We start from the raw sequence: 144,179 nt of genomic DNA on the forward strand, positions 1-144,179 counted from the left end.
TCACAACACGTACCCAAGATATCCAAACAATTCTAACAGACTACTTTCAAAAGCTATACTCTCTAAAGGAAGAAAATCTGGCGGAAATGGATGCATTTTTAGAGAAATACAAGTTACCCAAACTGAGCAAAGAAGAAGTTAACCAATTAAATAAGCCAATATCCTATAATGAGATACAGGAGCTATCAAAAGTCTTCCAACAAAAAAAAGCCCAGGACCAGATGGATTCACAGCAGAATTCTATAAGACCTTTAAACAAGAACTAATACCCATACTCCTCAAGCTCTTCAGAGAAACAGAGAAGGAGGGAGCTATCCCAAACTCATTCTACGAAGCCAATATCACACTCATCCCCAAACCAGGCAAAGACCCAACCAAAAAGGAGAATTACAGGCCAATCTCCTTGATGAACACAGATGAAAAGATCCTTAACAAGATTCTAGCTAACAGAATCCAGAAACACATAAAAAAAATAATACACTATGATCAGGTAGGCTTCATCCCAGAGACACAGGGATGGTTTAACATACGTAAGTCAATAAATGTAATCCAGCATATCAACAGAGCCAAGGTCAAGAATCACATGATTATCGCCACAGATGCAGAAAAGGCCTTTGATAAAATTCAACATTCATTCATGCTAAAAGCTCTGGAGAAAATAGGAATAGAAGGAACATTTCTAAAAACAATAAAAGCCATTTATGACAGACCAATAGCCAATATTATACTTAATGGGGAAAAGCTACAACCAATCCTCCTAAAAACAGGAACAAGGCAAGGATGTCCACTGTCTCCACTCCTCTTCAACATAGTCCTAGAACCCTTAGCCAGGGCAATAAGGCAAGAAAAAGACATTAAAGGGATCTGCATAGGGAAAGAAGAAGTGAAACTATCCCTTTATGCAGACGACATGATACTATACCTCCACGATCCCAAAAACTCCATCCCCAAACTTTTAGAAATCATAAGTCACTTCGGCAAAATAGCAGGATACAAAATAAACCCACAAAAATCAGTTGCCTTCCTATACACTGATAATGCACAGGAAGAGAGGGAAATAAAGGGAGCAACCCCATTCACAATAACCTCCCAAAAAATAAAATATTTAGGAATTAACCTAACCAAAGATGTAAAAGAACTATTTAATGAGAACTATAAAAAGTTAAAGAAAGAAATTGCAGAAGACACTAGGAAATGGAAAGACCTCCCATGCTCCTGGATAGACCGACTTAATATAGTAAAGATGGTGATACTTCCAAAACTAATATACAAATTCAATGCAATTCCTATTAAAATCCCAATGACGTACATCACTGAAATACAGAAAACAGTCCAAAAATTTATATGGAACAACAAAAGACCTAGAATAGCCAAAACAATTCTAGGGGATAAAGACAATATGGGAGGGCTATCCATGCCAAACTTCAAACTCTACTACAGAGCTATAATCACAAAGACAGCATGGTACTGGCACAAAAACAGACCCGAAGACCAATGGAACAGAATAGAAGATCCAGATATAAATCCACAGGCCTACAGCCAGCTGATATTCGACAAAGGAGCCAAAGACATACAATGGAAGAAACACAGCCTCTTCAACCGCTGGTGCTGGGAAAACTGGGCAGCCACATGCAGAAAACTAAAAGTGGACCCCAGCCTATCACCATGCACCAACATCAACTCAAAATGGATTAAAGACCTTAACATTAAACCTGAATCTCTGAAACTACTACAGGACAGAGTAGGAGAGACACTTGAACTAATAGGCACAGGAAGGAACTTCCTGAACAGAGTCCCAGGGTCACAACAAGTTGGAGAGAGACTCGACAAATGGGACTACCTTAAAATAAAAAGCTTCTGCACAGCTAAATCTATCGCAACCAAGCTAGAAAGACAACCAACTAATTGGGAAAAAATATTTACCAGCAATATATCAGACAAGGGGTTAACATCCTGTATATACAGGGAACTCAAGAAACTAATCCCTCCCAAACCTAACAAACCAATTACTAAATGGGCAAGGGAACTAAAGAGGGACTTCTCAAATGAAGAAATAAAAATGGCAAAGAAACACATGAGGAAATGTTCATCATCCCTGGTGGTGAAGGAAATGCAAATAAAGACAACACTGAGATACCACCTTACCCCAGTCAGAATGTCCCACATCCACAAATCAGCCAACGACAAATGCTGGAAGGGATGTGGAGAACAAGGAACCCTATTACACTGCTGGTGGGAATGTACACTTATACAACCACTTTGGAAAGCAGTCTGGAGGGTCCTTAGAAAGCTAAAGATTGACCTCCCTTACGACCCAGTCATACCACTTCTAGGCATCTACCCTGAACAACAGGAACCAATATACAAGGACACGTGCACCTCCATGTTTATTGCAGCACTGTTCACAATAGCTAGGATATGGAAACAACCTAGATGCCCCACCACAGATGAATGGATCCAAAAATTGTGGTATCTATACACAATGGAATATTATGCAGCCATTAGAAATGACAAAATAATGGCATTTGCAGGGAAATGGATGGAGCTAGAAGGAATCATGTTGAGCGAGGTAAGCCAAGAACGAAGAGACAAACAGTACATGGTCTCCCTGATAAGTGGATGTTAAATCAAAAAGGTTAGGTGATACGATAAAACTAACAGGACTTAAGAAACAACTCCCACTCATCTGGTTGAACCACTACTAAATATCCCCATGCTGCTGATCACAAATATGGTATATAACATGTGAACACTGTTATATATTACAGACTGTGGTAGACAATTTGCTCCAGGGAAGTTAGAATGAACTTGTGACTTTGAAATTATGTAATCATTTAATCACAATCAAAAAAAAAAAAAAAAAAGAACCTCGGGGAAGGGAGGGAGGGAGGAGATGGTAGGGGGAAAACAATGGAGGGGGTAACAATGTTCAAGAGGAAGTGTACTCATAACCTCACTCATGTAACTGTAACCCTCTGTATAGTAGCTTTACAATAAAAAAAAAAAAAAAAAGAAATGAAGACCACCAGGCCAGACATATCTCTTCACACTACAACATATCCTCTCTGTGCAGCAAGATCTCTAAGACTATTTGTTTTGATGAGAGCTTAGCTTCCACTATTCCTCTTCTTTCTATTCTGTTCTTTCTGAACAGTTTATTGACCAGCACCACAAGATTTATTGACAAATTTATTAACAATTTATTGACAAGCACCAGGAGACAAAAATGAAAAATATATATATCGTGACCACCCCCGAAGGAGCATACACACGGATGGGAGGCACTAGCATCTAAATCAACAATTCCAAGATCATTGCTGACATGGGAAAATATACAGAGCAGTGAGAAAGGGAAAAATCTCAGTACACAAGAGTGTTTGATGGTAGTGGTTGCCTTAAAGTCTTCACGGAGGAAGTAACAATTAAAGAGGAGATAAATGTTCTCCATAGAGAAAAGAGCTTGAAGAAGGGGAATTAGCATGTGCAGGGCATTCAATATTTATTAAGTGCCTACTGCATGGTAGATACTATACTGAACTGTTAGGAAAAGTTAGTAAACAACAAGGCAAAGGCCCCTGCCCTTGGGGAGCTCTCGTGCTTAAAGGTTTGAAAAATAAAATGTACATGGAGTAAGAATGTTAGGACAATGGTAAGATCCTCAATGTGGCTAAAGATAAGTCAGGAGGGACAGAAGTCTAGATTCTTGTGTAAGGAAGAGGCCAGATGACAATGTCTTTTTCCTTACCCAGAAGATCATGAGGTCACAAGAAGCCCACATATCTGAATTTGCAAGGACACTGGCAGTATTTCATGTAGCTCTGTCTTTCTAGCACTTAACATAATGCCTGATACATGGCAGCTACTCATAGCAGCAAGAGAATGAGTGATTGAATGAATGGCTTTAGACAGGCCACTGAACACTAAGAAGAATTATCTTTAAGAAAGATAATTGTGAGCATAAATGTGAAAGGAAAGATTGAGAAAAGAGAACCATCTACAAAGAATTGGCAATTGTCTAGCTCAGTGTTTGTCATTCAGTTTTGCTTGCTTATTTGTAATATATGTCAATACCACAACACTGATATATTCATTAACAAAACATGCCTAGAAATTTTAATTGAAAATAATGGAAAAATTGAAATTCTGTTATTTTCCTTCCTCTGCTTCTGTAGAGACCACAAGGCCTGAGAGGAGTGGAGGAGATGTAGACCAGAGGGGTGGCTCTGCCTTCCATACAACAGCACTTAAGATCAGCTGGCCCTGCTGATGAGCAATGCCTGCAGAGAGATGTCTGTGCTGAACTGCTACTCCGGTACTGAGCTGGACAAATCCTAAATCTAAATCCATTATCTGATCTATAAGGAAGATTTGTGGTGAAACACACATTGTTCAAGATCAGTTGGTGCTTGGCAGGAAAGCCCAAGGGTACAGTAAGAGGAAGAAGAAAAATATAGAGGAGAAATGCAAATCTAGAGAAAGGAACGAATTACTGTGAGACATTTATAAACCTGGGTCTACTGCAAGTCATAATTGCACCCAGGGCCCTGAACTATGCTATCAATTTACAACCTATACCCTTAAGCCATGAAAACAAAACATAAATGGAGGAACTATAGCTAGGAGGCCCATCCACTCTGATGATTTGGCCACTTTGGAAACTCCTACATGCAGGGATTATTGCCTGAAGGAGTTTCCATTTACCCAGATTTTACATTGTCCATCCGTAGTAATGGTACCAAGGTGTGCAGATTTGACATTGTTCATCAGAGGTAATGGTATAATTCTCAGTACCACCTATTGAGTACCTACCAGGTACCAAATATTACACCAGATGTACATTTAGATAATGCTCACAGCAACTTCATAAAGTAGACATTGTGTGTTCTCCTTATTCTCATTTTTATAACAAAATGAGGCCTAAAGCTGTTCAGAATACACAGATAGTACTTGTCCCAATCAAAATTAGGACCCATGGATGTCTGACTCTAGATTTCCATTGTACTTCTCTCTACCTTATATAGACACTAGAATCTGCAGGTTTTTGTCTTACCTTCCCTTGTTAGCCTGTCTCCCCATTCCTGCACCTCACGTACTACTCCCTACTCCCTAATATCTCATCTATCTATCATGCCTCTCAAATTCAAATATCAATGTTGCTGGTCCTCAGAGCACATAAGAACTGCCGGCTCTCAGGTCCCACTGGAGACCCATTGAGTCAGAATCTGCATTTTAACAATATCCCTGGATAATTTGTTTATGTATTTTAAATCTGAACCTTTTCCCTTACTCTTACTAGGCCTCCTTTTTGTTTATTTTGTTGGTCATGGGGCTTTAACTCAGGGCCTGGGCACTGTCCGTGAGCAGTTGTGATCAAGGTTAACACTTTACCCCTTTAAACCACGGCTCCACTTCTGGTTTTTCAGTGGCTAATTGGCGATAAGAGTCTCATAGGGACTTTTCTGCCTGGGCTGGCTTTGAACTGTGATCCTCAGATCTCAGCCTCCTGAGTAGCTAGGATTACAGGTGTGAGCCATTAGTGCCCAGCTAGGTCACCTTTTCTTCGCTATCACCTTATATGTACAAGATGCTAGGCATTGTTCTTGTAATTTAGAATACAAATCAAATAAATATGACACAAAAATCTCAAGACAATGATAATATATTCACAAGAGAGACATAAAGAAGTTATATTTTGAAATGAGAATGCTGAGCCCAGCACTCAGGAAACAGAAGCAAAAGAACATAGCAAGACCCTGTCTTGGAAAAAAACAGAGAGAGAGAGAAAAAATGTGAAGAACAGGATTTTGTATCTTATATGCCTCAAAATCTTCAACCATCATCACAATACCAGGCACCATTAAAAGGCTGAGTGGTATTTCTGGAATAGAGTAAGGAAGGAAAGTGATAGAGAAGAAAGGAAGGAGGAATAACAGAAGGAATTTCATTGAGCTGTTGTTCAATCTGACAATGCAAACAACATGTGTTCATTATGGCTTCTCCAGAGCAGCTTTCCTTGAACACTTCAATATCAGAGACCAAAATCACTGTGGCCCCAAACCACCAAATTCATCTCTTCCCCTGCAATTAACCTTACCAATTGTGTTACCATTCTTTAAACTCTTGGTCTAGAAATCCTGGATTATCCTTGATTGTCCTTCTCCTTTGATTTTTCTATAAAGCTACCATAAAATCTCATTAGTCTGTTCATTCATATTTCAGTTACTCAGTGTCTAGTCTGTGTTCTGAGCAGGGCTTCAGGGATGGAAAAGATCATCTATAACTGAAGTACTCACAGAATTTGTCATGGGAGTCAGAAAGTGATTGTTGTGTGCTTACATACAGTCTGGGTTTTGGCCCAGCCCCTTGCCACCTGTGACATTGGGGAAATCCTTTGCTCTCTCTGCCACTGTGCAAAGAAGTTACCTACAAAAGAAGATAATGAGCCAGTGCCTATGCCTCACACCTATAATGCAAACTGCTCATAAGATGTAATCCAGAGTAATGCAGTCTGAAACCAGACTAAATAGAAAACTCTGTGGCATTCTATCTCCAAAATCACTAGAAATAAAGCAGAGCTAGATGCATGGAGCAATTGATAGAGCACCAGCCAAGCAAGCAAGCTGAGCAAGCATAAGGCCCTGAGTTCAAACCAAAAGAAAGAATAAAAGAACGAAAGAATGAACAAAAGAATGAAAAAAAGAGAGAGAGGGAGGGAGGGAGGGAGGGAAAGATGCGATCATTTCATCAGCTAATACAAGTAAGAAACACACACCAATGGAATAAGGTGGGATATGAGCATATAGTGAGAGAACATGGCTTAACCAAAATAGAGAAGCCTTATGATGGAAAAATGAATTATGTGCTTGGGTCAAGGCCCAAGGTGAGTGAGAAGCAATGGAAAGAAGGCTAGAAAAGCAGGTTGGTTAGGTCCCCTCTTGAAGAACTAGAAACCAATCTGAGGGATCTAAGGTGAATTTGATGGTAATGATTGAACTTTGAAGGTTTCTATAGTATCAAGAAAAAATGATCAAAATTTTCTCTGTGTTAGATTAGTGTGACAAAGGAGAGAGAGGACACAAGGTTGGTTGGTTTCCAGACTCAGAAAACACTTGAGCCATCAGCCAGAAACAAAGCATCCGAAAGGAGATGCTAGATGGTAGGAAGTGTCAAGGAGAGGATGATCATGCATATAAAATGGGAAAATTTTGAGCAAGCACATGGGTATACTGGCCTCCTTTAGAGAAGACATGCTAGGCTGTCAGAGAAGTTTAGACGAAAGACTTCTATGAAAAAAAAAAAGTTAAAAAATCAGTACTTGGTCAATGCAGTGAGGGGCTATAAGGAGGAGAGGGAAAGCCTTAGTAAATGCTACCTTATGATATGGAGACAGCAGGAGTCACCAGAGAAGCTAGGAGGAGAATAAGGGTATGAAGGGTCATAGGATTAAGGGGAAGAAAGAGCATCTAATCCTACTGACCGGATTCGAATGTGGCAGAGGCAAGCGCAGGATAGCTGAGGCAGCAAGGCATTCTTTTGTGTAGCACCCAGCACCTAACATAATACAAACTAGTAAATGTTGGCTATTTGAAGCAGCTATAGATCTTGGGCTCTGAGCCTATTGGTCTTGCCCAGTCTATGCTGAGTTGTGCCTATTCTGGAAGAGAAATTAGTTACTCTAACTCTGAATTTGTGGCCAACAGAGCTCCCAACCAAAAAGAATTGCATCTTTCATTTCACATTCTTGAAACTTGAGGATTCATTTAACCTCTTGCCTATGCGTAGATCATCTGAGTTAGATGGAAATGCATCTGTAATTGTAATGATGTCAGAGGGAACTCGTCAATTTTTGCTAGTCTGTTCTGAAGTTTCTGACAATCCTTGCCAAGGTCAACAAGAAAATAGGCCCTTCTGACCCAGACTTTCTAAAAAGCACACTTGACAAATTGAGTAATGAGTCAATCAGTAGGAAAAATAAAGTCAGAGATGACCCTCTTCTGAGAGGACAGAGTGCAGGGTCATGGCAGCTGAGGGAACTGATTGTAATGGAGGCATGGAGGCCAGTCTCCTAGCGAATGTGCTGGAGGGCGGATGCTTGGAGAACTGAGGAGCTCTGTCCCACTCAAGAACATCAAAAGCACAAAGTATAAAGGAGCATTTGTGCTGTGCCCCAAGAATAAACTCCAATGAAGCTATTCCAAAGGAATGACTATCGTCAAGGTCTCGCCATTGGAGGTTTTCCAATTCTTGGTGCCTAGAACTGATGATCCTTGAGGTCGTACACAGTGCTCCAAGAATACAGGACACCCCATACCATCAGGAAGGCACAGTGAGAAAAACAGGGCAATAGATGCAGTGCAGAATGGGTAAAGCAACTTGTAAGGCTCATAGGAAAGGCAAGGGAAATAAGGTTTTAAAAGATTTCCAATACTTTTTAATCTGTCAAATGTTCACTGAACAGTAACTCCATGCCAAGTACTAAACTGGGCAACAGGACATGGTGGCACATTCTCTCAAGGAAGAAAGAGCCTACTGGGGGAGATGAGTGTGACTAAACAACTGTGAACAGCACGAAAGAGAAACTTAGAAGAGCTTGGGGTGTAACTAGAGTGCTTGTTTACTATGTTTGAGTTCCTTGGTTTGATCCCTGAAAGTGAAGACAGGGGTGAAAAGGGAAGAGGAGAAAGGTAGGAAGGGAAGGGGAAGAGAAAGGAGGAGGGAGAGGAGAAGAGGAAGAGGAAAGAAGAGAGGAAATTTTAAAACAAAAAAAAAATTCTTTCAAGCATGAGGATTTCTTTACGCAGAACTGCACCGGTGTATTCAGACTAAAGATTCAGGAATAGTAATAGTCTCTAATGAATGACCTGAAGGCCCATGTCATGAGGTAATCTGCTGACACACAAAGTTGAATGGACTACTGGAAGGCCAGAGACCACTCATCAACCATGTATCTGGCGGGTGGATCTCACCCAACACCTGGCATTTGTGTCCCAGTACAGCTTAGCTCATCAACATAGTATTGCCATGCTATAGTTAATTCTTTTTCTTTACAGACTCATTTTCAGGGGAAAATGGAATTAATAATGTAAATGTATAAGGGAATGAAATAAGTTTATTTTAATGGTAAAATTTATTTAACCACTTTTATAAATTACCTTGGTCCCATATTTGTAGATCTATTAAAAGTCAAAAGAAGGTTTCCCTTACTTTTCATTTTCTAATCATACTTCACTGAATTTTATAGTAGAACTTATATGTCATGGTGATATTTATGGTTTTGAAGATTCACCAAGAGTCAAGAGTCCAAGTCTGGATAATATGTGAATTATGTTTTATTGATACTCTACTATATACATAACAAGGTCTATTTTAAGTTTGAAAAATAAGATTTATTCTCCTTTACATAATTTTCCTATAACTTGGAGGGAGTATCATTCCTTTTCCATTTATGAAGGCTTACCATATGCTACCAGAAGACAAAGGAGGTATTTATCCACAAACTACTGCCTGAAAAGTAACTCAAATTAGAGGATAACCTAATTACCCAGCTGAATGATTTTCTTTTGGTCTCTTTCCTGGAATCTAATAAGCATTGAAACTCAAACGCTGACCCTTGTACCAAATACCCTTCAGAAACCTCAAACTTAACATGATTTGCCCAAACCTCAACTCATTTCTTTTGTCTCCTTTTGTCCATACATCTATATATTTTTTTGATCAATGAAAATTGGACCAGATCTTCCTTGGATATCCAGTCACTAAGCAAATCAAATTTACCTCCTAAAAGCTCACAAATACAGCTAGGCATCTGCAGCCCCACTGCACTACCATATTTAAGACAAAATCATCTGTCATCACAAGATTCTGAAATCTTGCCTTTCCTATTCTCCACATTGCTTCCATTGTAACATGTATAGTATAGTATTGCTTCCACTGGCATTCTGTGAAGAACAAGGTCTATTCTTATCAATAACTGGTTCTTGCACAGTGATTTGATATCTCTGGTCCACACATAGCATAGTATATGTCGCACACGCACACACATGCATGCATAAGTTGCAGCTACTAGGACTTGAACTCTGAGCCTGAGTTCTTAGCTTTTTTGCTCAAAACTTGCTCTCTACCACTTAAGCCACATCTCCACTTCCATTTGCTAATTAATCAGAGATAAAATTGTCTCACTGATTTTTCTGCTGGCGGGTGGGGAGACATTGAACTGCAGTTCTCAATTCTCAGCTGATTAGCTAGGGTTACAGGGGTGAACCATCAGTGCCCTACTCCACAGAGAAATATTTTGAGAAGTGTTTTGCCTATGAATTGCTCTGCCTCTGAGTATCCTGAATTCTTTGGTACCTCAATGCATTTTTGTACTTGCCAAACTTTCATATTATCTCACACTTTCACCATTGTCTTCTTGGCAAGACTCTAACAGTCCTTCAGGACCCATATATAACTCTCAGTGGCTCTCCTGTCTGGTCTTCCATGACAGTAGACTGGATACCCATCCCTACTAAAGCCTGTGTCACCAGTGATTGTAACAACTTGTTAACAGATTTATCTTCTCGGGTGGTCCATGTGCTTTTCTTTAACTTTGAAACCCTGCTACTTAGCAGTCAGGAAGGAAAGGACCTGGTCTGTGGCTACTTGATAAAATGAGAGGCATGTCATCAAAGAGGAAATTTGCCTTTTTTGCTAACTATAAAGTGAACTGAGGTGTCAGAAAAGTTAAAACAAGGATGAAGAGTGATTTTAGACTGCAACCAATTTCTAAATTATTCATCACATCTCTTCTAGCTAAAGACTAACTCTAGTAGCCTCCTGGAGAAGAGTATTTCACACTTGGGTACCAGGCAGATCTAGCAAATATTCAACGATCATGGAAGGCATAGCTAAAACACAGCTGCTGGCTTTGAACTATAAATGCAAGAAAATGCCCCAGTAAACGCATCTGCTAAATATTCTTTCTATTTGGAACATTCAGCCACAATTACCGACACCTGTCAGTAGCCTTACTGTATATACACAGCATCCAATCAATATGTATGGCAGCAGTTCCCACTGGACAACAGTACTAGGCTGCTCTTCCTTCCATCATTCATTCATTCATTCATTCAGTGACAACTGCTGGGGCGTCATTATGTACCAGTCACTCTGCAACACTCTGGATAAGATAAAAATGGATCCCTGAGAGACCAGGCTTTCTAGATGAGTTACTATAGATGGATTTGGCAACTTTGTCTGATTAAGCAGTTACTATCTAATCCTGCTGGGTTCCAAAACGTTCTCAAGTTCCCTCTTGTATCTAGCAGGTTTTGGATAACCTCCAGAGAGTAGCTAAACATTCTAATCCAGCTGAATGGCTACACTAGGCCTGTGTCAAGATGCAAAGATATTCAGGCTACAGGGTTTTTAAAAGAAGGCCAAGTTTATTGCTGCTCTCCAATGTGTGTTTTTCTAATAAGAGCTCTTTCCAAAGATTGGGGGAAAAAAATGAAGGCAGGTAATGAGTAAAAGGCAAGATCGTGCCTCACCCAGCAACCTGGCATTTCGGTGATTTTCGTGTTAGGGTATGGAGGGGTTCCTTAGGTGTTCTCACTATACACGGTGAGGGAAAGAAATGCTCCCAGTGCAGAGCCATTTAAGGAAAGAGGTAAATTCACTGCATGTTAGGACCCTTGCTGGAGTCTGCACTTCAGCCTTCTGGAATGCAGGTTGCACCTAATTCTACCCTACCAAGCTCTACTGTGAGCGACCCATCTAAGGCAAACACACACTATTATTGTAACCCCTGCTGGACTGCTCTTCCCACTCGACTCTGGACGGAGCCGCGCCCTCGTGGCCCCCACTCCCCATCCCCCACCCCCACCAGCCCAGGCCACCCGCGAACATCCCCCACCACCCACCCCGACCCCACGTGCAGGGTCCCACCCGGGCGCTGGCGGCCCTTTAAACACCACCGCCCTCACGCACCAGCCCCCCCACCCCCACCCCGCCGGCCCGGACGGCAGCCGGAGAGGGACAAAACTCGTGGCGTACAGCCAGTGTCTTCCGCGGAGCACGTCCGGGGCAACCCCAGTCCGTGGGGCTCTCCACCCCGGGGGTGGCAGCCCCCTGGCGCCCCTGCCAGGCCCGGGCGGCCTGGCCGTGGAGTGTCAGCGCGGTCCGGCTGCGGGGCGGGGCCGGCGGGAGCCGGCCGCCGCCGCCGCCGCTGCCGCTGCCTCCGCCTGCCGCTCGGGCCGCCCGCTCGCCCGCCGCTGGGTGCGCTGCGCGCGGAGAGCAGCCGCGGTGCAGAGGTTCATGCAGCGGCGGCGGCGGCGGCGGCTGCTACTGCTGCCGCCGCGGAGGCAGACAGACCGGGCGCTGCCGCTGCCGCCGCCGCCCTCCCCCGGCTCCATGCCGCCGCCGCCGCCTCCTCTTCCTCCTCCTCTCCGGCGAGGGGCGGGGGGCTCCGGCCCGGGCTGGGCACCGCTCCTGGCAGCGCCGCTCCCCTCCCTGCCCTCAGCCCGGGCGCCGGAGCCGGCGAGGGCACCCGCTGCCTCCTAGGAGCGCACGCTCCTCCGCGCGCCCTGCCGGAGCGAGGGGGCGGGCGTGGGCGGGTGGCGGGGCAGCCACGACCCGGCGCGGCTACAAGAGGAGGGGTCTTCCCTGGAGGATGCCCGGCGGCGGCGGCGGCCGCTCCTCACTCCTAAGCGCGAGCTGAGGCGGACCGGGAGCGAGCAGCGCGTCGCCATGCCAGCGTGACGGGCGCCCCCCGGCTGCCCGCGCGGGCCCCCGCGCTGCCCCACGCCGCGCCGCGCCGGCGCCGGGGAGCAGGATGGGCTGTATCCAAAGCATCACCTGCAAGGCGCGGATCCGGCGCGAGAATATCGTGGTGTACGATGTGTGCGCCACCATCGACCAGTGCCCCACGCGCATCGAGGAGACCTCGCCCATCGTCCTGCGCTACAAGACCCCCTACTTCAAAGCCTCTGCCCGCGTGGTCATGCCCCCCATCCCCCGCCACGAGACCTGGGTGGTGGGCTGGATCCAGGCGTGCAACCAGATGGAGTTCTTCAACACCTACAGCGACCTGGGCATGTAAGCGACCCGGCGCGCGGCGCCAGAGCGGGGTCCTGGCCCCCGGCTCTACACTCCACCCGACCCCCTCCCCAGCCCCTTCTTGCCGCTGCCCTTAGCTTCTTTCCAATCCTTCCTCCCGCCTCCCCACCCACCTCCCTCCTCCCTGCGCTTTTGTTTCAGTGACAGGGCGGGTGACGGGAGGCTCCTCGCGAAGGCATTTTCTCGTGGTTTGCTTCTGACTCCCCAGAAACGCGAGGAGAACCGTGCGGGGCGGGCACGGAGGGTGTGAGGGGTAAAGGGCACAGGGATGTGTGAGGGGGTGCTGGCAAGTGGCTTTGGAGTTGCTGGGCGTCTGTGTTTGTGGGGTTTGTGGGAAGAGTTTGGAGGAAACGGTAGAGAGAGAATGGATGGAGTCCCGGGGGCGCATGGGCTGTGCCGCGCGCGTCCTTTGGAGAAAACCAAGCCGGCTTAGAAGAGAAGGTCCGAGGTGGCCAAGCAAGGAGTTAGTGGAGCTGCCTTGACCCCTTTCCGACTGTGGAATCTGAGCCTTTGTGCCCCGGGCTCGGGAGGCCGAGGCATTTCCTTCTGGACCAGTAGTTGCTGCAGAGCCACCTCTGGCTCCGCGCGCCCGGTGCCTGAGTTCTGGGGCGGTGGAAAGCTGGAAAGCACTGGGCGCGTCCTGGCCAAGCGGGGGGCTGGTGGCCCTGTGGTTGCAGAGGGCTGGTGTGGCACGGGGTGTTTCTTACGCTTAAGAAAACGAGGAGTCTCTTAATCTGACTTGTAGGGTCTTTACTTTTCAAAACTTTCCTAACTGCTGGAAGGGATTCCCCAGCGCCCACCGCCGAATCCTGGCGTCGGGCTGGGAGCTCTCCAACTTCTTTCAGCAGCGCTGGTTGGTGCGCGCTCGTTTGGCGGCTGAGGTGGAGATCTGGGATCGCTGTGGCTCCGCCGCCGCCAGGGGCCGACAGCCTGCCCGGGAACAGCAAGCTTCGGTCAGGTCCAAGGCTTTTTTATTTACTAAATGTTTATAACTCCTCGCTTTTCTTTAAAAACTAGACTCAGAGCAGCTAACAACTAAGATATCCGGAAGCTTTGGGGCCTGGATTCGACTTGGTGTGACAATGTAGGTCTACAACATCCTAATTAGCCTCTAGCCTATAGGGAAACGCTTTTTCTGGAAACACAACCTCATTTCATTCCTTCATCTAAAACTCTAGAGCTCCCAGTTTTTACCTATTTAATATGGATATTGGGTGGGGGAGTTCTCGTTTTAAAAGGTCAAACCATCTTTAGCAGCAATTTGCAGGCTTTTTCTTTGCACTCTGAGAGCATGTAAGTTAACACTAGTCATAGGCGCTAAAAGAAATTTTGACAGATCGTTTCGTTTTCTCTAGAGTTTGCACTTTTCTCTTTAAGCATGAAAGCTCAGTGATGGGGAAAGCTCATTCCTAGTGAAGAACTGTGGATCTCAGTTTGCAGTATGTCTTTGCACATTGTGTTCTTGTCTTTCTGGAAGACAATTCGTTGTGAGAAATGGGGTGCATAACTGTTTGGGGTGAATCATGCAATTTAAAAAGACACACCCTCAAAAGAATGCATCTATCTTAACACATGTGTCTGGAAACCGCTTGTTTTTGTTTCTGTTTCTTGAAACTCATTATTTCCAGCACAGTCAGAGAAAGCCACAGACAGGGCAGGAACCTGCATCAATCTCATCCCCTTGGTGGTAGTGGGTAACCATGCTGGGGGAGAGTAACCACTTTCCCTGGCAGCCAGGAGCCCAAGGTAGAGAAGCCAGGAAGGACTGACCAGAAGCAGCCTCATTTTCAAAAGACTGCAAGTGAGGCTCTGTGTGGCTTCAGATCTCTTGAACTATCCTTTTCATGAACTATAAAATACTTTGTGCTTCAGGAGAAGTCAAGTGAAGATAGAAACAGTCATGAAGAGTAGGACTTCTTGAATCTGGAAGAGGAGGATATACCGGTATTGGAAGTTTCAATCCCATAAATCCCCTACTCCCTGACCTCTCACTGATTTCTTGCATTGGGGATTTGGAAAGAGAGTTTTTATTTCTTTTTAACTGCTACTCTTGATATTTCAAGATGTTGGGTATTTGTGCTTTTAGTGCAGGAGAGCAAAAATAGGCCCTAGGAAATCATAAAATGTATTATTATAGATCTATGTCCAAAATCTACCTGTCTCTTCATGGTTATAATAATTGCTGTGTGTTTAAGGCCACTTTGGAAGCCAGATTTTATTGAACCAATTTCCACAAAATGTTTACCCTCTGAAAACTTTGCCAACATAAACTTTTTCATGGGTAGTCCTCCTGCATGAAAGTCACTGCAGTCTGTTAGTCATGTCCACTTTAGCCAGTACTTGAGTGGAAAAAAACACTGCAGGCTGAATTTTCACTCCTGGTCAAGCTTCTGTTATGTGAAGTATGATGGGATGAAGGAGGTTGGGTTAGAAAGGTGACTTTTCAACCTTTTTTAAAAGCATTATGCCAGAGGAAATCCACAGCTTAAAAAGGCAAGAAACCTCTATTTACAGTGTTAAAAGAAAACATGAGGTTTTTGTGGTTTAAATGTTGCATATTTCCAAGAAGATCTGAAATAGCTGATGGCATGAGGGCTTCATTTGAACTGGAGCTCCAGTGACTTGGCATTTCCTCAAAGGACTCTAGAAGCCAGGCTGGTGAATACTTGTAGCACTTATTTATTTATTTGGGCCTGGTGGATCCTGTTAATACAGCCATCAAACAGACTTCTATAAGACTTCATCCTTTGGGGAAGAAGGGCCTCTGTTTTTTCTCAGTCAGCCTGCAATAAACAAATGTTTACCAAATGCCTCTGGTGCCCAAGCACTGCAAAGGAAACAATGAAATATGCAGGTAGCCTCACTGTGCTCATTTTCTCCTCCTCTCTCATTCTCTCCTCTCTCTCTCTCTCTCTTTCTGTGTGTGTGAGAGAAAGAGAGAGGGAGAGAGAGAGAGAAACAGCACTCTCCAATAATGTAGGAGAAATGCCTAAGAGAGGAGGGGGACCATCCAGGGTTTTGTAGAAAGGAAAAGACTCAAGCTGGACCCCAAGGGATAGAGAAAACCAGCTAGGCAATAAAGAGGGATTAAGTTCAATGGAGAAAAACAGAAGTGTTAGGAAAATACAAGGTATATTAGGAGACATGCACAGGCTGCTGTGGAATGTTTAAGGAGAACAATGGGTGAAGTTTGAAGGGTAAAGCGTGTTGTTGAAGATGGCCTAACATAATAACCTGGAAAAGAGAAAGTCAGATGATCTTGACCAGACAGAGTACCAAGAGGCTCTGTGTGCCTTCTTCATATTTCCTGAATAGCAGGAACTTCCCACTAGAGGCAGAAGACTTTTATGTTGAGCACTTCTGAATGCTGAAAGACAGCACCTGAGAAGTTTCCTGTGTGGTGTTTGGACAAGGAATGGGGCCCTCTTGTCAGGGCTGAATGAGGTGAAGCTGAGGTCTGGGGAAACCTGTAGTAGGTAAAAGACCTCTTTGCATTGTCTGCTACTGCTAGAAGGGAATCTTCAGGGTCCGCTGACAGCAGGTGGTATACAAACTATCTCAGATGATCATTTGAATAACCCATCTTTTAGCTTCTATGCTATTTTTCTAGGTGTTCTTTATCTTCCTTTAAAATCTAATATGTCAGAATGTTTCTCTTCTCCTCTTATCCTGTCTCTGGATAATTTTTTCCCATTCCAATGGCAAGAGATGCTCTCTGCAGTATGCAGCCATTTCTAGTCCACATATGTGTGCCAATGTAAAATTTCCATTTGATTGTTAGAGGTGCAACAACCAAATGGAAATTTTAAGATGTAGGTCCCACCCAAATGCTGCACCTCCCCCATCCTTCCCCATCTTAATAAATAACAATCCCATTCTGTGAGTTACTCAAAGCATCTGCCTGTCACCCCAGATATTCCCCACATACCCAATCCATCACCAAACCATCTGATTCCTTCTCTGTAACATACACTTGTAACTCAGCCACCACTCTTTATTGTCACTGATGCATTCTTTAAGACATGTCACTATTAGCTACCATCAACTAGTTAGTTCCTGCATGAGCTTTTTCACTGAACATGCCACTTCTGTTCTTGTCCTCTCTCCAGTCTGTTTTCCTGCAGCAGGAAGAGTGGTGGAGTAAAAACATCCATGTTATAGCTTCCCTGATTCAAATTTTTAGTGACTTTCAATCACAATGGAGTTCAAAAAACCGCCAGGCGCCGGTGGCTCACGCCTGTAATCCTAGCTACTCAGGAGGCTGAGATCTGAGGATCGTGGTTTAAAGCCAACCCACGCAGGAAAGTCTGTGAGACTCTTATCTCCAATAAACCACTAGAAAACCGGAAGTGGTGCTGTGGCTCAGTTGGTAGAGCGCTCACCTTGAGCTGAAGAGCGTAGGGACAGCACCCAAGCCCAGAGTTCAAACCCCACGACCGACCGAAAAACAAAAAACAAAAACACCTCTTCTCACTCTGAATATCTGTTCTAAGGCTATACCAACTTTCTCCAGTTCTTCAAAGGAACTAGCTTTACCCCAACTTGGTCTTCCATGTGCTTTCAGTCTGAAATACCTTTCCTACTTACCCCGACCTCACTAATTCTTGTTTCTCATTCATATCTCAGCCACCCTCAGAGAGACCACCCCTGATTTCACAGCTTCAGTCAAAGTCCTCTAGTTCTTCTACCTCATAACATCTTGTTACTGCTGGTGAGAATATAATGAGTTATTTAACTTCTGACTTACTGCTAGAAAATAAGTGCCATAAAGTAGATAATGTATTTGTTTTGTTTTCTATAGACAGTGCCCAGACCATAGCATATGTTCAATAAATATGTGACACGACTAAATAAATGAGCCATTTTTATAACCCAAATAGTCAGTATCCTTTCCAACAAATCTTGCAAAATTAACTTGGCCTCTCAACCCTAAGCCTACCCCACAAAGCTCTTGAACATGTGACCCTCCAGGACTAGCATACTGTTGCTTAGCACTAACATACAGTTGAACTCTCCACTGGCCTTTCATGTCCATTTTGCTCTGTATCACCTCGTTGTAGCATCTGCTTCTCAGTATGGAGTGTGCATCTGTCACATGCTCCATCTCCTTGTTGTGTTCTGTAATCCAGGAGTGGTAATGAGCAAACACTGAAGACCCTCTCATATCACCTACCCACTCAGTGTACATTTAGTATCTGCCCAAGGAAACACAATGTAGAAACTTCTATTTCACCCACATCATTAATTCTGTGACTCTCAGAATTTGTGGAAATTTCTTAAAGGCCTTTTCTGCTTGAGTCATGCTCTCCTAAGCTAGAGCTTGTGTATTGCTGCATGTCCAGCATGGCTTGGAGAGTAGCCTTCACTGATCATAAAAATCCTCCCTTGGGCATTTTGCTGTTGAAGTCCAAATCAGCCCATCTGTCCAGGAAGTCTCTAGATCTCTTGAGCAACACCCATGTCTCCATTCCCATTACATTCTAGTCAGGAGGCTCATCACCTACAACTTACCAGAAACACAGGAGACCCTGATCAAGAGCAGCAGGTGGAAATACAGGATGCAATTCCCTGATGCATGTCCTGAGTGCCCTTGAGGGGAAGATGGCCTAACCCTTTTGCCTGTAATCTCCTCCATCTCTATAAAAGAGGAGCAGCAGAGGATTAACTGGTTTTATCAGCAAAGCATTAAGCTCACTGGAGATAAAGCACAACTCCAGAGTTGAGGGGTGGGGGAAAGCTGAAAGGATAGGGAAGGAGAGAAATGGTTAGGAAAAAGGTAGAAGGAAAGAAAATGTGGCTTGTGTAGCCTGGAATGCCAATCTGCAGCTTCATGGGCACTGGGTAGATTAGGGAAAGCAAGGAGAAGAGATAAGCCTCAAAGGCATCAACGACCTTCTTCAGGGGAGCAGGAGGAAATGCCGTCTTTGGAGCTAGCTCTGCTGGGGCATTAAGTTCCAGATTAATAATGAAGCTAGCAATTGATTAAGGAAATTAAAATTGTGGTGTGACCTGCAATGTCCCAAATATCTCCTTTACCTCTTTCTTGTATGCTCTCTGAGCCTTTCCAGCCATTCTGGGTACAGTTATTAGCATCATCTTTGGTACTGAATCGTAGAGCTATGAAGTAAGTTTCCTGAGACCAGATATCTAGTCAGTGGCAGAGCTGGGATAGTAAGCCATGTCTTCTGGCTCAGTGTCCTACCACTCTATACATAGATACAGAGTGACCTGTAATGAGGACGAGTTGTCCCTCCATTCATAGAAAACCTAGTACATGTTGAGAATCCTTTATCCAAAATGCTTGGCATCAGAAGTGCTTCAGCTTGGAGATTTTTTTTTATTTTGGAATATGTGCATATACATAACAAGATATCTTGTAAATGAGACTCAAGTCTGAACACAAAATTAACTTATGCCTGATGGTAATGTTGTACAGTATTTTTAGTGTGCCTGTGTTTTGACTACAACCCATAGGATGAGATCAGGTGTAGAGTTTTCATTTGTGGCACCATGTTAGAGCTCAAAAAGCTTTAGATTTTGGAGCATTTTAGATTTTAGTTTTTCTGTTGGGATTTCTCAGCTATAGTTACTACTGCTATATCATTGTCCTAGCTCATTAATGCAGAGCTGCTTGTGGGAAAGTCAGCATTGCTCAAAGGCCTCAAGTAAATGGTTATATATAACTCCCTTTTATTCCCCACACCATTTTACAATACTGGGACTTGACAATACAAGGCCTCATGCTTGCTCTATCCTTTGCACTATGTTCCCTGTAGCTTTCTTCTTATTAGACTCCTTTCTTTGTCTATCGTGGTCCACTGAGAAAAAAAGTTATTATGGATGGCAGAGGCCACTATTCTGGTTAGGTTAACACTAAATAGGAAGTGGCTAGAGTTTAGAAGTCGGTTATTATGGAATCCCTTGAGAAGAGAAGTAACTGGAAATTAGCAGTAATGGAGCATTCTGAAGAACACTTATAAATAGAGAGGCTTTGTGGTGCATATAGTCCCCGGGCGGGTCTAGAGCCTGCATTCCACCCCCAGAAATGCCCTCAATGTGGGGTTGTCCCCACATAAACAACCTGAAGCAAGTTGCCTCTTGTTCTCATCAGTCCAAATCAATGAGGTATTTAAGGGTTGTTCTGGAGTTGTCATTGATTTTAGTAAAGAGAGGGTAAGTGTGTATATATGTGTGTATATATTGGACAGTTGTCCGCATTAAGGGATGCCTGGGGAATCTAGGAGATGCTGTTTGAGAAGGGAAAGGAAGGGAAAGACAACACACAAGTAAAGGTATGTGTGTTTGCCAGGATGCTGATATCCTTCATACATGGCTTCACGGAAAACTTACCCAGTGAAGGGGGTTTTCCTATTGCCAGGTTTAGGGAGGCTTGATAATCCTCTAAAGCCTCACAGCCAGCAAGCACACAAAGGAGCAGACAAACCCACATCCTCTGACTGCTCTATTTCTAGTGGACTGCCTTGCCTCACAGGAAAGAGGCTCTGTGAAGTTGTTCTTCAAGATAAAAATATTGAATTTAGCCTTATTGTTTTTATCTGACATGTGCCTTTCCTCACTCCTTTGAAACCGAGCTTTGGGATCATGAATGCAGACCTCTGAATTCCCTGTAGAAGTGATGAATACTAAGTGATGAATACTAAGAGTTAATGGAAGGATAGGGAAAAAGACAGCAGGAGCTTCTCCTCTATACTGAATAGCTCACTGCCTGGGAGCTAGAGACTACCATCCTCTGTTCTCAGGTCCCATACTGGCCACTCTGAACTATACGTTCTAGCTATGTGCCAACACTTCCAGAACTTCTCTGTGGTCACACATCAAGCTTGAAAGGTATCCCTGGGTCCCAGTAGACAGTAGTTCATACCACTAAGGGTCTGGATTTTGGAGCTCAATTCTGTTCTCAAACTCTAGGTGGGTGACTATAAGGAAAAAGAAGATTCCATTCTGGTGGTGGAAGATACTTCTCGCTCTTCCATAGCTCTTTAGATCATCTGAATCCTCAGAATTCTTCTAACATTCCTTTTATCAAGCCTTATGAAGGCCTCTCTGCCTGCCATATCAGCTGTATGGACTCTACTTCCTGGTCAGGTTCTGTAATACATATCAGTTGGAATGACTCACTGTGCCAGTTGGAAATCTAACTGCAGGCTCCCCAGCACAGGGGTTCAAGCCTGCTTTGTGACCTTCACAGGTTCCTTAACAATTCCATGTCTAATTTGTCTGAACATAGATGGGCATCCAATAGATTAGAAATCAAGTGAGATTAAAAAGTCAATGTTCTCCAAACCATAACATGCTATATGTGTATATGTATGTATTTCTTTTGTTGGTTGTGGGGCTTGAACTCAGAGCACTATACCTGAGCCTCTCTGTGTTCAAGGCTAATACTCTACCACTTGAGCCACACCACTTCTGGTTTTTGAGTGGTTAACTGGAGATAAGAATTTCATGGGGTGGGGAGGGGGAGCTGGGAAGGTGGCTCAGTGGTAGAGTGCTTGTCTTGTATGCATGAGGCCCTGGGTTCGGTTCCTCAGCACCCCATAAGGAGAAAAAGCCAGAAGTGGTGCTGTGGCTCTAGTGGTAGAGCGATACATGTATGGACATATCATTGTGATGCTGCTGTACAGTTAAAATACACTAATTTTTAAAGTTAAAAGAATGACAGAAAAAAAAGAAACCTAAAAGTAAAAAAAAAAAAGAATGAGATAGGTAGAGGTACAAAAAAGTGGCATTATGGGGTAAATGTGGAAAACTCTCCACAAATATTAAGTTAAATACAAAATATACAAGATAGTACATTAAAGGAAAAAAGTGAACAGCCAGGTTCTGGTTGTGTCCTATGACCTCCAGGCAGACAAGGCCTTAGAGGATGGAGGCTGTCACGTCAGCTCTCCCCAGCCCTACTCAGCAGGAGAGAGGAGAAGGTTTTCTTTCTAACTGTGAACCAGGGCTGTTGTTTTCTACTGATGCTCAGGAGCCACTCCTCCTCCCATTCCACTCAAAAGTCACCCTTCAGTTCTGTTCCAGGTAATATCTAGGAACTTAGCTTCCCTGAATGATATCTGAGGTCTAGTAGAATCTTCATGGGGACAGCCTGTACCACCGCAGTCCTTCTTTGGTGATGGTATCAGTTGAGCTTGAGTAAGAAGCTACAGTGTACCCAAGGCAAGGACTTGGGCCACACTACAGCCTGAAAGTCACATTATTCATGCCCAAGAAAGTTGTGGATTTACAACATTAGAGGAGACAGATGAGACCAACACCCAACATCTATGTTCAAAGCTAGTTTTTGTTGTTGTTGGTCTTGGGGCTTGAACTCAGGGCCTGGATGCTGTTCCTGAGCTCTTTTGCTCAAGGTTAGCACGCTACCACTTTGAGCTATAGGGTCACTTAATTGGAGATAAGACTCTCAAGGACATTCCTGCCGGGGTTGGCTTTGAATCATGATCCTCAGATCTCAGCCTCCTGAGTAGCTAGGATCACGGGCATGCAGCCAAAACACCTGCTCGAAAGCTATTTTTAATATTGCTTGTTCTTTCATAATTTTGTTTTTCTGTTCGGGTTTTTTTTTTAACTGTATTTTTTTTGTCTTTTCTTTTTTGGTACTGGGGATCGAACCCAGGACATTGCACTTGCTAGGCAAGTGCTTTGCCACTGAGCTACATCCCAGCCCATAATTTTGTCTTTCTGTAAGAGGACCTCATGATAATCATGAGACATTTTTAAGGGCAATAGATATTCTCTGTGTTCCATAGGCAAGGTGAGGCCCCAAAAGATTAAATAATGTGTTCAAGGTCATCCTGGCAAGCACTGATAGAAGTGGGCCTGATGCCAAGCCTCCTGCCCCAGTGTCCTTTCCCATGCCATAGTCAGCCAACCAGGATGGAGATTGGAGACAGGTCATCCTGAGATATGTTCAAGCCTCTGGGTCAGCCAGCATGTGGGTATCTTTAAGGATGTCATTTATGGCCTCTGAATACCAACAGGAGGACAGGAACTAAATGCATTGCACAAACACAAAAGAGGAATTTTTTCAGGCTGTCAGATTAGAAAAAAAGTAATTAAGGCCATGTGCCATGGATGGTCCATCAGTAGGGTGATTGTGTCAGTTCTGTCTCCAAAACCTCCACAGGTTCATGCTCCTAGAGTCTGACCTTTCCTCAGCTGGCTCATGGGCCTTTGTCAGGCTGATGCACTCAGAGGCTGTCAGAGGTCTGGCTAATGGGAAGCACTAAATCGACATCCTCAGTAAGCAGCCTGTGCAGCATCCTGATGGGGCAGACGGGCCAGGGCTGCCAGGGATAAGTGGTAGCAGAGACAGGCTTTGGCAAGGCTAAAAGCTGCCAGAAACAGGCAAATTAGATGTTGCTTTGCCCTTCTCCTGGTGTGATGGAGAGTCAGGAGATGGGAGGGAGCATCTGAAGGGAATCTGAGATGCTGCTTCAATGAGAGTAGGATCTTATCTGCTCATTCCTCTTTTTTCCTGATAGCCATTTCAAAATGACCTCCTCCTTCCACATCAGAGCTGAGGAAATCATCTCAATAATGACTCAACTGTGAGTATTTGTTTCAAACTTCCTTAATCCATTTTCACATTCTTTAGAAAGGGTGAGAGATTTGCACCACCAAACTAAACCCCAGAATATAAACCCAATTGATAATATTTTTTGACCTTTATAACTAAGAAAGCTGCCTTTTGTTAGGCAGCATATTACTTACTATGTCTCCCTATGAAACAATAGCCTACTTTCTCAATGATAATAAAACTATTTATTGGACATTTTGCTAGTAATAGATGCTTCATATGCTTTGCCTATAAAGCAGCTACCACCATTATTTCCCTTGGATTAAGATACTGAAACTGAGGCTTAGAGAGGTTGGGTGTCATGCCCACCATTACCCAACTAATTAGTTGCAGACAGACATAGAAACTAGATTAAACTAATTCTAATGACTGTGATGGTTTCTTGCCTTATAAGAGTTGAAAAAAAGTGAGCGGATGAGCAAATGATGTATAAATCTGTAAATAGGGAGCTGAAGACATTGCTTTTACCCTTGCTGAGGAGATCTGGGAAACAAAGAATTTAAATCAAATCAGAAATATCTAGCATACTTACCTCTCCAGCTGCCTGGCTCACTCAAAGGATCATCTGAGCACCCGAGTCAGTACTCTTTACCCTGCCAGCCTACATTGCCAGTGATTGCTACCATCTTCAGTCACACTTTCTACCCTTCAAATTGAAGAGTAGAAAAGTAGCTAGGAAAATGCAAATGGTGGGTCAGAAGAGTCCTTCTGAACTCATAGAATTTTAGCATACAATATCATCTTTCAGCCCTCCACTTTTCAGATGGCTGCTAAAACACAGGGAATGGCAACGTGAGAATGTGAGGGTTCAATACCAGGACTCAGACCCCGATTTGTCCAACCCAGTAGCCAGTGCTTTTCATATCTGGGTCTTTACCACTGTCTCACCCCATGGGTTGTGGCTAAAGTCACCCCTAGTCCCCCAGTCTGAAAACCAGTCATCAGCACCTCCTAATTTTTTTAATCACCCTTCCTTCCCTGTTTGCTAAGGGTCTAGGTCTTCAGGTACAGATGGCCACCTGCCCAAAAGAGAAAACAGATGCCATCCCTTGGCAGTACAAAGAGGAACTCAAATCAGCCCAAGGGATATTTCTGCACTTGCCAGGAGCAGTGAGACCAGCCTACTCCCAGCATCCATACACAATTATTAGCAAGTTAGAGAGGAGAGGGTCTCCCCAGAGACATTCTTCACAGATGGCAGGAAATTGGAGGGCCTGTCAATCAAGGGAAGAAGGATGTATGGAGAAATTGAGATTCAGCTGGGATGCCCTAAAACCCTGACCCCTGTTACTCCCACTCCTACCAGCTCAGTTGCCAGTAGCAGGCAGGCATTGACTTTCCTGTGGGTAGGCTCCTCCTACCCACAGACAGGCAAGGTATCCTCCTGGCCCCTGGCAGCTCCAGAAGAAACAAGATCCAAGTAGTGTCAAAGATGACAGATTGTGAGGGGGCAAGAGGCCCTCCCCTGACAGCAGGGCTAAGCTGGGAGGGCCTGGAAAGAAGAACAGATGGAGGGATATCCTAGCAGCCTGGGAACTGTCTCTGTTGTGGCTTTTTAGTTGGGTTTCAGTCAATTTTTTCATTTCTTTTCGGGGGGAGATTAGTTGGTTGATTTTGTTAAAATGGCATTTTAGCATAGGGACATGATCTAATGTGCTGTGTCTTCTTACTCTGAAAGAGGCAGGATGGGGAAGAACAAAAAAATGAATAAATCCAGCTTACTACCTTTTGCTTTACCCTGGTTAGTATTTAAGGTGGATATAGAGGAAGGACTTCAGAGGAGGCAGGTATAGACTTCCCAGCAGTCCATCACCATTCGTTGAATGACTTCAAAACTGTCCCCTGCACCGGTCCAGGCTGCCTCTCATGAGGAGGACTTTAAAAATCCAGGGTGGTATCAGGGGATTCACCTCTCCTTACCTCATCCTGTTTCAATCTTGCCATACTCTCAAAACCTCTTCTAGAGCTTAGTTTCTGACTTGTAGGACAAGGCATCCCCAGGTCTTCTAGCCAATATGGATCCCCCTACTGTGTGTCTCCCTGCCTGGTATGACCTTTGTAAGCCCTGTTCACTTTCAGAGCTCTGGATGCCTGTTTAATCAGTCCTGCTGCCTGATTCCTTCATATTTGTTGTCAGGCTCATGGCTGCCTTTGTCAAGATCTACTGCTTGTCATGTCTTTATGCCCATCCTAACATCTACCTGTCCAGTCTCTGACACTGTACTCAAGTTGGCCAGCATTTCAGGCCACTAGACCTAACTGTACTGCCATCTCCAGGTCCCCTGTCCTCTTGGATCCTCTGATTTCTAATTAGTTCCCTGTCTTGGCCTCATGCATTCCCTTTGAGGCTGGAGAGACAAAAACAGAGAGAGACACAATTGAAGGACCAATGCTATCCTTCCCCTTTCTCCTCAGGGCTCAAAAACCATTCTGATCTCTACCTTCTCTCCAGGCCTAGCTGGGCTTCGTTGTTTTAGCTCATGAGTAATCTAAAGGGCAAGCTAGACTGTAGTTCTAGATGTCTGATGAGGAAGTTGAAACTTAGTTCAAATCAGAGCATTGAGGACTCAGCAGGTTGAGTTTGGAATTCAGGGAAGAGGAGGGTTAAACTAGCAGGCACTAATGACCAGCTCATTCCCACAACAAAGAGTAAGGAATAATTTAGAGACCATAGTTTTCTATCATTGTCTTTTTGATAACTATCAGGAAGACATGGACATCAAGAGCATACTCTAAGATGTGAAAAAGAAGATAATTTAGAGTTCAGAGAGGGCCAAGCTGGGTGTGGTGGCTCACGCCTGTAATCCTAGCTACTCAGGAGACTGAAATCTGAGGTTCTCTGTTCAAAGTCAGCTGGGGTAGGAAAAGCTATGAGATTCTTATCTCCAATAAACCACTAGAAAAACGGAAATGGTTCTGTGGCTCAAGTGGTAGAGCACTAGCCTTGAGCCGAAGAGCTGAGAGATAGCACCCAGGCCCAGAGTTCAAGCCCCACAACCAACAAAAGGAGAGACAGACAGATAGACAGACAGACAGACAGAGACAGAGCGAGAAAGAAAGGGCCAACAGAAGTCACAGTGGGCCTAGTCCCTGCCTGGCAAGGCCAAATTCTCAACCTTTTGTCATACTCTATGCCACCAGGTGTGAAACAAAGCCCAAGCAAAGTTAGTAGCTGCTCTCATTCCTCTCTGCCTGGTACCCAAGAATAACAACACACCATGTCATCCCCTGCTACAAAGTTCCCCAAGCAATCCATCTCTAGCTGAGTTGGTGGAACTAGTAGCTAGCTGAGAGGGAAGGGAAAGTAACGGCCAGAACACTGAAGTGGGTTTTCTATAGCCATGGTAGGCCACTCACTGCACTGCCTAGTGCCTGGGCTTCTGGAACTCTCAAGTGTCTCTGAGAGAGGCTGTCTTCAGAAACTGAATCCTAAGTGAATCTAGACCATCTGTAAACCTGAAGGCTGGCTTCATCACAATCCAAAAAAACTTTCAAAGGTTGATGTGCTACATAATTAGACTGAGAACTGGACTGGAAGGTTGACTTTTCAAAAAGAATCATGGTATAGACAATGTCAAAGAATCCCTTTCTCCCACAGGAGCTAGCAGGCCCTTGAAATTGAGTGGAAGGAGAGAAGTAAGTCTGTCTACATAATAAAGTTTTTATAGAAACTCTGTCTGTTGACCTTAGGGTCTATGCATTTTTTTTTTTTCGTGAACTAACCAATTCTCTGGTGCTAAGTTATCCAGTAGTTGAGTAGATCCAGCACTTGAAGCACAGTTTCTTAGAAACATCTCTACTGGAACTGTTTTTGAATGCCCAGAACCTTGATACATTCTTCTCCACTCGTTCAGCCTTTTATATCAATGTTTCAGACTCTAGAAGTTGATTGACAGGTAGACCAGGTTATCAGCACTTAGTCAAGAAGAACAGGAACACACAGGAATGTCTTAGTCTTCATTATGAGAGGGAAAGCTATGTGCATGCTTGGGAGGTTTTTGTTGTGGTGGTGGTGGTTGTTGTTGTTTACAAATTTACTTTCAGCATCGGGTACTTTTTGAAGTATTTGGTCATCCAGAGTCATGTCTAGAATTAGACTGTAGAATCTTTGCTTTCCAATTCCCCCCGCCCCGCAAAAAAACAATTCTGATGTTTTCATGCCACCCCTCAAGTGAAAAAGGCATTGAAAAACATTTTGTCAGAAATACCTTTAGTGGGATGAGAGAGTAAACCACAGGGATGAATTTAATCAAAAAACAGTATACATATATGGGAATAGCAAAATGAAATTCGTTTGTACAATTTATCTATGCTAATACAGAAAGACTGGGGAAGATGAGAGAAATGCCCCTGGTTAAGCTAAAGTAGAATAACCAGAGAGAGGAAAATGGGTGGGAAATCAGGAATATATCCAAAGTTCAAATCACAAAGCAGTTTATAGGGTAGTACTGTATTCTGAGCAAGTCTACGCACAATCATTTTCAGCCTCAAGTTTTCTGCTGCTTCTCTGATGCTGTGTGACCAAAGCATGATACAGAATGAGCTCCCTGGCCTGCAGCCCCCTACTTAGAACAAAAATCTCAATTCTGAGTCATTCCATCCAACTTCTACATGTTTCTGATTTGCTTCTATGTATGAGTTTTTTTAAATCTGTAGTTCTCATGTGTAAGTTCAAGCTTATTGATTGTGTTGAGCAGATGTTCTACATTATTCTGTTCTATAATTTATTCTAAATGATTCTTGATAATTTTGTCAGCTTGATCTATCAGTTATGGGGATCTGCTGCAATTTTTCTCTGTGTGTTCATAATTCTTGAAGTTTTTGAATTTTGCTTTATACCTTTTGAGGTTGAATCTGTTTACCTCTTAAGTTTTTTATTTTTCTTTTTATGCATCCAAAGAAGAAATTTGTAATGAACATAGTTTATAATGATTTGCTTACAAGATTCTTCAGTCCCTCTATTATAGACAAAAATAAGCTTTTAGTGGCTACATTTTCTAGTTTGGGTGAATGTCACTTTTTTAAAAAAGCTGTGTAGGCAAAAGTCTTTGATTTAATAGAACAGAGTTTGTAGCAATCTGCTATTAAGGATTGAGATAGGAGCCAAGGCACCATAAGAGCCATAGGTCTAAGGCCAAGGACAAGGGAGCTCAGCAAGTCACAACATAGTGCATTGGGCATAACCAACTGGGGCAAACTGCAGATCCAAGTTCTCCAAGGTGTTGTAAGGCATTCTGCTGAGTGACTATGGCCTTTGTCACCCACCTGTCCACACTCTAGGTAGTGGTGACTCTGTCCTGATAAGCCTAAAGTTTCTTCCAGAATGAAATCTACATTCCGAGGATGTTTCAAGGCTCTCCTGAAATGTAGCCATCCTCAGTGTCTCCCTGCAGCATCAGAGTCACAAATAACTGGCTCCAGAATCCCCTACACCTGTTTCCTGGCCTTACCCCTAGGGCTCATTTTGCACTGGCATTTGGCTTCCGGCTGGCAGGAGCTTGTCTGCTTCCTTTTCTTCCAGATGGTTCTGAGAAAGATCAACAGAGGGTAGGGAGATTTGCGGGGCAGGGGCGGCGATGGGGCAAGGAGGTTAAATGTCTGCATTTGGAAGGTGTTTCCTTTGAGAAAGGTGTACATGCCTAATCTCACTCTGACAATCAGCAGGCTGACTTTCTCTGTCTTTTCATCCAGCCCTCTCCAGGCAAAAGCAGCCAGTTCCTGAAAGTGTTCTTGTATGTTCTCACTTGCTCATTCTTTGTACTCTGTTTTCAGAGATCTGGCTTGACCTGTTTGCAGTCAGGAGAGGATTCTCCTCGTCCTTTTGCTCACTGACCACACCTAGGAATTACTATTATCCCATCCATAACCTTGCTTTTTATCTTTTACACTATAATATACAAGTAAGGAAGGTCAGCTCTTACCCTTGACCACCTTTAGGATTTTCTGGCCTTATTCAGTTACCAAATACCAGCCTTTCCTATTCTGGCATTGAACAGGTTTCCCTTCTCTGTGATCCTCTTCATTCCCACCTCTCCTAGAGTGAGATTCTTTCTGTCATCTCCTCCTAGACCTGAACTCCAGCCCAGCAAGCACCAGATCTGAAACTCAAAGTCTCAGAATTAGGTTATGAGGAATCCTAATGACTTTTATGTGTGTGATGGATGGCATGTTACCTACGGAGCATGCCTATAAGAAATTGCAGGTCATTATCAAAGTGGTAAACTGAGCCTGAGCACTAAATACAGAGGGAGGTGGAGATCTTAAGATACCTAAAGGGGAAACTTTGGAAACTCCTACTGATCTATATGAAGCAAAAGCTGATGCTTGAGAAGCAGTTTCTATGTGTTTAGAGCTTGACTGAGATGTCTTCCTAAGATTCATTTTCCATGATGCCTTCTGGGTTTTAGCATAATGCACACTCCTGGCCCATCGTGTGGCCTCATCCTCCTTTTTCTGGATCATCTAGGTCTGTTTATAGAAAGCTTCCCACCAGTTAGATGATTTCATAAATTTTATATCTTTGCTATTGGCAGAATAGAACTATGTCCTTGGAGTGTTTGCAGCTCAGTTCCAGGTTAGAGAATCTTCTCCCAACACTGGGAAGAAAGGACAGTTTTTTCTCCTTATCCCAGGGGACTATATCATCCTAACTAGCCCATCAATGGGTCTTTACTCATTATTTTATCAAACATTTTTAAACATCAGTTTTACATCAACCATTGTTCTAGGTATTGGAAGGCCAGGAAAAATAGTAAATTTAGTAAGTGGTAAAACATAATGGTTTGTATCCCAAGTATCAAAAACCCTAAATGAAAAATCAAAAAATTCTTGTAAAGTCAAAACCCTTTGTAAAAAATTGATGGTGGCAGTAAACTCTGAGACATCAGTCCATCAAACTAAAGACCTAAAAGTACCTCTCTGAATTGTCTTCAGGGAAGATTCTGGACCTCCTGGTAGTAGATGCATACAGAGTACTCTCATTCACATAGTTTATGTTCTGCGGTAGCTGTGAAAAGAAGGCAGAGAAGGCATCATCTTTCTTTTGCATATGAAGTAATGACTGAGTCTCAAAAAAATTATATGACATGTTCAAGGCCAAAGGGAACAAAAAATAAAAATAAAAACTCACTTGTGACTCACTGTCTACTTCTTCTCCAGGTCCCTGTCCTAGTGGCCTTCAGGTTTTGAATTGGAGCACCAGTTTAATATGCAGCCAACAACAAAAAGCATTAGTCACCTTTCATTTGGAAAGCTTGCATGAATGAGCTCTATTTGGTGCCAGAATTGTGTCTGGATTGAGCTTGTCTTTGATAAGGTACAAATCCAAGACCAGGCATTTTGCTGACTTTTGCTAACATAATGTTTTGTGGCCTATCTTAGAGTCATAAAGCAGCTGGACGGGAATGTGGGAAAACATGTGACTCATCTCTTCCTTCCTTCCACACAGCTCAGAAGCAGATGAAAATCCTCCTCCTTGCAGGTTCTTCCATGGTCCTATTGCACACTAAGAAATCTTCTTTCCTGTTGGAAGCCTGGGAAAATTACCAATGCTTGTTGGCTTTGGGCACAAGTCTGCAGGATGCCCAAGAAGGCAAAATGCCAGGTGTATAATGAAAGGCTGGGGGTGGAGGGTGAGGTGGGCAAAGCATTCTCAATGTGCAATGCCTTGGTACCATATTTAGGGGGCCCCTCCAACTTGCAAAGATGAATGTTTTGGAAGAAATACTGATGGAGAAGAGGGAGTCTGAGGATGAGCTGTGGTTCCTGCAACTTTTGGCTTCCTAAGTCTGTGTATATCAGAGAAGGGTTCAGATAGATTGTACCAGCACCATCCAGGTGCACCATGCCATAATTAGAACAAACTCCTTCCAATCTGAGACCGTTATCTCCATGTTACCACTTGTCTTCTTTGGCATAGCTTGAGACTCTAATAGGCTTGAGTCATAGCTTGAGTCTAATAGGTGGTATTAAGCTCCTACTTTACCTCTGAATTTTTTCAAAGAAACCCAGAACTTCATTTCATGAGTAAGGGGCAAGAGGAAGGGATTGTCTTTTTTCTGCAAAGATGAATGTGTTTGCAGACAAGCCTTTGGGTGAGGTCTGGAGATGAAGAACATAGAGAGTTTCTCCTGGGAGGCAATGTCAGGTCTCTCCTCCCTTGTGGGCTCTATAGCTTTGATGTGGTTCCCCTCCCCTAGTCCACTGCAGCTGAAGAAAGTTAGTTTACACACTGTTACTGAAGAAAATAGCTGAGGTTTAACAGATAAACAGCCACCCACTCCCTGTCTGTCAGAAGCCAGCACAGTTTAAGATGAATGGGGACCTCTGTCTGCTCCCCACTCCACCCACCCCATTACTCCCTGATCCTTTCTGCTCAATCCGGAGGACAGCTAGTCTCCTCCTCCCTGGCCCTCTCTCCCACCTGAGGAGGGAGACAAATCAGAATTGAGGTAATCCATTAAGAAATGTTGAATGTTCATATGCTTTCCTTGCATAAAAGCAGTTTAAGGGTTCCTGTGATTTTAGATTTAACTCTGTCTCTTTCATTTCCTACAAATTTATTGCCATCTGTTGATTTCATTCCTGTGACACCCACATTAAGATCATTCATAAGGAAGATCCAACCCATTCCTAGACCCCCTCCTTTACTCACAGCTCTCTTCTGTCCTAATGCCTGAACTTGGATCTGTGAAAACGCTTACACACACACAGAGAAAGAGGCGGGGGGAGGGAGGGAGGGAGGGAGATTATCAAGCAATTCTGCATTTTGGTATATGGTTCCTAAATAATTCCCTTGAGAAACCTGGTTCCTGGAACTATTCCTTGGAGCTCAGGATTTCTTTGGTATTTTTTGTCAGCTATTCTAATTGTCCCTTTACTTGTTCCTTTTTCACTTTTATGGAAAGTGAGTTTTCATCTGTCCTTCAGCATCTAATGATAGCCATTCCCTCCCACTCCTACCCTTCCTCTACCCCCCCCCCCCCCGCCACTGAGTTTGGGCGAGAACTATATGAGATGTCCCACAAACACTTGTGTATGGCACAAGGCATGGCATATGGTGAAGGGCTTAATAGGTATTGTTGCTTCTGGTGAAATTTTAGTATATGCTATGTTTGTTGGCTAACCTGATTTTCATCAGACCTGTAGTCTATACTCCACAGGTCTCACCATCTCTCATAGTCATTACTACCTGCCTGCCTCCCAACCCTCCTGTCTTCCCCTCCATTCCACACCACAGCAGAGCAGGCAGGTCCAAATATAAATATGTGTGTGTGTGCGCGCGTGTACACACACATGTACACACACACGCGCGCACACACACACACACACACACACACACACACACACACACACGGAAAACCTCCTAAATAAATCCAAACTTATCAAGTCATTCATCAAGCATTTGGTGATCTGATGCTCTCTTATGAGGAAATCAGGATATCTCTAACCTGTCTTATCTTCTTGTTTCTCCATGGCACCTATGCCAGAGTCAGACCTTACCATATGTAGCTCCTAGCCATGATGTCTCTAGGCTTTGGCTTTGGCTGTTCCCCTGTGGAGGTTGCTAGCCCTTCCACTGCAGACATCTGTACAATTTCCCCAGAGAACCTCCATGGCACCCTTCCCAGGCCTGTATTAGATGCTCCTCACTTCTATATTCCAGCCTTTGCTGTATACTAACAACTAACATGTGTACCCAAACAGCTCATATACCTTAACTCATTTAGTCTTCACAACAATCCTTTGCTAGGTACTAGACCCAAATGACTGGATTCTAGAGTCTACACGTGGAATTACTTGGTTTTGTGGCCTCTTGTGCTGTTATACAATCCACTAAAGCTCAGCTGTCTCCACAATGAGCTCCTGAACTAGGAAACTATGTGCTGTCTAAGTCTGAATGTGGTCTGCTTCACTGCCTGGCTCAGAAAAGAGGCATAGTTCCTTTTTCTTTTTAAGATATAGTCAGTTAACTGAGAGACAGCGAGGGAAGGGATGACTGCAAAAAGAATTGTACTCTTTACTTGACTTAAGTAACTGTAACCCCTTTGTACATCACCTTTATAATAACAATAAAAATTTTTTTGAATTTTTTATTTTTATTTTTTGTGAACATACTGTACAGAGGGGTTACAATTACATGGGCAAGATAATGAGTACATTTCTTATCAAGCATTGCAGCCTCCTCCTTTGTTTGCCCTTCACATCCCTTCCCAGCCTCCCCCCGCCCCCCCAACCCCCCCCCCCCCGCCCCGCCACACCAAAGTTGGTTTTCGACATGACAACTTGTACTTCTCATTGTTGCAACAGGTCCACCTGTATCCTTAAATGACTTGTTTTTCCCCATCTCCTCCACAAATTATAAACAATAAAATTTTTTAAGATAGAGGCAGCCTGGCCTTGAACTCACAATCTTTTTGCCTGACCTTCTGAATGTAAGGATTATGAATGTGAACCACCATGCCCAGTTTACAGCTTCTTTTTGGTTAAACCTTCAGATCTTGCATCTTCTCATAACTTGGTACTCAGTAGATATTAAGACTACCCTACCATTTGAACAAATTATCCACATGTAGGTCCATAAACAGTTGTTTACATTCTGTCTGCCACAATGGAGGATCAGAAGTCTAGAGAACTAGACTCTACATTAATAGAGCTTATCATTTGGTTAAGGAAATATAAAAAATGTATAGACACCTAAAGTAATGATTTCTCAAATCACAAACAGAATAAGGGAGTTTTTTGTTTTGTTTTGTTTTCTGGTCAACCCTCACAATAAAGTGGTCTCTGTGTTTTCCCAGCTAGATGCCCCTAGAAGTGAAAGAGCAGATATTAGACATAACTTGTGGATAGCACTCAATAATGCCAGTGTTGATGCATCTTCCCCATAGGCTTAAGGCTCTTGCTGCTGCCCCAGGTGCCAGCCCATGCTAGTCAATCTCTCCAGGCCTGGGCTGGTGAAGAGCATCCAAAAGACAGAAACATCTGTAAAATTCCAAGTTCAAAATAGATTCCTAAGGACAGAGTGCGAAGCTGCAATAACCTGAGAATTCAATACGTAAAACCTCCTTTTAAGTGTAGTCTGACATCCCCCAGCCAAACACACGCTCCCTAAAGATTTTTCCATTGTACAGAGTCCTTTAGTGAGCTACCCACTTAAAAACCCTCCACAAAACAGTTGTCTTTGTCCATGCAGATGCGACTCAGGTAAGAGCAGTTCTGGGTCACAACTCTGCCACTCATTCTCACAGCCAGTTTGATCTTTAACGAACTGTGCTTAGAGCAAGGAAACCCAGGAACTTTCATAGGTGACATGCCCTGAAGACAGCACTACAACTTTGCAGGGCTAGTCAGTACCTGCCAGCCTGCCTTCTCCCCTTCCCAGAGCTGAGTCTCTTCTCCAAGAGAAACCATGCCTACATGGGGCCTGTGTAGTGTGTGCTGTGCATAGACAGCTCTTCTCTGCTGTGAATGTGGAGAAGGCAGTGCAGGTTGTTATGGACTAGGCATCAGGTAGCAGCCAGGACAACCAAAAGCAATTGGAACTTATCTTCCTCTACCCTGCCCCACATGGATGTACACCTTTCATCTTCTCCATACTGGTACTCTGTCCTGTATAATAAGGGTAGATATCTACTCTTGAAGCTCTTGCATGTATTAGTTTGATGAATATTTGTTAAGTCCTGTTATAGACCCAACTCCCAGCATGTAGCAAACAATTGCAATAGCTTTAAGAAAATGTTTTGCAGTTCCAAAACTATAAAATACACAGGAATTTCACTGTGAATATTCTGTTCTCTTCTTTCAGTTGTTTGATAATCTGTGTGGCTAGGTTGTATGCAGAGAAGAATATCTTACTCTATAACTGGAGTAAAACTCACTGAGATTTTCATGTCCCCAAACCTCCAGCATGCTTAGCATCAGCACTTGCCCATGGACCATTTGTCTCACTGAGACATAATCGCGTGATGACTTGTTTGTTTATCTCCCAATAGAGATCACAGAGACAGAAATTGGATCTGTATGCCTTGCCCTCCATTGCCTCCAGTGTCTAACAAAGCCCTTTCCCCATAGTTGGCTTTTCATGTCATGGAGGTATGCCTTTTCTGAGTGTTCTGTTGGCCTTCAGTGTTGGGGCTTGGGATGGGGGGAGAACGGCTATGCCTGACACATTGAAAGGGCACACATTCTATAAACCTTCCATGCTTCTCTGGGTCTGATACTTTTGCTTATAGAAGCCTTACTGTCTAAAGATCAGATTGAGGTCAAGGTTCTGTTGATCTGATCTGTGAAATCTGAGCAACTTGCCTGGTTTGTCCAAGCTATAGTTTCTGCATCTAAAAAAGGGATTCATTTTAATAATACCAGACTTGAAGGGTTGCTTTTGAGAGTGAACAGAGTAATGAGAAGCCAAGGCACTTCCTCTCTATAGGACAGACAAGTGAGAAACTAGTGACCAGGCTTGATACCAAGCATGCCCCCAAGACAGGCTTGTTTGTTGTGTTTTATCATTAAGTATTTTCTTAGAAACTCTCAAACAAGCCATAGTGTGTTTCCTGTAATCAGTCACATCCCACCACTTCAAAGAAAGGAAACTGAGGCAAACAATGACAAGTTAATCAGCATCAGTAAAGTAGAAATGAGTCCTCCTGCAGATTAGTCTCATCATCCTGTGTAGATGATGGATCCTCTGTCCTTCCTCTGGCTTAGTTAAGAAATTAAGTTTCAGATTTATTAGTGGCCCTAATTATTGTTTCCCGAAGGCCTGAAACTCCGTGAAGCTGCCATCCGGCTTCCCAACTTACAGTCACTGTTTCTAGCCCCAACAATGTCTGAAGTTTGAATTTCATGTTCACTTTCACTGTCCAACCCGCATCCTCCCAGGTAGTTGGCATGTCAGAGCTGATCCTCTGCTCACTGCTTCCTATAAGTCAGCCTTCTTTCTCCAAGGCAATGCCAACACATCGGAGCCACTACTTAGCAGTGGATTGGGCTGTGGGAATAAATGTCACATATGACCTGCATATTGGAAGACTTGCAGATGTAGAGAGAAATGCTACTGCCCCTGGAAGTTCAAGCCACAACTAGAAATCTTCTCTTATAATTTAGAAGATTTTAACCCTGCTGGGGGGGACGTCAGAAGCAAGTGTGCTCTAAACTTTTTTCCCTGCTTACTGAAAACAGTCATCTTCAGGTATCTGCAGAAACCCATCTATCTTCTCCCTTATCCTACATGTCTTCTAAAGGGCCAGTAGAAGTGGTAATAAGGGTACTTACACCATGCTTCACATACAGGAGATTGCAGCCTCTTATCTCAACCCTCAAGCAGAACAACCCAACCTGACCTTCCATGAGGAAGTGGCAAAACAGAGCATCCAAGTAAAACTCTTTAACTCTCTGTTTAGAAGACCATACTATGCTGCTCCTAGAGCAACAGTGGTGATAGTGTACACAGGAAGAGAAGCCTTCGGGATTCATCCATTTGGCTAGGGCCAGTGGGCAGCCTCCTGTGCCATTGTTCAAGTTCTAGCTAGTAGCAAACCCAACCCAAGCCAGTGTAGTCTTTTGGGTGCTCAAATACTGTTAGAAGAATTGTCTTCTCCCTGAGACTGTAGGAACTTGGGACTCCTGGTCCTTCTCTGAAGGCTTTAGTTAATGTGCTTTTATCACTAGAACTGCTTTGTGAAATTTTTTGAAATATTTGGCTGTCTTCACTAACTATGTCAAATGTGTAGTGACTTTTCTTTTAAAACTCTGTATTTTTCTAAAACTAGTACAGTAAATGACATATATTCTCACTGCTTGTATATGAATAAAGAATATGATTGCAGGTTGCAGGTATAGATCAATGGTAGAGCATTAGTAAGCATGTACAGATCCTTAGGTTCAATCTGCAGTGGGAAAAAACTGGAAGGGAAGAAGAGTGGTAGGGAAGAGATGGGATATAAAGGAAGGAGGAGCAGAGAAAAAGAAGGAGAGAATGAACCTGATTGCATATAAAACTAGTGGCTTGGTTTTGACTATACTTGTTTAAAATTCTAGCACTTACATGGGTAACATCAAGCAAATGCGAAGTACATTGATCTGGAATTTTTTACCTAGGAAGTCTCTGCATCATAGAGGTTATCTCAACCCTTGCTGACATTGGCCTCTCTTCTGAATGAAATTATCAACCCAGGTGTCTCATTCTAACAAAGCCACTGTACATTTATGGACTTCCATTTTCTTATCTATAAAATGATAGTGCAGGCTAACTAGAAAAAAATGTCCCATGCTCTGTGGTTCTGGAGAAAATTGAAAGAATACCCTCAAGAAGGCAAAGGGTTTGGACATTCTTCATATAATGTTCACAGAACTATAAATGTTTTGTCAGGGAGAGAGACAACTCAGGGAATTTGACAGCTATCTTGAATTATTTCAGGGGCTGTCATGTAAAAGACAAAAAAGATTAGATTCTTTTCAAAAGGCCCCAAGGACTATAAACAAGACAAATTATTAATTCATTCAACAATTTTTGTTTGAGTGGCTGCCATATGGTAGGCACTATTCTAGGCAATAGCAAGGCAGTAATAATAAACAGTGCCCCAAACCCTTATCCTTATGGAGCTTACATTCTAGTGAACAGAGATCATCCAAACTTATATCTCATAGATAGGAACTTCTGAGAGCCTCTCTATGAGTTAGCTGTGAACTACTGAGATCTCTAGGTTAATGTCAGTCAGCGTTCCATTGCTGTGGTGAATTACCTGAGAAAAATCAACTTAAAGGAAGATTCTTTTTGGCTTATATTTCAAACTCAGCTGGCAGTACTGCTTTGGGCCTGAGGCAGTGGCAGTATCATGGCAGTGGGAGCATGTGCTGGAGGAAGCTGTTCATCTCACTACGGCTGAGAAACAGAGAGATGAAGAAACAAAACAGAACCTTCAAAGTAGGCCCAGTGGTCTACTCCCTCCAACTAGGCCCCATCTCCTAGTGGCCCATTCAACTAAATCACTGATGAGATTAGGACCCCCAAGATACATTCTCCACCTCCTGAACCGAGCTGCAATGGGAATCAAGCTTCAATGCATGAGGTTTTGTGAGACACTTCATACGTCCATCTCATAATCAAAATGCATTTAGTTTGTCTCCAGTAGTCTCCAAATCTAAACAGTTGTCCAAGTCCAAATTCTCTTCAGGCCAGATCTTAGCTGTGAGCCCTGTTGAAATAAATAAAGTGAAACAAAATTAAAATTGCATTCTTCTAACAATACTGGGACAGGCACAGGGTGAAATATGTCCACTCCAAAAGGAAGGAATAGAAAAATAGCAAAGAAGAATTAGACCAAAGCAAGACCAAAATCCAGCAGGAGAGCAGAAAGAGAGGAGATGAGCAGAGAGGAGACACAGAGAAGAGCGTAGAGAGAGGAGAGGAGAGAGAAGTCCAAGAAGACCAAGGTTCTGCCCTGTCAGGAGTTTTTACCTCCATTCCCATACTCTGAAGCAAACCTGGGACCTGCTGCCTCCTGTGCTCTTCTTTTGCTGTTAGCTTTGATTTCCTCCTAGTCTCCTGCGCATAGAGAGGCATAGAGAGGCAGCATGGAAGCCTCAGATGTGGAGCGGATGCAACTAAAGCAGAATCCAGGGGCCTAGACTGCTGACATCTAGTATCGCTCTGAATCTTGTAAAACTGTGCTTTTCAGTGTGTTTACATCTATTGATTACATCTTGGTACAGTAACAAAGATACAGGTCTGGGAGTCAAAAGTTCTGGGATTCTGATATTTCATTTGGTTGTCAACAATTCTGTAAGAGATAAAATGAGAAATATTCCTTCCAGTCTCAAGTGAGGAAACCAAGTCACAAAGTGCTCATTTCCCATAACTACAGAGCTATAACTAGTACTAGCACCAGGATAGTATGGCATAGTAGAGAAAAAAAATTCTGAATTTGCCATCCAGAGCATGGATTCAAAGTTCAACTCCACTGACCTCTAGATGTATATCCATATATTTTATGATACATTATTATCTATAAAGTAGATTGGGCTAGAAAAAGAATATATGACAGATAGATGACATCTATGGTGTGTGTGTCCATCTTTTCCATGCCTGTGGCAGCATGGGTAATTGGTCATCACATGTTGTCCCATTGAGCCAGAAGCCAGTCCCAGGGTGCTCAGTACAGAGTTCCCTTGAGCCAACAGCCCCTCCTGAAGGTCAGAGTTAGTTATCAAGTGAACTGAAGATGCTAGCTAGCTAGCTAACTAGCTAGTTGGTTCTCCAACTTCTTTTTCAGTCTAACATTCTAGGCATAAAACGTGATTCCCAGTTTCTCCCCTCCCTTTCAGCCTCACACTCTTTCCTTTCTACTGTTCTGTAGATCACGAAAAGTAGGACCAGCTGAGAATGAGAAGATCGGGGTCAGGCTCCACTTTTGCCATTAAAAGTTTAGTTTCCTCATGTTTAAATAGAGGTTGTTTTGAGAAGTAAGGGGATAAGGTAAGCAATTAATTTTCTTTTTTTAACTTTTTTTTTGTCGGTTGTGGGGCCTGAATTCTGGGCCTGGGCACTGTTCTTCAGCTCTTCAGTTCAAGGTTAGCGCTCTACCACTTGAGCCACAGTGCCACTTCCAGCTTTTTCTGCTTATGTGGTGCTGAGGAATTGAACCCAGGACCTCATGCATGCAAGGCAAGCACTCTACCACTAAGCCACCTTCCAAGCAGTCACTTTTCTAAGCTGTAACATGTAGTCCAAGGGCACTCACTTGGCAGACTTCACTATGCCCACTCTGTGCCAAGCATTAACACACAGGAACTTGAACTCTCCACCAGGCATCCAGACCCTCTTCCCTCTCAGGGACTGCAGAAACCTAGAGTATGAACCATCCGAGAATGTGTTGCCAGAACTATTCTTCATCAGATACACAGCCCATCAGAGGCTGGGTCATCCGAGGCCTCAGAGCAGAATTTTGTCACATGATGTTACCTTCCATGAGCTCACTGCTTTTTAATTTCGGCAGATCTTCCCGTTCCCCTTTACTTGCTTATCTGTTCTTGGGCTCCTTTAATCTTTGCTATGCTTATCAATAAAGTGCTGAGAAAAGAAAAAGAGAGACAGAGAAAGTGTGTGTGTGTGTGTGTGTGTGTGTGTGTGTGTCTGGTTCATAACAAAACTGGGAATGAGAATTTGCAGGAATGACAGCAGCTGAGAGGGCAGAGGGACAAGGCATCTGGAGACAGCTGTCTTGTTACACACGTCACTGATCCACTCATGGGAGCCAGGACACAGCTAGGAGTCAACTTCCCCGACCCTTACCCTGTCCCTGTAGGCTCAGGCTTTCCATTACCAGGTTCTGTAAAGATTAATGTGTCATCTTTAAAGCACTTGGTACTTCTTAGGAAAGCCACGCTGTGAATTCAGGCATGACTAAAAGATTGAACTCTTATTAAGTCTCTGACACTCTGTGTGCATCAGAATTCTTAGAGCCTTTGCTATTACCTCCGCAGCATCCCATGCTAGCTCTTGGCTAGTCCTGTAGACAAGCAAATTACTGGCAACATTTGGTTAGGTATTTAGCTCAATGTGAATACTGGTGAGTGATAAGTCCCCTCTAAAAGATATTTGGTAAGAGGCTTCCCATGTTCCTGCATTTCTTCTCTTCCATCTCCTTTATTTAGGATTTGGGAGAAAATGTATTAATTTTGCAAGGCAAAATAAGGGTTAGTGTCTGAATAAAATAGTACAATCCTAGTTAGTCTCTGAAGTGAAGGATGGTTTTTTAATTACAAAATCCCAGCAGAATGAGTTTCCAGATATAAGTATTGACACGACTTCAGGCCAGATGATGGCCTTGGGTCTGCTGACTCTGTGTGTGTGTGTGTGTGTGTGTGTGTGTGTGTGTGTGTGTGTGTGTGCATGTACCAGTACTGGGGCTTGAACTAAAGGCTGACTCTGTGTGTGTGTGTGTGTGTGTGTGTGTGTGTGTGTGCATGTACCAGTACTGGGGCTTGAACTAAAGGCTGACTCTGTGTGTGTGTGTGTGTGTGTGTGTGTGTGTGTGTGTGTGTGTGTGCATGTACCAGTACTGGGGCTTGAACTAAAGGCTGACTCTGTGTGTGTGTGTGTGTGTGTGTGTGTGTGTGTGTGCGCATGTACCAGTACTGGGGCTTGAACTAAAGGCTGACTCTGTGTGTGTGTGTGTGTGTGTGTGTGTGTGTGTGTGTGTGTGTGCGCGCATGTACCAGTACTGGGGCTTGAACTAAAGGCTGACTCTGTGTGTGTGTGTGTGTGTGTGTGTGTGCACGCACGCATGTACCAGTACTGGGGCTTGAACTAAAGGCTGACTCTGTGTGTGTGTGTGTGTGTGTGTGTGTGTGTGTGTGTGTGCATGTACCAGTACTGGGGCTTGAACTAAAGGCTGACTCTGTGTGTGTGTGTGTGTGTGTGTGTGTGTGTGTGTGTGTGTGCGCGCATGTACCAGTACTGGGGCTTGAACTAAAGGCTGACTCTGTGTGTGTGTGTGTGTGTGTGTGTGTGTGTGTGTGTGTGTGCGCGCGCGCATGTACCAGTACTGGGGCTTGAACTAAAGGCTGACTCTGTGTGTGTGTGTGTGTGTGTGTGTGTGTGTGTGTGTGCATGTACCAGTACTGGGGCTTGAACTAAAGGCTGACTCTGTGTGTGTGTGTGTGTGTGTGTGTGTGTGTGTGTGCATGTACCAGTACTGGGGCTTGAACTAAAGGCTGACTCTGTGTGTGTGTGTGTGTGTGTGTGTGTGTGTGTGTGTGTGCGCGCGCGCATGTACCAGTACTGGGGCTTGAACTAAAGGCTGACTCGTGTGTGTGTGTGTGTGTGTGTGTGTGTGTGTGTGTGTGTGTGCATGTACCAGTACTGGGGCTTGAACTAAAGGCTGACTCTGTGTGTGTGTGTGTGTGTGTGTTTGTGTGTGTGTGCGCATGTACCAGTACTGGGGCTTGAACTAAAGGCTGACTCTGTGTGTGTGTGTGTGTGTGTGTGTGTGTGTGTGTGTGTGTGCGCGCGCATGTACCAGTACTGGGGCTTGAACTAAAGGCTGACTCTGTGTGTGTGTGTGTGTGTGTGTGTGTGTGTGCATGTACCAGTACTGGGGCTTGAACTAAAGGCTGACTCTGTGTGTGTGTGTGTGTGTGTGTGTGTGTGTGTGTGTGTGTGTGCGCATGTACCAGTACTGGGGCTTGAACTAAAGGCTGACTCTGTGTGTGTGTGTGTGTGTGTGTGTGTGTGTGTGTGTGTGTGTGTGCATGTACCAGTACTGGGGCTTGAACTAAAGGCCTCCTGTTCTTGCTTGGCTGTTTCACTTACAGCTGGTACTCTATCACTTGAGCAATGGCTCCAATCTGGTTTTTGGCTGGTTACTTTAAGATAAGGGTCTCAGATTTTTCTTTACCAGTCTGGCTTCTAACCTCAGTCCTTACATCTCAGTCTCTTGAGGAACTGGAATTATAGCTAGAAGTCACAGGCACCCAGCTGCTTGAGAATGTTGAGAATTCTTGAGAATGTTGAGAGCCCCTGGGGAATTTCCTAGAGCTTAGGAGACTAGATCTCTCCTTACTATGAAAAACCAACTGTGGAAACTTCTATCTATACCAATTCTAAAACACCTCAGGTTGATAACCTTTGCACTCTATTTGTAGCATACACTTAATATGACTGTTGAGGGGAGAATAAATTTACCTGGGCCTTAGCTTCTTCTCTCCACTTGACAAAGTCATGATATGGAATTCCCTCCTCTGTTCCTGCCTATATTGGGTGGGTAAGAAAACCAGAGCCCCATGACCTTGGTGGACATTATTCCATTGGAAATTCTCTCTAGCTTGATTTCTCCTCCAATCCTTTACCTCCCCTGGCAGCAAAAGGAGAATTGAGAGCATCATCAGTCATTTTTTCATCTCCAAAGAGATAGTCTTCACCCAACATGTCCCATCCCTGCTTTTGTAGTAAACAAAAACAAAAATCCTGAAATTTAAATTACTTAATGTTAATTGAGTGAAACACACAAGGTACAGTACAGTAGAAATCCTTATCAAGAAGAATTCAGATAATGGAACATAACTCTCTCCATCAGGATAGCAGTAGATGCTAGTCCATCTGCCTACTTTAGTTACTAGCATTGGTAGCCATTCACAATGTACCTCTTGGCCAGAGGGAAACTGTTTTCCAAGTATTGGACTTTGAAAACAAAACGAACATATTTTTCAAGTTGTCACTGCTTTTATATTTTATGTATTTCTGCCCTTGAGTTGCATATTCTTTTCATTTTTCTTCTGGGTCAGATATAAACCATTCCCAGATAGGTGTCTAGAGAAAAAAAATCCCTACTGAAATTGGTTCCGATGAAGTCAGCTAGAGAAGTCAAGCCCTTGTAAATGGACTGAACTTTTTCAGAGAACTTGCTGGAACCTCAAAATTGGCCTAATTAATGTGTTTGCATAGTATTATGCCTGTTTTCATTGTAGACTTAATTAGCATCTTTAAAAATAATTCTTCAGGTGAAAGATGTTAATGGCTTCTCATCCTGCCCTGCTGAGCAGAGCGAGAGGACCCAGTTGTTTTAGGCCAAATAGAAGGAAGTAGTACTTTTCGCTGTAGGTAGTAAATACGTGAAAATCATTACTCTCAAAAACAGTATGGGCTGAAATTATAAATAGATTCTAGAATTGAACTTTGAGAAAGTCACAGATGACAGGTATAAACCAGGTTATTAAAGGGCAGCCAGGGGACATTTCCTAAATTTTTAAAGGTAACACCATGGGTGGGTTACCCATGTCCTCCCATGGCCCCTTGTGATGTGTTGCCAACTGCAGGGACAGAGTGTAAGGTAATGACAGCTGGTATACGCAGTTGTTCTAAAATACTCATGCTCCACTCTTTTAAAACAAGTTTAGCCACTTTACCCTCCTTTTTCCCCCTTCTTTTAAAAAAAAAAAATGGTCTAATCTCTCCAAAGCATACTTCTTCAGGACTCTGAACTGATCCAGAAGCCATAGACTACTTGATCCAACCATAAAATGGGAAACTATGTCTCTACCACTAACTAGTCATTTGACTAGTACTCATTTTCCCAACTAGGGAGCACTACAATCTCCCACTTGCTTTTTTCTTCTACTATAAAGACATGGAGCTGTATTAAATGTCCCCCCAAGGGTCTTCGAGTTCTTAAAATCTATGAATCAATCAATAAATGTTATATGCACACTTATTCAGAATGCCTCTAGAATAAAAGAACAAGGAAATGTGGAAGACATTTCTTTGTCTGCAAAAGAATAAAATAGCCACTTCTGCCTTCTGACAAAAGAGAATGAACACTGTACAAACAGTGTAAAGAGACACCTGACAGCCTGGAGAAACTCTCCAGACCCTTTTCTGAGAGCCTGAGGGAAGTTATGGTGGGGAGAGCAAAGGTATGGGAGTCAGGAAAATCTGGATTCAGATGTGGCTTGGTCATCAGCTGAATCTTTCTCCTACTGGTCAAATGGTGAGCGATAAAAATATATAACTTATCTGTTAAGATGAGCCTAAAAGCACATTGCCTAATTCCTGGTGTGAGGCAAATGTTCAGTAAATAATAATGTTTAGAGCCAAGGGAAGTAGCAGTTAAAAACAGAGTAATTGCAATGGTAAGCTGGTGATCAGGATAAGAAGAAGCTAGTATAGGTGAAAGAGACACCAGAAAAGGTCCCAGCCTGCCAACAAAAGCTGTGCAGACCGTTATAATTAAATTGGCCTTGGATTCATGTTGAAGTACATTCCTAACCTCTAAAATCAATGTGTTATATTATATCATGGTCCATTTTTTCTTAAGGTTTCTTAACAGATTAACATTGTTTGAATGCTGCATATAGTATACTAAATCATTGGAAATGGACATTTGTGGAATTTAAGGCGGATCCTTTCATGAAAAAAGGTTATCTTGAAATTCGATTATATATTATTGGCACCTGCTGGTGCCAATTGCATGTTCTTTTGAAGAAATTGTACCTCTAAGGTGCATCTTTGGATAGTTTAACTACCTGAAGCTCTACAGTGACAAGTGTTCTCTATCCTAACACATCTGAAGGAAGACCAGAGGAGGCTTTACTAGGCAGTTCAGCCCTGCCATGAGCCTACAACTGGATGGAGCTCAGCTCTTGCACCCACCCAGGAAGCCAAGAAAAGAAATAAATCCTACCCATATCAGAAATCTTGCCCTCAAAGAGAAAATGGGAATGACTGTCATCCCCCAAAGTCAGCAGTCTCCAAGTTACTGCCATTTCAATTAACAACACCATACCTCCCCTCACTGAAAACTCCAGTTCCTCAATGAATTCTCCATGCTTCAAATGACTTAAGCCTGGTCTCAGAAATAGTTGCCCCCATCACAGAAGATATAAACAAGATAGTCAAAACCTTCCACACTGCCCTTATCACTGTCATTGCAGTTGGTCTTGGGGAGCCCACAGATATGTGAAACCCGCAGATAGTGTGAAGCAAGTCCTTGATATTGAGCTGCTGTTTTAGCTAGAGTCACATCTATCTAACAGTAATCTGGGCAGGAAGCAACAAAGCTGACCTTACTGATCCACACAAGTTTATATAGTCTAAGTGTGGAGAATAGAACACATAGGACTTGACTGATCATTGCAGTGATCTTGTCACAGAAAACTAAAGACAAGTGGCATCTGGACTTTGTGACTTCAGGTAAATGTGAGAATCTGACTAAACCAGTAAAGTGATGTAACTAGAAAGAGAGTCATCCATTGGAGGAATGGGAAGATCTTTTGGTGTGCCACATGGTGCCACAATGGGAAAACCTTTTGTCATAATAGTGGACTTATTCTCATTTTAAGCCCTTCAAAACATCTCATTTAATCCTCATAGTTATCCCACAGAGTAAGTAGTAGCATGGACCCCCCAATGTATAGATGAGGAAACTGTAACATAAAAATTAAATGAGGGGCTGGGAAGGTGGCTCAGTGGTAGAGCGCTTGCCTTGCATGCATGAGGCCCTCAGCACCACATAAGCAAAAAGAAAAAGCCGGAAGTGGCGCTGTAGCTCAAGTGGTAGAGCCTTGAGCTGAAGAGCTGAGGGACAGCACCCAGGCCCAGAGTTCAAGCCCCATGACCGACAAAAAAAAAAAAAATTAAATGACCAGCTGGACACCAATGGCTCATACCAATAATCCTAGCTACTTAGGAGGCTGAAATCTGAGGATCAACGTTGAAAACTTGCCTGGGCAGGAAGTCCATGAGACTCTTATCTCCAATAATATATCACCACTAGGTGCTAGTGGTAGGGTACTAACCTTGAGCACAAAGAAGCTCAGGGACAGTGCTCAGGCCCTGAGTTCAAGTCCCTGAACTTGTAAGAAAAAAAAGAAAGAAGAAAAATTAAATGACCTTGAGCCAGGATTAGTGATTTACACATATAAATTTCTGGGAGATAGAAATCAGGAGGATTGTTGTTTGAGTCCAGCCAGGCAAAAAACATGAGACCCTATCTGAAAAATAACTAAAGTGGAAAAAGGTTAAGGATATAGCATAACTCAAGTGGTAGAAATAAATACCTTGTCCAAGATCACACTGTTAACTTTCAGCACCAGATTTTTAACTTGAGCAATGTCAGAAAAGACCAGTTGTCCTGCTCTGCACACTGTAAGTGTTGAGGAGAAGGAGAAAATTTAGAATCCCCTCAGTAACAGGGAACAGAATTTTCAAAATGCTTTTTCAGTTATTTATGGGATTGGCTTCATCCCCAGGTTGTAAGAGGGCTATGATAAGGTGTCACCAAACAGGTCATATTCATTTTATAGTAAGTCTTCTTTCATGATGACAACTAATACGTGTGCAGGCTTTGTTACCTGTTGCTCTTACTGTAGAGCTATCTACTGACAAATGGATATATTGGAGAAAACTGCTTTGGTGAGCTCTTTATGCCCTTCTTGGCTTTGGCCCTCAGATCAAAGCAGAAGTCTGGCCCTGCTGAAGTCCACAGCTCTCACCAAGTGAAAAAAATGCCTGTATGACACTTCACTGCCATTTAAATCTGCCGCTTCATTCACCAGAATGCCTCTTGCCACATGGTGGGGGCGGGAGGGGCGGGGGGGAGGGAGAAGGAGGCAGGGGGGAGGGGCAGGCGGGGGGGGGCGTGGTTGTACAAGTCACACCTGATACCATAGAGAGGCTTGCTGCTAGGGGCTTCAGCTGGGTCCCTGCAGTCCACCCATAACCTTGCCTTTGCCTTCATAAACGATACTAGAAACGTAGAACTTTGTAATTAGGAACTTCCTCATTGTCCCAAAGAGGTCATCTAGCTTGCCCCAAATTCCAATGACAAAGAATTTTATGCTATTTTAGGAATTCTTCCTCATATTGAACCCACATCTGTCATGAATTCCAGCCCTGTCCACCAAAGCCCCTGAAGATAAATCTGCTATAGAACCCGTGTGCATCTATCTGTAGCTATTTTGGAAAAGTATTAATGCTTTCCAGTTTCTTCCTCTCCACCACAGTCCTCCCAGCTCTCCTCCAACCCTCCACCATCCTGCAGATGAGCGGTTGCAGGATAGGGCCTATATGGTCTCTTTGTCAGTCAATCCCATCCTCCTTGATGACAACATGCTCCTCTCTACTCCCCTGAGTCAATTCAATACCCAGCTTGGTGTATGATTTCCCAGTATGGCGTTCCCATCACAAGGATATCTTCTGTCTTTGGGCAGCTTCCCAGACTCCATCACAGCGCTCTGAGCAAGGAGAACTGACATTGCTATTGTTTCGTGTCAGCAAAGTCACCTCTGCCAAGGCTCAGTTACCCATTGTTAGGGGGTATTTTCCTCCTCCTCCCCCAGCATGAACCATTTGGGACTTGCCCAGGGTACTGGAGGGGACGGGCGCACTGGCTTGCCTTTTATCTGGGCTCTGGCATTGTCTAGTACTGTCTTGTTTAATTTGGAGAAGGTATAGAAAGCACACAAGAGGAGTTCATAGACTATGTTATCCTGCCTTGTGTCACTCTGACATCTACCAAACTTAATAATGACAGTAGTCTTTGTCAGCTTTCTGCCACAATGTCTGACTACACAGCTGGACACCTGATCTAAGAGGAAAAAACACAGGTCTGAGAATCAAGCTACTGAGGTTCAGACCTATTTCTGTCACTCAGAAACTGTTCTCTTGGGAAAGACAATGTAACTTCTTTGTGCCTTTGCATCTTCAACTTGATCATGAAGTTAATAATGCCTATTATACATTAATTCAAGGTCTCTGAACAGCAGTATTATTGACACTTGGGCCTGGATGAGTTCTTTGTTGTGGCAGCTGTCCTTGATGTTTTCAGATGTGTAGCTGCATTCTTGGCCTCTCCCTGATAGAGCCAAGTAGCACCTTTTAGATGTGACAACCAACAGTATCTCTAGACTCAGCCTCATGTTCCCTGGGGGTGCAGTTGCCTCAGAAGACTGCATTAACTCCAGATTATCAGGACACTTTAAGTGACTGAGGTTGGGGGTGGGGGGAGATACAGGGTATGTAGTTGTCTTCCTCCTTCTCCCCAGGATTTTAGTCTTTTCTTGTGTGTTTGTACTGATGTAGAACCAGAAGGAAGAAACAGCATTTTTTAAAATTCCATGCCCCTCTACAGTCCAACAAGTAACTTGATGTCCATGCAGTTCAAAGAAGCATCTCCCTTTTAATGTATTTATGATCTATTGTATGTGAGGAGTCACAGAGGTGAGCAGTGATGCCTATTTTCATGGATAATAAATTCTCACAGGAGGAATATTGAAGCACAGAAATGACAAGATTCAATGTATATGTACCCAACACCAGAAAGACCAGACCTCATAGGAAAAAAAAAGATTCCATGGAGAAGGTGATGTTTGGAATAGGTCCTGAGGGTTAAATAGGGTTTCAGAAGGCAGAGGTAGCACAGCATAGCCTTAATGTGGTCAAGGCAGAGGGAGCAACCTGGTCTATGGCAAAGAGCACATAGGATTGGACAAAAGGGCAACAGGAAGTAAGACTTTGTGGCCAGTGCATAAGAGTCTCAACGCCAGATCTGAACATTGTGCTTAACTTAGTGAGCAGTGGAAGGAGAGGAAGCTGGTGGAGGGGTGAGTACTGGAGTAGCAGTACTTGTGGGAGTTGAAGGAAAGGGGGAAGGCAGAAAGGAATAAAAATTCAAGTTTCAAATAGGGATCCCTGAGAAAATAGAGCAGAAGAAGACAAGAAGAGGAGCCAGGAGTCAGGAACTTGGAGCACTGGAGAAGGGCCAGGGAAAAGCATTAAAACTGATGATTTCCCACATTTTTCCACAGCCATGCCTGGAAAGGTCTCACCCACTTCCTGTGGGAAAGGCAGATGAGTGTTTGTGCAGAGGTTCACTTTTTTCCTGTGGAGATGAGCTTCTCCACTCCATTTATAATTTTTAGGGACTATTTATGGGACCCTCAAAAAATAATAGTCAGTGGGGGAAAAACAGACAAGAAAGGAAAGCAGCTCACCCTAGGGCTTTAGTCTCTATGAAAATCACCTTTTTATAAGCAGGGAGAATTAAGACTTTGAATTTAACTTAGTTAACAGCAGGAACAGAATTGCATGCAGAACATATGCCATATGCTGTTTTTTCCTAATATTCTAACATCGGGATGCTCTGAATCTATATACACGGGAATGTGCCCTCAGTAGGGTTTCTGCACTGAATTGGTACAGCTGGGCTTCCTGCCATGTTCACAGAGCCAGATAGGAAGACATGGCCTGGACTTGGGAAAGTGAGCAGGATCTCATGTTTGGATTCTGGCAAAAGTTTCCCACCCTTTCCTAGGACTCCTCAGTCTCATTCCCATTTTTTCTTCTACTGGTGGCTTGACTTCAGTCCAATTTTCTATTCTCCTCCCCCAATCCTTTTTATTATTTCATTCCAACACTCTATACAATTACAATGTTGCAATCCTGAAATGCATCTAAGGAGGGACCATCCTTAGATGGCTCCCAGGACACCCATCCATCGTCCACCCTACATGCATATATACTCATTAATGTTTATCTGCTAAGCAGCTGAAGGGAAGCTCCATGCTTACAGGCATTTACCACAGGGAAGAAGGGCATTCTGCCTCTGCCACTCTTGCTCACTGGCCCATACCATGTGTGGTTTTTCATACCAAGGTAGGCCTTTTCGCCACCATGCATCAATTCTGTTGTCACAGTGGAAAGTGACACAGATATTAACCCCTTACTTCATAGGAAATAGGGATACAAAGAGAATGTCAGTGACAGTGAAGAACCAGACTGAGTTATCCTGGAGCTGCCCACTTGAACTGCTGCCTCCACCTTTGCTTCCTTCATTCTCCTTTCACAGGTTCCTTCCTCCCTGTTTCACTGCTCATTGTGGCCTAAGATGAAGTAAGGAATAAAGGAACAAATTGAATGAAGAAGACTAGTGAAGGATGAATGAGTAAAGTTAAAATGAGGAATACATAAATGAATGAATGAGTAAAAAGAGGAATAATAGGAGGTGATAGGCAAAGAAAAGTTTAGTTCCTGTTAGTAGGTCTAAATATGATATCAAAATTACATTTGTGCCATTAGCTCTCCTACTACTTTCTCCATTTCCACATTAATCTCAGTTTCCTGTGTCCTAGGCATTAATTTCTCCTGAGTTTTCCAGTAGTCCTACAATAAAGTTCATATGACTGATGCCAGCTTCCCAGATAGCTTTGTATCAAATAGTAGACAGTGGTGTGTGATCCAGTGGCTCTGTGTTTTGTACTACTTATTTCTAGAGTAATCATTGTTGTATGCCAAGCGAGTGTGTGTGTGAATCCATTTGCTACCTGATGGCCAGAGTTGTTGCAGGTGAGGTCTGATCTAAGAATTGCCCTCTGCCATTAGGCTGTACTCTGCATGCTTAGTGGCATCCTCACTCTCTCCCATGGTAGTCAGACAATGTTGTAAACTCATCTTCCTCTTTCAGTCACCAAGGTATCTTTTACTAACAGCCATTCAAACCAGTATGTTTGGTGGCAACAATTCCCCTTTCTATTATTAGTCTTAATAGCAGCAATAATAACAATTTATTGAGTACCTAAATGTATCTAACACTTTAAACAGAGCTGTGAGTGCAGACAGTAAGTCCTGGCTAGTTGGAAGGAGGGGAGGGATTTGGAGCTTTAAGTCTAGGAGTATCAGATCCTGAGTCCCTTGGGAGAAAGTTGGATTGACCACTGTGAGGACTGGAAGGGGTGTGGTACCCCCAGTCCCAGGTAAAGCCCTGTTCCCAGGACCAAGCTTCCCACTAGATTGGTGGTGATTTGGGATAAAGCCTCTCAGTATATTCCATCTCTGTCTGGAGTCCAACTGAACTTGGATTGTCAGTGACTGCAGCTGCGAGAAGCTGGGGAAAGAGATCGGGAATGAAAGAATAACTATCATCAATTTTCAGGCTCCTTGCACCTGCATCATTTTGTTTAATTTGCTCAGTCCTGTAAGGTCAGGGTGTTCATGTCTAGTATAGGTTGAGAACACTAGTATTCAAAAAGTTGATGCCATTGGTCACCCAATAAGATAGGAAGACCCAAGCTTGAGCCTCAACACCAGGTCCAGATCTCAATACTTCCATGACATTCAAATTTTTTTGAGTCTTGAGTAGTACTAGGGCTTACTTGGTTAACGCAGGGGGAATCACAGAACCCCCTAGTTTCCATGTCAGGAGAGGGTTTGTGGCATTAGGATATGCACATGAATTCCAGGCTTGGACCACACAGATTTATTTCCAGCTCTAATACCTACAAACTACATCACCTTGGCTGAGACATTTAGCCTCTTTGTCCCCAGCCTCCACTCTATAAAATGAAGTTCATTGTGATACTTACATTATGTAAGTATCTTACATTATGTAAGGTAGCAGTGGTAAATTTCATGACCTTGCATGGCATGGCCCCTGATTGTACCTTTACCCTTATCGTCTCCACTCTCATTCTGTCCAGCTGAACCTGCCCCTCAACATTCCCCGAGTGCCTCAAGCATGCTCCCACCTCCTGCCTTACCAAGAATCCTCCTTCCCCCGACTTCCACATGGCCACTCAGGCCTGTTATTAGAGTCAGCCTTATTCTGCAACTGGAGAAACTGAGCCAGCACCTTTGAAAGCTTATTGAAAGAAAGGCAGTGAGTCGGAGCCTTGCTTGCCTGCTTGTGGTCCAGCAACTGGAGGATAGTAATGCTAAGTTGAGAGACATCAGAGCAGTATATAAAAGCCACCCTAACTCGTGCACGCCCCAACACAGGATGTACCAAATTATAATCTTAAAGAGTTTCAATGATGAGAGAGCTCCATTTCAGTCTGTTAGGCAAGCCTCAGTTAACCACAGAAGCCAACTTTTCTTCAAGAAGGTTGAGACCAGTCAGAATGTCAAGTGTGGTTAGTTAGGAAGAAACATTTTATATTTCTCTAGCTGACTTGTTTAGTGTCTTGTCGCCCCTACCATGACATGTCTCCCACTCAAGCCAGTTTGGGACTTAACCCCTCTACCCACACAGCCCTTCAAAATCCAATTTCCAGGGGCCCAAGTAGCCTTTCCTCCTTCTCTCTTTTTTCTGCTCCTACTCAATGAGAATTCTGTGGTTCACTTCTGTCAGAACGTTGTGAGTGACTCAGTTGGCCCCGGAATGTTAGGCTGGCTGTCACAGGCCCTTCACTATCGCTTAGACGAGTAGACTGAGGCCTGTAAAGTCACTTTACGGAACACAGACTTAGAGCTGTGATTGCTCTGCTACTTATGAGCTCTGTAATCCTAGGCAAGTTACACAAGCCATCTAGCCTCATTTTCCTTATTCATATAGTGGGGCTAATCATAGCACATACTGTTGTGAGGAGCGAGTGAGTTAAAATATATAAGTGCCAGCCAGGCATCAGTGGCTCATACATGTAATCCTAGCTACTCAGGAAGCTGAGATCTAAGGATTGTGGTTCAAAGCCAGCTCTAGCAGGAAAGTCTGTGAGATTCTTAGCTCCAATAAACTCAGAAAAAGCCTGAAGTGACACTGTGACTCAAGTGGTAGAGCACTAGGCTCAGGGACAGCACCGAGACCCTGAGTTCAAGCCCCAGGGACAGAAAAAAATGTATAAGTGCCTAGAATTGTGTCTGACATACAGTAAGTGTTACATGGGTTTTTTAAATTATCATTGTCATTGTTATTAATATTCTGTGGTAATTACAATAAAGACGTAAGTGTGCTATGAGCACAAAAAAGACATAGTCTAAGAACTCTGGGAAAGATTCTTTTGTTATTATCTTTGTTATTATAAAAGTAATGTACAGAGGAGTTACAGTTACATAAGTTGGGTAGAGTGTACATTTCTTTCTGGACAATGTCATCCCTTCCCTTGCTCTTTCCCAGTTTGAGAAGGAGATTCTTGGAAGAGGTGATGGCGAACTGAATCTCAGGAGATGACTAGGCATTATCCTAGTAAAGAAGGTGCAATGAGTGGTCCAGGAGATGGATGTCGAAAACCAGGAGTACCATGGGAAGACAATAGGCAGTCTGATGTGTGCCAGAAACAGGACAACAGTAGCATAGCTGTGGTGTAATACAATTAAAAGTAGCATTACTTTGTGTCAGGCTTTTGTCTTTGTCAGCTCATCATTCATCTATTGACGTATTTAGGCCAGATCTCATTCCTCTCTCCACTTGAATTTGGCCTAGTCATGAAACAGGCCCATTACATTGGCCACAATACTGAGCAATGGATATGTGACCCAAGCTGGCCAATCATGATGCTCTCCTGGAATTTCTGCAGTAACTGGGGAGGAAGAATGCAGCTTGCCCCTGAAACCTGAAACTGAAGTGGGTGGTTCTGGGCCATAGAAGGTCTCTTCCTTGCCCCTGGAGAAATCTTAGCCTCTGAGTTCCCAGGAGCTTCCAAGTGATCTTCCCTTCCAGGAAGGTCTTCATGACCTTCTCTGCTGTGAACTTTTGTTTTCTACCAAAACCTCTTTTTTCAAAAATCTAAAAGTTTTCTCTGAAGAGCTCAGGGACACCAACACCCAGACCCAGAGTTCCAGCCCCACAACCAATAACAACAAAAACCCTAAGTTTCTCCAAGTCATATTCAAATAAAAAGACCTGACTAATAGACTAAGGCACTTAGATTTCATCCTCTGAGTAGTGACAAGCTACCGAAGGGAGTTAAATTAAGTGAGCTGTGCATTTTAGACAGCCATATGGAGGGAGAACTAGAGAAGTTAGAAGCCATTATCCATTGTCCAGGAGAGAAGAGGTGATGCCTGATCTGAGATGACTAGGGAACATCAAGGCAGTTACCTGAAGACAGGAGCCAACTGGGCAGAACTGAGACCAACTGTCAACTGTGTCTTCATCCTTGAAACCAAGGGCCCAGTTGCATGCGGTCCAGTGTAGGAGGCCTAGCTCAGCTTGAAGGTCAAGACCCAGCAGGCAGCAAGAGATGTCTATTCTCTCCTTGCAGATGAAGCCTCCACCACACTCTCACTTTGCTGTGTTGGGGTCCAGGTCCCACTTTCACTATCTGTGCCACTGTAGAATTTCTTTTAAATACGTCTTATCTAGTTATGTCTTTCTCAGAACAGTCCTTGATCAAAGTAGGCAATCCCTCTGCAGTTTGTATACCTTCCTTCTAGGACTCTCAGCCTGATAGCGTTCTTCATTCAAAAGAGGGCTGCCTGCCAGTAGCTGTGAACAACCCACTCTTAAGAGTTCCTGGAGATAGATAACCTGGGGCAGAGGCTCCCAGGGAGGAGGAATAAGAAGGGAGAAAATAACATTTCAAATGCACATTTGTATTCCAGAGACTTTACATACATTATTTTATTTAATTCTTGCAATGATCCTGTTAGATACTCCTGTTTTCATTTTGCCAAGTAAACACCGTGAGATCAAATGACACATACACAACACTACATTGTTGCTAGGGAGAATGGCAGGAGATTTGGGTTCAAATCCATCGGTAACCATGTGAGTGGGTTACACCAATTCTCTATTCTGAAGGCTACTGAGATATGTTGTGGTATTATCGATGCTACACTTACAGTTGTATTCAATATCAACAGAAGGTTTTCCTTGGCAATCACTACCTGAATCAGGTAGATGGATTTGGCTGCCTAGAGGACTGAAATTAGACACAGTGGCTATTTGTTCATTGGTTTTACTTTTCCCCAACTCAAGGGCCATTCTCATCACTGGTTGCTAGAAGTCCTGCTCAGGTGGGGTTCTCCTGCTTCAGGAAGACCAGAGCCCTAAGCAAAACAGCCTTATCTAGTCAGCTATGGCATCCAACTACCTCAGACCACTCTCATCTCTCCCTAGGGAGTCCTTTTCTTGTCTTGAATGAGGCAAGCGAAATAGTACATCTCCTAACTTACCTCCAACTCTCCAGATTGATGCTTCAACAAATCCAATGCACAGATCTAGAAATTAACCCATGATTTAGCAAAGCAACCAGAGATATAAGGATATAACAAAGGATTGCTCAAAAATTCATATCATCAGACACAAGTATAAAATAGATTCTTTTTTCTTTATTATTAAGTAATTGTAGGAAGAAGTTACAATTCCATAAGTGCAGTAGACTTTCAATAGTGCCTGGCTAGAATCTACCTCTACATGCTGCCATAGAAACCAAATATGTGTCCTAGAGATGAACTCTGCCATGCATCCAGGGAACATGGGATTAGTCACTAGGAGTGAGGTCATGCAGTCAAAAGTCCTGACTCCCTCACCAAGACTCCTGGGCAATTGCTTACCCACTGAGTCTCAGCTCCTCATCTGGAAATTACACTAATAAGGGTTCCTGCCTCATAGAGTTGTATTAGAAGTAAACAATTTAACACTTTAAAATTGTAACACTAGGACAACTGTTAATTACCAGTAGTATTAGCACATGTTTCTCAGTGAATATTAACAAAGATCATTACCATTCTTTGATCCTATCCTGCCCCTCCCTTCCCCAATGCTTTAGAGAGCTCTTTTCCTCTCTGGTGACTTTGGGTACAGAGTTCTGAAGAGCCAAGAAAACAAACATATATTCCTTCTAAACCATTCTTTAGGAGCAGCCAGAATTATTGAATTCCTTGCTTAAAGGCTCCCAGGATCCATGTGAACCTTTTTACTAAGTTGCTTTCAAGAGTGCACTCTTTTACCTGGTAAACTCGTGGGGCCAAAGGGCAACTGTCAGGGAGAATGTGTGAGCAGCCTGCTCCAGTCTACTCCTGTGTTCTCCCCATGAGTGTGTAGCCCTTCATGAGCTGTGGTGTCTACACATTCACTCAGAGCCCTTTGTGGACTCTGAGAATTCTAACTTTGAACCTGCTCTTCCAGATACAAAGATATACTTATAGAGGCTGAATAATATCACATTTTATTTAAGTTCATAATTTTATACATGTGTAATAATTTGTATAACTTTTATAATTTAGGCAAAATGTTATAAATTTTATAGATTTTAATTTTTATAAATTTAGGTTAAATTTTATAATTTTATATAGTCATAGAGTAGGTGGGCTTTTTTTATTCTTTCCCTGGACACTATGAACTTTAAGAATGGTGAAAGGAAATTTTTTGTTTTGTTTTGTTTTTTTTGGGTCCGGTTGTGGGGCCTGAACTCTGGGCCTGGGCACTGTCCCTCAGCACTTCAGCTCAAGGCTAGCGCTCTACCACTTGAGTCACAGCGCCACTTCCAGCTTTTTTCTTTTTGCTTATGTGGTGCTGAGGAATCGAACCCAGGGCCTTGAGCATGCAAGGCAAGCGCTCTACCACTGAGCCACCTTCCCAGCCCTGAAAAGGAAATTTTTAAATTAAAAAAAATTTTACTCTGAATTGATACCGTGAGAACCAGTGCTAAGAAGTAACTATTTCACTCTTATTGACTTGTGTTTTCACTTCTTCCATGTGGATAGAAGGGAAAGGATTGAAACAGGTATAAAGAATAACCCAGCCGGGCGCTGGTGGCTCACGCCTGTAATCCTAGCTACTCAGGAGGCTGAGATCTGAGGATCACGGTTCAAAGCCAGCCCGGGCTGGAGAGACCTTGAGACTCCTATCTCCAATAAACTACCAGAAAACCAGAAGTGGCGCTGTAGCTCAAGTGGTAGAGCGCTCCCCTTGAGCTGAAGAGCTTAGGGACAACACCCAGGCCCAGAGTTCAAGCCCCACGACCGACCAAAAAAAAAAAAAAAAGAATAACCCAAAGGTTATTTGCCAATATTGCCAGGCTTCTGCAGTCAAGAAGGCATACCTGCTTAGAGCACCCACCCATTCACTGGTTCAGTGTGGTCTACAGTGGAGATCCTCACTACACCCCCTCCCCCCCCCCCCCCCGTTCTTGAAAGCTAGCTCTTCTTCTCATCTATCCACCTCACTGCAGATACTGCTGGACTTTTATGCCTTTGTTACCATTGTCTTTCATTGCAACGGTCCATGGGGCCACCTCTTCAGGATACAGGTGAGCATAGTTTTCTGTATATCCGGCATTATCATCAGCCATGATCAATCACACAAATTCACACCACACAATCTTCTGCCTCATCTCTGATGATGATCTCCAGTTTCAGCATGCACTCAGTCCAACACAATGTACAGCAATGACTGCATCTGTGCCTCCAAGCATGACCCTGCAGCTGCCAGCCCCCTGCTGAGTGTGCACAGCACAACCATCCAGCAACCCCAGTGAAATAAAACCTCCAGGGGAGAAGTAGCTTTCTCTTTTTGATATGTCTCTTTCACCGCTCAAATTTAGCTGCAACCTCCAATGCTACAAAATTCAAGGTAGTTAATTTATATAGAAATATTCCATTAATCCTGTACTCCCGGCTTAGAAATATCAGATAACTTTTCCTTGATTTTATTTAATGTTGATAATATTCAAATGAAACTTAGCAAAAGGAAAAAGAAAGTCTTCAGACTTGAGAGGTGATTCCATAGGATAGAATATACCCCCGATAAGAAATGTACTCATTATCTTGCCCATGTAATTGTAACCCCTCTGTACAGTATGTTCACAATAAAAAAAAAAATGAAAATTTAAAAAAAAGAATGTACCACCCCAGCACTGTTACTTGTTTGATTGTGATTGCTGCTTGTATTAAACTGACCTTGTGGCTGTATAAGGATTTAAAGAAACAATATATATGGACTGGGAATGTGACTTAGTGGTAGAGTGCTTGCCGAACATCTATGAAGCTCTGGGTTCAATTCCTCAGTACCACATAAACAGAAAAGGCCCGAAGTGGTGCTGTGGCTCAAGTGGTAGAGCGCTAGCCTTGAGCACGGAGAGGCTCAAGGACAGTGCCCAGGCCCTGAGTTCAAGCTCTAGGACTGGCAAAAAAGCAAAAGGAAAAAAAAAAGAAAAGAAAAAGAAACAATATATGTAAAGTTTTTGGCACAGTACTAGGCACAGGTAGATAAATTCTCAATAATGTAAAGGCAAGGACCTTATTTGTCTTTGATTCCCCAGCACCACACACAGTGCCTAGAACAATATAGATTAGTTTTCATTGCCTTTGAGCTGAGAGGAGCCAGCAATAGGGAGGGGTGAGCTTAACTTAGAGGTTCAAGTTACTGAATGAACCCCCCCAGCAGAGCTGCTTTTGTGGCATCCTCTCTCTCTCTCTCTCTTTCTCTCTCTCTCTCTCTCTCTCTCCCTTCCCTCCATCTCTCCCTCTCTCTGCTCTAGCCTCTGTTGGCTAGAAAATGTCCTCCTTGAGATGCATTTGTCATCTTGTATCTGAACTTGGCATGAGCTCTGTGGTCCAGGGAGCCACTCACATGCCCAGGCTTCAGGGAGTCTCATGTGGCCGCTTCCAACATGCATCCTTTCTTATCTTGGCCACATATGTTCTGTTTGTATTACTGATGTGTTTTGAGTTCTTGCATCTATCTGTCTTTGAGAGATGGGTAACAGTAGAAATGCAGAAATGTAAAGGTTTATAACTAACTGGCAAGGGGGAAGAAAACAGCTCACTTAGGGGGGCAGCTGAAGAAGGGCTCAAGTAGGGGGTTGGCTTTCAATTTATGTTCTCCTGGACAAATGTAGATCATTGTGAAGTTCTGATTGATTCTTATCACTCTGGGAAATCTCCCACTCATAAAACAGAAGCTTGACCAGGGCCTCAGATTGGCTGCTCTTTCCTTTAAAATATGATTGTGAGTAGATAGAGCTGCTTGTTTTTTCCCTTTTCATCGCCTCCTTTGGATTCTTTTATTTTAAAAGAAGGTAAATATCAGGCACTCATATGTTTTGCTGTTTGCAACTGAAGGAGCTGATGGCAGCTAGGTGTGCTAAAATCATTTTAACCCATCAGGGCTGCTTGGAGTAATTTCCCTGGAAACCTGTGAAAAGGGTTTTCAAGTTGAACTCAAGACAGTTGTAAATGTGTCCTTTTGTTGGATAACAGAAGGTGAATGCTAATGCTGAGAGGGATTTGGGGAGCCATGTTCTTGTCTGCAAAGCTCATAGAAGTGCTCTCTGCTTTTCAAGACCTCAGTTCCATGGACTAGCAATTTGGAGCTGGATCTTGGTGATCAGAACTTGCATGTATGAAGCTGTCTTATAGCAGGTAGGCAGCCAAGGTATACTTCTGCTTTGGAGGCCTTGGGTCTGTGGCTTGATGTGAAGAGGTACTGATCAACAGAGCAGCTGTGGGTGGGATACCGTGAGTAAACACAGAGACACATAGGCCTGCCTGTTAGATCTCATGGTTCTGGTCCAGACACAGCCACCAACCAACTCACCTGAAGTGTATCATTTAACTCCTATCAGCCTTGGTGTTCTTTCCTGTAAAATAATGAATCTAATTATATCAAAAGGTGGAAAGCAGCTGGGAGCCAGTGGCTTATGCTTATAATTCTAGCTACTTAGGAGGTGGAGAGCAGAAGGGTCACAGTTAGAAGCCAGCCTGGGTAGAAGAGTTCAGGAGAACCTATCTCAAAAATAACCAACAAAAAGCAGGGCTGAAGGTGTGGCTCAACTGGTAGAGTGCTAGACTAGCAAGAATGAGGCTGTGAATTCAACCCACAATACCGAAGGAAAGGAGAGGGGGAATGGAAGGGAGAAGATTTTTTTTTCCAAAGGGCCAGATGTTAAACAGGCTTTCATGGGCCATATGATTTCCGTTGTAACTATTTTATTCTGTCATTATCTTATAGAAAGACTAGGCAGTATGTAAACAAGTGGGCATGGTTCATTTATTTTTAAAAAAAAACAGATTTGATTTATAAAAATAGTCAGCAAGTCATAGTTTACCAGCTCTTGAATTATGTGATCAGTAAGGTTCTTTCTAACAGTGAAGTTAGTATGTTTCTTCTTGGGAAGTTATAAAGTCTATCATCATATGGGATTATCTGTTCTTTTATTTGCCATATGATTCTCTAAAAGTATACATTAGATAGGTATCTTGTATTTCAGATTCTCTAAGCTCCAGGTGACCGCAGAGATCCTATAGTTCCACTGTCCTCTCCATGCTTGAAGCTCCTCAACAAGTTCCTAATTCCTGGTTACCTCTATTCGGCAAGGAACTTGTCATTTCTGGAGACAGCCCATTCCATCCAAGGCTCGCTGTCTGTCAGCAGGCTCTAACAAGGACAGACTCTGCTTCCTTGTAACTTTTCCCAAAGGTCCTCCTTGAGCCTGCTCCTGCATCATACCTCTGGTCTCCCATGAATAGGAGCTGCCATTCTCCGTTGAATCCATGTCACCCTAAAGGACCTCAACTCTGCCTGTTTCCCTCTAAGCCTAACCTAGTGTTCCTGGGACCAGCACCCTCCCCAAATTGCCTTGTGCCAGGTTTATTCAACCTTGCCCAGCCATATGTGGGGAGCAATACTCTGGGACTATTTGCTTGGCTTCTTGTTCCAACCTCTGTACTCTTCCTAGATATTTAGAAGCTCTGCCTGTCCAACTCCAGGCCCCATTTCATCCAGAAGGAAGGTTTAGGACACATAACAACCAGTTAGGTATCTAAAGTCTAGTCTTTATCAGGCCAGTCAGTCTTCCAGTGCCTCCCAACTGCCCATATACTGACAATTAAATCATCCTGCAGAAGTAAAACAACTAACTGCCTTCTCAACAGAAATCTGAGCTAATGAAAGCAAGCAGCCATAGAAAAAATAAATACTATTAAGACTGGAATGAAATGGAGGCCCTAGGAACTGTACTTCTCAGATGGGAGTAAATGGATACTTACTGTTATTAGCGTATCAGAGAAACAGCAGCTTGTGCTGATGAGGAAACATGATACGGGGGTGCCAAGATTTTAATGGCTGATTGTCTAAATGAAAAAAGGAAAATGCGCTATTTGGGAGCCTATTAATCTGCTGTGGTATTTATTGAGCACCAACAGAAAACTTTGTGCTCCACAAAATGCAAAATGAGACAAAAATCCTACCCAGGAATTTATGAGTTTCCCAAACTATAGAGACCACAACCACAGAAAACAAAAGTCAAGTCAAAGTCAAGGGATGCAGTGACCACTTCCTTGCTAGAAACACAGAGTCTGCCAGATGTGAAGGATCATGACTATAATCCTAGCTACTTAAGAGGTGGAGATAGGAAGGAATATGGTTTAAGGACATCCCAAGCAAAAAGTTAACAAAATCCTACCTGTCATCCCAGCTCTACAGTAAATGTAAATAGGGGGATCATAATCCAAGCTGGCTCTGGGGGGAAGCATGAGACCCTATTTAGAAAAAAAATAACTAAAGCAAAAGGGCTGGAGCATGCTTCAAGTGGTAGAACACCTGCTTAACAAGCACAAAGCACTGGATTCAAACCCTGCTGAAGGAAAGTAGAGGAGAGGTGGGAAGGGGAGGAAAGGAAGGGAGGGAGGAAAGGAAGGGAGGGAGGGAGGAATGGAGGGAGGGAGGGAGGGAGGGAGGGAGGGAGGGAGGGAGAAGAAAGAAGGAAAAGAGAGAGAAAGAGGGAGGGAAAGAACCGGATGGGAAAGAAGGGAGGGAGGGGGTCATAAAATACTAGGAGGTTAGCCAGGTGCCAGTGGCTCACACCTGTAATCCTGGCTACTCAGGAGGATGAGATCTGAAGATCGTGGTTCAAAGCCAGCCCAGGCAGGAAAGTCCATGAGACTTCCAATTAACCACCAGAAAACTGCAAGTAGCACTGTGGCTCAAGTGGTAGAGCACTTACCTTGAGCTGAAGAGCTCAGAGATAGTGCCCAGGCCCAGAGTTCAAGCCCCACGACCTACCCAAAAAAAAAATACTAGGGAGTTGTAACTGGAAGAAATCTAGTCCCTTTTGCAGATAGTCATTGAGGTCCACAGAACATTAGAGTTCTTGAACCAAGCCAATGTTTTCCCATAAACTGAGTGACATTTCAGCTAAGGAGATGACTTACTGCAGGAAAATTCTGGAGAAAATATATGGGGAGACTAGATAAGCCTTGGCACTGAGGAAATGAGGCCCTTCTTCCTGAAGGGACCCTGGGGAAGGGCATGTGGCTTACACTTTATTCTAATTTCAGTGTTGAGAGTTGGTTGATTGGTTTTAAACTATGATGTGGCCAGTCTGCCTGTGAAATTTTGCTTCCCCAAATTCATCTTTTTGTGGAGAGGGCATACTCTTCTCTTTCTCTGACTGAGCACCTCTTGCTATGGAGAAAAATGTAACTCTGGGAAGAACGAAGTCTGGCTTATGTGAAAATAGCGTCCCCCTCCCAAATGCAGACAGATGGCAAAGGCAGGTGGCCAAGCACCTGGAGTTCTATGGCTTCCTGTTGTCTGGTTCTAGAGAGTAATGACTAGGTCCCATCTCCCAGTTCTGTTTGGGAAGTTGGCAATTCCAATTAACTATTGGTACAGAAGTCTCAAAAAGAGTGTCTCCAGCAGCCTCACTAAGAGCCTCATATACATGGTAGCCATAGGAAGCCACCAGATCCCAGACCCAGAACCAGGAATCCTTATAGGCTGAATGTTCCAATCTGATGGATGGACCAATGCAAGAAGCTCACAAACGCCACCCACCTGTGTGCATGCTCACAGTCACAGGTGTGTAGGAAGAGAAGGCAGTGCAGTGAAATCATAACAGTACTGTACATCTGCCTAGTACTTTACAGTCTTCAAAGCATTCACACCTTGACCTTGTTTTCTCTTTAGAGAAAATATCTTTTTATTCTCATTTTTGTACAAGGAAGTTAGAGTTGAGAAATAGCTAAGGATTTGACCAAGAAGAGAAGAGAGCAAAGCTGAGTGCAGGACATAGCTTACCTATGGTAGGCATGTCGCACACTGTTGCTTCCAGTTTTCACGTCATCTTCTCTGGGAGTTCTTTCCTGGGTCTCAGCTCCCCCTTCATCTTTCCCGCTGCTGCCTCTCTCACACTTACCATGGAGTCCTGGGCTTCTCTTGTCTGTAATCCCTTTGTAGAACAAAAGCTGCATGAAGGCAGAGGCATAACTTGGTCATCTTTGTGTCCCCAGGGACCAGGACATGGTTGACACATGGAAACCCTTTCTTTCAAAACAGCTTCCAGAGTCATATGCTATTGAAAAAGAAAAAGAAAAAAGAACCACAGCTTCCAGGGTCTGTGGATTGACACTACTGCTATGCCCAGTACCTCTTAGACCACACCTCTACCCATCTTCTCCAGGCTGACTTCAAATATATGAAATGCTTTCCCACCTCAGGACCTTTTCTCTTCTTGTCTCATACATCCAATGTGACATCTTCCTCAAAGAAACTATGCCTAACACTATACTAGAGGCAGTCTCCCATTTCCAATCATCTAAATTTGTTTCTTGTCTGTTCCTCCTAAGTACATAAGCTCTCTGACAGTGGGGACTTTGTGTTTTTCACTGCTATGATCCTACACTTAAGATAGTCTGTAGCCAGGTACCAGTGGCTCACACCTATAATCCTAGATACTCACAAGGCTGAGATCTGAGGATCACGGTTCAAAGCCAGCCTGGGCAGGAAACTCCATGGCACTCTTATCACCAATAAACCACTATGGCACTATGTGGCACTATGACGCCAAGTGGTAGAGCGCTTGCCTTGAGCTGAAGAGCTTAGGGAGATCTCCCAGGCCCAGAGTTCAAACATCACAACCAAAAAAAAAAAAAGATAGTCTCTGGCTCTTTCACAAGATGAATTTATAAGCCATGCTGTTCCCTGTTCCATGTAGGACATGCAAGGCACCAGCAACAGCTTCCTCTCACATTTAGAGAGGGCAGTAGAACCAAATGTCCCTCCTAAATGTCTCACTTTTTATTTTCCCTGTGCTCCAGACATCTGAGAATCACCACCTCTATGTCATCAAATGAAGAATGTTGCAGGGAACTTGTTCTGCAAGACCAGACTGCATCCCTGGAAGTTAAGAGCCCCATAAGAGACAGGTGTGGCCTACCTCTGCTAAGATCCTGGCTGAGATAGTCATGATTTCTGAGTTTTTGTAGAAAAAAAATAAGAATCTAAACTGTGTAATTTGGATTCAGTGGTATCGTTGTCTGTTTTACAATAGAGAATTCACATTGTTAGACGGTCATAACAGGCTCCACATCTTCCCCTTCTGTGTCCTCTCAGGTAATTACCATAGGTAGGCATACACAAAGGCCACTTCTACCCTACTCCCACTGTTAGAAAGCAGGGTGGACCACATTTTTTTTTAAGTTCGGCTAGAAATGTCCTTGCTGGAAACCTTCCCAGACACCGAATTTTCTTACTTGAAATGCATGTTCTTCTTTTCTCCTTGAAAATGAGTGCAAGAGAATTTGTCTCTATTGTACCTGATCCTTGTGAGAGGTGTAGTATGTTCAAAACTCACACAGAACTTTATAAATGCCAATCAGCCTTTGTTAAAAGTTGACAGATCAGGAAGTGGCGCTGTAGCTCAAGTGGTAGAGCACTCGCCTTGAGTTGAAGAGCTGAGGGACCACGCCCAGGCCCAGAGTTCAAGCCCCACGACCGACAAAAAAAAAAAAAGTTGACAGATCAGCAGATGCCAGTGGCTCACACCTGTAATCCTAGCTACCCAGGAGGCTGAGATCTGAGGATCATGGTTCAAAGCCAGCCCAAGCAGGAAAGTCTATGAGACTCTTAGCTTCAATTAACTACCAGAAAACCAGAAATGGCACCATGAATTAAGTGGTAGAGTGCTCACCTTGAGCTGAAAAGCTAAGGGACAGCACCCAGGCCTAGAGTTCAAGCCTCATGGTCAACAAAAAAAGAAAAAAAAAGAGAGAAAAAAGTTGACAGACCTTTACCAAAAGCATTAAAATCTATTCTGGGGGGAAAAAATGATCCAATCTTGACCATGATAGAATAGGATGCACAGTGTTGGGAACCATTCACTACCTTTATGCTAAAAGACAACTAGACAGAACAGATAAACCTGATTTATAACAATATTTCTGCATTTTGTTTTGATGTTTGAGATAGGAGCTCACTGTGTAGTCCAGCTTGGTCTCAAATTCTATCAGTCTCTTGACTGACTGAGATTACAGGTGTGTACAACTACATCCAGGTTTGTATTTTGACTTTTTTAATTATAAAACTTATTTCTAATCTAAATCTCTCATCCCTCTAACTTAGCCAATTTAACAATGTACTTTTTTTTGGTGCTTGAACTCAAAGCCTCATGCGCTCACAGAAAAATCAGAGTCTAATGGCTCAGTATCCTAGCAAGAAAATCATTAGTGGCATGACTTTGGCTAAATCGTACCACCTCTCTGGGCCTCAGTTTTCCCATCTGGAAAAATGCCTGTATTCCTAGTATGTACCTCAGAAGAGTATGGCAAGGGTGAAATGAGGTAACTATTATATAGGGAAGTACTTAGCACAGGGCCAGGAATGTAGAAAATTCTTGTAGAGAGGCTGGGAAGGTGGCTCAGTGGTAGAGCGCTTGCTTTGCATGCATGAGGCCCTGAGTTTGATTCCTCAGCACCACATAAGCAAAAAGAAAAAAGCCAGAAGTGGCGCTGTGGCTCAAGTGGTAGAGCGCTCACCTTGAGCTGAAGAGCTAAGGGACAGCGCCCAGGCCCAGAGTTCAGGCCCCACAACCGGACCCAAAAAAAAAAAAAAAAAATCTTGTAGAATCCTGGGTGGTCCAGGTCTTTGCTGCCATAACACCAACTACTGTTGGCTTGAGGCAAAAAAAGTCTGGACAACACCTGCCCTTTGGAATGGCAGACCACCAGCACATTATAGCCACTCCTTGCATAGTAGAGAAGGGAGCAGCTGCTGGTATGGGAAAGTAGTGTGTGTTCTGTTTGTAATCAGTGGAGTTCACAATTAACATCTTCATGGAAGGCTTTTCTGCAGCCAAGGAGAGCCCGTAGTTCGGTCCCGAGGTGCTGGGAGACAGAATCTAAGGGAAAGGAGGGTCCTTCTGTTCTCTTCTGGCTTCTCTCCTTTGCTAATGCGGATTGATTGTTGACCTGAAAAACCTGCTTGGAACATTTTAATAAATGGGGTGAAGATCAGAAGCAAAGAAGGAAGCTGGACTTCTTGGACCATGCTTTAGGCTCACTCTTTATTTCCCTTCCACTTTAGTCTGTTTTGTGTCTGTCTATTGAGAGACCAGGGTTGTGAGCACAATTATAATAGAAATGTGATAAATGACTAAGAACACTAATCCCTAGTAAATCTGCTCTCTGAAAGAGAATTGCAGAGCCAGTGAAGAGATTCACCCCAAGAATTTATACAGAGGCAGTGATGCCAGAGAGGCCTGGCTGCCTTGGGGGATGAAATTGCAGAATTACAGCCAGGGAGGCCATAGCACTGAGTAATGTCTCCTGATGTTAATAAAGTCCTTGAGAGCCTGGATCATGCAACTTTCTGAACTTAATTTATATGCTCTTAGGCAAAAATCAGCATGACCTGGATAGAAATTTAGCCAGAGAATAATAAAACGTGAGAAGCTACAGGTGATAAAGTAACCTCTGAGAAACAAAGAGACCTGGCTCATTCTATTTTAAATGTTATAGGAAAATTGAATAATATTAGGCATTTATTAAGGGCATATTACATGTCAGGAATTTCTCTGTGAACTTTAATGACCTCCATTCATCAGATCCTCTCAAAAGCCCTGTGTAGCCAACATCCAGTCCACAAACCACTTGACAGTTTGCTGCTATTACAAAGATAGTCTTTGACCTTGGAAGTTTGACTTTTCTGTCACATCAGGTGGCCAGAAAGAAGTGATCTTCCCAATTTTCTATAGCAAGAGACTTATTACATTTCCAAAACAGACCAGAGGCACAGCAGGGATATTACATGGAATGCAGTCAAATGTCATTGCTACAGACAACTATTCTAGCCTCTGTAGCAAGTTTCTCTCTCTATCATACTCTGTGTGTGTGTGTGTGTACATAAGTCTAGGGTCTCCTTAATGCAGGAAGTAACAGATATACTAATCCTGGGACAAAGTCTAGCCACATGGACATCATGGTTGCTTAACCCAGGGGAGATAAGAAAAAGAAAGGTCAGGTCTGGGCCAGTGTTTCTGGATGGTTGGGAAAGCCATGGACTACAGTAGCTCACCAGCTAGTCTTTCTCCCACATAAGCCTTATACCTTACCCCTTCTGAATTTGATGATCAAAGATGATAGTTCTGCAGGATGTCATGGTGCTCACCTATAATCCCAGCACTTGGGAGCCAGAGACAAGAGGATCTCAAGTGCAAGAACAGCATGGGCTACATGGGAGACCCTGTCTCAAAAACAATCACAAAAAGTTCATAATCCATACTGGTCATTTTATTCATTATGTCTCCTGGATTCTTTGTATTGGCCCAGCAAGCACCTTAGAGGTTTCTGATTCTTGTGCACATATATGGGGCACAAAGCCTTCCAAAGCTTGATGTGCTGTCTTACAGCTTCTTAATTCACAGCCTGTCCTAAGACCATTTAAACCCATTATACCTTTTACCTAACAGATACAGATATGCTCAGCTTTCCCAGAGCTCTGTCAGATGCAGTGTCAGAACCTGAGTCTATAAAAGCTGGGGGTTCATGAGGTCATCTCTCCAAACTTAGGGGCTCCATGTTTCTCTCTGGCTCAGTTCTACGTTTTACAGCATGAAGAATCACCGTTGCCAGCCTAGCTACCATCCAGTGTATACATGACAGCACTGTTTCAGAGGTAGGTAGGCAAAAAAGTACTGGCAAAGTCAGCCCCTCTCTGGGCTCTGAGCAACATGCATGAGAAGAAAAGCCATGATTTCTTTCCACTTCCATTGGCCTTAGCCACAGGGGGAAAAACGATAATGAGTAATGTTCAAAACGTCAGAAGTAAAAGAGCAGTTGCAATGTCTTACTGCTTGACTCTTCAGAGATGCCCAGTTGTGCAGAGCAAAGATCTGAAGTTGGGATTTCATGATACTTAGAGAACAGCAGGGTCAGGGCTGGTGATAAATCCCTGCTCTTCTTTTGAAGACAACTCATCTTCTCTAAATTCTAAGTCACCACACTGTTTTCCCATGACTTCCTAAGTTAAAAGTCATGGTGGGAGGGGCAGCCCGCCCGATGGGGAAGCAAGCCTACCTGCCATTGGTGGGTATTCAGGGAGGAAGACCAGCTCATGAGGAGAGGGGTTAACGGGAGTGGGGAGAGAAGGACTTTTGAAATCTTTGAGGTCAGAGACACTCTTGCCCAGCGTTTCTGATGAGGAAACTGAGATAGAAGGTGCTAAGTGACTTGATCTTTGGCACACTGCTTAGACACTATTAGAACCAGGAGTCTGATCTATCGTAGACTTTTCCTTCTTTTTAAAAAAGACAAATTTATTGTTATTAAGGTGTCATATGGAGGGGTTACTGTTGACTTTCTCTTCTTAACAAAGAAAATGGTTACTGCTGGCTAGCCACAGAAGTTGTGCACTTAAAGTTGTTTTCTTGGAAACGAAATAGGTGTGGTAGATAATGGGGCTATGGCTGGCCTGCCCGTTAGCGATGTAAGCAGACTGAGATCACAGTCCCTAGTGAAGAAGCCAGGCTGTGTGCTGACTGGTGACTAACCTGCTCCCAGCAGTGGCTCCTGAGGAACAATAGAGAGTCCAAGACTCACAGGAGAGCTGAATTCCAAATATGTGTTTGTCCCACCAGCCAGAGTAACTTAGGCTGGAAATTTGCTGAGAGCAGCAGCGGCTCCTGGGACGATTGGCAATTTGAGTTTCTCAGAGACAGACAATATGTTGGTACCAGATGCCTTTCTAAGCTAAAAACCTATGGTTATGTTGCTTAGATGATCTTTTTTATTTACTCTAACCCATAATCCCAAAGCCATTCTAGATTGAATGTGGGCCATTGAGCATTCCTGAGAGAACCACAGCTCAGTATTTTTAGGTGTTGCCATTTCCAGCTGGGGAGTCACATTTCTGTCTTCAGCTTCCTGCATTTAGTATTTAATTATCTGTGTTTATTCTGTCACTGGCCCTTAGGAACCGGCACCTTACTCCTCTGTACCAGGGGAGCCTCACCCCCCACAATAGTTTGCTCATCTACTCTAGGTACAGAGGCCTCTTAGGAGACAATGGGTGCTGTCTCTGTCATTTGGATAATGTCCTACCCTTTTCTTCCTATTCTCTTCTTGGCAGGGCTGAGGAGAGGGCACTCTGGGAAGGTCTGGAGCCTCTGTGGAGTCACAGAATTGTGGGAATGACCAGAAGAGCGCATTCTGTACCAGGGCATTACCTTTCCGGTGTGTGACAGCGATGACAGCTATATGTTCTTGTAGAATACCATGCTGGTGCTTCTCCCCATCAAGTCCCTGAGCTCCCTTTTCCTAGAGGTTTTGGGCAGCCCATTCCCCCAGAATTAGGCTGCTATAAAGAATACCTACATCCCCATTTGCACTTGAACCTCAGGCTGGCACCAGACCTGCCTGTCCTACCTGTATTTTCTGATTGCTTACCCTCTGTCACTATTGTGTCAGCCTGTCTTTGTTCCTGACCCACCAGTATACTGACTGCTTACACCTTCCTTTCACCTGTTCAGACTGCTCTGTGCACCCTTAGTGTCACCTGGATGCCTGTGTGCTCTTCCACCATCTAAGTCCTCTTGGGACTGATATACTCCCATCCCAGCAGCTCTAGTCTGTGGCCAGAATAGCAGGAGCTGCTTCTGCATGGATTTGGCCATGCTGGAAGGAAAAGAAATCACCCCCATACAAGGTATTTGGAAATAATAAAGGGTAGCACCCCAAGGGCATGAACCCTGGACACACAGTGGCTGTGGGCCAGTAGACTGCCCCAATGGGGCCCTATAATTTATTGTCAGCCGTCAGTTGATGGTGGCTGTGATGAGGTAGAAGCATCCTGTTGGCACAGAGACCTTCCACTTCAGCCACCAGCTGCTTGGCCACCTTAAATAAGTCACTTCAAGCTCCTTGAACTGGTTTTCTTGTAGTGATGTTCTTCAACTTGCAGTGGACCTATGTCTTGATAAAGCCATCGTTAAGTTTAAAATAGTATATGAGCCAGGTGTCAGTGGCTCATGCCTGTAATCCTAGCGATTCAGGAGGCTGAGATCTGAGGATTGTAGTTCAAAGCCAGCCCAGGCAAGGAAAGTCCATGAGATTCTTATCTCCAATTGACCACCAGAAAACCAGAAGTGGCGCTGTGGCTCAAACTGATAGAATGCTAGCTTTGAGCAAAATAACTCAGGGACAGTGCCCAGGCTCTGAGTTCTAGCTCCATGACCAACAAAAATAAAAAATAAAATAACATAATATTTACTGAATGTGACAGTGCATACCTATAATCCCAACAGCACTTGGGGAACTGAGACAGAAGAACTGTGAGTTCAAGGCTAGACTGGGCTACAAAGCAAGACCTTGACTTTAAAATCAAAACATAAAATTATGTAAATAAAATATCATCAGTCTGAGATGCATTTAATAGACCTGATCTACTCACTACCACAGCCTAGCAGCACCGCATACTGAAGAGGGTGGGTCATTTCCCCTGGTGACGGTGGGGCTGGCTATGAGTCTTGGCACATTGCCCAGCCCAGCATCATGAAAGTGTTACACAGCATGTCACCAGCCAAAGAAAAGATTAAAATCCCAAAGTGTACTTTCTATGGAATGCTAATCACATTTGTCAGTCATAAAGTTAGAAAAAAAATAAATCAAAACTTCTGTCTGTACCTGAAACGACTAACATACTATGCACAGTGCAGGAAGGACATTCTGAGGACTGAGTGAAGAGCCCTATGTAAAATGTTCTATATTCTCCAGCATTAATAAAGAGTATAAAAGGGGACTGTCCAGGAGAGTATCAGAGGGAAGAGGAAAAAGGAAAAGAGAGAATACTGAGGTAGATCAAAGGATGTATGTACATGTAATGTATAATCATTTATATACATATATTCATATACACATATTCATATACATCTATATTCACGTGCATCTATTTTCTAATGTAGCATAAGAAAACACACCAAACACTGTTTAAAAAAGAAGCCAGGGAAGGAATGGGAAGATGGCAGGGGAGGCAAAATTGTTCAAAGTACACTGTGTACATGTATGGAAACATCACAATGAAACCCTCTCATAAGTGTATGCTAATTCAAAATTCATTTTTAATGGAGCTACAAACAACAGGAACTGCCACTGTGACCATCATTATGCAAGAAAGAGCATGACTCAGCCTCATGCATCCCTGTCCACCCTCCTACCCTCTCAGGCCTCCCTCTAGAATATAAGACCATTGACCATTCTGATTCACAAGGTCAAAAGATTCACTGCAGACAAAAAGTATGGCACATTCTGTCCCCTCATTTATAGAGCACTCATCCACTATCAGTTTTCCAAGAAAAGTGCAGATTGTTTAAAGCCGAGGGAAATCTGCCCTGACAGAACATGACAGCCTGCATTCACAGACTCATCTAAGCGCAGTGCAGCATGGCCAAGGGCAGCTCCAGGTCCACCTTGATTGGAAAATGCCCACTGCAGCTCTCTGCCAGAGTGCAGGGGTCAGCATCGCTCACATCCTTCCTGGCAGAAAGCCCTGCCACTGCATTGAGCACAGAACACAGCTTCCTCGTGCCTGTTCCCATCACAAGGTGCTGGTCTGCTTCTGTCTCCTCTGCTGGACTGCAGCCTCCCTCTCCATTGGAGCCTAGTTGATTCTTATCCCTACCTCCCCTACTCCCGCCCCTCACTCACCACCATTTTTCTCTTGACTGTGGTGATAGGGATGTTCTTAAGTACAGTTCCCCATGCAAGCCTTCTGCCCCAGGGCTCTGTTCAGTACCCGATGTTAAAACTGTCCTGCATCCCTACCTCCTGCATCCCTAGACCTGTGACTCCAGAAAGCATAAACTCAACACTTCACACACATGCACACATGCATTATTCCTATTCACATGCCTGGGTGCCTTCTCCTGGTTAACCATCCCCCTCTGTGCACACAATTGATTCTGGAATGGAATTCCCTCCATAGCATGCCTGTCCTGGACCAACCCTGCGTATCAGGACACATTGAAGAGCAATTCAAAAATTTCCCAGGGGGAAAAAAATCAGTGCCTGCCTTACTTCTAGTGCCCAGTCTATACCTGCTAATCTTGCTGCCCTCTTTAAAACTATAATAAAAGGTGCATCCCATGTGACCCGCTTGTCTGCCATTTACAGGCCCCTGAGAAATCTCTGCTGAGCAGGATTTTTTCATTCTTCCAAGAATGCACTGACATACCTTTTTTCTTATGGGTTTGTCCTCCATTAATTTGGCACAAGTTCCAAATTAGAGTCTTGCCATACATGGGAAGGAATAGAATTGTATACTAAAGAAGGCCTTAAGATGGAGATCTGTGATTTCTGGACCCCAGATACATTAGGGTTTTCTCACTGCCTTTGTTAGAGAGACCAACATCTTAACAGACCCTTATATCTTGGTGGGGGTAATGGGAAAGGAAGTGATTTGGGTCCAAAGGGCAGCTAGTAGCACCAGGGAGGGCTGAATGTCCAGGATCACATCAAACAAGCCAGGCAAGGAGGCCTCACCGTATGAGGGACACGTTTCCAGTGCTTTTTATTCTTCACATCAGTGCTTGCCTCCATTCGCAACAGATAATTAGCATTGATGGTTGCTCATTAGCTAATTATTTCTGGCTCATGTTTACCAAGTACATTACAGGCAGTTTGGATAGATCTTCTTCTCCCCATGACAAGTTCTGAGAAAAATTCTTCAGAAAAATATACTTTTGACACATAAAGTACCCATATTTTGTTTTGGATAAAAATGATGGCTCAACTGGACAGGCAACAGAGCCTTCGGGTTCCCCTGCTGTCTTGCCTCAATGAGAAGGGCCAAGTGGTCCAACACATAACAGAATGTGGGCATGTGTTCAAGCCCAGTCTCCATCACTTACAAACTGATGGACCTTGAAAAAATCATTTAGCCTTTCTGAGCTTTGGTTTATTAGATGGAGGACATGATGTCCAGTTTGTGAGATTATCATGAAGATTAAATGAGGAATGTTTTGTGAAATGTACCAGTCTGTATCAGATTATAGATCATTCAGTCACCAAAGATGGGAAGCATCTCCATGTGGTGGGAAGTGGTGATCTCAGAGCTCTGAGCATGGGATTCCACTTCCTGGTATACTCTGGCCAGTTGTCAAGACCACCACCTCCCTCTCCAGTCTGATTCTTTTTCTATGCTTCCTGCCTTTGCTCTATTGTCAGGCTATTGTTCATGCTGCCTGCTCTCCTTATTCATCCAGGCATCTACCCAGGAACCAGCCAGCCTGTGTTCAACTCTTTTCAGTGCCTTAGGTTAGTTGCTTCCTCTCCCCAAATCTCAGTCTCCACCCCTGCTCTGTGGTTTAAAATGGGGATATGACCTCCCAGGGTCATTGTGAAGGTTAATCAGTGAAGGCCTTAGGGATCCAGGAACAAAGACTGCAGACAGAAAGTCCTCAGTTAGCATTGTCCTTACTGCTGCCACCATCCTGTTCTTTCTAGCCATCTGGCTTTGTTGTTGTGTTTCTGGTACCTGGGCTTGACCTCAAAGTCAGGGCTCTATCCCTTAGCTTTGTAGCTCAAGGCTGAAGCTCTACCCTTGAGTCATCTCCACTTCCAGGTTATATGATTCTTACAGACCTTTCTTTCTGGGATGAACTTGAACCAACATCCTCAGATCACAGCCTTCTGAGTAGCTGGAGTTACAGTCATGAGCCGCCAGCGCCAAGCCAGCTGGGCCTTTTGCTGCTGCTTCAGAATGATGTTCCCACCCTCAGACATTCTACATTGTATGTGTGTGATCTGACTCTAGGTCTTCCTTCCTAAATAGTAGAGATTCTCCCTCAGAACAGGAATACTATCATGTGAGTCATAGTATTCAAGTACACCATAAGTGGTTAAGTAATCATTGAGCCACATGAACCCTATCTCTGCAGTGGCTTTCCTTTGTTACTGATTTTGAATGTTACTGCATTACCTTCAACAGGATTCATCATAGCCAAAGAAGGGTAGGTTCATAATCTGTAATCTCAGATAGTTCTTAGTACACTGTCACTGGAGAAGTAGCTCCTTTGGCCTATGACACCTGCTTCCCTGCTCCCTTTCAGCCCAGTCCTCTGGCTGAGTAAGGGCTCCTTTTTAAGAGTGAGGCATTGCTCTGCCTGTCCAGGGCTGGGTGGACAGATGATCACAATGTCCTTGGTCTGGAAAGTGTAACCAAACCTGTGACTGTGTACATAGGAGCCTTGAAAAGTGATGCACATAGGGTAAGACTTCTAAATTTCCGGTTTTCACATCAGCATCTTCCAACCTACACCAGAGCTCAAGGTCAGCAAGTGGACGCTGGGAGGAAGAATTGCAGGCTGTGGGAGGGACAGCGTTGTATAACTGACCTGGGCACGAACCCTTATTTTCAAAGAGCTGCTTCTGCACAAGGCAATTACCAGCTTCCTGTTTGGCTCTCCAGCCTTCCATGCCTCTGCTGTTCAACTTTGTAATTGCTGCCAGGAGGACGAAGGCTTCAAGGTAACTCAGAGACAGTGGGAGCTGAGCCTTGGGATATCCTTACAGTCTTACCAGTCAGGGGTCCCAGAGAACTGAGGAAAAGCTGTAATTTAAACTACACTATGGTGTTAGAAGAAGCTCCTGTTCTCAGATCCTCTGCTCTGGTGACTAGGAAAGGGCTGCTGTGTCACTTAGGAACACAGACAATATTGGGTCCCTCTACAGGGCCATCTTCTACTTCCTGGCCTTTTTCTCCGCTCCCAGGGCACTTTGGATGGTCAGCCACACCAGAGTCCATCAGAAGATCACATCAGCCTCACAACATATTGGCCTTTGCGGCTGCTCCTCTGAAATGCTTAGTCAAATATTTTATCAGACCACTCTTGGATCTTCTTCTGGGCCTGAACTGTTACCTTGCAGACTCTCTGCCTCTTCCTCCCTGCATTTCTGGACTTCCACCCTTGCTTTCCCCTAGTCTCCACCGCAGCCTTTCACTGCTACCTCCAATAGGATGTTCACTATGCACCCACCTTAGAATTAACATGTTCAAGCCTTCATCAAGAGACAGACCCTAAGCTTTTAGTAAATATGCAGATAAGTTATTACAAATGGCAAGATGTAATTTCCAATGGCAGTAAGTTAAATGAATCAGGAAAAGACAAGGTTCTGAAGAAAACTCTAAGTCAGTTTCAGCATGGGAAGATGGAGGTGTGTAGATCAAGGCAGGCATCCCAAAGGATGAGTGATACTTGCAGTTAGACCTGGAGATTATAGTTAGCTACGCAAATGGTAGGAAAGAGTACTTTCCACCCAGCATGTGTCAAAGCCCTAAGGCAGAGTCTGGCACATTTGAGATCTGTAAGAGAAGCTGATGGAGATGGAGATGAAGTTGTAGGAACAGTCAGAGGCCAGATTATACAGGACCTAAGGAGCAAGTCAGGGGTTTGGGTTGTATTCTGTAATAGGAAGCCTTTCAGAATTTGTACCCTGGCTGGGCCAACAACATAACACAAGTACCAGATTAACCCAGTGTCTGCCTTCTCCACCCCTACACAAAGCAGCCAAGTGCTGTGGGATAAAGCACATAGTCCTCTTGAAATCAGGCAGTCTGGAAGTTAGGAAGCCTTCCATCGCAGGCTAGCATTCAATGAAGTCTTAGATACTGTGACATCTAAAACCTAACACTTCACAAACCTTGTATGACCCTCATGACAACACTGTAAGCAGGCATTGATTCCCCAATGTACAGCTCAGGAGACTTGGGTTCCACGGAGCCATGTCGCTGCAAAGCCTGAATTTGAGTAACACAACAGAATGTAGACCTGGTTCTTCTGCCTCCAAGGTCAGTGCTGTTTACAACCCATCCAGCAGGGTCTACAGGGGAGAGGAAATTCCCCTGGATGGATGGATCCTGGTGGAACAGTGTGTTATGCAGGTGTGGCACCAGTGCTTCCTCCAGTCCCTGGAAGCTTCCTCAGCTTGATTGGCTCCCTGCTGAAAGAAGAGTTGCAAAGCTCCCAATTTCACTGTCACATCTAAAGACGGGGAGGTTGCAGAGGCCTCTTTTGCAGGCCAGCTCCCCTGCTGGCTCTCAGGCTGATGCCAAAATCATCAGAGCAGAGATGATCCATGCAAGCACAAAAGCCAGTGCCCAGAGTATTTGAAGGAGATGACCGACAGCCTGAGCAAAATTAGTTCAGAGAAACTTAAGGCTGGCTCCATGCTGGGAAAAGCTGGCCTCCACTGATCCCCATCCCATGATACAGAGAGCTGGCAACAGGTGCCAGTGCTCTCTGCCTCTGTACGTAGCATGCCAGAACCTTCTCTAACCTCACCAGCCGTCTCCTTCTATGCCTGGCTGGCATATGCCACCCAAAAGACAGTTAATAGGCATTCCCCCCCCCATATTGCATAGGACTTGAGAATTGCTTCTTAAATGAATGTCAGTCAACAAGCAAAGTACATGAGAGTGGGAGATGCGGACAGATGACGCAGCTCTTAGAGACTGAAAGCAGAACACGTGCATTGGCTGCCCTCCTAGCTCTGATATTTGTAAGCTGAATGAAGGCAGGCAGGTTACTCAGCCTCCATGTGAGTGACCACATTCCTAAGACAAAACGAACGATGCTTCTTTCACCAACACTGCGGGGTGTCAAATAAGGAGTTAGTTCGCAAGGCACCTGAAGGACAGCAGTGACCGAGGATAGTTGTTTCCTTCTTGGCAGCTTCAATGAGGCTGGCGAGATGACTGCTCTGGTGAGCACCCTGCTTCCATGACTGACTCCAGCTGTTCTGTGGGGCAGCTTACCAGCTCTCTGTACCTGTTTCCTCCTATGCAAAATGGGGCTGATGCTCCAGCAGCCACCTAGTGTATTGTTGCAGATTAACGTGTGCAGACCATTCGCAACTATGGCAGCTGACAGGGCAGCCCATCTGGATATACCGAATTGACCATGTTTAGGCCGCCCTAAACATTTTGCTACCTCTCTGCCCCTCTAGCTATAAGAATTCTGTCCATCTGTGTGTCGCTGTGGCCCTGCCCCCTCGGCACACTGAAGAAAGCCACTCCTGTATATTATTGAGACATTTCCCCTGATCTGCCACCAGGGCACACTCAAATGCCAGCCCCCTCATAGCTTCTGCCGTTCATTCCTCACATCTGCTCAGCATGTAGTGAAATGTGGCACACCACACTGAGAACACCAAGTGGAAACTTAATGAAAACCATAAACTCTGATTTTAAGATCTCTGCCACTAGACTATTCTACCTCCGTCATTCTGTTTTCTTGTGCCTGCCTCCCCCTTTTGCTCAGTTTTCAGGAACTGGCCTCCTCTCCTCCTTGGTATTTTTTTAGGAGCTGGGAAGCTTCTTCCATCTTCTCACCCTCAGTGCCAGCATAAAAGAAAAGATTCTTCCCAGCCTTGAGTGTGGGTTAAAGCATTGGAAGGCTGAGGCAGAAGGATGGTTGAGAGTTCCAGGCCATCCTGGAATACACAGTGAGTTTGAGACCAAACCAGGGATCACAGTGAGACCCTGTTTCCTGTCTCAGAAAGAGAATGAGGGAGAAAGGAAGAGAGGAACGAAGAAGGAAGGACGGAAGGAAGGAAGGAAGGAAGGAAGGAAGGAAGGAAGGAAGGAAGGAAGGAAGGAAGGAAGGAAGGAAGGAAGGAAGGAAGGAAGGAAAGAAGGAAGGAAAGAAGGAAGGAAAGAAGGAAGGAAGGAAATAACTGCTCTCAGCAGGTGGCAGCAGCTGTCTGCCACCCTACCTCTCCTGAGAGCAGGCCTCAACTCTAGTGCCATCAGTGCTCTGGAGATTCTGGGGACAGGAGGAGACTGAAGTCAGTGCTGGCTGGGATATCCTTTCGTTCTGAGGAGTAGCCACAGGGGCTGCTGACGCAATATAAGGTCTCTCCTAGATCTACCGTGAATTTTTTTCCCTTATGCAAAACAAGTAGGAGCAACAACATGCTGCCCTTTGAGGTTGCTTTAGGAAATATTTAGTAGAATGCATGGCGCATTGTAGCCCCCAGTAAATAAATATGGGTAGTGCCATTATTAATAATACCTTACTTTTGAGTTTCCCACCTCTGCCTTGGTGAACCCAACCTTGTTGCCACAAATATTTTGCTCTGTGGCTCCCTGGGCCTTGGTCTGGATCCATTAAACAGAGGTCTGACTTTGACTTCATTTTCTGGTTTCCAGACTTCAGCCCTTTCTAGATTACTGAAGTTAAGGATCTGGTGCCTCTACCCCCCACCCCCACCCCGCTCCACACACACATACCAGCCTGTCCTAATCCCCAGGATTTCAGACCCCTTTCACTTCTGAGTCTTACCCTTGGCCTAGATCCAGGATCTATTATCCTTTACCCTAGTCTCTCAGTCTTTCTACTTGTCCCCTCCTCAACTCTAGTCTCCTCCACCACCTTCCCACCCCTTAGTACTGTACCCCTTGGTACAGCCTGAGCCCTGTGTACCTTTCTATGTGGCTAGTTAGGGATGGAGTCAAGAGTGGAAAGGTCACATCCACTCTAACCCATGCTATATGTCACCAAGGGATCATGAGCCCCACACAGCTGTGGTCACAGGAGATGGATTTAAACGTGATGTCAGTAGACACATACTGGTCTTGGTCCCTTCTCACTAGGTCACTGATGCTTTAGTAACCAGTGAGGCAGATAAAGGGTGAAAACGATGTCTTATACCAACAGACAGGTGGAGCCTGGCATGGCCACTCCCATATGCGGGTCCCTGACACATTCCCTCATTCATTCCCCCTGATAAATACTTGATGGCACCCAGCTCTTCTTGAAGAAGACTTGGAAATCATGTCCAGGCTTTATCTCGTTGGCTTGAAGATTCATTCCTATTAGTGATTCCAAAATCAGACAGGAAGAAATCACAGTAATTGTCATCTGGACCAACAGATCTAAAGAGAGCTTGAGTTCTGATCACAGCTCCCAAAGCCAACATAATGACTTTAGGTCCAGACACCACGGGATAGCAGAGTGGCCCTCCTTAATCACTTATAGGATGCCTAGGGTCTCCAGCCCAGCCATTCTCACTATTCTTTGTCTCCATTAGATACATATGGCCCCATTCAGTTCAGCCACGTGGAACTCATCATGGTTTTATAAATAGTTACAACTGCAGTGCTTTGCACTAAAGCCACCCATGAGACTCCAGAGCCAGACTGTGTCAGCAAACCACCATAGGGCATATAAGGAAACCCAAGATGCCCATTTCTTTCTTTTTTAAATGTGTGCTAGTACTGAGACTTGAACTCTGTGAGTTGAACTCTTGCTTGACTTTTTTGTTCAAGACTGGAGCTCTACCACTTGAGCTACACCTTCTGCCTTTTGCTGATTAATTGGAGATAAGAATCTCATAGACTTTTCTGCCTGGGCTGGCTTCAAACCACAATCCTCATCTTAGCCTCCTGAGTAGCAAGCTTTACAGACATGAACCACCAGTGTCCACCCAAGATGCCCTTTTCTCAATGAACCACTAGGTCTTGTGCTCCATACTTGGATGACACAAAAGCTTATTTGCTTTTAGCCATATCACCTACCTATCTGAGACAAGACACAAATGGGAAACAATGGAAAGAAAGGAGTAAATCTCCATGGTGTCAAAGTCTTTCACAGTCACAGGAGCTGTGGGAGTCTAGACTCTGGTAAGGATTCTAGGAAATCCTGGCTTTGGGGTTCACATAAGGCAGTGTATAGACAGAAGTGTTGCCTCCTTTTACCACCTGGTACATAACATGAAAACCTGACAGCTAGCAAATCTGAGATGCTGGTCAGAGCTCAGAACTGCAGGAAGTACAGTGCAGGAGATTCAATTAGAAAGAGCTGGGAGCCTGGAGAGAAGAGTAGATGAGGAGCCAGGACTCAGGTGCTTCCCTGAGTCCCCTGTGGCCTTAGAACCTAGGTGTGCACCATCTGTGTGGGGTTCTGTTTTCTGGGAGCAACTCATCCATGGGAAGTAGCCACTGCCTTTCTTCTTTCTGAAACTATCATTTCTTCTTCTCTTTGTAAAAGAAAACCCCACTCGCTATCAGCAAAAGGACAAAAGGTCTTAGGTCAAAGGAGCTGATCTCACCTTATCCATGAAGTTGTTTATTGTGCCATCTTGGTTGTATAGATGAGAAAACTGAAGATAAAATATTTTAGGTTTGGAAAAAGTAGCTAGCCCAAAAGACTCTGAGAAGAGCTTGAACAACAGCCTCTGAACAGGCTGGTAGCTTCCAAAGCAGGTGCTTTGTAGGTGTTTCCCTTATATAACTTTTATGAAATGTGTGTTTGTATGTCTTTTGGGTCTTTTGTGTTATCCACAGAGTCTAAGTTTTCTCAATGTAGAGCTCAGAAAAACCTTTCGAGCACCTACATACCATGACTGGATCATTTCTCCCCTATTTCAGTGTCCCTACTAAGGAAATGATTGTGACCATCTGCCCTTCTGTTACTTTGTCAGAATAAAAAAGAAATAGCTCTTGTGTGCATACAGGGAGGAAAGTCCCCTTTGAAGAAACTCAGGTATCAGCTAGTTGGCATTAGTTTCAAAAGTACAACACTAATAGTTTCCTTTTGAAGCACCTATTATATGCCAGGTACTACTTCCTCTTGTCCCACCCCACACGTGGACATCCAAAGCAGTGCTTTGCTCCTGTGGGAGGGCTTGATACCCTCAGATGAGCTAGAAGCTGCTAGAGATGCGGAGGGGAACTCGGCTTGGCACTAGGCCTTGTGCATGCTAAGGGTCAAAAGGCCTTGCTACTAGACCAGTGGTCACGACCCTTGTAAAGGACGGAGCCTAGGTCTGCACAATGCCCTGGAGATGAGAGTAAGCATACTTGAATGAGCAAGGCTGGCCAGCCTTGGCAATCTCTCTAGGAGAGGAAGGACACTTTGCTCCAAAAAATTCAGAATTTGATTCAGGAGCAAACCATCCTCAGGCACAATCCAGAAAACTGGCCACCAAGCAGAGCCCTCAAATAGAAACAAGTTAGCAGAGACCCTCAAGATAGCAGCCAGGCCCTCTGTCTTCCATAGTGATGGGTACATACATTGTAAGAAAGCATCTTCAGTGCTAGAGAAACAGTCCAAACAACATGAGGGTGGGGAATGAGAGAAGCCTCCCCTTAAATACGCAGCCCCTCCCAGTGCTGATGACTCTTAGAAAACACTGGAAATTGTCTTTTTCTGCGAGAGGAAAAGATGCTTTCCTGTGTGCCAGAGAGAAAAGGATGTGGTCAGAAAGGAAGGCAGCGGAAGGGGAGGTGGGAGGAGAGTATTTACAGGCTTCTTGGAGTCTGACATAAACAGTGCAGAATGAGAAGAATCCTAATTTTAAACCTCTATAATCATGGTACAAACCATCTTGAGAATTGGGATATACGCCAGGGCCAGAGCTGGGAATTGGTGTCTGAGGGGCTGAGCAGCTGCCCAGAGGCAGTGGGGTTCAGGCCTCCTCAGATGACACATAATTTTGGCTTAGGTCCCCTCTAACTTCCTCCACCTGCCATCAGGCCCTCTCCCCAGCCCCCACCTGCTCAGTGCCACTTCTTCCCTTTGCCTTCCTCCAAAGATTGTTGCCAGTTCCTTGCAGGAAGGAATTTGGAGGGAGAAGATGTCACAGAATTGGAAATGACAGCATGAGGTTGCCCTCAGCACTAAATGGAGAAAAGCCTGAATTCTCACAGAAAGTAGTGTTCCCTTTAACTAAACTTCCCTCATCCCTGAATGGTAATTCCTTAGGTTCCAGCCATGAAGGTTAAGAGGGAAGACAGCAGTGTCCTTCCCTCCCTCTGAGCACAGCACAGTTAACTCAGCAGCTGGCATGCCTTTAAAGAGCAGGCTCGATACAGTGGTTAGACCACAAACTCTCTGAACAGTACTGGCACTCAGGAAGTTACAAATCAGCTCTGATGCTGGGGTGATGGGACCAGAACTGATTGATTCTCAGCCTCAGAACTAGAGCGGGGTCTTGGAGTCCTCTGCTGTACCTGCATTAACCCTGTAATTGGTGGATTTTGAAATGGTGGAGATGAGAGGCTGGGGTAGAACCTGGATAGTTAGGGAAAAGGGAAAAACTAGTCAGTAATTCCAAAACGTTTCAGTATTTTAATAACTGGATGAGTCACAGTAAAGCATATTCAGCTAATATCATCCACAACTATTATCACTGTTTCTTAGAGCTTTGGGACCATTTGGTACCATGCAGGCACCATGAGCCAGAATGTGATTTAGAATCAGGTCTTGGGTTTGCCACAGAGATCTGTCCCTTACTTTCTGTGTAACATTTTGTTGTTGGTGGTGGTAGTGGTGGTAGTGGCCATGAAGCTTCAACTCTGGGCCTAGGCACTGTCCCTCAGCTCTTCAGCTCAAGGCTAGCACTCTACCACTTGAGCCACATCACTTCCAGTTTTCTGATGGTTTATTGGAGATAAGAGTCTCATGGGCTGGCTTTGAACCACAATCCTCAGATCTCAGCCTCCTGAGTAGTTAAGATTACAGGTGTGAGCCACCAGTGCCCAGCTCCTTTCCTTTTTTTTCTAAAGAGAAGCAGAATGATACTAGCCTTATGTAATTGATGTACAAAGTGAAGCTGATGCTGTTTTTGAGAATATTTTGTAAATGTAAATGCAAAGCAGGTAGGGATAAAAAACATATAACAAAAGAAAACATTCTGGATAGGAGCTAACCGGGGTTCCAGAGCTGGACATCAGCTGTCCTATCTGTTCCTAACATTTGTAGGCTTCAGGCTAAGAATTCAGTGGCCATATTTCTAAATAGCTGTTTTAAGTCAAACTAATAGAAGGCTAAGTCAGACAAGTTTTCTATCCTCTTACCAAGACAACATACCTTTATCACAACTATAAGATAAGATTGGACCTTAAAATCTTAGACTCAAACTTATGTGTCACAATGTGGTAGCAGAATGTAGGGGTTCCTCAGACCTACCCTGTATCCTGTTAAAAAAATAAGCACCATCAAGCATGTGAGCAAACTCTTCTCAGAATCCTGGCCAACAGCCACCTTCTGACTATCCCGTAGGCTCAAAACTAAGCACACACAGGGCTAGGAAGGAGGCTCAGTGGTAGAGCACTTGCCTTCCATGCAGGAGGCCCTGGGTTCGATTCCTCAGCATCACATATGCAAAGAGAAAAAAAGCCGGAAGTGGCGCTGTGGCTCAAGTGACAGAGCGCTAGCCTTGAGCTGAAGAGCTGAGGGACAGCGCCCAGGCCCAGAGTTCAGGCCCCACGACCAGACCTTCCAAAAAAAAAAAAAAAGAAAACTAAGCACACACAATAGACCGACACTGGAAATGGTCTGCGTGGCCCCTAAAGGCATGTTTAGAGTTATTTGGCCTAGGAATAGTGAGATCCCAGGTGCCCAAAAAGTACTCTAGGAAGTGCTCTCCCACCTCCTTGTTGAATGAGGAAGAAGATACCCAAATGATTCCTTGAAAGTGTAAGGCCAGGTCAGGGCTCCTCTTCCCTGGGTCAGCACCGACCTGGGTCCCAAGCCCACATAAAATCATCCATCTTCCTTGTGTGGTTTCCTGCCTCCCATCCCACACTGTGTGAGGGGACATTAGTATCAGTAAAGCCCTGTGCACCTGTCCATGCCCTGACTCCAAGCATACTGAAGCCAGCCCCTGTCCTCTCCAGGTATCTCAATGACTGCAAGGACTGCAGAGCTTCTCAGAGAGATTGCTCTGGCCAGCATGTGCACTTGGATGGGTCTAGGTGGATCCTGTACCTTAACTTTGGCACCACTCATTTGAATGAAATGTTTAGCCTGAACTTCTTTTTTTGGGGGGGGTTCCGGTTGTGGGGCTTGAACTCTGGGCCTGGGCGCTGTCCCTCAGCTCTTCAGCTCAAGGCTAGCGCTCTACCACTTGAGCCACAGCGCCACTTCTGGTTTTTTTCTTTTTGCTTATGTGGTGCTGAGGAATCGAACCCAGGGCCTCATGCATGCAAAGGCAAGTGCTCTACCACTGAGCCACCTTCCCAGCCCCTAGCCTGAACTTCTATGACTGAGATTTGCCTCTTTCTTCTAAAACCGAGATGCAGAAAGCACAAAGGTTACAATAATCAATGTTTTCATTACTAGGCCCATTGGTGTATCCATTAGCTGTGAGCTTTGGGTCAATGGCTAATTGTCTAAACTGAAAACACTGTTTATCACAGCAAGGAGAAGGGTTGTGAGATAAGGCAAGGAATGAGATAATAACTAATATCCCAGTGTGTTATGGTTTACAAAATGTTGGCTCACACACCATCACTTGCTCCTTGTATTCATTGTGAGAGATAAGGAAGCCTGGCATTGTTTTTCTTTCCATTTTATACGTGAGGAGCCTGAGGCTTAGAGGAAGAACTTGCCTGAGGTCAGCCAGCTCTTAAGTTGAGCAAACACCCACATCTTCTGAGAGAAGCTATGGTACTTTCTCTGATCCTGCACTAGAGACTTCAAGGAAGAGTTATGATGAAGAGCTCAAAGGAGCTCTTCCACAAGGGTGGTGCTGTAATAAAAGGAAGGAGTTGACATCAGAGAGACTTGGGTTAAACCCTACCTCAGTCCTATTCATCTCTATAACTTAGGATGATAAATCTGAGCTTCTTTTCCTTTGTGTATGAAGTGTAATTCCAGCCTCTTGTAGTTAGCATCAAATGTTTGACACTAGAGGTTCCAGGTTAGTTTCCTTCTTCTCCTAGCCATATCGCCATCTCTTGCTTATTACTATCTACGTCATTTGCTTTGTGCTGCACATTGCTAAGTCCTTCCCTTTCATTATGTTAATTTTCACACCAAGTATATCAAGTAAGATCTATTAGCATCCTTGTGCTATGGATGAGAAACTGGTACTAAAAGGGCAAAGGTATTGTCCAGATATGCACAGCCAGAAAGTAGCAGCACAAAGTTTACAAGCCAAGGGAATCCAGCTCCAGAACTCATTTTGAGGCCATTACTGACAACCAGCTCTCCACCTCATATCCTCTTTCATCACCTAAGCTCTTAAAGCATTGATTCTTTCTTGTGCTTGCTCATTTCTTCCATAACCCCTTACTGAATGGCCCACACTAGTCCACCTTTACTGTTGTCTTAATCATTAACAAGTCCAGTGGCCTTTACTGAATCCCACTCTGATTTCTGTAGCTTCTGAAAGTCCAGCTCCCTGAAATTCTCTTGGCTTGGGATACTAGTTATTCCTGTCACTGGTTACTTCTCTGCTTTGCACATTCCTTTTCCCCATTTAAACAAGCCTCTGGATATTCCTCTTTCGCAAAGAGCTCACCCAGCATATTCCCACCAATAATCCTTTCCAGCAGATGATTGACTGATGTACACCTCTAGCTCTGACTTTCTTTGTTATTACTATTTTATTATTATATATTTAGCTGCACAAAGGAGTTGCCATTTAACAAAGCAGTTTATGAATACAACATATCTTGATCAATATTACCCCTTTCAACCATCTCTTTCCTTCTCATTCCTTCCCTCCGTCTTCTTAATTTTGTAGGATATACACTGGATTCTTGACTACCCCTTTTCTGACTCTGACTTTCTCTTGAATTTTAAGCCAGAGTTTCCAATGCCCTCACAGCCAGTATCCACCTGACCAATCAACTCCACAAGAGTAGCAGTGTCCATACTGAAACCATGATCTCCTCATATCTTTCACTTCAGATCAGTTCAGTCCTTACTTATTTGGTAATTTTTTTTCCTCTCTTACTGTATTCTAGGTGCTAGAGATATAACAATGAATGAGTTATATGAAATTTCTGCCTGTCTAGGAGTTGTAATTTGGAAGTGGGATGAGGGGAGACATACCATAATCATAATCATAAACATAATTTTAAATTGTATATTAATAAATAATTTAAACAGTATACTAGTATAGTATAATAGTATATTGCTACATTAAATAGTATATTAGTATACTAAATGATATATTAATAATTCAAATACTATAGTAAAAGGAGAGAGGTTACAAAGGTAGATGGAGAAGAAAAATGAAGCACAGTTAGGAGATGGGGAGCACTGGGCAGAAGTTTTAATTTTAAATATGAACATCAGGAAAAGTTGTACTGATTGTAGGATATTTGAACCAAGGGTGATATAAACAAGGGAGCAAGTTTTTCAGGTAAAATGAAAAGTAAATGTAAATGCCCTGATATAGGAGTTTGTTTGGCACGTACAGTGAACAGCACAAAGGCCGGGATCTGCAAGAAGCAAAGAGAAAGGACATGAGGTCAGAGAGGAAATAAAGAACCAGCTTGTACAAGGGCCACAAGGGTCATTCCAAGGACTTGAGCTTTTCCTGAGTGGTATAGAAGATTTGAGAACATTTTGAGCTGAAGAGTGATGTGATTTTACATGTGTTAAACTAGATGCCTGCAGCTAGCAGATTTTAAAAAAAAATAGAGGCATCAGAATTAGAAGTATTAGCAAAGAAATGTGTTAGAAGGCTGCTGTAGTAAATCCAGGAGAGACGGCTAGCATGGTGCAGTCCAGGAGCTGTGATCAATTGTTAGTGAAAAGAGTTGAATTCTACATATATTTGAGAGTATCAACAGGGTTTTCTAGTGGATACTTTGAGAGGTATTAAGAGTAAATTTAACTAGGATAATTGAGGGGATTGGTGAGTTGGGAGGGAAATATGAAAGGGGTAACACTGATCAGGGTACATTGTACTCATAAGCTGATATGTTGCTTTGAAGCCCTCCATACAAGTATTTAAAGTTTATTCAAGAGTGATTTCAACGTTTTTGGCAAGTGGACAGCTGAGAGTATGGATTTGGAGGAAGTGTTCCAGCCTGGATATATAAAATTAAGTACAAATTAAAATCATGAGACCAGACAAGATCACCAATAAAGTATGAGTCAGTGGAAGATAAGAGGCCCAAAGGCTGATGCCTCCAATGTCAAAACATTGGAAGTCGAGGCAGAACCAGGAAAGGATGCTGAGAAAGAGCTGATAGGATACAGGGAAAAGGAGCATGCTAGCATGTACTACATGTCTGGCACCATGTTTGAGGCTCCATCCCTGCTGTCTCACAGAGAAGCCAAAGAGGTTTGCAAGCTGAAACACTGCTGTGGGTCAAGGATGCATACAGAATGTCAGAGACACGAGATCACAAACTTGCTACTTCTGTGAATGATCTTATAAACACATACATACTCCAGGGATTCAATGGGATACCATTGAATCAGAGTCTAGCTTTATAGTATCTCTCTTTTTTAACAAAAAAAAACCTCTTGTTTCCATTTCCTAGAGTTCATTTCCATAAATAGTATTTTGTATCATCAGACACACATAGGCATTGTGCCTTTGTGTTCCTCTCCTAAGAGTATCCTCCTTTGATATCACTGTGTGTGAATTCCTAGAGTTCAGTATGATTTAATATGTCCCCATGTATTTTAGGTCTAGCTTCCTCATATGAGAGAAAACATGCACTGTTTGTCTCTCTTGAGGTAAGCTTGGCTTACCTCACTTAACATTGTCGTATCTCTTATACATGGTGCTTATATCCCCTTCACCACTAACCTAAATGAAAGCCTTATTTAAGATTATTGTAAGAGCGCCTGAATATCCTCACTCCCTCTAGCTCTGGAATTCTCTTTTGTACATCTCTTTTCTTCCTAAGATATCATCTCCTGAGCACAGTCCACTACCTCCAAGATGAAGCCCAAGTGCTAAAGCCCATAATTCAAGATGCTCCACAAGTGAATGCTTAGTCTCACTGGTTTACTGTCACTCTTCCCAGTACTTGCCACCCAACCCTTCTCTGTTTTCTGCCTCTTCTCTGTTTCCCAGACGTCACATCTTCATGTGTATTGTTATGCTTTGACCTATGATAGAAGCACCCATTTCCTCCCTGAAACTTTCCCACTGTTCTAGCCAGTGTGGATGTGTAGGTTACTGGGATTCCTATATCACTTGCAGTCTCTGCCACTTGTTGTTTGTTGGTATGTAATAATTATGAATCAACACTGAAGTACATTAATACTCTTTCATTTAGTTTTATTTAAGCATGTCTTGCCTCGCCTTTAAGGAAAAATAACTTTCATTGCAAGTCTTAGAGCTATCCTAATAATAGATTTTAAGTGATAATAGAGGTTAGAGTTGTTTAAAGGTGAGAAAATACATAAAGTGTGAAGCTGTGATTTTTTTTTAAAAAAGCCTTTGTTGTATGCAAGCTCTACCAAACTCCAGGAATATAGAATGAAATATTTAAATATTTACTAAGTTTGACTGTGTACCAGCAATGTGCTAGACAATAAAAATTCAAAAAATAAGTCACAGATTCAAGGAAATCTTAATTTAATGGGGAAAATAGACACATAAACAAAAAGTTATAAGCTGAACTCTGTAGATCTGAGCCTATTCATGGAGAAGTGGAAGGGAGGCTTCCCAGAGGAGCTGACTGGTGAGATGATTTTCAGAGAACAGTGAAATTTTATTAGGAAAAGACCTATGTAGGCACAGGACATGATATAAGAAGCAAATGGGGCCAAAGCGAGAAACAACATGATGCCTGGAAGAGAAAGACAGATCCTGGAAAGCCATGTCTGTCCTGTTAAGGAACTTGAATTTAGTCTATGGGGGATATCAGTGATTTCCATGTAGAGGAACCCTAGAAAGATTTTGTGTATGGAAAGCGCCTGAGCAAAATTGCATTTCTCAGTACTTGTGCGGCCTAAGGGATGACCTGAAGAAGACTCAGAGTTAGATATAGAGAGATCTATTATTGATTATGTATTACAGTAGACTAGGTAAGAGAGACTTGAGGATAGATTAAATGAAAGTGGTAGTAAGGATTAGATAGAGGAAAGGAGATAAATGCAAGCATTATTTATGGGACAAAAATTCACAGTATGCAGTGATGTTGCCAGTAAAAGTCTAAGTAAGGGAATGAGAAGAGTTAAAATTGGCCCTCATTTCTGGCCTGGAAGATTGAATGTAGCAGTAAGGGTCCTGGTTTATGTTAGGAATAAAAGTTCAGTGTGGGTGAAATGGAATCTGAAGTGCCTCTGGCACCCTATTCACAGCAATTCTCTCATGTGGTCATTGGGGGACTCTCAGTTCTACCATTCTTGGAACTTTTCAGGACTTCTAAGAAACCACTATCAAAACCATTTTATCAACCACCTAAACCAGCCAGCCTTTTCTTGAGCATAACTTTTTCTTTTTCTTTAGAAAATAAATCCACTGCCTTGGAATAAACACAACTATTTCCAGAAGAACTAAAAACATACTTCTCTGATAGGAAACCACTCCTGCCCAAGTCAAGTCATAATGAGTTTTGACTACTGTAGATCAGGCCTTAATGAGTTTTGACTACTGTAGATCAGGCCATCCCTTAACTGTATAGACTTTGAATCCCACAGGCCGTGGAAGAGAATCTGCCTCAGGAGTGAAGTGATTCTAAAACAGCAGCCACAGAAGAGAGAGTAAATGTAGAAGAAAACAATGTGTCACCGCCCAAGGACTCTAGGCTTAAAATTTCCTTGACCAGAAGTCTTTGTTGCATTATGATAACTAAGAAGGTTACTAAAACACCAAGTACTGATGACTCATGCCTGTAATCCTAGCTACTCAAGAGGCTGAGCTCTAAGGACTGTGGGTCAAAGCCAGCCCAGCTGGAAAAATTTATAAGACTCTCATTTCCTATAAATTACCAAAAAAAGGCAGAAGTAGAGCCATGGCTCAAGTGGTAGAGTGCTATTCTTGAGCAAAGAGAAGCTCAGGGACAGTACTTAGGCCCTGAGTTCAAGCCCCATGACTGGCCAAAAATAAAAGTATAGATTGTCTATTCCTGAGACTCCACAAAGAAAAGGGTCTCCAACTTCTCTCCTGAGATAGAAATGATAATGTTCCTTTGTTGTTGTTATCTCCATGTTTTTAAGAAAACATGAACCAAACCATTTTATTGACCTTCTGACCCAAGTCTCTGCTCATGGCTCTGGGAAGGAACAGTAACTTTTCTATAAAGTAATCAAATTGGCCAGAATAAATAGAATAAAAAGTACTTCCACTTAAAACCGTATTCCCTAGGTTGGCACAGTCCTCACAGTTGGCACGGTGTGAAGGATGCCATGAATGCCTGCCCTTTAGTCACACAGAAGAACAAAGGCTGGGAGGGCTTGGTCCCTAACCAAAATTAAAAATGGTTTGGGAAACACAGAAAGCAAATGTCTGATAACTGGTGAATGTCTTAACCCTTTGGCTTGGGGCTCAATGACTCCAGTGTGGCCATTCTGTGAACCCTATAAGCAAATTGGTTTCCACAATCTCTGATGTTTGTATGATAATTTCCATTCAAATAACATGGACTCCCCTTTGTTCAGTAAGAAGTGCTATAAAATGATCTGGAAGCTGCACGGCCAACTAGCATATGCATCAAAATGAGCTCTCTGGCTCTGGAGCAGGTCAATTCCTGTTTCTTAGCTTTTTTTCAACCACCATCTGCTATATTCCAGCAGTTTTCAAGGGTATGAAGACAAGAGAAAAGGTTCTTGCAGCTGTGGACTCACTTCCTTCCCAGACAGTCTAGCTCCCCTTTCACTTATAATGAGATGGCTGGAATAGGAAATGCTATGGGACAGCCACAAGCAAACGTTGGTGCTTACCATGGGATGGTAAGCAAGGATGAAAGATGCTGATATGTTATCAACATCACCTTGACTATGTAACTCCCTTTTTGGCCATTTGGATAAAGCCTTGAAAGATCTTGTATCACTTCCTAGGAGAAAAAAAATTCAAACCAAATAGGCACTATCTCTCAGCTGATGAATGAAACAGTCACATTTCTTTCTTTAATTATTAAAATCGTAGACATTATTACCATGCATCAGTTCTGGTTCCAGAATTGGAAATATGGAGAATGTCCTTACTCGGTCCCAATCCAGCTCCCTGTGGCTACCCTAGTTGCTGTTAGCTCACTGAACAGCCTGAGTCTCCTACACGCTGGCTTCCTCCAATACCATCTAATGATTCATGGAAGCAGTGAGATATAGTAGTCAGAAGCATAGCATTTGTAGCCAACTCCCAGCTTTACCTCTTATAGTCTGTCAGACACTTGACTTATACTTTAAGATCTTTAAGTGGAAATAGAAGCCAATTATATTCTAAACTTGAATGGAGGCAACAAAGTACTTATCACAATGGTTTTGGATAGAGTAAGGACTCCACAAGTATCATCATCATTATACAACAGTCTATGATGAGGGGGAAAGAAACATGGACTAGGAGTGGACCATATATCCTGCTCCCTCCTTCTTTTATATAAGGTTAGGGGAAATCCAAGAAGAGTGGGAAGGCTCCCAGAATATCAAGCGACTATGCTTCCAGACTGGACTAAAAGCCACTAGGAGCTCAGTGTGTCAGCGGCCACATCTGCTGGTCTGTAGTGCAAAGTTCACAGGTTAGGCAGTAGCTTCTAGAAGTCTGCCCTTATAGGCTCTTTCTCTATGTCTATGTTTTCTAGGTGCTGGATTGACTGATGAGTAGAATATAAAACACTTATTGAGCAGAAGTTCTGCTACTGTGATTTTCTAAGAAATTAATATATATCCTTTGGTTTTTTTCATCTCCTTTTGTTTTCATTTCCACCTGGTACCTCCTTCGAGTAGATTACATGTCAACCACCACTTCTTCCTAAAAAGCAGACCATACAAATACTCATACCACCGTTCCCCCCCACCCCCACCAAACTGTGATTTCTGCAATGGATTGCCTCTCGTCTCTGGTTACCATCATCCCAACTGGCTGATGCCTCATTCTGATCTCACAACTGCTGCTCTGAGCATTCTGCTTTCAACTGGGTCAGCTATGGTTTTATTTAACTTGTTTTGGCATTGCTTTTTTATTTTTATTTCTGTTTGAATTGTTCTCATTTAATCCAGAAACATCACAGCATAGAACTTTTTGGCCTGAATTCCCCTTTCTGAACATCTCCTTTTGCCCAAGTTGTCTGTGTTAGTAAGTGGTGGGCACATCTCCAGCTTTTGAAAAATTCATTCAGCCTCTTCTTTTCTTGTGCATCTCTTCTGCTTTGCCAGGTCAAGCTGGGAACTGCCTGACTTGAGGGAAGGGAGAGTAAAAGCCATCAGTGACTCAGATGGGGTGAGCTACCCTTGGTATGGAAACACCACTGAAACTGTGACCCTGGTTGGCCCTACCAACAAGATCTCCAGGTTCTCCGTCAGCATGAATGACAACTTCTACCCCAGTGTGACATGGGCTGTACCAGTGAGTGACAGCAACGTACCACTGCTCACAAGAATCAAGAGGGACCAAAGTTTCACTACCTGGTTGGTAGCCATGAACACCACCACAAAGGAGAAGATTATTCTACAGACCATCAAGTGGAGGATGAGAGTAGACATTGAGGTGGACCCTCTTCAGTTATTGGGGCAACGGGCCCGGCTGGTGGGCAGGACTCAGCAGGAGCAGCCTCGGATTCTGAGCCGGATGGAGCCCATTCCCCCTAATGCACTAGTGAAACCCAATGCCAACGATGCCCAGGTCCTCATGTGGAGGCCCAAGCGAGGACCACCTCTGGTTGTGATACCTCCTAAGTAGAAGCAGACTGGCCAGCTGTGTGTGGAGCACGTGCCACTGAGACATGCAGCAAGGGTGCCAGGGTGGCAAGAGCCAAACTGAGTTTCTGAGCCAAAGCAGACCTCTTGGTTTGCCAGCCTTTGCAGCTACTAATGGAAAGTAGAGCTGCTCCTTGGGTGGTAGAACCATAATCCTTAGGAAAAGCCCCTTCCTTTTAGGAATAAAGAAATCACTGATTTGACAGACTTGCTGTGATGACCATGCAAGTAGCCATATTTCGGAGCTGACAAGGATGATTCTTTTATTTGAACTATTGACCATTTCTTTCCTGTGAGACCAGGGGATGGAAATGAAACTATACAGTGCCTGTGGCAAATGCTGCTTCCCAACCAATTGGAAGTGGGAGTGAAAACATCCATACCAGGTGTTCATAAGACAGTCCCTTGTCTAATTAGAGGGTGCTGGGAAAATGGGTAGAATGGAAGCCCAGAGATTAAAAGATAATGGGTGATGGGGAGAGGAAAGATTCATCATCGGATTTTCAGCACACTCACTGGGATGAAAGGACCACTTAGAGAACTGGGGGGGGGGGGGGGGGGGCCGCAGGGGAAGGGAACAAAAGCAAAAAGCAAAACACACCTTTGGGGAGCTGTCCAAGGTTCTGATGTAACTGGTGGAGACTTCCTGGTTCCATTTACCCACTTTTCCCAAAAAAAAAAAAAAACAATTGCTCATTCAGTGTACTCTTGGTCACAATATTTGGAGGTATAGTTCCTGTGTTGTATAGCTAGGATATTTGGATTTCTCAGAATGTTTTTTGTGACCAAATTGTGATTTTTTTTTTACAGCTTCTTATCCTATTCCCATCACCAGTCCTAACTTTACAAATAAGATTTAAAAGCCATAAAATCATGTAAGGTTTCAGAATAACATTTCAACAGATAAAAACAATATTTTCATTATTTTTTGTCATTGAATAATTTGAAACAATAAATTTCACACTCCTGGGCATGCACATGCCTGCACGCACACGCACACACACATAAACACACACACACATACACACACACCAGGATGGTATAATAACTAGCAGATTTACCAACAGTGTAGCCTTTGTTCATTCAACACACATGAATCATATATTCCTATAGGTTAAGTTTAGCTCTGTTAAGTTTAGCTCTGTTTTATACAGGTTTGACTTTTAACTGTTGAATATTATGAAGTACTTCCTAAGGCTTAAGAATTTTTCCTCATGAACATCTGAGATACAAGCCTATATATGGCTGAGATCTAACCAATAAAAACAGGGAGCTAAGCTAGATTTTCTTGAGTCAGGCCAATATTAAGGAGTTCCCCATTTTTACAATGAAGAGTTTCTAGTCCACCCAGCTTAAATCACTCCTTCCCAACCCCTCCAGAAAGAGCTTTTCCCTTTTATTCTCAAGAGTGCCAGTTATTCTTCTACAAAAACTCCCCAGAAAAACACTATAACATTCCCATGATGTCACTGTATATTTAATGATAGATATTACAAGCTTAATTTGAGAGTTGTGAGAGTTCAAGTCCAGAGCAATTATGTCACAGTCCTATTGTTGGTTCTAAAGATCTGTCTTCTACCAGAGTTTGGATATGGGGAATAATAAAAAACAGGAGGTCTTATTTATTTTTATTTAAAATGTAATTCAGTCTAATTTCTTTGAAGCTCTAGTCCCAGGGTATGGCACTTGTTTACGTAAGAGTGTTCTCAGGTCAACATCAAATGTTGTTAACCTCACACCCCAACCATCAGCTCCTCTTTTATGGATTAGTAATCAATGGCTGGTTATTTATAGTAACACATTAATGACACATCAGTGACTCACAGACAATCTGGAGATATTCCACTTAGATATAGTTCAGTTGTTACACTTGGATTTCTCTGTCCCTTCCTGAACTTCCTTTTTTATGGGAAAGGTAGCCAGCTTCCAAGCACTCCATGGTGAAGTTACAAAGCTATATATTTTCTGTACAGATCTCCAAAACAGTAATCTCTCCTCAGACCAAGTTAAATGCCATCTTTATAGCATATTGGAGAATGAATACCAATCCTGGAATCTAATCCATGTTGCTCCACTTTTTAAAAACTTGATATTTAAAAACCTAAACAACAGATCAATGAGAAAGGATTTGTATTACAAAATCCTATGCAAGGTGTCAGTCTACAAATTTCCCAAGCCTGTTAAAATAATATATGCCTTACACAATTATGTTTACACATAATATAGCTTTTTCAAGGACGTATCTGTACTTACAAAGCAAGGTGCTGCACACTTACTTAGACTTGTTCCTCCTAAAAAAGAAAATTACACTTTTCAGAACTTGAAGGAAATTACTTCTAAGCAGTTTTCAGGGAAATTATGTAATAAAACATGAGAAAATAGATGGAAAGATCTTATAAAAGTTAAAAACACTATGCAAATGTACATTATGGCTATTGTCATTTGGTACTATTGCAAACCTTACAGTTGGGTCTCTTAGTTCAAAATCAACCTGGCAGAAAGAACACTCGATTACCCTATAACCAATTATTTTAAGTTATCATTGTTTTACAAGGAAATGACCCCTTTACTCCCCGTGAACTGTGGATCATTACTTTTTAGCTTAGTCAGGATATTGCCAAATAGAAGGTATTCTTGCAAGAGAGAATTAACCTTGAAATCTCTGTTGGGGTTACCCGCATTCTGCTCTCAGCCCTCCTTCCTCTGATTGGGTCTGACTTACCAAGTCCTATCATTTCAAAGGGACCCACACAGTGCCTTACATTTTAGTCGGGTAGCCTGAGGGCTATATTTGAATTCTACACATATACGTGTGTATGTGTGCATACACACGTGCACACACACTCCCACACACATACAGTTTCTTGGCACAGCATCTTGAATTTCTATGTATTTTGCTTTGAATTCCTGAAAATTACATACGATCTTAAATTCTAAAGTGAGGTCCCTTTGAGATCTCAAAGGAAATTAAGATCCATTTAAATTAGGTTGTCTATTCAGGGGCACTTACCTGATCAGCAATAAGCCAAGAGAAGGCCCTGGATCTCCCAAATCCCATCTTACAATATGGCCACATTACTTGAGATCTGTAGTCTCTTCTGGTCTCCAGCCAAAACATTGTCATCATCCCTGAAGCATTCACCCACAAGCCAATTAGCCTAAAAGTTAAAGACAATTGGAACTATCCATTTAAAAAACAGGAGATAGGGCTGGGAAGGTGGCTCAGTAGTAGAGTGCTTGCCTTGCATGCATGAGGCCCTAGGTTCGATTCCTCAGCACCACATAAGAAAAAAGAAAAAAGCTGGAAGTGGTGCTGTGGCTCAAGTGATAGAGCCTTGAGCTGAAGAACTGAGGGACAGCGCCCAGACCCAGAGTTCAGGCCCCACGACTGGACCCAAAAATAAAAAATAAAAAAAAAATTAAAAACAGGAGATAATCTCTTGTTTTTGCATGTTAAAAATGAATGTTCCTGATTCTTTTTTACCTGGAAAAACTGTTTTGAAGTTGACTCCTTAATCTGGGCTCTCTGTTGCATGTATATTATGTCCTCAGGTCATTTCTGTGGCCCAGACACCAACTTGTTGGAAGTTGAAGGCTAGCCCCTTTTCTGCCTTCTTTTGAGCCCTTGACCTCAGAGGCCAAATTAAGTTCTAAGTTGTAAAAGAACTAAGATTTATAGTATATTTTACAAAAATGCTTCCCAAGGCATTTTCCTCCTCCCCAAACAGTCTTAGAAAAAGTATAATACTGTCTTGTTATTATTCACATTTTACTGAGAGAAAATTGAGACCAGTGAAGTTAAGTGACATATCCATTGGCACACAAACAGAAAGTGTCAGAAGCTAGGATTTCAGATCAAGATCCCTCACTGCTCTTATTCTTTATGTTGCCGATAGTTTGTTTCTCTCTAAAGAATACACATACATAAAAAGAAAAAGCAAGTCACTTTCATCTACAGCATCTAGTCCTTACCTGTGTATCAAGCATACATTAAAAATGAGAGTATGAACACTGTTATCTTATGCAAAGAACCTTGTCATCTGCAGGAAGGTTGGCTCTGTCAAGAGCTGCAGCATGGGGAGCTGGCTGTTACTCAGCAGCTCTTAGCCCAGGACTTGTAATTAGAGGAATAGCAAATCTGCTCTCCTGGTCTCAGAATCCCTTAAACACCACACATACAAAAACAGGGAGGAAGTATGCAGACTGCAGCTGAGGTCCCAGTTGAGCAAGGCCCTGCCACCATCCTTCAACCTGCACAGCGGGATCAGCCCAAGAGCTGGAAGCAGTAGAAACAATGGCTTTCCAAGCCCTGCTTGGCATATTGAACATGCTTGTTAGAACTGAGGGCACAATTAAAACATTGCTAGAGCCAGCTCCCAACTGAGTTGTGAAGAAAGATGTAAACACACACACACACACACACACACACACACACAAAGGCCCACCACACTCACAAACTTTGCAAGCTGAAAAGAAAATTAATCAAAGCCCAATGAATGCCTGAACTCTATAATTAAGCCTAAATGATCCTTAGATAGAAAGCAAGCTGAGTGAGCAGGCTCAGTACACACAGATATTTTTACCCCAGAGCCTTATTGCCATTAATTTCTTTTGAAATTAAGTACATCTTAAGTACATCTGGTTCCCATTTCCCTGGTAGGACATCTGCCTTTAGCAGCCTTTCCAGAGAGTTGCCAGTTTGGTGGCCAGAGGACAGCCAAGGTTATTTGGCCATTCCCAGATGCTTTTATTGGAATGCACCTGGAGAGATGGAGTGCCACTGTTCCTCCCAAGGGAACCATGCACACTTTAATGATAGTCACAGTGGAATCATGTCTGAAAACACTCTAGAATATCTAAAGCATTGCCTGGTATTAGACATTTTACATCAGGAGAACCACAGGGCCTACAGCTCACTTGGAAGCCCAGAACCATCTCAGAGAAATCCATTCCAATTGCCAAGTAAGGCCTGGTCTGTCCATGAAGGATGTGAGGCTCTGAGTTCTCCCAACCCCCAGCCACCTTGCTACAGAGACCTAGACCTTGGCAGCCCAGAGGAAGCAGCCCATGGAAGAATCTGTAGCTGCAACTCCAAGAGGCCTTCTGGAAAGGAAAGGAATCTGAGTGTCAGGTCTGGGGCAGACATGAAAGCCTAACATGATTCTCCAAGTTTAAGTAGTGAGAGAAGCAATCCAGGAACAGCTACAGTTGTTCTACCATGAGTTCAGGCAAGACATTCAGAGGGAAAAATGGAAGTATTTGTGTCTTAGATGAGTCTCTATTGGCTGGTCTAATCCTCTCATTTTGGGTGAACTCAGAAATTGAGCATTATGGATTTTGTCATGTGAGTACAAATAAGATGAGAAAATAATTCTTCCCAGCACCCCACCCCCCAACACACACCAGTTTTGGTTATAGTCTCTCTCTGCATTTGCCTGCTGTGTTCCCATTCCCGGTGGACCTACCAGGAGCAGCCATACAGTTTTCCTCAGGACTGGTCCTTGTCCCACATCATGAATTGTGTCTCTCTCCAAACTGTACATGGGTGTGGCCCCAAGAGCACCTAAACAGCTCTTCTCACCAGTTCAAATATAAAACCAGTTCTGTGGGCAGCAGGCCATATGTTCAAGCATAGCACCTCCAGGCCCACATTTGTCCTTAGCTAACCCAGAAAACAGGGGATGATCCTTAAAACATCTGGGTACTGGGTCTAAAATGCCCATGAGAAAGGAAAATAGATGTCAGAATAGCAGCAATGAAAGCAAAAGAGCCAAGACACAGCATGATCCAGTACTATATGGAGCCCACCGGGGACCCTAAATACAGAGTTGTTAAGCTGTAAGTGGTGCCATCACTAGGGCTAGGGTTGATCTCAGGCTAGCGAAGAGCCACATTATAGGAGCAAGAAAAAGGTGGAAGTTGGAACAGGAAGCTGGGATTAGAGCAAGCCAAGTAAGACACCTAGGACACAGAAGTGAAGAAGGCACTCGCTGTCAGTTCTGCGCAAGCAGCAACCATGCACTTGCATGCAACAGTGACAGCCAGCTTCCTTGGCATTTTCCCAGGAGCCTGGCCTATCCCCCTAGTTTCTACCCTGCTTCACACCCACCTCTGACTCACTGCTTTCTTCACAAGAAGAGCAGAACCCAGAGGCTATCACAGGAAGCCTTTGAATTCCCATTCCATCAATGAGGTTTTATATTGTCCTCCATGCCAAGCTCAACAGAGTCCCTGCCCTCAGGAACACAGTGTAGGAGCCACTCCTTTACCCTGGGTCCCACATGGCAGGCAAGTCTTTGTTAAACCTTGGAAAGTACCCTAGTCCTCTGTGTCCAGTGCATCAGCCAGTCAGCCTGGGAGGGAAGCTAACACATGAAGATGGGTAAGGTGACAGGGCACCTTACTCTCAAGCACTTTGCACTCATCCAAGACAAAGCACTGGGAAAACCTTCAGCCCTAGCACTTGGGTTGGGAAAGATAACTTGTTATCTCTCCATTCATACTGGTTCCTTCACCTCCACCCTTCAAACCAATTAGTATATTCCACACAGATAGGATCCAATGAGAAATGCTAATGGGAAAAAATACCAGGAAAGATAATACATACACTTCAGGCTAAGAACTATTTCATTAAACTGGACTTTGAAAGCAAGACAACCAATTAAATTATTTTCCCTCTTTACTTCTTCATATACCAGAAAGTATGGAAAGCTATTACTTCTGATTAATTAGAAAAGAAAAAGACTTGTATACATATGAGATGAGCAGAGACAGAGAGGCTACCCCATCTACCTCTTTGTGTTGCTCTCCTGTGCAATATGCTTGTGTGCACACATACATCCTCTCTCTCCCTCTCTCTCTCACATTCTGTCTCTCTTACACACACACACACACACACACACACACACACACACACAGGACTCATTCACTTCTCACCTAAAGAATTTCATGGGTCTTCTAAAACATCAAGAAACATCTACCTCAAGAGGCTGAGATCTGGCTTTTTTTTTTTTTTTTTTGGGGGGGGGGGGGGGTCCGGTCGTGGGGCCTGAACTCTAGGCCTGGGTGCTGTCCCTCAGCTCTTCAGCTCAAGGCTAGCGCTCTACCACTTGAGCCACAGCGCCACTTCCGGCTTTTTTCTTTTTGCTTATGTGGGGCTGAGGAATCAAACCCAGGGCCTCGAGCATGCAAGGCAAGCGCTCTACCACTGAGCCACCTTCCCAGCCCCAAGAGATCTGGCTTTTTTTGAAGGTAGCCTAGGCAGGAAAGTCCATGAAACTCTTACTGCAAAATAACAACAAAAAAAACTGGAAATGGAGCTGTGGCTCAAATGGTAGAGTACTAGCCTTAAGCAGGGACAGTATTCAGGGCCTGGCCCAAGTCCTAGTACAGGCACCATAGATGAAAGAAAGAAGGAAAGAGGGGGAGGAGGGAAGGAAGGAAGGAAGGAAGGAAGGAAGGAAGGAAGGAAGGAAGGAAGGAAGGCAGGCAAGCAGGCGTTATCAAGAGCCACTCACAAAATCAGATGAAAATTCATCCTCGGACATGTTCACTAAAAGAAGAAAGGGACATTGTTGTAAAATAATATATAGCTTTACCCAGGCACTAGTGGCTAATGCCTGTAATCTTAGCTACCCTAGAGGCCAAAATCTGAAGATTGGGGTTCAAAGCCAGTCTGAGTAGGAAAGTCCATGAGACTTTTATCTCCAATTAATCCCCAAAAAGCCAGAAGTGGAGCTGTGGCTCAAGTGGTAGAGACTAGCCTTGAGCAAAATAAGTTCAAGGACAGCACCCAGGCCTTGAGTTCAAGCCCCAGGATCAGCACCAAAATAATCATCACCATTAGCAGCAGCAGCAGCAGCAGCAGCTTTAAACTCAGTTGGAGTCTAAACCTTCAACAGATAAAATGATCTTGTCTCGTTTTTTCCACTGTCAATAATTAGGGCATCTCCAGTTAATTTTCTATACCATGTAGATGCTTGTTGGCTCAAGATAGTCATATGACCAGGTCTTATATACATCATCTTGGGGAACTTTGCTTTTCCATATATGAAATGGGCAGGCATATCCTCAGTGCCATATTCATGGTCTCAAGTTGTTTAAGCTGTGAAAACACATAGAGAGGTCTGAATTTTTCCTTGTACCTTTTCTTAGGAAAATTAATAGACAAAATTCAGTTGTGCAGTTAAAATATTTCTTGTAAAAAAATTGTGATAACCCAAAGGCATCCTTATTGTATAATGCGTATTATAGAATTAATATAATACAATATATAGAATAAGGAAGTAATTTGTACTGGTGGTGTAACTTTTGCACATAGACATCTCTCTACATATACATACATCCCCCTACCATGTCTGCAGTTCTGTCCCATGCAAGGTATTGAGAGCTAGTAAAACATACAACACTCAGAAATACTAATATTTTTTTTTGGTGGTCATGGGGCCTGAACTCTGGGCCTTGGTGCTGTCCCTCAGCTCTTCAGCTCAAGGCTAGCACTCTACCACTTGAGCCACAGTGCCACTTCTGGCTTTTTTGCTTATGTGGTGCTGAGGAATCGAACCCAGGGCCTCATGCATGCAAGGCAAGCACTCTACCACTGAGCCACCTTCCCAGCCACAGAAAATACTAATTCAGATTAATCTCATTATTACAAGAAGGGGCACTGGCATTTAAGGACACCATGATTCCAGATTCCACTACACCAAGTGTACAGGGAAATATTTTTCACATAGCTCTTAGGCCAAGTCCCCGTGTGTATGTAGAATGGGCTCCTGTACTAATTTCAGGCAAGTGAAACAAGTTTATTTCATTTGACTGTCTACCTAAGAATTTGGGAATTTGGAAACTGAAATCATATATATAATCTGAAAAGGCAATAGTGTTGCAAGTTCAAAGCCCTAAATTCAAACCACAGTACCCTCAAAAGTGGGGGAAGACAAAGGGTTCCTAGTACTTGACTTCACCTCAGAGCAACTCTCTTCATGCATTCAAAAACATTCTATTTCATTTTAGAAATTCAGCTCACCCACTTCTTTAGGGCCACAACTGTTATATAAAGCAATATACACAAGTACTCACCAAAATAGCAGCAACATGTTTTTTTTTTAAAGAAAAAATGATTGGCTACTTCAAGATGAACAATATAGATGCACATTCAAGAAGGAAAATCTAGCCCAGGTGGTATGAGACCATGACAGAATCCTGACTGGACAACACAGCTCTGGTCAGTTAGGTTTCTGCAAATCCCGGTACCTGGGGATGCAAGGGACCAGGCCACAGGGGATCTGGAATTCGTAGCCATTTCTGTAGCTCTGGTGCATTACTACTGGGTTGAACATACAGATGAATTAGAATATTATTTGAGCTTTTCATCTTTTTTAAGGAACCAGATGATAGTTACAGACCCTCTTGATGGAGAAATGCATGTAAAAATAAATACCAAAAATTCTGCGTAAGATTTTAGTTCTCTCCCCCCTGAAGTTTATTTGTGGAACCTAGATTATGATTCTGCTTCTAAGAAATGGCATTTGTTTGGTCGCTGTCTCAATGCCCACTCTACTTACGTGTCTCCATGTCCACATGCAGGTCTCCTAGTAGAACAAGGCAAGCCCACCAAGCAGAACCACATGGCAAAGACTAAGGAGGAAGAAGTGAGCAATGGCTGGGGGCTCCCGAAGCTGAAGCCTTGGCAGCTGATTGCCCATTAAAATGTGTACCATCCTACCTGTCTCCTCGCTGCCCTCCATCCTGGGACCTGTATCTCCTACCCCACCTTATGACTGACTGGGCTGGCTGGTTGGCTCATGGGGTGCTGTGCTGAAGTAGGAATTGTGCCTGCTGTATCTTTTTGTGTGTAGAAAGATTCGGTTCATCCAAACCTTGAGCCCAACCCTAACCTTCCAAATGAAGCCTCCCAAGGAAAAAACTGGTCAACATGGACCTCAGCACCTCACATGATCCAGCCCTGGTTCCCAAACCCTGCTCCACACACACACACACACACACACACACACACACACACACACACACACACACTCCAGTGGACAAAAGAAGGCATATGTATCTCCCTCTCCTCCTCCCTTCTTCCTGTGCGCGGTCAGTGTTTCTGCTGAAGTTTCTCTAAGGTCTCCAGTCCTAGAGAGCAGACCTTTCCCCTCCCACAGCCAGGCTGGTTGTTTTCAGTTGATTGAGTGCAATTTATGTCATAAGGATCAGTGGGATGAGGGGAAAACTACCCTAAGGGCAAAAGGGTGTGCATTGTTTTATTTATGGGTTTATTTATTAGCATACTTACCGATTTATTTATTTATGAAATATATATATATATTTATTTATCATATAGCAGGAACTTCACTTCCATCTTTGAAGCATCAGCCCTCAAATTTGTGTCCTTGGCCCGGCAAAGCACAGGGAATGATTTTGTCTTCAAAGCCATGACAAAGAAAAGGGGAAAAAATTCTCTCCCCATACCAAAATACTTTCACTCCAGCCAGATTTTCAACCAGAAAGGGAATTAGGAACCACCAGCTAGTGAGGATATAAAGCCACACAAATCAGTAGAGGCTCGATCATCCAGAAAGACACTCTCCAGTTCCTCTGGACACCCACCTTTTGCACCATTTCCTCCACTTCTCACAAACGTAAGTGGGTAATGGCTAGCTAGACTGCTAAACTCCTCATTTTATTCATAATTGACCCCAGATAAACACTGGGGCCATGTGAGGGGTTTTGAAAAACCCATGCTCAGTTTCTATCCTGAAACAATTACAGCAGTTTCCAAGGGTAGAGGTTGGGCATCAGATTTCCTTAAATTCCAGAAATGTCTAATCTGAAGCTAGTGTTGAGAAATACTGCTGGTGCATTTTTCTCTGATCCCCACCACCCAGATCCCTTCCTCCTTTAGTTCCCAGGTTCCCTCTAGAAACTTCTCCTCATCCCCGCAGCCCATCCTCCTCACTGAACCTCCCCCTTCAGCTTCCTGGAGAGGAAGCAGGTCACAGGAGTCCTGAAATTGGTGCCTGCACCCAGCCTAGAGACTGCTTCTAGACAATGTTCAGCCTTTCTATCAACAGAAACTTGTCCCCTACTCAGACTTTCTCTCCACCTGTACTTTCCAGAGTCTCCCAAATTCCAAGAGTTCAAAGGACAAATTACTGGCAGTCCTGTCTTCAAATCCCAGGCCCATGTCAGACTTTATAATCCAAGGCTTGGCTATTTCTGCAGAGTCACCTGAAATAGCAGGGGGTCTCCTGATGACAGAGGAAGGAGTCGTATTCCCCTAAGTCAGTCCTCTGCCCACAACCTGGCAGCCGCTGACAAGGAGCCAAGTCCTAGATGGCTGAGAAGAGGTTTGCACATGCTTCACATTTACAAGATCACTATGGCCAAGCGTGAGTGAATATGTGTATGAGTGCATGTACCCATCTACTCATAAACCACCTGTATCTACAGAGATGCTAAATTTTAACTTTACAGTAACTGGTGACATTTTATATGAAAACAACTGAGTTGTCTTTCACTCAGTGGAGTTCCAGTTCTGTGTTCCCAATGGGCTGAAGTAAATTCCATATTGAGGTACAGAAGCAGAATGTTGTTATATATACAAACTATTAGAAAGGACACATACACACACACACACACACACACACACACACACACACAGCAAACAATACAGCACAGGAAAGCCTATGATGTGGGAAGAGTGCATATTCCTTTCCCATCTTCCCTATCTAAGCAATTTCCCAGGACAAATATTTTTTCACACCCCCTGGGCTGCCCAGCCAGTATGCCCCTGCATTCATGGAACCAAGCCTTCTTATTAGTCACAATCTCATGCCCAAGTCCCATCTCTCAGGGTCATGCTCTCTGATAGTTGACAGTTCAGTCAGTGGGTGCTAAAAATTGAGTGTTACACTTCCTAGGTGACATTTACATTTTAATCGGGGCTTCAGATAATGCCTTAATCCAAATGAGTGGCTTTGATGGTGGAAATTTCAGGCACAGAAATAGGCCAGCATGGGAGATAATTTTTTATCAAGAGGGCATTTTAGAGCCCACACACATCATTTTACCTATCTCAAAAATCAACCTTCAACCTTTCATAAGTGCATGAGCACGAACAAGCACACTTACTACATACACGTTCCATAATGTTGAGATCCCTCCCTTTCATTGGCCATATCTTTAAAAACAGGAGTAAAAAAAGGAACCAGCTAAATGAATTTAAACTTTATTGGGAAATGTAGCCTATTTTTTTCACCAGCCACTAGCCATCTGGTCTACCCCCACCCTGTTCCAGTTCCTTCTTCTCTTTTCTGTTACTGCCACATCAGTTAATTTGTGTCTATGTGTTCCTCTCTGCTCTCTCCTTGCTCTCCCCAAATGTATTTCCTTCCTTCCCCATTTACCCCCCTCGGAAATGTGCTGGGTTTTGGTGTCGTCAAAGAGCAGGTTAAGAGCATGAGCATGTCTGTATCACTTTGAAGAAGAGAAACCAGGTATTCTGCTACAGTTTGAAGAAAACCCCAACGAAAGAAGAAAGAGATGAAAGCTGGCTCTGCAGAGTGCCTTAAAAATGACTTTAATTAGGAAAATCTGAGTTGTCAGTCTTTGGATGTTACATAAACTCAATCAGATGTTGCATTTCACTTCTCTGGGATTAAAAAAGTTAAATACAGTATGTATTCAACAACAACAAAGTATATCTTCTCTTTAATTGGATCCTTAAAAATCGGGTATATGATTTTCCACAAAACCTGAGTAAAGCACTGGGTACATACATACATATTTCTGTAACATACAGAGGGCAAATGCAAGAGACCCTGACATACTAGAAAAGTTCTGGCATTTAGGCAGAATGCCACAAAGAGATTTAGTCTAACAGGAAATTTTATGATGAGAAAAGAATCTTATTCCATGGTGAGTAAGGGAAGGAAAGGGACCCTTTCCTTTCTGCTGACGATACACCAGCTGTCTTGGTCTGCTGAGGCTGCAATAACAAAATACCACTAATAGGGTGGCTTATCATCAGCAGAGATTTGTTTCTCACAGTTCTGAAGAGTGGCATGTGGTTCATGGACAGATTTCTGTCTTCACTTGATAACCCTTGGGCTTCTTTTATATGGGTACTAATACAACCAAGAAGACCCTGCACTCAAGATGTAATCACCCATTAAGGGCTCCACTTCCTAACACATCGCTTTGGGGGTTAGGATTTCAATATAGTATTTGGAGGAGGGACACAAACATTAGATACTAGTATTTCCCTAGCCTATGACTCAGTACTGTGAAATTGAAAAGAATGTTCTAGAAATGCAAAGGATAAACCTTGCCCTTACATCCTTTACTAGCTACCACTCCTTTGTGGAGCACCCTTGGCCAATTTCTCCTCTGTTTGCAATAATTTCCCTTCAGTATAACATTTGCCATCAACAATCCAACTAAGATTATTTTGAAGAATCTGAACTCCTGAGGGCAGTTAGGTTTGTGAAATATCACCTTCTCTCTCTGAGTTACAGGTTTTTTATAATGGGTGAGATCTCATTTCAGCAAGAATAGGGAGGGCAGGGTTGAGAGTAAGGTCCTGACACTTACTTGGATTCTGAGAACTCTGAGCAGGTGGGAAGGAACAGAAGCCTCCAGCTCAGTCAGATCCCCTTTCTACCTCTCCACACCTGCATCCTGGCCCTGCCTTGCCACTGTAGGCACTACTGTCATCCAGCTAACAGCTATTCTCTCCACTGGGACTTTTATTCAAATTAATCATAGCTATTTTCCCACAAGGGATGCAACCCTTAGGGCAATCAGCAGTTTTAAGATGGTAAAGAATCACTAATTCATATTTACACACATACCCACCAATCCAGAGAAGAGACAGTAAGAAGACTGAGTAGAGAGTGTAAGTAGTAGTTTCTGCTCTGGGGGGTGGGGGCAAGGGATATCTATATATATAATATCTATAATATGTATATTATATTATATATATATATATTAGGAAAGACTTCTCTTGTACATGTTATGGGGTGAAGGAAGTACCTTTAAACTTACACGTAGATAAGATAGCCCCGATCTCCACACTCTCCATTATCACCACTTGCTCAACTCTGCCAGAAGCAGCTCCATAGATCCAACTTTGGGATTCCTGCATCTTCCCTATCAGCGTCCTCTGAAGTCACTGTCTGAGAGAGCACATTTGTAGAGTTGGCAGTGCAGCTCAGCAGCAGAGCACTTTTCTAGAACATGAGAGGCGCTAGGTTCAACCCCCAGTGCAGGGGGGAAAAAAATATTGTACTTTTTTCTTTTTTTGGGGGGGGGGGCGGTTGTGGGGCCTGAACTCTGGGCCTGGGCGCTGTCCTTCAGCTCATCAGCTCAAGGCTAGCACTCTGCCACTTGAGCCATAGCACCACTTCTGGCTTTTTCTGCTTATATGGTGCTGAGGAATCAAACCCAGGGCCTCAAGCATGCAAGGCAAGCACTCTACCACCGAGCCACTTTCCCAGCCTGATAGTGCATTTTTCCTTAGTTCATTCATCTTAAGAAGAAGCTGTCAAGAGCTAGTGGCTCACACCTATAATCCTAGTTACTCAGGAGACTGAGATCTGATGATCACAGTTCAAAGCCAGCCTGGGCAAAAAAAAAGCTCTTGAGACTCTATAAACTACTCAGAAAAAGCTGGAAGTAGTGCTGTGGCTCAAATGGTAGAGCACTAGCCTTGAGCACAAAGAGGCTCATGGACAGTGCCCAGGCCCTGTGGTCAAGCCCCAGGATCAGCAAAAACAAAACAGAAAAGAAGAAAAGAGAGAGAGCTGGGAAGGTGGCTCAGTGGTAGAGTGCTTGCCTTGCATGCCTGAGGCCCTGGGTTCGATTCCTCGGCACTACATAAGCAAAAAAAATTTTTTTAAAGCCGGAAGTGGCCCTGTGGCTCAAGTGGTAGAGCACTAGCCTTGAGCTGAAGAGCTGAGGGACAGTGCCCAGGCCCAGAGTTCAGGCCCCATGACCGGATCCAAAAAAAAGAGAAAGACATTTCACTGTGTACATGTATGTGCTCAGCTCTAAGGTGAAGGGGGCTAGTGGAGGAGGACTAGTGGAACACAGCAAGAGTTGAGGCGAACTGAAAGTATAAATGATATTTCTTCCTTACTCCAAAAGAGCTGCAAAGTTTGATGTTCAACTCTGTAATGATTAGTAATTCTAATTGCTATATAGGGAAAGAAGACACTGGGGACTGAAAGACAAAATAGTCAAAGTCATAGACTTATTGTTGCCTGCATGAAGAAACAATATAGCATCCTAACCAACTTGGGCTACAAAATATCATCACTTTTCTTTTCTTACATTCTTTTATCATAAAGCACCTGAATCCCTTTTTAAAGTTTCTCCAACTCACTCACTGGGAATTCTGCAAAAGTGTTGTAGCCTGCTCTCTGTCCTGAGGAAATCAAAACACCAAACCGAAAAAAAACAGGGTCAGACTAACCTATTCCTACCTTTCTTCCCAGTTCCTGAAGAAAAAGGGGAGTTCACTTCAGGACACAAGTCAAAATGTGTGTTGGGCATGATTCTATGCCCACTCTATTCTCAAAGCACAACAGTGCTGAGATTGCTGGGACTTCATTATACTAAGTCATCATGCTGAACCTTCCCCTCCCTGATGCAGTGAGCTCACCTGGGCTCTGAGCCCAGGTTTGGGTCCTCGTGGCAATTCCAGTGGACAGCCCAGCCTCAAGCTTTGACAAGATGAATTGAGCTATCATTGCTTATCTCACAGAAAGTCCCAAGTTCCCTCACAAAGTAATCTGCTTCTTCAATGCCCCACATGCTCTCACTCTCCCTGGAACATTACATTTGCTTGGCTAAAGGACACCACTGGAGTGATCTGCAGAAGCAGTATTTACTACAGAAACAGACAAGAATCCATCCCTCTGGGAACTTCCACTCCAGGAGGAGAAGAGGTAAACTAGGTCTATACAATGAGGACATCAGATAGTGAGCAATGAGAAGTACTAGTCCAGTGGAACCAAGAGGGCTAGTAGAATTAGTCCCAGGTAATTTTTCCAGGTGGGTTCTACCAAGAGACAGTTGTCTACTCTTAGTGCTCTAAATGCAGTAATGGTGCTGGCATCCTCCATTCTCTCTGTATCCTCTGTGTTGATGGGAATCCTGTTCTATGGAAACCTTCAGGTATACATGTTATAGATTCCAAAGAAGAATCACATTCAATATGTACCTTGGCAGCAACCCACGGCCGCAATATTTACTGCAGCAGAGAAAGGTAAAGTGGCTTTCCCAAGGCCACAGGCCTACTGTCAGTGAGGATCCCAGTCCATCACAATTTTTCTCCAGAGGACAAGACACAAAGCCAGAAGATCTAAAACTGAGATCCAGCACTGCTTTCAACTGGGTAGAAAAGATTTCAAAGTTTCCATGCAAACATAAAACTAGATGTGAAATTATATTATAAATTATAAAACTGAGAGGCTTTAGGGCAAGTCTTCAGGCTGTCTCAAAACTCCATTTATCTACTATCTGTGTGATTCATTGAATAAATAAATATAATTAAAAGGAGATATTTTAATAACATACTACACACAACTCCCGAAGGAATCCTTACTCAAGATGGAAAAATTAAAACAGTATATATTTGCTGTCTATAAACTAATTATCTGATTCAAATGAATTCAAAGCAAGCTCACTCCTAAGGTGTTTCTAAAGCATCTGTGTAATTATCCTCCATGTACTTAAGAAACGCTGGTGTTTGGCCCTTGATATGAGCCAGAGCACTCCATGTGTAGCCCACAAGTGTGGCAGATCCCAGGGGTGTGGAGATAACTGTGAACAACCAGTCAGATTTCTTGTCCTTTTCCAGCCAGTCCTCTGCTTCCTGTTTGTTGTTCCAAGGAGTAGAAAGGTCTTGAGTTAGGCTGAAAGGCAAAGCTCATCAGCTTCAGCTAGTAAATAAGACAATTCATCATCTGAGAGATCTTAGAAGAAGCAAACTCTAAAGGAGAGGCATACTGTATTCTCTGAAAAGGTCTTGAAATCTAGTTGCCTGAATTGCTGCAAAGAGAATGTTCTTGCCTTTAAAAAAATCAATAAAAATAAGAGCAAAACAAGCCTTGGTAGAGCTGCCCAAAGTTGCCTACTCTCTTTGTTCCATGGTCATTGAAGACTAGAACAAGGACAGACAAGGAACTGCCTTACCACGGCCCCAGCTTGGGAAGAGAGAATAGTATTATTCTTTTTTAATATTTTTTTATTGTAAAGATACTGTAAAGATGGGGCTGGGAAGGTGGCTCAGTGGCAGAGCGCTTGCCTTGCATGCCTGAGGCCCTGGGTTCGATTCCTCAGCACCACATAAGCAAAAAGAAAAAACCCAGAAGTGGCGCTGTGGCTCAAGTGGTAGAGTGCTAGCCTTTAGCTGAAGAGCTGAGGGACAGCGCCCAGGCCCAGAGTTCAGGCCCCACGACCGGACCCAAAAAAAAAAAAAGATACTGTAAAGACGGATTACAGTTACATGAGCAAAGTAAAGAATCCATTTCCTATTGTTACCTCCCCTTTTGTTTTTCCCCTACCATCCCTTTCCTCCCCACCCCCCAACTCCTCCCTCTCCCTCCAAAGTTGTAAAGTTCATTTTCAACATAGTGTCTTGTACATCTCATTGTTACAATGGGTCATCCTGTAGCCTTATTTCAGCATTTTGTTATTTCCCTTCCCCTCCCCAAATTAGAAAAATGTATATACAAGATGCAGGACACCAGAATCAAATAGTGAAAACGGGTTATACCATACAAAGAAACATACACATGCAAAGAAACAAAAAAAAAATCACATAGTACATTATAAGTATATTAAAAAGAACAACAAGAACAATAAAATCTCTTATGTCCCTATCTTGGGGTTCATTTCACTTAGCATCAGGTTATATGGCCATATGTATATAGCTTTTGACTTCTTCTGCTTGTCTTAGACATATACTAGTTATAGCAGATAAGGGAAACCATGGGACCTATGTTTCTTTGGGTCTGGCTTACTTCACTTAATATAATTTTTTCTAAATCCTTCCATTTCCTAACAAATGGGGCCACTTAATATAATTTTTTCCAAGTCCTTCCATTTCCTAACAAATGGGGCAGTGTCATTCTTTCTGATGGAGGCATAGAATTCCATTATATATGCATATACATGTATATATTATACATATCATATTTTCTTGATATGAAAATAGTACTCTTCTTATCTCTTAGGTTCCTTCCTATCAACAATCTAAGCAAAGTTGGACAACTCTACACAAAAGATGACATTGATGAGCCCAGTCTGAAAATGAGTCTCATTTTCAGCCAGAGAGAATTTTTTAAAGCATATGAGAGATGCTATGATGATTTTAATATATTTTTAATATATATTGTAAAGGTGATGTACAGAAGAGGGGTTACAGTTATATACGTCACGTAATGAGTACATATCTTTTTGAACAGTGTCATCCCTTCCCTCACTGCTAAGATCATTTTGATCAAAGTTTCTGATCAGGTCTGGGAATGTAGCTTAGTGGTAGAGTACTTGCCTAGCATGCATAAAGCCCGAGGTTTGATTCCTCAGTACCACATAAACAGAAAAGCCAGAAGTGGCGCTGTGGCTCAAGTTGTAGAGTGCTAGGCCTTAAGCACAGAGAGGCTTAGGGACAGAGCCCAGACCCTGAGTTTAAGCCCCAGGAGGAGTAAAAAAAAAAAAAAATCTGATCAAAAAGTCATGTTCTGAGCCTAAGGCACAAATAACATGAATTAAACCAATCACCCAAATGCCCTAGTCTTTTTTGGTACCAGTCCTGAGACTTGAGCTCAGGGCCTACACACTGTCCCTGAGCTTTTGTGCTGAAGGCTAGCACTCTACTATTTGAGCCATAGCTTCACTTTTGGCTTTTTGATAGCTATTGAAGATAAGAGTCTCATGGACTTTCCTTGTCAGGCTAGCTTTGAACTATGATCCTCACATCTCAACCTCCCAAGTAGCTATGATTACAGACGTGAGTCACTAGCACCCAGCAGCCAAGTCTATAATACAGTAATTGTTTATAAACTCTAGTGAGATTGTCCACATCGAAGATGATGAGAACCAACTATTCTCTATAACTGTGTTTCTACAAAGAGAAAGTGGCTTCCAAATGAAGCCCATTTGGGGATGAGCTTTATTTTGAATCTCTTGTTAAGGTTCTGAGAGAGCGGTTCTGAGAGAGTTTTCTTGTAGAAAACTCAGAGTTTTCCCTCTTCTCCTTCTTTACCCTCTCCTTGGAAAGAGTGGTCCACATGGCAAAAGCAAACACAGCAGGATAGAGAAGTTGTCCCCGAGGGGCTGAGAATGTGGCTCAGTGGTAGAACACTTACCTTGCATGCCTGAGGTCCTGGGTTCAATTCCTCAGCACCACATAAACAAAAAGAAAAAAGCCAGAAGTGGCGCTATGGCTCAAGTGGTAGAGCGTTAGCCTTGAGCTGAAGAGCTGAAGGACAGCAACCAGGCCCAGAGTTCAGGCCCCACGACCGGACCCAAAAAAAAAAAAGAATTTGTCCCCGAGAAATTCTGAGTTGACAGTTTTCTTTTCAAACATCCAATATATTTGATGACTGAAAGGACCCCCAAAATTACACTCCTAGGGAGCTCAGCCCCTGGAGGAGCAGAACTCATCTGTGGAATGTAGGACAACTTAAGATGCCCATATCTAGGTCATAGAATAAGGATGACAAAAAGTGGCCCAAAATCTGATTCCCTTGAGTGTTTAACGAATATCTCCTCAATGTCAAATAAACAGTGAAGCTACCATCCATTTGAGAGACAAGAAAAGCATTCTAAATCCCTGAAAATTAAGATCCCATACTCCTTGTCTCTCATATTCCTCTTTCTCAGATTTAAAAATTCTTAAAAACTTTCCATTGCCCAAGATAGGGGCATAAGAGATTTTATTGTTCTTATTGTTCTTTTTAATGTAGTTAAAATGTACTATGCGATTTTTTTTGTGTCTTTTGTATGTTCTTCCCCCATGGTATAACCCCTGTTTTCACTGTATTTGATTCTAGTGTCCTGCATCTTGTATATACATTTTTCTAATTTGGAGAGGGGAAGGGAAATAACAAAATGCTGAAATAAGGATACAGGATGACCCATTGTAACAAGGGGATGTACAAGACACTATGTTGAAAACGACCTTTACAACTTTCCAGGGAGAGGGGAGGAGTTGGGGAGATGGGGAGGAAAGGGATGATAGGGCAAAAACAAAGGAGGGGTAACAATGCTCGATAGGAAATGGATTGATTACCTTGCTCATGTAACTGTAACCCCTCTTTACAGTATCTTTACAATAAATTTATATACATATATATATAAATTTTTTTTAAAACTTCCCATTGTGGTTTGCAAAGTTCAATCACTTTGTTACAACAACAATCCTATGGGGTGATACCAGCCCCGATTTACAAATGAGGAAAACAGTGAAAAGACAACTAATACAGCTCAGAGCCAATTTATTAGAATTTCAAACATTGTCCTATCCCCATGCACTTTGCATGGTGCCATCTTGGAAGTTTAAGTTGAGAAAGCTCATGTGTCATACCACGTGGTTAGAAGCCTCCCTCTCACCATCATGGCACGTTAGGAATGAAAACAGTGAGATCCAAAACACAACCCCCTTAGCTTAGCCAGTGGGTTGCCCTGGGCTCAGCAGAGGGCGCTATCCTCCCCTTCAGTACTCAGCTGACGGTGCTTTCCCCTGGCTCAAGGACAGAGGGGCTGCCAACCCAAGGAAAAGACACTTGAGAGTTGACTCAGAATGGAGTCCGTCTCTACCCAGGCTGCTCCCTCTCTAGCACACAAGACAGGCAAAGAAGGCTCCAGCTCACTTCCTGTAAGGTTTTGTGCCCTGCCTGTTCCGTTTTCAGTGAAGCCCCCTAGGTATTGTCATCCCCCATCACAAGAACCTGCGGAAGCCAGAGCTCTTACTCCCAAGGCATGGGAAGGCCCCTGTCACCAATTTCATATGTGGTTTTGAGTCCAAGCCTACAGCTACCTTGGAGATGGGGCTATTCAGGAAGAAATCTCCTCTTTTTGGGAATCTGAAGATCTCGTGTTTCTGCCTCCCCAAGCATCATGGATATTCCTTCTGTTCATGTTAGAGTCAACTGATTCACCAAGATTCACAACCCACACCTGTGCCTCCTTGAAGACTGGAACCCCTAGGCCACATCACAAGCTTCCAACGAGCTTTCAGACTCTCAGGAAGCAAAGCTTTCCTCTGCTGGTAGAAAACAAATGCTGAGGTAGCGCTGTCAGGGGTCTTTCATATAGTACCCAATGTTCTGCAAGGGCCCCACAAAGGATAACAGAAATCCTCAACCCTCCGCTATGAGCAAATGCTCCTCACCTTAGTCAATTTTAGAAGACTGATTTTTAAGAAAAGTATAGGCTGATTAATGCACTCCATAAGGGAATGCATTTTGGAAAAGGAGCTCAGTCCCCAACCCAATCCTGCCTGCTCCCTATAGTATTTTTCCTCCCCAGTCCTGCCCCTCAAAGTTTTCTTCTGTGTCACCCTCTTACAGTGTAATCCCAACCTTCCCCCTAAAAGAAGTGTGGGGTGCCGGTTGTAAATGTGATGTTTACTCAGTAACCCCACAGCCCAGCTTCCAAGGGCACAGAGGGAAGCCATGACAAACACAGCAAGATAAAGAGCCCCAATGCTGAGACGTGCTCACCCACATCTCCTTCCCCTAACTGGACAGCCTTAGTGTGCGAGGGTTCATATAGGCAGAAATGAAAGCTGTGGGCCTCTATTTAGCACCTGTGTAGCCAAGATATTCTAAGAAAACACAGCCAGGATGTTCTAGTAAGTAGCCCTGAAAGAATGGTTAGAGTAAGGAGGGCAGTGTTCAATTCAAAAACATCCACGGGACCAGGCTCCAGTGGCTCACATCTGTAATCACAGCTACTCAGGAGGTTGAGATCTGAGGATTGCAATTTGAAGCCAGACTGAGCAGGAAACTCTGTGAGACTTATCTCCAATAAACTACACAAAAAAAGCCAGAAGTGGTGCTGTGGCTTAAGTGATAGAACACTAACCTTGAACCAAAGAAGCTCAGGGACAGCACCCAGGCCCAGAGTTTAAGCCCTAGGACCAGAAAACACACACACACACAAATCCACAAGTTAGGACTATGCAGCTATGCAGGAAAACAAAGGGAAACAACACTTTCAGTTCTCCCTGTTCCTGGAGGAGTTTCTGACCTGCATCTAGTAGACAGATATGAAGCTCCTAGGAAAGAGACCATGGACCTCATTCAGTGCTTTCCTAGGATGTCCCAGTTACAGTCCCTTGGTATCTGCATAAATATGGTTCCAAGAAGACTGCTTTTGAGGGAAAAAACAAACAAACAAAACAAAAACCATAATGCTCAGGATGCATGGAGTTCAATACTGTGCTGCAGATGCTTGATTCATTTTTTTTCCCATAATGCCACTCAGCTTCTGCTAAGACAAACTGTCTTGCAACAATCTAAAATTTTTACTTGGTCTTCAATTAAGCACATTATATGCCCTTTCATGGCTCTGGAGAATTACAACTTTTCCCTTGCTTTTGGGGTAGCAGGTGTTTGGGGATAGGGAAGCACCAAACAGATCACACAATTTGAACACATGTGGTAATAGCACAGGACTGATGGAAAGTTTCTCCTCATCAACTGAGCTGCATAACAACCACTTGAGAATTTTACACTTTAAAATCTCTTTGGTTTGGTTTTGGTCTCTCTTTTTGACTATGTTTGGTCAAAACCACATGAAGTAAATCTGCAAATAAAGAGGCTTATTTATTAGAAAACATGTAAAGCAAAACTACTATGTGGCATGCACTGCTCTAGGTGTCTGGAGCACAGGCATGAACAAAACAAACAAAACTCATTCTCTTCAGGAGCTCCTGTTCTAACTGGGACCAGAGAAATGGAATATTAAAGAAAATTACTGTAGGCATGATAGTAAGCCTAAGGCCCTGAGTCTAATCGCTAGTACTGCCCCTCCCCCCAAAATAATAACACTCCAAAATTGGTACTAATGGCTCATGTTGATAACCCTAGCCACTCAGAAAACTGAGATCTGAGGATCATGTTCCAAGGCCAAACCAGGCAGACAAGTCTGAAAGAGTCTTATCTCCATTTAAGCAGCAAAAGGCCAGAATTGGACAATTGGCTCAAATAGTAGAGTGATAGCTATAAGCAAAGAAGCTCTTTGGAAACCCTTAGTTAAATCCTAGTATAGGCAAGAAACAAGAAAGGAAAATAGACTGCTGTCCAAACTCTTCAGGTGCTCAGAGCCCTCTTCTTACCTTGAAATCCTACTCACTAAGAAAGCCTGGCTCACGCCTCTAATCCTAGCTACTCAGGAGGCTGAGATTTGAGGACTACGGTTGAAACCAGGCCAAGAGGAAAGTCTGTGATGACTAATTAGTCATCAGAAAAAAGAAAAAACCACACAGAAGTGGAACTGTAGCTCAATTGGTAAAGTGCTAGCTTTAATCAAAGAAGAAGGAAAAAAAAAAAAAGTAATGCTCAAGGCTAGCACCCAGGACCCGGGTTAGAGCCCACAACTGACAGAAGAAGAAGAGGAAGAGGAAGAGGAAGAGGAGGAGGAGGAGGAGGAGGAGAAGGAGAAGAGGAGAGAAATAAGGAAGGAAGGAGGGAGGGAGGGAAGGAAGGAAGGAAGGAAGGAAGGAAGGAAGGAAGGAAGGAAGGAAGGAAGGAAGGAAGGAAGGAAGGAAGGAAGGAAGGAAGGAAGGAAGGGAGGAAGGGAGGGAGGGAGAGAGGAAGAAAAGAGAAGAGAGAAAAGAAAAGGAAAGAAAAAAGAAAGCCTGTTACAACTTTGGTGGGGAGAGGGGGGTATGTGGGGGAGGAGATATGGGAAGGGATAGGAAAGGGAAACAAAGGAGGAAGCAACAATGTTTGATAAGAAATGTACTCATTATCTTGCCCATGTAATTGTAACTCCTCTGTGTGGTATTTTCATAATAAAAAATTTGAAAACAAAGAAAGCCTGGCCCAGGGACCATGCCTACAAAACTGCAAGTAAAGGGGGCCATTTGACTGCATGGTGACCCCGGGGGACTGTGATTAAGGCATTAAAGAGACAGTGACCCTTGCTTCTCCCCCAAATGACCTGAGTGACACCGTTTCACTTGAGGGAGTAGAAATACATGTGTGTGTCCAGGGACAGCAAGGTATGAACATTGTACCTGATAGCCCCTTCCCCCAGCTAGAGAAGCCTTCCCAGAAGCAGTTCTGACTGTGGCTGACCTTCCCTCCACCACACAAAGGGTAAGAGAGAGAGGGCACTGGATCCAAGTCCCTCCAGATGAGTTTCAGTAGTACAGGACCTCAAGCCTCCTCCCGGGTGCACACAGTTTACTTTCGGCCACTGCAAGCATCCCACTCCCTCAGCATGGATGCCTTCGGCTCTCTCTGCCATACCCTAGTGTAGCTTGCCTCATCTCATCCTCATCAGGTTTGGTTACGTCTTGGGTGCACAATGAAATCCAGAGTTACCAACACACACAGCCCAAGCTCTGAAGTTCTGAAAGGCTATGACATCTCCTGCTGCCATTTAATTGTAGGGCTCCCAAGATACCAGCTTTTCTTGCTTCCTCTCCCTCCCTCCTCCCACTCACCTTTCTCTCTACAGTTACCTTTTGCCACAAAGTTGGGACATAACCTTGGCATCTAAAGTCAACGCCATTTGCAGGGTTTCCACCTATCCTACGACCCCAAGTGACTCCATCTGCCAAAAACCACTGGGCATCTAGGACAGACACAAGGCCCTGTTGTCTCAAGGTGAATTGTAGCCCACTAAAGTCATTCGCTAGGAAACTAGGGTCTCCTTTTGGTCTAGACACATGCACCCAATGCATGACTATCTAGGTCTCGATATCCCTCTTTTTTTTTTTTCTTTTTTTCTTTTGTCAATCATGGGGCTTGAACTCTGGGCCTGGGCGCTGTCCCTCAGCTCTTCAGCTCAAGGCTAGTGTTCTACCACTTGAGCCACAGCACCACTTCCAGCTTTTTCTGTTTATGAGGTGCTGAGGAGTCGAACCCAGGCCTCATGCATGCAAGGCAAGCACTCTACCACTGAGCCACCTTCCCGGCCCTCAATATCCCTCTTTTATTCATGGAAATTTTTCTCCTTATGGGGTTCACTTTCAATTTTATTTTTAACAAAGAAAACCACAAATTTACCCCATCCCCTTCCTTTTCTTTACACCTTTGCAGATAGCAACATACCCCAGACCATCTGCGGGGCTCTGTGTGTAAATGTGGTCTCGAGCAGTTGTCCAAGCCTACAGATTCCCGAGGCAGACATAGAGCCAAGGATGTCCTTCCTTAGGGATCCTCTGTAATAGGCCTTCTTGGAGTTTCTGACTTTGTAGTATACACAGAAGCCCTTGGGGCAAGGAGAGCCCCGGTTCAGAGGGGACACGTGCCTCCAAGGCATTGCTCTTCCTTGGGCTTCGGGAGATTATTATTTACAGCTTCTTAATGTCTGCTTTCCATTCCTGGCTTCTTAAAAAGCAATAACATGAGAGAGGCACTTACAGCTGCTCTTAGTACTCACCTGGCCGAAAACAATGGCTTCTGGTGACAGAGGTCCCGCCCTCTCAGTGGGCCTGGGCAGGGGTTCCACATCCTGTAATTATGCTTCTGTTCCAAGGGATCTGGGGATGCTTCCTGCCCCCAACTGTCTAAACCAAGGTGGTATGTTTTGTGTTAGCAAGCCAACAAGGGCAAGCCCACTGACCTGGCAGGGTTGAAGGCCCTAATGCATGAATTAATCTGGGAGCCTGCTAACACTCAGGGCCAGGAATCCATCAATAAAACATCAAAGGCGGGTACCATTAGAGGAGGCAAAGCAGGATATTTTATTCATGACTGTATTTTGAAGGGGCTTGCTCATGACTCACAAATTATTCATGGGTTCCTTTCTATTTTTAAATATAAATTACAAGGGTGTTTAAAGGGGTGGAAGTTCTACACCATCCCCTGGTACCATTCTGCTATTTGGGGAAAAGACTATTCTCTTTCAGGTAGAGTCCTGTTCCACAACAGAGACACCACTGTTTCCAGCAAGAGCCCACCTTTCTGCCATTTACTGAACCAGTAGCTCCTGAGCACTCAGACCCAGATGCAGCTTCATGTTGGGGACCACTGTGGTCAGCTCCTGCAGCATTGATGGACGCGCTTCTGAATCACCTGTGTTCTTGCTCAAGGTAAAAATCCCTGGGTCCCTGGCTTTCTGAATCAAAACCTCTCTGGAGGGCCTGGGAGTCTGTATTTTAAGTAACTTCCCCTCAAAATGTTTCTTACATCGAGTACACTGAACTAATCCAATGGTTTCCAGACTTTCACCTGTATGGATGTTACCTGTACAACCTCCCAACACACAGATTTCTGGGCCCACACTCAGGGTTTCTAATTCTATAGATCTATGAATCTGCCTTTCCAATAAGCTCCCAGGTGATACAGATACTGCTGGCCTGGGGTCACACTTTGAGATCCACCAATTCAGTCCATCATCTTCCTGAGGGTTCTTGAAGCCTGGGTTTGATAAAGGCTACACATCTAGGAGGAAGGAAGGATCTGATGAGTACCTAGTTCTCCTGGTCCCAGATCACTGCCTCTCATTGCATCCCAGAAATATTTCCTGTTCTCAGGGCCATGGCTTAGTGGTAGAGTGCTTGCCTAGCACGCATAAAGCTCTGGGCTCGATTCCTCAGTATCACATAAACAGAAAAGGCTGAAAGTGGTAGAGTGCTAGCCTTGAGCAAAAGAAGCTCAGGGACAGTGCTCATGCCCAGGACTGGCCAAAAAAAAGTAAAACCAAGCCAAGTACTTGAGACCTGAATCCTAGACATTCAGGGGACTGATATCTGAGGATCACAGTTCAAAGCCATCCCAGGCAGAAAAGTCCATGAGACTCTTATCTCCCATTGACCAGCAAAAAATGGGGCTGGAGGCATGGCTCAGCTGGTAGAGCACCAGCCATGAGTGGAAAAACTAGAGCAAGAGTATGAGGCCCTGAGTTCAAGCCCTGGCACAAAGGGAAAAAAGTAGAGGCACCTGCTTTATGGGGTATCCTGCTCACATTTCTTCATCCAACAAACATCAATTCAACAACTAATGCAAGTCACACAGAGTTAGTTGCTGCCCTCAAAGAAATTACATCACAAAGGGACAAGACACTAATAGGTAAGTTTTACACACTGCAATTGTGGGCAATGATGGTACCTGAGAATATATATGGGTATTCTGGGAGCCTGGCTTGTGAGGAGAGTTACCTATGGAGAGGCAATGTGAGAGCTGTCGTGAAGGATGAAAGGAATGAGGGAGAGGGAAGATGAGCCTGGGAGATGATGCAGAGATGGGAAGTAACACTCATGAGTGACAGTCCCAGGAGCACAGCAGTGGGTTTCTGTAAGTCCCCCTTCTGTAGTGGCATCACAGAAGTTGACAAGTGATTCTCCTAACTAACTATGGGGAAGAGGTGGCAGACGGTAGAAATGGGACACTCCTCAGCTTTTATGAGCTGGATCAGATAAGGGAAAAAAGTAGAGCCTTGAACCTAAGACAATCATGAATTTGACCTTGATCGTCAGCCTCCTGGGGAGCCCTGCTCCATTGCAGAGGCTGTGGGTGAAAGATGTGGATGGCAGAGGGGATGCTGGGGAGGTGTACTGGCGAGGCCATCCAGCTGACCTCAAAGGAGACATGTCCCTGCACTGGCCTCGGAACAGTCATGGTTCAAAACTAACCTGAGCAGACAAATCTGAAATTCTTATCACCAGCAAAATGCCAGATGTGGAGGTGTGTCAAGTGGTAGGGTATTTTTTGCCTTGAGCAAAAAAGCCAAGGGAGAGCACAAAGTCATGAATTCAAGCTCCAGTACTTGGCATACTCTGATAGACAGGCAGACAGGCAGATACATGTATACATAGATACACATGTATACACACACATATATACATATAGGTGTATAATTTCTCAAGACTTTCTAGCCACACATGGTGGCAAACACTTGTTAATCACAACATTTGGTTGGCTGAAGCAAACGAATCTTGAGTTTAAAGCCAACCTGGGCTTCCAGCTAGACTGTCTCCAAAGAAACAATAGGAAGAGGAAGACTTCCCTGCTCCCTCATCTAAAATCTCTTCTCTATTCCTTTGAACTCTAACAGCACTAGATTTGTGCCCCTATTCCACATCCTGTGTGCTTGTCTTTTCCTCATCTAGATCAGGGTTCCTGAGGACAAAGGCTGTATCCTATTTATTGTTATATCTGGAACATAGCATCTGGCGTACAGCCTCACACACAGTAGGGGCTCAAAAGATGTTCAGTAGATGAGGCAATGAGCAGAATCAATAACTGAATGAAATCATTTCCCAAAATGGCCTCATTCCCAGAAAGTAGACTAGCCACCAGGTGGTTGGAATGAATGTCCCAGAAGAACTTACTCTTGATTACTGAGAGTTATTCATAGACAACTATGCCTAGTAAAAAGATTGGGGCTCTCACTGAACCTTTTGAATGCTGAAACCCTGTAGGGATGATTCAAACTTATCCAGCCAGGGCTCCCAGGACCCAGCCAACAGATAGGGCATACAGAGTTCTAGATCCATCAGAGGCTGACAGATCACTGTACACATACTCTGCAGATAATTAGCTTGTATGCCCTGGGACTGCAGGCACTTTGGGAAAATAATTATGACAGGTCAAGGGCTCAACCAAAGCAGAATCAGAATGAAATCATATGGACTACAGAGGTCAGGGAAGGGATGGCTCTGGTCTTTGAAATTCCATCAAAGTAATTAGGAAAGGTGGGGGTGAGAAAAGGAAAGGATGAAAGGAGAGAAGCAAAAGTCAGATCCTTGGCCTTAATTAAATCAGGGAATTCTGGGTAGATGCAGACCCAACCTGTCAGATGACACCCCGATTCTGTCTTCTGAAGCAGGCAGTGGGGAGGGAGGCAAATGTACAGGTTTTACCCGTGTGAATCACCCTTTTTTCTTCACCATTCATATAGACATGCATACTGAGATGCTTCTCCTCATGGAAGCTGGTCTGAAGAGGAGCTTTTAAGAGAAAACATTAACATTACAGTGTGCTGTTGTGAAATTGCTGAGATCAGAAAAGCTTTCCCTTGTTCAGTCAGAAAATCAGAACACTGTCAAGAAGCAATGTGTGCCCAGGTTTGTGCCAGGCTAAACAGTAAGACTCATCTCAACCACTGATGGTTTATCTCTGGACTGGGGGTAGGGGTGGGGGTGGAACTTCAGCACACAAAACAGTTACAGAAAGCACATGGCAAGCAGAGACTCATGGTTCAGCTGTAGCATACACATACCAAAGGCGGGGTGCATAGGAGCATCCACCCAGCACAGTGCAGATGAAAAGGAGGTTCAATGTACATGAGGCAGACTAAAGGTAGGTCTGTATCACCACTGTCAGAACTCTAAAACACATCCATGATAAAATATTCCTCTGTACAGCAACAGATGGCCCTTCCGCACCCTCCCCCCATATGCCACTGCTGTTGAAATGTAAATTACCAAAAGAGAAGGAATGTTAACATACGCTTGAGAGTGATTCAAAAAGAATTTCTAGATGAGGAGGTCAAGGTTTAACCTGGGAGAAGGATGTCAGTGGTGAGCCATTGAGAAGGGATTCCTTCCAAATTTCGCTTCTGTCTGCTGTGTTCAGGAGTATTCTCCAAGCCTAAGATTCCTTACTGGTTTTCCACCAATTGAGGACTGAGGAGGCATCCTTGACTGATGGTCTAGAGCTCCTTGTGGGACTCCCAGCAGAGAAGGGAGAAGAGTACCTCTTCTGAGTAGGCCCTGGGGTGTGCCTGGAGCACAGAGAGGGCACAAGCAGGGTTCTCAGACGTAAAATAGAATAGAGAGTATTTTAGGCATCCTGAGGCAATGAAATGAAGACAGAGGAAGCACTTTTAAAAATTAGACAATAGCTGAGTGGCCAGTAGCTCACGCCTGTAATCCTAGCTATTCAGGAGGCTGGGATTCAGGATTGAGGTTTGAGGCCAGCCTGGGAAGAAGAAAGGACGAGAAGGAGGAGGAGGAGGAGAAGGAGGAGGAGGAGGAGGAGAAGGAGGGAGGGAGGGAGGGAGGGAGGAAGGGAGGGAGGGAGGGAGGAAGGGAGGGAAGGAAGGAAGGAAGGAAGGAAGGAAGGAAGGAAGGAAGGAAGGAAGGAAGGAAGGAAGGAAGGAATTAGAAAATAGAAGAAAGAATTGAATATATTTATCAGAATCCACCAAGCTTGCAGCAAACATTGAAATGCCATGTCCTTTAAACAGTTCTCTCTCTCCTCCTCCTTCTCCTCTCCCCCCACCCCATCTCAGGAATACCTCCCCTCTCAGCAGGGGGACCTGAGAGCCAGCTCTAAGTAACTGAAGGGCTGTCAAGAAAGAGAAGGATGAATCTCACTGTATAGCTCCAGGGGTGGAATTAGGCTCCATGGGTAGAAATTATATAGGGAGGCACATTTCAACAGCATTAGCCTGATGCTGTCTTGTTGTTGGAGATATCCCACAGTAGAACACACTGCTTGGGAGGTGATAAGGGCCCAGGCACTGTACATGATCAAAAGATGACTGATGACCACTTATCAGAGAGCTGAAGGGTGTGGTAGGTATATCCCAGAAATAAACATGAATCTTGGAGGCCAGCTGGAGATTTCCCTTTAAATCTGAGATTCTATAACTTCACGTCCTATCCTTGACCATGCTCTTAGGTTTAAATCATGTTAAACAATACAAAGCCAGACTCACCCAGGCCAACCATGGAAGTATAAATGACAATCCTCAGGGACATGCATTCTGTTAGTCCACAGAGCCTATCAGTGAGTACTCCAGTATGTTCACAGTCATTAAAATGAACACCAGTCTCAGAAACAGGAGAGCTGAGTTCTTCTCTAAAGCCTGTTGTCAGCTCTGCAACCATGGACAGATCTCTTCTCTGGCCCTTGTCTATCAAATAAGATCAAAGAAGATGGCTAAAGCTGACCTAACTCTCCCCAGCTCAAAGCAATTCTTTCATTTCCTTCATACTTTAAGGAGAAAATGGAAGTAATCAGATGAGAGTGACCTCCCTTTTACCTGCTTCTGAAGCTCCATTCTCTGCCTTTTCCTTTACCGAGATGGAAAATCATCTCTACCTCCTCTGCAGTACAGTTTGCTGCTTGTGCCCTGGAATTTAGGTCCAGTAAAGCACATGGGCCTGCCCTTACCTATCTTCCCCGTTACTTGCGTTCCCTATTTTCTACTCCAGATCAGTATACAGGCAGAGTAAATGAGAGGTGTTTGTACAGGTTTCAATTTCAATAGAACTTCCCCTAAAAACATTTATGAGACAATTAGGAAAAAGTGAACTCCAAATATTTGAGGATTTAAAAAAAAAAGGAATGGTAGTTGTATTGTGATAGTCATTTTAAAAGAAGTACTTTCCTTTAAAAATAATCCAAGGAAGCCAGGTATAGTGGCACACACATGCAATTCCAGTACTTGGAAGGTTGAAATAGGAGGATCACAGTTCTGGGTTAGCCTGGGCTAAATTTAACAAGACTCCATCTCAAAAACAAGCCAGGTATCATGGCTTATCTCTGTTGTCCCAGCTACTTGGGAAGCAGAGGTAGAAAGGTTGAGATTGTGGGCCAGGCAAAAACAAAAGACTCTATGTGAAACACAAACTTAAAAAACAAGGACTAGGCTGTTGCTCAAGTGATAGAGCACTTGCCTAGCAAGCTCAAAGCCCCAAGTCAAATCCCTAATACCAACAGTAGTAGTAACAACAATTCAGAGAACGAGGAGCAGTTGGGGATAAAGTCAAATATGTATTTACTGAATTCAGGTAATGGACTTTTGATATTTTTTTATACAATAGGCTGAGTACCTTTAAGCTGAAAATCCAAAATCTGAAATGGCTCCAAACTCAGAACTTTCTAAGTGCAAACATGACAGATGCCACAAGTAGAAAATTCCACACCATGAAATTTTATTTCACATATAAAATTATTTAAAATATTATGTACAATGACCTCCAGGCTATATGTATAAGATACATAGGAAGTGTACATGAATTTGGGGTTTAGACTTGGGTCCCAACCCTAAAATATCTCACAAGGCTGTCAGTAGATTTCACATACTCCAAAATTTTCACATGCAGGGAAGAGTGGTAGATGAGCTTCACAGATAAGATTCAACCCCAAAAGGCAGGCCGAGAAGACAAACATGGCATTCCCCCAGTTCTACACTGTAACTCTGAGATTGCAAGATCCTCAGGTCCCAGCAGGGGGAGCAGTCAGGTCTTACACAAAGATGTGTGAACCAGGAGAACGAAGCCTTGCCCATCTCTTTGAACCTACCCTGGAAGCCCGTGTGAGCTCCTGAGCTCCCATTTTATCCAGTGCTTTACTGTTTCCGTAGGCAGCAGCTCACATCCCTTCCCTGAGAATAATCTCAAAGGAATGGTGAAGATGACATCATTCCTCTCTATTTTGTTGATGAGGAAATGGAAGTTCAGGGTGGAACAGCAACTTGCCCAAGGTTATATAGACAGAGGCAGAGCTAGGTCTCCACCCCAAGTCTTCTTTCAGCCAAAGCCATATTTTTATTGTAAAAGTACTGTACAGAGGGGTTACAGTTACCCTACATGAGTAGGGTAATGAGTACATTTCCTATCCAGCATTGTTACTTTCTTCTTTGGCTTTCCCCTTGCCATCCCTTCCCTCCCCACCTCCCCAACTCCTCCCCACTCCCCCCCCCCCACATAGTAAAGTTCGTTTTCAACATAGTGTCTTGTACATATCATCGTCACAATGGGTCAACCTGCATCCCCATTTAAGCATTCCCGCTATATCCCTTCCCCTCCCCAATTACAAAAATGTATATACAAGATGCAGAACACAGGAATCAAATACAGTGAAAACAGGAATCCATGGAACATTCCTCAATATAATAAAGGCAGTGTATGACAAACCTATAGCCATCATTATACTTAATGGAGAAAAGTTAAAGCCATTTCCTCTAAATTCAGGAACAAGACAAGGATGTCTGCTTTCTCCACTCCTCTTCAACTTAGTATTAGAATGCCTAGCTAGGGCCATAAGACAAGATGCAGACATAAAGGGGATCCAAATTGGGAAAGATGAAGTAAAACTCTCACTCTTTGCAGATGACAAGATCTTGTATTTGAAGAACCCCATGGACTCTACTCCCAAGTTACTTAAGCTGATCAGAAACTTTGGCAAAGTAGCAGGGTACAAAATTAACCCTCAGAAATCAATGGCTTTCTTGTATGCCAATAAGAAGAAGAGTGCAGCTGAAATTAAGAAAGCAATCCCTTTTGTAATAGCCCCACAAAAAACAAAATACTTAGGAGTGAACTTAACAAAAGAGGTGAAGGACCTCTATGATGAAGACTTTAAAAACCCAAAAAAGGAAATTAAAGCAGAACTAAGCAAGTAGGAAAACCTCCCATGGTCCTGGATTGGAAGATTAACATCATGAAAATGGCAATACTGCCAAAGACTATCTACAACTTCAATGCAATACCTATCAACCTCCCAACCTCATTCTTCAATGAAATAGAAGCAGCAATCCAAAAATTCATATGGGACAAAAGACCCCAAATAGCAAAAAACAATCCTTAGCAGAAAAAACAGCACTGGAGGAATATCAATTCCAAATTTCAAACTCAACTACAAAGCCATAGTAATAATAATAATAAAAAAGCTTGGTACTGGCACAAGAAAGACCTGAGGACCAATGGAATAGAACTGAAGACCCAGAAATGAACCCACAGACCTATAGCCACCTAATCTTCGATAAGGGAGCTAAAAAAAATAGACTGGAAGAAAGACAGTCTTTTCAGTAAATGGTGCTGGCAAAATTGGTTAAACACCTGTAGAAAACTAAAGTTAGATTGGTATATATCACCCTGCACCAGAATCCACTCCAAATGGATCAAAGACCTCAAAATAAAAGCAGACATCCTGAAAACATTACAGGAAGGAATAAGAGAAACTCTAGGGCTCCTTGGCAGAGGCCGGAATTTTCTTAATAGAGACCCATATTTTTTTCTCTATCTTTTCACTAACTGTAAACTCATAAAGGGTAAAAATCAAACTTTTTTTTTGTTGGTCATGGGGCTTGAACTCTGGGCCTGGGCACTGTCCCTCAGCTCTTCAGCTCAAGGTGAGTGCTCTACCACTTGAGCCACAGCGCCACTTCCAGCTTTTTCCATTTATGTGATGCTGAGGAATTGAACCCAGGGCTTCATGCATGCGAGGCAAGCACTCTACCACTGAGCCAGACCCTAAACTTTTTATCTTTAAATTCCAAGTACAAAAATCATTCTGGAAGCAATAAGCGTTTAGAACAAATGAATGGAGGGGTATGAACTGAATCCCCACATTCATTGTAGATACTCTCTATCATAGCTTGGTGTTATAAGCATAATGAGCATGCCTGCTGCCTCTTACTCCCTCTTAGTGGACTGCAAATTCCAGTGCCTAGAAGAGATAAGAAGGCTGCCATGATTCTGTGACCCATATGACATCTGGGCCAAGGGGCAGTGTGGAGAAAATGGAGGGAAAGGGCATGGTAGGAGTGTCCCCATTAGAAAACGGTTTATTTTCTCTTTCAATGAAAGATTATTGTTTCATTATCACAGAATAAATAGAACTGCAATTTATGAGTCACATGCTGACTTCTAAACTGTTGACATATGTCACTTTTCTGTCTTTTATAAGTTATTCTCTCTGTGTCATTGAAAGTCAAATTGGGATACTGGCAGCTATATCCTTTCTCCATCTCTCCACCTCCCTGCTCACTTTGGGATCAGACACTGGGAAGGCCAGGATACTTCTCTATAGGACATCAGATTTCTCTAAGCCTGTCAATGTGTTGGCAGAGTCTCAGTGGGTCTGGGAATTCACTGAGGACTCCATGTGTCTTGGCCCTGGCAAATGGCAAGACTTCATACTCCCAAGCACACTGAACAGAACCGATTGGTTAACAGGAGGTGGGGAGGGCTAGGGAAATGCAAAGTTTAATTTCTTTCCCTGGCTCCAAGCCAGCTGGATATGACAGCAGCTGCTAATATATTTCAAACAGCCAGTTTCACGCAACACTTGTAGTGTAAAAGCTGGGTTTTTATCAAGCCCTGGGAAGCTACAATGGTGAATGCCTGGGGCTGGTGTAGTCTGGGTAGGCCTGTTCACAGACCTTGACCCTGGCAGTTCCAATGGATAACAGCTTTTCACTAGCTCTGGCCTAAATACCTCCCACTGGGTATGAGGTGGCAGTGTCTGCCCTGAGCAGTATGTCACTGAAGCGACCAGGCATGTTGAGTTAGGCTGGAAAATTCCTAGGGATTTCCAGGATCAAAGAGATCAGGAAGGCTCAGACACAAATTAGGCACAAAGCAATCAGGTTTTTCATAAATAGCAACATGTCTGTGTGCTTCCACCCATTCCTGGCAAATACAAGTGTCTGTTCAGGGTAAGAAGCAAGAGAGCCAGGTTGATTGAGAGAATGACGAGGCAGAATGGGCTGATATTTAAGCACATCATTCCCCTCCACCAAGAGGCTGGGTAAAATACACCCCTGGCCCCTCTTAACTTGTAAGCTAGAGGAAGGGTGAAGAGAGAATCTCTCAAATATGCTTCTAGCTCAGCCCTTGGAGGAAAGTGTGCCAGGTTCCTGGGGAGAGAGAGGCTGTAACTAAAAGGGATGTAAAGGCAAGCTTCCAGCACTGACAGCTCTGTTGATGTTGACAGAAACATGATGTTCTCCGACCCCCACCTCTTCTTGGAGGGAGCAGCAAAACAGGAGCAGAAAAGATCACTGACAGAACAAGAGCTGAACTACTACTGGCTTTTCCCCAGCTGAGATGCTCCTCCTTGCCGGCCTTAATTGAATTATATTGGTGATGCTCTAGAACAGATACCTAGACTCTACTTCCGGCTCTCCAGGTTTTAGTGCTCAGTCTCTTTGCTTCAACAAATTAAGATTTGCTGCAATGTAATAAGCAAGTGAGACAGTTTTTGTGCTTAATACGACTCCAAGACTGCTGCCCCTTTACAGGTGGTGACCCTCAAGTGCTCTAAAAATGACACTGACAAGTGTCCGAGTGGTCCCTAGACACTTGATGCCATCACACAGTCACTCATAAGCACACGCATTCTGTCTCCAAATTAATAAAGGCAGTTCACTTGGGCAATCAGACTCCCAGGGGCCAGGTCCTCAGGCTTGACTCTGGGCTTTCAGGGAATTGCCCTTGAGAATGAAAACCATGCTGGTCTACATTGCCCTGGAGAGAGGATTTATTTGCTTTGAGCAGATTCTCCAATGGGAATGTGTGAAGTCACCAAAATAAAGCCAAGTGCTGGTGGTTCACTCCTGTAATCCTAGCTACTCAGGAGGCTGAGATTTGAAGATCACGGTTTGAAGCCAGCATAGGCAGGAAAGTCTGTGAGACTCTGATCTCCAATTAACCACCAAAAAGCTGGAAGTGGAGCTGTGGACCAAGTAGTAGTGTGCTAGCTTTGAGCAAAAACAGCTCAGAGACAAAACAGCAACCCAGACTCTGAGTTCAAGCCCCAGGTCTAGCACCAAAAAAAAAGTCACTGATCCAAAAGCAGAAACTGATTTACAAGCAGAGTAAAGCTCAGCAGCCCTGTCCAACTCAGGTTGATGCTTTCACCTGAGGTTTGGAAGATAATTTCTCAGATTTTCACTCCCTCTGTAACTCCTCAAAACCGTTAAACCTCTCATCCTCTCACAAGAAACACCCAGGATTTATTTCTCAGCCTGTTTATTACAAAGGCTGGTGACTTCACATTTGCATTGCAAATAGCTCTTTTGTGTTGACATTTCATTTGGACTTGAAGGGCCCATAATATTTTTCCACAGTTTGGTGGGGTTAGTGGCTCATATCCAGAAACCCATATCTATTCATGTACTCAAAATATAACAGATGCTCAATAACTATAATTTGAATGACTGAATAAATGAATGAATTAATTTTAATATAGGTTTCCAACTTCCTAGCAGGAACACATATTCACTTGTCTCTAAACAATTATAAAGTTAAAAGGCTTTGGTGTTTTGTTGTTAATGTTAAGATTAAATACTGGTATCCATTATTTATTCATCCATTTAACAAACATTTGCTCAATACCTCCTTGAATTCCTGACTGAAAATTTCTTTGACAAATAGAAAGCAAAGACAGCAACGTATTTGTCTTGGCACCAATGGTCATCTCCTGGCACACATACAATGTCCAAGGAACATTTGTTAGGTAGAAATAACGGTTCTGAGATGTCAATTTCTTCAATACGATGCCAAACACACACAGGCTAAGAATTTGATGTGTGTCTTACTTCTAAAATAAGAGTATAAAACTCTAGAAAAGAAAGTCTCGGTGGTCCTGTGGATATTCATAGCACATGGACTTGAAAAGTTGTAGCAACCTATTCACATATTCATTCAACACAAGGATACACAGCTGAGCCTGACCTCTGTTTAAAAAAAAAAAAAAGTAGTCATTTGTACAAATGTTTCTTTGATTGCAGATGAAGGCAAAGGGAGATTTGCTGGCATAGCTAACTAAGGGGCTATGAATCTGGCCAGGTCAACTGGGAGAGATCAAGGGAAGGGGTGACAAGGATTCAAAAAGAAATGTACTCATGGCCTGACCTTTGTAACTGCAACAGCTCTGTACATCACCTCTACAATAACAATAAAATCTTTTTGAAAAAAAAAAAAAAAAAAGAATCTGGGGAGGGCTGGGAAGGTGGCTCAATAGTAGAGTGCTTGGCTTGTATACATGAGGCCCTGGGTTTGATTCCTCAGCACCACATAAATAGAAAAAACTGGAAGTGGAGCTGTGATTCAAGTGGTAGAGCACTAGCCTTGAGCTGAAGAGCTGAGGGATAGTGTCCAGGCCCAGAATTCAGGCTCACGAGTGACAAACTAAAAATAAAAGAATCTGGCCAAGTCTAGCAGATGTGGGCCGTTTTGCCAGATGAGAGCTATCTAACGGAGACTGAAGGATGAAGAGACTTGAGGGTCATGAAATCAGGTAAGGATGAAGATATCACACAATACTTCTAGGAAAAGCAAAGATCAGACCCATGAAGTCCTCTACCCGCTGCTGGTCAGGTAACTACTAGAGCAAATCAGCCTTGGGTTCCATTGAAGGTCTACATTTGAAAAGAGAGCATAAAATATCCTAATCTGACTTCACCTCTACCTGTCTCTTCCTGTCTCTCTCCACTGAGTGATCACTGAGAAATGGGCTTGATGGGGAATTTTCCATTGAAAACGAAAAGCATGACTGAAGCCTTAAGGCCAGAGGCAAGGTGTCTGTTGGATGAACTAAAAGAAGCTCAAAGGAAGAGAGGGGGAAAACGAAAGGAGGCGAGTCATAGCTTGGAGAGCTCTTTGGTTCATGTTCAGAATTCATTCCAATTTCTAAGAAGAACAGAAGAGGTAAGAAGAGGTAAGGTGAGCTATGATGTCACTCATATTTATACTTTTGAAATGTTTCTCTATAAAGATTCATCTTAGGAAGCATTTGTGTGGCTGAGCAATGACTGAGACTCAGACTGGACAATAGCAAATGTAACTCCAAGAAATGGAAGCAAGAGGTTTTTTTTTATTGTACTGTTTGCTGTTCTTTCTTCCCTGCTTTTGTCGCTTTACCCTTTGTCTTGTATATAAATTTGTCTGATTTGGGGAGGGGGGAGGGGAGCACAGAAACAGGGGGACCAAGAGCAAAAAAAGTCAGCAACAATACTCACTGGACACTATGTTGGAAATGAACTAAACAACTAGGAGAGAATGAGGGAGGTGGTGACACTGTTCAAAAGGAAATATTCTCATTACCTGCCTCACGTAACTGTAACCTCCCTGTATGTCACCTTTATTCTTTTGTTTTTGTTTTTTTGTTTTTGGGGGGGGGTCCAGTCGTGGGGCCTGAACTCTGGGTCTGGGCACTGTCCCTCAGCTCTTCAGCTCAAGGCTAGCACTCTACCACTTGAGCCACAGCGCCACTTCCGGCTTTTTTCTTTTTTTGCTTATGTGGTGCTGAGGAATCGAACCCAGAGCCTCGGACAGGCAAGGCAAGCGCTCTACCACTGAGCCACCTTCCCAGCCCTCTGTATGTCACCTTCACAAGAAAAAATTTTAAATCTAAAAAGAAAATAAAAGAAGAAATGACTGTATCCTGGATCAATAGAATCCAAAGAGCCTAATGAAACAACTACTATATCCACAGAAGCACCAGGCATGCAAATTACCAATCTGGACCTTAAAAACCTAATGATTCTTGGGGCATTTCTTTTTTATTGTTATTATAAAGGTGATGTACAGAGGGGTTACAGTTATATGTCAGGTAAAGAGTACATTTCTTTTTGGACAATGTCACCTCTTCCTCCACTCTTCTCCCAGTTTTTCCCTCCCATCTCCAACCATAAGTCTTAGAGTTCATTTTAACATAGTGTCTAGTGAGTACCACTGCTGCATTTGTTGATCCTTTGTCTCTCCATTTCTGTGCCCGCACCTTCGCCTCCCAAAGACAGATAAACAAATAAGCAAGACAAAAAGAGAAGAAAACAAAAACAGCAACAAAAACAAAACCTCTTCTTTCCATTTCCTGGAGTTCAGTTTGATAACTATTATTTTATATGATCAGATATAATTTTTTCAATTTTTATTTTTTATTGTTACTATAAAGGTGATATACTGAGGGGTTGCAGTTACATAAGTCAGGCGATGAGTACATTTCTTGTTGGGCAGTGTCACCCTTCCTTTGTTCTCTCCCAGTTTCTCCCTCTTGTCCCCACCCACAAGTGGTATAGTTCATTTTCAACACAGTGTCTAGTGAGTACCACTGCTGTGGAGGCATTTCTTGATCTCTTGCCATATGTCAGGCATGGATTGCTTTATTTAATTCTCCTACTCACCCTCTTTAGCTGTTTCTTTTATTATCCACATTTTCAGAGAAGCAGAAGCTGATATATCAAACAGGGCCAATTTCCAAAGACCACCCAGCTTGTAAATGGCAGAGCTGAAGCACAGGCCAGGCACTCAAGTGCCAATCTACTTCTCCATCCCTCTTAATCACCATGTCACACCGTTTAGGCTTCTGGCTTGTACAGCAGGGAGAATGATGATGCCATTTACTGAGGACAGCACACAGCACATTTCCTGAAGCTGGGTGGAAAGTTAGGAGTGCCATTTTCAATATATCTGTGAGAGGGACCTCCAAATGAAATTACCACTGAGTAGACTGCAGTTCAGGAGACTCATTTTGGCGTGGAGGGATAAGACAGAGAGATCCTTGGAAGTCATCAGAAAATAACCAAAGATCAATACTTCACAGGCTACCTCCTTGAGAATGATGCTGATTTTATACTTTTGAAATGTTATACTGTGAAGATAATGTAGGAAGATGTCAGTAGAAATGAGTCCCCCTGGGCCACAACACTGGGCCAGCAATGTCTCCCACCAGTCCCATCCATCTACTCCCTGGTCTAGCCCAGAAGACAAGACCATGACATCTGGCTTCCCCAGTGTTCTAGAACCTCAGCCTTCCCAGTGCTACCTGAGCACTACCTCGTGTGTGCACTACACAAGCAGATTCAGTGCTGCTTTAATACTGATTAACTCCTTCCTAAGAGAGTCACGTCTCCACAGTACCTGCCAGAGTGGTAACAGACAGATAATGCACTGTGTCGTTAACACACCCGTCGATTTAAAAACCTCCAGAGAAGCAAGCAGATAAGCTTTGGAGTTAGCTCAGCACTACAGATTATTGTCTGACTAATTATAAATAGCATTGTCAGAACTCCAGCAGGCGTTAAGTGGGGTTCAGTCTCTATCATCCTTGGGGATCCAGGAGTGACTGTTGAAAAATATCAAAACAGCATTCAAGACACAGGACGTTAGAGGGTGGGTACATGATACCCTGGCACACCCGTGAAACCAGGAATAGGACCCACTCATTGAACACCACTGTGTCATTCAGCCCCTGGTGATCCTCATCTCTTGGTCCTTGATCCCTTGTGTAACTCATACCTGTATTCTAAATACTAGGAGGCTGAGACAGGGTGATCTTGAGTTTGACGTCAGCCTTGGCTACATAGGCAGACCTCACAAAATCAGAGAAGAAAGGGTAGGAATAAAGGAAAGAAGAACAGAGGAATCGAAAGATGGGGGATGGAGAAGAGAACCAAAGTCTGAAAAAAGTGATGGTAAGATTTCAGTAATTTCCATCTTATGTGTAGTGTCTCACAGAGAGTTTATGGGAAGAATAAGTGAATAATGGACCTTTGTCCTGTCAAGTAGACATGAGACAAATGATAGAGGGCACTTTGAGCTTTGTTCCCTTATCTATAAATAGCAATAAACACAAAACTCAATGATGTGCCTAAAGAAACTCGAGCAAAATGTATGAGAGATAGAATGCACCTAATAAAAACAAGTCTATTTAAAAATTGTTATATTGACTCAACAGGGCATCAGCAGCATAGTAAAGGTTCTTTTTTGCTTCTGTGGACCCTTGAAAAGCATTAGTATCTGCGTTAAGGGAGTGAATTGGGGGAGAAAGCCAGAGGTTAGGCTCAACAATTCCTCCCAGCACCTTCTAACTGTGGTGGAAACACCCACCTGCTGGTATTGTCCAGCTCTAACCCCCAGTTTCATTGTGACCCAACTGTGGCCCTGTCAACCAGTACACTTAAGTACTGTGTTAGACTTTCTTATTGCAATGATGAAATACCTGTCACAAACTACTTAGGAGAGGAGGGAGTTACTCTCTTCAGTATTTCAGAGGTTTCCATCTATTGTGGCAGGAAAGGCATGGCAGAGTAGCTCACCTAAAACAGGAAGTAGAGCCAGGCGCCTGTGGCTCATGCCTGTAATCCTAGCTACTCAGAAGGCTGAGATCTGAGGGTCATGGTTCAAAGCCAGCCTGAGCAGGAAACTCTTGAGACTCTTATCTCCAATAAACCACTCAGAAAATCAGAAGTGGCGCTGTGGCTCAAGTGATAGAGCACTCGCCTTGAGCTGAAGAGCTGAGGGACAGAGCCCAGGCCCAGAGACTGACAAAACAAAAAACAAAACAAAACAAAAAAGCAGGAAGCAGAAAGAGAGGAAAGGACCTGGGACCAGGTATAACCTTCAGTGATATGGCCTGCAATGACCCAGGGACACTTTTTCCTGCTAGACCCCAGCTCCTAATGTTTCTACCATTTCCCATAATAGTACCACTAATTCATTCAATAACCTGCACCACCTTTCCAGTGTGCCCTCTTGTGGTACAAGACTGGGAAATCTTGCAGACCTGACCTGCCTGATCAGAAGCTTAATTCTGATTAGTGGCCATTTCAGCCAGAGACTCCAGAGTCGTGAAGCATCCCTTATCAATTCTCCTACTTCCTGGGAGCTTTCAAAAATTCTGAAATTAAAAAATCTCCTAAAGGGGAAAAAAAATGTTTGTTTCACTTCCGTGTATTTCCAAACTTCCAGATCAACTCTTTACCATCCTGTTAGCTCTCTAGTATTTTTCAAAGGATTTCTGCCCTCCTTTCTCCCTCATTACTTTTGTTCATTCCAACTTTCTTCATCTCTTTCCCATTCTGTCTGTTCATCACTTCCTCCCATAACTCTCCACCCATGCATGCTCTGTACCAGGCCACATGGCAAAAGAGCAAACCTGAAAGACATGGGGTCTCACAGTTTGGTTGGGGAAGCCTGGGTACCATCATTCCTGTGAAACATCTCCAGTGTAAGCCTGTCATTGTAATCCAGTGTTATACTAAGGGTAAAAATAAAATGAGTAGGAGCAGGGAGGAGAGGATGCTGCTCCACCTGAAGACATCAAGGAAAGTTTCGAGTGAGCAATTGTCATGCATAAAGAAGTATTTCCAAACTAACTGGAAAAAATAACCTCTTAAATGTAGAAAACCTCGTTTCCCAAAAGTGGTCAGTAATGGAAGCCTAACTAAAACACACAGCTGTTTTGGTAGTGGTCCTTTCAGCTTCATGAACACTAATTGAACTTCAAATGCTCGTCAAGCACTGTGCTAGGCACAATTGATACCCTGAGGAACTTGTGGTCTAGTAACTGAGATAAACTCATAGGAGATAATTCCATCTATAGAACAAAAATAATTGTTGACAAAGACATAGGTTTTGTTGTATTGAATTATTCTTTATAGAGAAATATTGTTCCCTTGAGCAGAAAAGCCCAAGCACTGAAAACAATTTACAACAGAAAGCAGATAGCTCTGTTGTGCAGAGCAAAGCAATGTCCTGATGCTCACATGATCGGCCTTTTTTTCATTTTCTTTCAGAACATTTTCATTCATCTTTCCAAGGTCTTTGTCCTTCTTATACTGGAAAAAAAAGAAGACTTTTATTTAAAAACCTATTTCATTTAAGTGGATTTTTTCAGAGTAGAGAATCTGAGACATAGGGTAGTTGTGATGTAGACTAGTTGTGAAGCCCTGTGCCTTTCCTAGTCAAAAGGGATGATTCTGCTAGCCCAACTTTAAGGCCAAATTTAGCACAGGTCAGGAGGTTGGAGGGCAAGTTTCAAGACCCATCCCAGAATTTTCCGGATCTATAACTTTGAGCAAGTCATCTACGTGACATCTGCTTCCTCCAGCCAACATATTGTCTAGTAAGTAGTAGATACTTAATTAACTGAGTGACTCTAAATACAATTTTCAACCCCTCAAAAAAGTTATTATGTGTTGTTATGAGGATAAATGAAAGATGATAATACAGGTGACCAAGTTGTAAATAGTACAGGGGAGTAGAGATCGGACAGGGTTGACTTTAGACCTGGATCTATATTTATCTATACCTCAACTCTAAATTAATTATGAGATTCAAAATTAAAGAGAGATGTTATTATTGTTTGGGTTTTGTGGGGAAATTAATTAACCTCAGTGAAGTTCAGGGTGAGTTCAACGGCAGGATACTGGAAGAAACAGCATCCTCTTCAGAGTCAAATTGGAAGAAAGGAAAACAGAGCTTCTCCACTGGCAGTGTTAGAAACAAAAGTTGTTGTGGATGTGATGATCATATCTGCTGCATGATGATCACTTTTTTATTTTTTATTTTTTGGTCAGTCGTGGGGTCTAAACTCTGGGCCTGGGCACTGTTCTTCAGCTCTTCAGCTCAAGGCTAGTGCTCTACCACAGCACTACTTCCAGCTTTTTCTGTTTATGTGGTGCTGAGGAATCAAACCCAGGGTCTCATTCATGCAAGGCATGCACTCTACCACTGAGCCACCTTTCCAGACCCAATCATAACGTGATTGTATTATGGAATGTTCTGGCATCCTCTGTGCTGCTTTAACTTTTACGATCCTTTGCTTATGGGATTTAAGGCATCATTAAGGTATCATTATGGCCTCCTCCCCTAATGAAATGAGAGTTGATAACTGAGTTAGCATGTCAGCAGTCCATGACCAGTTCTGACAGGTCACTTTATGGATTCAGATCTGGTAGCAGCCATGCCAGGGCTACTCACTCACCTCCACATGCTGGGTGTGTGATAGGAAGGCATTTATGGTAACCTTGGGGTCTGAATGAAACCTGTGTCATCTATGTGCCTTCCTCTGGGACACACACACAGAGCTAAACATTCTTTAAGAGCATTCTTGGGGTAGATTGCACCATGGGACCGGCCTTGGAGTGGGTGGGTGCAGAGGCGGGCGGAACTCCTCTGGTCACTTCTCAGGTAGTGGGGATAAATGTGCCTTTTGTGAAGGGAATTATGCTGATTTGGGCTGCTGACTGGGGTCTCCAGCTGAAGGGGCCTCCATTGTTTTCATTTAGAACCCAGAACCAGAAGAGTTGTGAGGATAAACCAGAGCTACTTTAGTACTTGTAGTGGCCAGCTCACTATCTGATTTTTTTTTAATATATATTTTAATTGTAAAGATATTGTACAAAGAGGTATCAGTTACATGAGTAAGGTAACGAGTACATTTCCTATCGAGCATTGTTACCCCCTCCTTTGTTTTTCCCCTACCATCCTTTCCCTCCTCACCTCCCCAACTTCTCCCCACCCCATCCCCCCCCCAAGCTGTAAAGTTCATTTTCAATATAGTGTCTTGTACATCTCATTGTTACAATGGGCCAACCTATATCCTTATTTCAGCATTTTATTTCCCTTACCCTCCCCAAATTAGAAAAATGTATATATAAGATGCAGCACACCGGAATCAAAGACAATGAAAACAGGGGTTATACCGTGGGGGAAGAACATACAAAAGAAACCAAAAAAAAATCACACAGTACATTATAAGTACATTAAAAACTACAGCAAGAAAGATAAAACCTCTTGTGTCCCTATCTTGGGGTTCATCTTGCTTAGCATCATCTTATAAAGGTCAAAAGCTATGTACACATGATCACTATCTGATTTTCTTAACACAAAAATGAACACAGCTGACTGTTGATTATTCAGATGCCTCTGAGTAGCAAATAAAGAGCAAATAAAGGTCGAAAACAAAAATGAAGGCAGAATAAAGACATTTCCAGCCAGGTACTGCCTCATATCTATAATCCTAGCTACTCAGGAAGCTGAAATCTAAGGATCACAATCATGTTGTGATCCCAAAGCCACACTGGGCAGGAAAGTCTATGAGACTCTTAACTCCAGTTAACTGCCAGAGGGCCGGAAGTGGAGCTCAAGTAATAGAGCACCATCCTTGAGTTCAAGCCCCAGCACAGGCATCAAAATAAATTAATTAGTTAGCTAATTAAAGTCATTTTCAGATGAACAAAACCAGGAGAAGTTGTCACAAGCAGACATGCGTTGAAAGAAACCTTAGAGCATTTTAAGTTGAAAATAAAATGACAATAGAGAAAAAAGGGCATGAAAAAGTAAACTATGTGTGCAATATTGGCCCTATAAACCAATCATAAATACATCTTTATGAATTTTGAAATATATAACTTAAAATAACATAACAGTGATATGTAAGTAAGAAGAGGATAAATAAAGTTTAAGTGCCTTAGAATGTTGCATTTTCTGGGAAGAGGATTAAACATACCAAGAGTTCCAATAAAGTAGCAATAAATAAGTCAAAGCTGTCTACAATTAGACAACCAATAAAATACTAATGAGCATGTAACTTCAAATATAATACAAGAATAAAGTGATTTTTGTTTAATAACTGTACGCTAGGCGCTGGAGGCTCACGCCTTTAATCTTAGCTGAGATCTGAGAATCATGATTCAAATTCAGCCCGGGCAGCAAAAGCTTTGAGACTCGCTGCTGTTGTTGTTGTTGTTGTTGTTGTTGTTATTGTTGGCTGTCCCTCAGCTCTTCAGCTCAAGGTAAGCGCTCTACCACTTGAGCCACAGTGCCACTTCCAGTTTTTCTGGTGGTTTATTGGAGACAAGAGTCTGGGGGGAGGTATATATATATATATATATATATATATATATATAGATATAGATATAGATATAGATATTTTTTTTTTAATTTTAAAAGAGTCTCAGGGACTTTTCCTACCTGGGCTGGCTTTGAACTGCAATCCTCAGATCTCAGCCGAGGATTACAGGCATGAGCTCTTATTTCCAATTATCTAGCAAAAAGCTAAAAGTGGGAGTGTGGCTCAAGTGGTAGAGCACCAGACTTGAATGGAAAGCGAAGAGCAAGAAGCCCTGAGTTCAAGCCCCAGTACCAGTACCAGTCATCATCTCATCATCATCATTGTAAAAGAGGAGATTTAATAAAAAAAAAAAAAAAAAAAAAACCCAAAGCATTCAGATGAAGAAAAGCAGATGAGAGAGCTATCCCCAAATGGGTCGATGTTTTCTTTTCTCTTCTTTTCTTTTCTTTTTCTTTTTTTTTTTTTTTTTTTGTGGTGGGGCCTGAATCCTGGACTTGGGCGCTGTCCCTCAGCTCTTCAGCTCAAGGCTAGCACCCTAGCACTTGAGTAACAGTGCCAATTCTGGCTTTTTCTGCTTATGTGGTGCTGAGGAATCGACCAGGGCTTCATGCACACAAGGCAAGCACTCTACCACTGAGCCACCTTCCCAGCCCCTAGGTCAATGTTTTCTAATGGAAAAAATTATCCACCTGAACATAAAAACAAAGCTCAGAAATATTCTCTTCCCAGGAGCTACATGTAGAACATTAGGAGACAGACAGGTTACCAATAAAATAGCAGAAAAAAGATATGCCATACTAACTTTTTTAAAAAAAGCTTGTAAGCTCTACGACAAAGCTGAAGGCAAAAAGCATTACCAGAGATTTAGGGGACTCTTCATTATGATAAAAAGTCTCAATTATCAGGAAGACATAAAACTTTAAAATTTTTATGTACTTAATAACTTAGTTTCAAAATAAATGAAGCAAGATCTGAGTCAACTAGTATGAAAATAAACAAATCTATAAAAGCAGTGGGAGATTTAAATACACCTCTCTCAGAAACTGACAGAACAAGCAGGAAAAGATCAGTGAAGAAGCAGAAAATCTGAACACCATGTGTAACAAACCTAACCTAATTGACATATTTAGAAGACTGTACTCAGCAATTGCAAATTACACATTCTTTTCAAGCACACTCAGAACACTTTTCAAAAACTAACCATATGCTGCGCCATAAAGCAAGTTGCAACAAATTCCAAAGGATAGAAATCAAACTGAGTATCTTTAACCGCAATGCAATTAAGCCAGAAATCAATAACAAAAAGATTACTAGAAGCCACATATGTTTAGGAATTAAGAAGGATACCATCTAAATACCTAATGAAGAAATCACGATGAAAATGAGAATATAGTCTGCCTTCCATATTCACAGCTTCCCCATCCATAGACCCAACCGGCTGAAGAACAAAAATGGAAGTTCAGGGGCTAAGTGCTAGTGGCTCACACCTATAATCCCAGCTACTCAAGGAGGCTGAGATCTGCGGATCTCAGTTCAAAGCCAGCTCAGGCAAGAAATTGTGTGACTCTTATCTCCAACTAAGTACTAGAAAACTGGAAGTGGTGCTGTGACTCAAAGTGGTAGAGTGCTAGCCTTGAGGAAAAGTGCGTAGGCCCTGAGTTCAATCCCCAGAACTGAACAAAAAGAAAAGAAAAGAATGAAATGAAGTCCAGTCTGAAATGTACATATACTGAATGAACATGGACAATTTTTTGGTCAGCAGTCACTGAACAATTTAAACTGGTATTGACTTTGTATTAGGTATTATAAACTCTAACTTGGCTTTTTTGTTCAAGATTTGCACTCTGCCATCTGAGCCATACCTCCACTTCCTAGAGATTATTTACAGCACACAGAAGGACATGTATAGGCTATGTGCAAATATTTTTTGAGGGGTAGGTGGTTCTTTTTTACTCAAAGACAGCACTCCACTACTTGAGCAACCACTCCACTTCTGGACTGGGGCAAGTGGGTGCTTAATTGGAGATGTTACAAGATGCCTCTTATACAGTGAAAAAGGCAATTGGTTTGGTGATGCCCACATTCACAGGACTCTGCTACTTTCTATCTGTATGATCTTGGGGACATTTCTTGGCCACTTCTGAGCATCACTTTCTTTTTTTGGGGGGGGGGCCTGGTTGTGGGGCCTGAACTCTGGGCCTGGGCGCTGTCCCTCAGCTCTTCAGCTCAAGGCTAGCACTCTACCACTTGAGCCACAGCGCCCCTTCTGGCTTTTTTCTTTATGCTTATGTGGTGCTGAGGAATCGAACCCAGGGCCTCAGGCATGCAAGGCATGTGCTCTACCACTGAGCCATCTTCCCAGCCCCTTGAGCATCACTTTCTTATGTGAAGATTAGTGAAGGAGATTAAGCCAGGCTCGATAAATGTTAATTCTATCTTTACATCTCAGGAAAGACAACCATGGCACCTCACTGTGAAGCCACACCCGTCAATAGCCACATTCCCACCGATCACTCCTCCTCTCTGAGGATTGGCATCGGCCACTCTTTAAGCAAGTTGGACACTGCTTCTTCATTTTAGGCCACTCTCACATTACTCTTCCTTAAGGTCTTCTCCTTTTTTGCGGGGGGAGGGGGTCCAGTCGTGGGGCCTGAACTCTGGGCCTGGGCACTGTCCCTCAGCTCTTCAGCTCAAGGCTAGCGCTCTACCACTTGAGCCACAGCGCCACTTCCGGCTTTTTTCTCTTTGCTTATGTGGTGCTGAGGAATCGAACCCAGGGCCTCAGGCATGCAAGGCAAGTGCTCTACCACTGAGCCACCTTCCCAGTCCCAAGGTCTTCTCCTTTTTGTCTCCTCTTTCTTTCTCTCTTTGCCCTCCCCTTCCCCACCAATTCCCATGCTATACAGTAAGAAAGGATATGTAAAACAGACTAAGTATAGTCCAGAGTGAGCATAAAGGGGAATGGAGAGAAGAAAATGATTATTCTAGTGAGTTTATCTCTATAGTTTTGTCTTCTTCCCTCCCCCCCATTCACCTTGGACATTTTTTTTCCACCCTTTACTTCAAGAGCACTATAGGCAGAAGCTGCTCTGAGCACTGGAACTATCTACCCAACAGCCACTCAACATCTCCACATCTGTGTCCATAAGCTATTCAAGCTCAGTACATCTGAGTGGAACTCACACTTCTCCACTCGTCCTCTTGACCCTACAATGTGCCTGGTGCACAAGGTGGCTCATATTAGGTAACAGCACTGTTGTCTACCCCACTGGCAAAGCCAGATGCCTAGGCAACATTCCTGTCACTTCCTCTCCATCAGTTCCCATCTATACCCACTATAGATTATCCGAAGTCTACCTCTTCTGAGCTTATTCACATGACATCTCCTGGATTTGCTTTCCAAATCTCTTTTTCACACACACACCCCACTCTCATCATTTTTGGCTCTTTGTTTTCTTGGGGGGAGGGGGGTTGGTGGGGTTGTTTTGTTTTGTTTTGTTTTTGCCAGTCCTGGGGCTTGAACTCAAGACCTGGGTGCTATCCCTGAGTTTCTTTGTGCTCAAGGCTAGCGCTCTACCACTTGAGCCACAGTGCCACTTCCAGCTTTTTCTGAGCAGTTTATTGGAGATAAGAGTCTCACTGATGAAGGGGCAGGGATATGGGAAGGGATAGAAAGGGGAAACAAAGGAGGAAGCAACAATGCTTGATAAGAAATGTACTCATTATCTTGTCCATGTAATTGTAACTCCTCTGTATGATATTTTCATAATAATAATTTAAAAAAAGAGTCTCACTGACTTTCCTGCCCAGGCTGGCTTCAAACCACAATCCTCAAATCTCTATCTCCTGAGTACCAGGGATTACAGGCATGAGCCACTGGCACCCAGCTGTATCTTTGATCTGTGTTCTTGGCTATTTCTTTCACT

The 144,179-nt window shown here is 43.4% G+C and overlaps 1 protein-coding gene across 2 annotated transcripts; it reads left to right on the top strand.

The window, feature by feature from the left end:
• Positions 1-12,710: 12,710 nt before the first annotated feature.
• Positions 12,711-93,947, top strand: Fam78b (family with sequence similarity 78 member B). Of its 2 annotated transcripts, XM_042677347.1 has the most exons (3): positions 12,804-13,074; positions 23,604-23,669; positions 93,200-93,947. In XM_042677347.1, exons 1-3 carry the CDS (start codon positions 12,812-12,814, stop codon positions 93,720-93,722), a joined length of 852 nt encoding a protein of 283 aa, XP_042533281.1. In that variant the 5' UTR covers positions 12,804-12,811; the 3' UTR covers positions 93,723-93,947. The 2 variants fall into 2 exon arrangements, with proteins under 2 accessions (XP_042533282.1, XP_042533281.1); XM_042677348.1 differs by lacking the exon at positions 23,604-23,669 and having other exon boundaries at positions 12,711-13,074.
• The last annotated feature ends 50,232 nt before the right edge of the window (positions 93,948-144,179 follow it).

Source organism: Dipodomys spectabilis, unplaced genomic scaffold (assembly GCF_019054845.1).
Source record: "Dipodomys spectabilis isolate Male_0828 unplaced genomic scaffold, ASM1905484v1 ptg000036l, whole genome shotgun sequence".
NCBI lineage: Eukaryota > Metazoa > Chordata > Mammalia > Rodentia > Heteromyidae > Dipodomys > Dipodomys spectabilis.

What these genes read in the sequence shown, in the direction of transcription:
- Fam78b (XM_042677347.1), top strand. Translation starts at nt 12,812, where the DNA reads ATGGGCTGTATCCAAAGCATCACCTGCAAGGCGCGGATCCGGCGCGAG. An exon ending in ACCTACAGCGACCTGGGCAT is followed by an intron (nt 13,075 to 23,603) that starts GTAAGCGACCCG and finishes TTTTCCTGATAG; the next exon opens with CCATTTCAAAATGACCTCCT. An exon ending in ATCTCAATAATGACTCAACT is followed by an intron (nt 23,670 to 93,199) that starts GTGAGTATTTGT and finishes CTGCTTTGCCAG; the next exon opens with GTCAAGCTGGGAACTGCCTG.